Source organism: Pan troglodytes, chromosome 6 (genome assembly GCF_028858775.2).
Source record: "Pan troglodytes isolate AG18354 chromosome 6, NHGRI_mPanTro3-v2.0_pri, whole genome shotgun sequence".
Lineage (NCBI taxonomy): Eukaryota > Metazoa > Chordata > Mammalia > Primates > Hominidae > Pan > Pan troglodytes.
Window position 1 is genome coordinate 3,593,968 of NC_072404.2, and position 144,179 is coordinate 3,738,146.

A 144,179-nucleotide genomic window follows, 5' to 3' on the forward strand; every position below is an offset into this window, starting at 1 on the left:
CACCGCCATCTCTATACACATGGAAATATCTACACCACTATCTCTATAAACATAGACATATCTACATTGCAATCTCTATAAACATGGAAATATCTACACCGCCATCTCTATAAACATGGAAATATCTACATCGCTATCTGTATAAATATGGAAATATCTCCACCGCTATCAGTATAAACATGGAAATATCTACACTGATATCTGTATAAACATGGAAATATCTACACCGCTATCTGTATAAACATGGAAATATCTACAACGCTATCTGTGTAAACATGGAAGTATCTACACAGATATCTGTGTAAACTTGCAAATATCTACACAGCTATCTGTGTAAAGATGGAAATGTCTACAGCGCAATCTGTGCAAAGATGGAAATATCTACACCGCTATCTCTGTAAACATGGAAATATCTACACCGCTATCTGTATCAACATGGAAATATCTACTTCGCTATCTGTATAAACATGGAAATATCTACACTGTTATCTCTATAAACATGGAAATATCTACACCACCATCTGTATAAACATGCAAATATCTACAGAGTCATCTGTATAAACATGGAAATATCTACACCACCATATCTATAAACATGGAAATATCTACAGTGCCATCTGTATACCCGTGGAAATACCTACACAGCCATCTGTGTAACCACAGAAATATCTACTCCGCTATCTCTATAAACATGGAAATACGTACGACGCTATCTCTATAAATATGGAAATATCTACACTGCAATCTCTATAAACATGGAAATATCTACACCGCAATCACCACAAACATGGAAATATCTACATCGCTATCTGTATTAACATGGAAATAGCTCCACCGCTATCAGTATAAACACTGAAATATCTACACCGCTATCTGTATAAACATGGAAATATGTACAACGCTATCTGTATAAACATGGAAATATCTACACCGCTATCTGTATAAACATGGAAATATCTACACAGCTATCTCTATAAACATGGAAATAGCTACACTGCTATCTGTATAAACATAGAAATAGCGACACCGTTATCTGTATAAACATGGAAATATCTACACCGCCCTCTGTAAAAACATCAAGATATCTACACAGTCATCTGTATAAACTTGGAAATATCTACACCTCCATCTGTATAAACATGGAAATATCTACACTGCCATCTGTATACACATGGAAATATCTACACAGCCATCTGAAGAAACATGGAAATATGTACACCGCTATCTGTATAAACATGGAAATAACTACACCGCTATCTTTATAAACTTGGAAATATCTACACCGCCTTCTGTATAAACATGGAAATATCTACACCGCTATCTGTATAAACATGGAAATACAAACACCGTTGTCTGTATAAACATTGAAATATCTACACCGCTATCAGTATAAAGATGGAAATATCTACAACGCTATCTGTGTAAACATGGAAATATCTACACACCTATCTGTGTAAACATGGAAATATCTACACCGCTATCTGTATAAACATGGAAATATCTACACCGCTATCTGTATAAACATGGAAATACCAAAACGGCTATCTGTATAAACATGGAAATATCTACAACGCTATCTGTATAAATACGGAAATATCCTCACCACTATCACTATAAACCTGGAAAAGCCTACAACGCTATCTGTATAAATATGGAAATATCCTCACCACTATCGCTATAAACATGGAAATACCTACACCGCCATATCTATACACATGGAAATACCTACACCGCCATCTCTATACACATGGAAATATCTACACCACTATCTCTATAAACATAGACATATCTACATTGCAATCTCTATAAACATGGAAATATCTACACCGCCATCTCTATAAACATGGAAATATCTACATCGCTATCTGTATAAATATGGAAATATCTCCACCGCTATCAGTATAAACATGGAAATATCTACACCGATATCTGTATAAACATGGAAATATCTACACCGCTATCTGTATAAACATGGAAATATCTACAACGCTATCTGTGTAAACATGGAAGTATCTACACAGATATCTGTGTAAACTTGCAAATATCTACACAGCTATCTGTGTAAAGATCGAAATGTCTACAGCGCAATCTGTGCAAAGATGGAAATATCTACAGCGCTATCTCTGTAAACATGGAAATATCTACACCGCTATCTGTATCAACATGGAAATATCTACTTCGCTATCTTTATAAACATGGAAATATCTACACTGCAATCTCTATAAACATGGAAATATCTACACCGCCATCACCATAAACATGGAAATATCTACATCGCTATCTGTATTAACATGGAAATAGCTCCACCGCTATCAGTATAAACATTGAAATATCTACACCGCTATCTGTATAAACATGGAAATATTTACAACGCTATCTGTATAAACATGGAAATATCTACACCGCTATCTGTATAAACATGGAAATATCTACACAGCTATCTCTATAAACATGGAAATAGCTACCCTGCTATCTGTATAAACATAGAAATAGCGACACCGTTATCTGTATAAACAGGAAATATCTACACCGCCCTCTGTAAAAACATGAAGATATCTACACAGTCATCTGTATAAACTTGGAAATATCTACACCTCCATCTGTAAAAACATGGAAATATCTACACTGCCATCTGTATACACATGGAAATATCTACACAGCCATCTGAAGAAACATGGAAATATGTACACCGCTATCTGTATAAACATGGAAATAACTACACCGCTATCTTTATAAACTTGGAAATATCTACACCGCCTTCTGTATAAACATGGAAATATCTACACCGCTATCTGTATAAACATGGAAATACCAACACCGTTATCTGTATAAACATTGAAATATCTACACCGCTATCTGTATAAAGATGGAAATATCTACAACGCTATCTGTCTAAACATGGAAATATCTACACACCTATCTGTGTAAACATGGAAATATCTACACCGCTATCTGTATAAACATGGAAATATCTACACAGCTATCTGTATAAACATGGAAATACCAAAACGGCTATCTGTGTAAACATGGAAATATCTACAACGCTATCTGTATAAATACGGAAATATCCTCACCACTATCACTATAAACCTGGAAATACCTACAACGCGATCTGTATAACTACGGAAATATCCTCACCACTATCTCTATAAACATGGAAATACCTACACCGCCATATCTATACACATGGAAATACCTACACCGCCATCTCTATACACATGGAAATATCTACACCACTATCTCTATAAACATAGAAATATCTACATTGCAATCTCTATAAACATGGAAATATCTACACCGCCGTCTCTATAAACATGGAAATATCTACATCGCTATCTGTATAAATATGGAAATATCTCCACCGCTATCAGTATAAACATGGAAATACCTACACCGATATCTGTATAAACATGGAAATATCTAAACCGCTATCTGTATAAACATGGAGATATCTACAACGCTATCTGTGTAAACATGGAAGTATCTACACAGATATCTGTGTAAACTTGCAAATATCTACACAGCTATCTGTGTAAAGATCGAAATGTCTACAGCGCAATCTGTGCAAAGATGGAAATATCTACACCGCTATCTCTGTAAACATGGAAATATCTACACCGCTATCTGTATCAACATGGAAATATCTACTTCGCTATCTTTATAAACATGGAAATATCTACACTGTTAGCTCTATAAACATGGAAATATCTACACCACCATCTGCATAAACACGCAAATATCTACAGAGTCATCTGTATAAACATGGAAACATCTCCACCACCATATCTATAAACATGGAAATATCTACAGTGCCATCTGTATACCCGTGGAAATACCTACCCAGCCATCTGTGTAACCACGGAAATATCTACTCCGCTATCTCTATAAACATGGAAATACGTACAACGCTATCTCTATAAATATGGAAATACCTACGCTGCAATCTCTATAAACATGGAAATATCTACACCGCCATCACTATAAACATGGAAATATCTACATCGCTATCTGTATTAACATGGAAATGGATCCACCGCTATCAGTAAAAACACTGAAATATCTACACCGCTATCTGTATAAACATGGAAATATGTACAACGCTATCTGTATAAACATGGAAATATCTACACCGCTATCTGTATAAACATGGAAATATCTACACAGCTATCTCTATAAACATGGAAATAGCTACACTGCTATCTGTATAAACATAGAAATAGCGACACCGTTATCTGTATAAACATGGAAATATCTACACCGCCCTCTGTAAAAACATGAAGATATCTACACAGTCTTCTGTATAAACTTGGAAATATCTACACCTCCATCTGTATTAACATGGAAATATCTACACTGCCATATGTATACACATGGAAATATCTACACAGCCATCTGAAGAAACATGGAAATATGTACACCGCTATCTGTATAAACATGGAAATAACTACACCGCTATCTTTATAAACTTGGAAATATCTACACCGCCTTCTGTATAAACATGGAAATATCTACACCGCTATCTGTATATACATGGAAATACCAACACCGTTATCTGTATAAACATTGAAATATCTACACCGCTATCTGTATAAAGATGGAAATATCTACAACGCTATCTGTGTAAACATGGAAATATCTACACACCTATCTGTGTAAACATGGAAATATCTACACCGCTATCTGTATAAACATGGAAATATCTACACCGCTATCTGTATAAACATGGAAATACCAAAACGGCTATCTGTATAAACATGGAAATATCTACAACGCTATCTGTATAAATACGGAAATATCCTCACCACTATCACTATAAACCTGGAAATGCCTAGAACGCTATCTGTATAATTACGGAAATATCCTCACCACTATCTCTATAAACATGGAAATATCTACACCGCCATATCTATACACATGGAAATACCTGCACCGCCATCTCTATACACATGGAAATATCTACACCACTATCTCTATAAACATAGACATATCTACATTGCAATCTCTATAAACATGGAAATATCTACACCGCCATCTCTATAAACATGGAAATATCTACATCGCTATCTGTATAAATATGGAAATATCTCCACCGCTATCAGTATAAACATGGAAATATCTACACTGATATCTGTATAAACATGGAAATATCTACACCGCTATCTGTATAAACATGGAAATATCTACAACGCTATCTGTGTAAACATGGAAGTATCTACACAGATATCTGTGTAAACTTGCAAATATCTACACAGCTATCTGTGTAAAGATCGAAATGTCTACAGCGCAATCTGTGCAAAGATGGAAATATCTACACCGCTATCTCTGTAAACATGGAAATATCTACACCGCTATCTGTATCAACATGGAAATATCTACTTCGCTATCTTTATAAACATGGAAATATCTACACTGTTATCTCTATAAACATGGAAATATCTACACCACCATCTGTATAAACATGCAAATATCTACAGAGTCATCTGTATAAACATGGAAATATCTACACCACCATATCTATAAACATGGAAATATCTACAGTGCCATCTGTATACCCGTGGAAATTCCTACCCAGCCATCTGTGTAACCACGGAAATATCTACTCCGCTATCTCTATAAACATGGAAATACGTACAACGCTATCTCTATAAATATGGAAATATCTACACTGCAATCTCTATAAACATGGAAATATCTACACCGCCATCACTATAAACATGGAAATATCTACATCGCTATCTGTATTAACATGGAAATAGCTCCACCGCTATCAGTATAAACACTGAAATATCTACACCGCTATCTGTATAAACATGGAAATATGTACAACGCTATCTGTATAAACATGGAAATATCTACACCGCTATCTGTATAAACCTGGAAATATCGACACAGCTATCTCTACAAACATGGAAATAGCTACACTGCTATCTGTATAAACATAGAAATAGCGACACCGTTATCTGTATAAACATGGAAATATCCGCACCGCCCTCTGTAAAAACATGAAGATATCTACACAGTCATCTGTATAAACTTGGAAATATCTACACCTCCATCTGTATAAACATGGAAATATCTACACTGCCATGTGTATACACATGGAAATATCTACACAGCCATCTGAAGAAACATGGAAGTATGTACCCCGCTATCTGTATAAACATGGAAATAACTACACCGCTATCTTTATAAACTTGGAAATATCTACACCGCCTTCTGTATAAACATGGAAATATCTACACCGCTATCTGTATAAACATGGAAATACCAACACCGTTATCTGTATAAACATTGAAATATCTACACCGCTATCTGTATAAAGATGGAAATATCTACAACGCTATCTGTGTAAACATGGAAATATCTACACACCTATCTGTGTAAACATGGAAATATCTACACCGCTATCTGTATAAACATGGAAATATCTACACCGCTATCTTTATAAACATGGAAATACCAAAACGGCTATCTGTATAAACATGAAAATATCTACAACGCTATCTGTATAAATACGGAAATATCCTCACCACTATCACTATAAACCTGGAAATACCTACAACGCTATCTGTATAAATACGGAAATACCCTCACCACTATCGCTATAAACATGGAAATACCTACACCGCCATATCTATACACATGGAAATACCTACACCGCCATCTCTGTACACATGGAAATATCTACACCACTATCTCTATAAACATAGAAATATCTACATTGCAATCTCTATAAACATGGAAATATCTACACCGCCATCTCTATAAACATGGAAATATCTACATCGCTATCTGTATAAATATGGAAATATCTCCACCGCTATCAGTATAAACATGGAAATATCTACACCGATATCTGTATAAACATGGAAATATCTACACCGCTATCTGTATAAACATGGAAATATCTACAACGCTATCTGTGTAAACATGGAAGTATCTACACAGATATCTGTGTAAACTTGCAAATATCTACACAGCTATCTGTGTAAAGATCGAAATGTCTACAGCGCAATCTGTGCAAAGATGGAAATATCTACACCGCTATCTCTGTAAACATGGAAATATCTACACCGCTATCTGTATCAACATGGAAATATCTACTTCGCTATCTTTATAAACATGGAAATATCTACACTGTTATCTCTATAAACATGGAAATATCTACACCACCATCTGTATAAACATGCAAATATCTACAGAGTCATCGGTATAAACATGGAAATATCTACACCACCATATCTATAAACATGGAAATATCTACAGTGCCATCTGTATACCCGTGGAAATACCTACCCAGCCATCTGTGTAACCACGGAAATATCTACTCCGCTATCTCTATAAACATGGAAATACGTACAACGCTATCTCTATAAATATGGAAATATCTACACTGCAATCTCTATAAACATGGAAATATCTACACCGCCATCACTATAAACATGGAAATATCTACATCGCTATCTGTATTAACATGGAAATGGATCCACCGCTATCAGTATAAACACTGAAATATCTACACCGCTATCTGTATAAACATGGAAATATGTACAACGCTATCTGTATAAACATGGAAATATCTACACCGCTATCTGTATAAACATGGAAATATCTACACAGCTATCTCTATAAACATGGAAATAGCTTCACTGCTATCTGTATAAACATAGAAATAGCGACACCGTTATCTGTATAAACATGGAAATATCTACACCGCCCTCTGTAAAAACATGAAGATATCTACACAGTCATCTGTATAAACTTGGAAATATCTACACCTCCATCTGTATAAACATGGAAATATCTACACTGCCATCTGTATACACATGGAAATATCTACGCAGCCATCTGAAGAAACATGGAAATATGTACACCGCTATCTGTATAAACATGGAAATAACTACACCGCTATCTTTATAAACTTGGAAATATCTACACCGCCTTCTGTATAAACATGGAAATATCTACACCGCTATCTGTATAAACATGGAAATACCAACACCGTTATCTGTATAAACATTGAAATATCTACACCGCTATCTGTATAAAGATGGAAATATCTACAACGCTATCTGTGTAAACATGGAAATATCTACACACCTATCTGTGTAAACATGGAAATATCTACACCGCTATCTGTATAAACATGGAAATATCTACACCGCTATCTTTATAAACATGGAAATACCAAAACGGCTATCTGTATAAACATGAAAATATCTTCAACGCTATCTGTATAAATACGGAAATATCCTCACCACTATCACTATAAACCTGGAAATACCTACAACGCTATCTGTATAAATACGGAAATATCCTCACCACTATCGCTATAAACATGGAAATACCTACACCGCCATATCTATACACATGGAAATACCTACACCGCCATCTCTGTACACATGGAAATATCTACACCACTATCTCTATAAACATAGACATATCTACATTGCAATCTCTATAAACATGGAAATATCTACACCGCCATCTCTATAAACATGGAAATATCTACATCGCTATCTGTATATATATGGAAATATCTCTACCGCTATCAGTATAAACATGGAAATGTCTACACCGATATCTGTATAAACATGGAAATATCTACACCGCTATCTGTATAAACATGGAAATATCTACAACGCTATCTGTGTAAACATGGAAGTATCTACACAGATATCTGTGTAAACTTGCAAATATCTACACAGCTATCTGTGTAAAGATCGAAATGTCTACAGCGCAATCTGTGCAAAGATGGAAATATCTACACCGCTATCTCTGTAAACATGGAAATATCTACACCGCTATCTGTATCAACATGGAAATATCTACTTCGCTATCTTTATAAACATGGAAATATCTACACTGTTATCTCTATAAACATGGAAATATCTACACCACCATCTGTATAAACATGCAAATATCTACAGAGTCATCGGTATAAACATGGAAATATCTACACCACCATATCTATAAACATGGAAATATCTACAGTGCCATCTGTATACCCGTGGAAATACCTACCCAGCCATCTGTGTAACCACGGAAATATCTACTCCGCTATCTCTATAAACATGGAAATACGTACAACGCTATCTCTATAAATATGGAAATATCTACACTGCAATCTCTATAAACATGGAAATATCTACACCGCCATCACTATAAACATGGAAATATCTACATCGCTATCTGTATTAACATGGAAATAGCTCCACCGCTATCAGTATAAACACTGAAATATCTACACCGCTATCTGTATAAACATGGAAATATGTACAACGCTATCTGTATAAACATGGAAATATCTAGAACGCTATCTGTATAAACATGGAAATATCTACACAGCTATCTCTATAAACATGGAAATAGCTACACTGCTATCTGTATAAACATAGAAATAGCGACACCGTTATCTGTATAAACATGGAAATATCTACACCGCCCTCTGTAAAAACATGAAGATATCTACACAGTCATCTGTATAAACTTGGAAATATCTACACCTCCATCTGTATAAACATGGAAATATCTACACTGCCATCTGTATACACATGGAAATATCTACACAGCCATCTGAAGAAACATGGAAATATGTACACCGCTATCTGTATAAACATGGAAATAACTACACCGCTATCTTTATAAACTTGGAAATATCTACACCGCCTTCTGTATAAACATGGAAATATCTACACCGCTATCTTTATAAACATGGAAATACCAACACCGTTATCTGTATAAACATTGAAATATCTACACCGCTATCTGTATAAAGATGGAAATATCTACAACGCTATCTGTGTAAACATGGAAATATCTACACACCTATCTGTGTAAACATGGAAATATCTACACCGCTATCTGTATAAACATGGAAATATCTACACCGCTATCTTTATAAACATGGAAATACCAAAACGGCTATCTGTATAAACATGAAAATATCTACAACGCTATCTGTATAAATACGGAAATATCCTCACCACTATCACTATAAACCTGGAAATACCTACAACGCTATCTGTATAAATACGGAAATATCCTCACCACTATCGCTATAAACATGGAAATACCTACACCGCCATATCTATACACATGGAAATACCTACACCGCCATCTCTGTACACATGGAAATATCTACACCACTATCTCTATAAACATAGAAATATCTACATTGCAATCTCTATAAACATGGAAATATCTACACCGCCATCTCTATAAACATGGAAATATCTACATCGCTATCTGTATAAATATGGAAATATCTCCAACGCTATCAGTATAAACATGGAAATATCTACACCGATATCTGTATAAACATGGAAATATCTACACCGCTATCTGTATAAACATGGAAATATCTACAACGCTATCTGTGTAAACATGGAAGTATCTACACAGATATCTGTGTAAACTTGCAAATATCTACACAGCTATCTGTGTAAAGATCGAAATGTCTACAGCGCAATCTGTGCAAAGATGGAAATATCTACACCGCTATCTCTGTAAACATGGAAATATCTACACCGCTATCTGTATCAACATGGAAATATCTACTTCGCTATCTTTATAAACATGGAAATATCTACACTGTTATCTCTATAAACATGGAAATATCTACACCACCATCTGTATAAACATGCAAATATCTACAGAGTCATCTGTATAAACATGGAAATATCTACACCACCATATCTATAAACATGGAAATATCTACAGTGCCATCTGTATACCCGTGGAAATACCTACCCAGCCATCTGTGTAACCACGGAAATATCTACTCCGCTATCTCTATAAACATGGAAATACGTACAACGCTATCTCTATAAATATGGAAATATCTACACTGCAATCTCTATAAACATGGAAATATCTACACCGCCATCACTATAAACATGGAAATATCTACATCGCTATCTGTATTAACATGGAAATGGATCCACCGCTATCAGTATAAACACTGAAATATCTACACCGCTATCTGTATAAACATGGAAATATGTACAACGCTATCTGTATAAACATGGAAATATCTACACCGCTATCTGTATAAACATGGAAATATCTACACAGCTATCTCTATAAACATGGAAATAGCTACACTGCTATCTGTATAAACATAGAAATAGCGACACCGTTATCTGTGTAAACATGGAAATATCTACACCGCCCTCTGTAAAAACATGAAGATATCTACACAGTCATCTGTATAAACTTGGAAATATCTACACCTCCATCTGTATAAACATGGAAATATCTACACTGCCATCTGTATACACATGGAAATATCTACACAGCCATCTGAAGAAACATGGAAGTATGTACACCGCTATCTGTATAAACATGGAAATAACTACACCGCTATCTTTATAAACTTGGAAATATCTACACCGCCTTCTGTATAAACATGGAAATATCTACACCGCTATCTGTATAAACATGGAAATACCAACACCGTTATCTGTATAAACATTGAAATATCTACACCGCTATCTGTATAAAGATGGAAATATCTACAACGCTATCTGTGTAAACATGGAAATATCTACACACCTATCTGTGTAAACATGGAAATATCTACACCGCTATCTGTATAAACATGGAAATATCTACACCGCTATCTTTATAAACATGGAAATACCAAAACGGCTATCTGTATAAACATGAAAATATCTACAACGCTATCTGTATAAATACGGAAATATCCTCACCACTATCACTATAAACCTGGAAATACCTACAACGCTATCTGTATAAATACGGAAATATCCTCACCACTATCGCTATAAACATGGAAATACCTACACCGCCATATCTATACACATGGAAATACCTACACCGCCATCTCTGTACACATGGAAATATCTACACCACTATCTCTATAAACATAGAAATATCTACATTGCAATCTCTATAAACATGGAAATATCTACACCGCCATCTCTATAAACATGGAAATATCTACATCGCTATCTGTATATATATGGAAATATCTCTACCGCTATCAGTATAAACATGGAAATGTCTACACCGATATCTGTATAAACATGGAAATATCTACACCGCTATCTGTATAAACATGGAAATATCTACAACGCTATCTGTGTAAACATGGAAGTATCTACACAGATATCTGTGTAAACTTGCAAATATCTACACAGCTATCTGTGTAAAGATCGAAATGTCTACAGCGCAATCTGTGCAAAGATGGAAATATCTACACCGCTATCTCTGTAAACATGGAAATATCTACACCGCTATCTGTATCAACATGGAAATATCTACTTCGCTATCTTTATAAACATGGAAATATCTACACTGTTATCTCTATAAACATGGAAATATCTACACCACCATCTGTATAAACATGCAAATATCTACAGAGTCATCTGCATAAACATGGAAATATCTACACCACCATATCTATAAACATGGAAATTTCTACAGTGCCATCTGTATACCCGTGGAAATACCTACCCAGCCATCTGTGTAACCACGGAAATATCTACTCCGCTATCTCTATAAACATGGAAATACGTACAACGCTATCTCTATAAATATGGAAATATCTACACTGCAATCTCTATAAACATGGAAATATCTACACCGCCATCACTATAAACATGGAAATATCTACATCGCTATCTGTATTAACATGGAAATGGATCCACCGCTATCAGTATAAACACTGAAATATCTACACCGCTATCTGTATAAACATGGAAATATGTACAACGCTATCTGTATAAACATGGAAATATCTAGAACGCTATCTGTATAAACATGGAAATATCTACACAGCTATCTCTATAAACATGGAAATAGCTACACTGCTATCTGAATAAACATAGAAATAGCGACACCGTTATCTGTATAAACATGGAAATATCTACACCGCCCTCTGTAAAAACATGAAGATATCTACACAGTCATCTGTATAAACTTGGAAATATCTACACCTCCATCTGTATAAACATGGAAATATCTACACTGCCATCTGTATACACATGGAAATATCTACACAGCCATCTGAAGAAACATGGAAATATGTACACCGCTATCTGTATAAACATGGAAATAACTACACCGCTATCTTTATAAACTTGGAAATATCTACACCGCCTTCTGTATAAACATGGAAATATCTACACCGCTATCTTTATAAACATGGAAATACCAACACCGTTATCTGTATAAACATTGAAATATCTGCACCGCTATCTGTATAAAGATGGAAATATCTACAACGCTATCTGTGTAAACATGGAAATATCTACACACCTATCTGTGTAAACATGGAAATATCTACACCGCTATCTGTATAAACATGGAAATATCTACACCGCTATCTTTATAAACATGGAAATACCAAAACGGCTATCTGTATAAACATGAAAATATCTACAACGCTATCTGTATAAATACGGAAATATCCTCACCACTATCACTATAAACCTGGAAATACCTACAACGCTATCTGTATAAATACGGAAATATCCTCACCACTATCGCTATAAACATGGAAATACCTACACCGCCATATCTATACACATGGAAATACCTACACCGCCATCTCTGTACACATGGAAATATCTACACCACTATCTCTATAAACATAGAAATATCTACATTGCAATCTCTATAAACATGGAAATATCTACACCGCCATCTCTATAAACATGGAAATATCTACATCGCTATCTGTATAAATATGGAAATATCTCCAACGCTATCAGTATAAACATGGAAATATCTACACCGATATCTGTATAAACATGGAAATATCTACACCGCTATCTGTATAAACATGGAAATATCTACAACGCTATCTGTGTAAACATGGAAGTATCTACACAGATATCTGTGTAAACTTGCAAATATCTACACAGCTATCTGTGTAAAGATCGAAATGTCTACAGCGCAATCTGTGCAAAGATGGAAATATCTACACCGCTATCTCTGTAAACATGGAAATATCTACACCGCTATCTGTATCAACATGGAAATATCTACTTCGCTATCTTTATAAACATGGAAATATCTACACTGTTATCTCTATAAACATGGAAATATCTACACCACCATCTGTATAAACATGCAAATATCTACAGAGTCATCTGTATAAACATGGAAATATCTACACCACCATATCTATAAACATGGAAATATCTACAGTGCCATCTGTATACCCGTGGAAATACCTACCCAGCCATCTGTGTAACCACGGAAATATCTACTCCGCTATCTCTATAAACATGGAAATACGTACAACGCTATCTCTATAAATATGGAAATATCTACACTGCAATCTCTATAAACATGGAAATATCTACACCGCCATCACTATAAACATGGAAATATCTACATCGCTATCTGTATTAACATGGAAATGGATCCACCGCTATCAGTATAAACACTGAAATATCTACACCGCTATCTGTATAAACATGGAAATATGTACAACGCTATCTGTATAAACATGGAAATATCTACACCGCTATCTGTATAAACATGGAAATATCTACACAGCTATCTCTATAAACATGGAAATAGCTACACTGCTATCTGTATAAACATAGAAATAGCGACACCGTTATCTGTGTAAACATGGAAATATCTACACCGCCCTCTGTAAAAACATGAAGATATCTACACAGTCATCTGTATAAACTTGGAAATATCTACACCTCCATCTGTATAAACATGGAAGTATCTACACTGCCATCTGTATACACATGGAAATATCTACACAGCCATCTGAAGAAACATGGAAGTATGTACACCGCTATCTGTATAAACATGGAAATAACTACACCGCTATCTTTATAAACTTGGAAATATCTACACCGCCTTCTGTATAAACATGGAAATATCTACACCGCTATCTTTATAAACATGGAAATACCAACACCGTTATCTGTATAAACATTGAAATATCTACACCGCTATCTCTATAAAGATGGAAATATCTACAACGCTATCTGTGTAAACATGGAAATATCTACACACCTATCTGTGTAAACATGGAAATATCTACACCGCTATCTGTATAAACATGGAAATATCTACACCGCTATCTTTATAAACATGGAAATACCAAAACGGCTATCTGTATAAACATGAAAATATCTACAACGCTATCTGTATAAATACGGAAATATCCTCACCACTATCACTATAAACCTGGAAATACCTACAACGCTATCTGTATAAATACGGAAATATCCTCACCACTATCGCTATAAACATGGAAATACCTACACCGCCATATCTATACACATGGAAATACCTACACCGCCATCTCTGTACACATGGAAATATCTACACCACTATCTCTATAAACATAGAAATATCTACATTGCAATCTCTATAAACATGGAAATATCTACACCGCCATCTCTATAAACATGGAAATATCTACATCGCTATCTGTATAAATATGGAAATATCTCCACCGCTATCAGTATAAACATGGAAATATCTACACCGATATCTGTATAAACATGGAAATATCTACACCGCTATCTGTATAAACATGGAAATATCTACAACACTATCTGTGTAAACATGGAAGTATCTACACAGATATCTGTGTAAACTTGCAAATATCTACACAGCTATCTGTGTAAAGATCGAAATGTCTAAAGCGCAATCTGTGCAAAGATGGAAATATCTACACCGCTATCTCTGTAAACATGGAAATATCTACACCGCTATCTGTATCAACATGGAAATATCTACTTCGCTGTCTTTATAAACATGGAAATATCTACACTGTTATCTCTATAAACATGGAAATATCTACACCACCATCTGTATAAACATGCAAATATCTACAGAGTCATCTGTATAAACATGGAAATATCTACACCACCATATCTATAAACATGGAAATATCTACAGTGCCATCTGTATACCCGTGGAAATACCTACCCAGCCATCTGTGTAACCACGGAAATATCTACTCCGCTATCTCTATAAACATGGAAATACGTACAACGCTATCTCTATAAATATGGAAATATCTACACTGCAATCTCTATAAACATGGAAATATCTACACCGCCATCACTATAAACATGGAAATATCTACATCGCTATCTGTATTAACATGGAAATGGATCCACCGCTATCAGTATAAACACTGAAATATCTACACCGCTATCTGTATAAACATGGAAATATGTACAACGCTATCTGTATAAACATGGAAATATCTAGAACGCTATCTGTATAAACATGGAAATATCTACACAGCTATCTCTATAAACATGGAAATAGCTACACTGCTATCTGTATAAACATAGAAATAGCGACACCGTTATCTGTGTAAACATGGAAATATCTACACCGCCCTCTGTAAAAACATGAAGATATCTACACAGTCATCTGTATAAACTTGGAAATATCTACACCTCCATCTGTATAAACATGGAAATATCTACACTGCCATCTGTATACACATGGAAATATCTACACAGCCATCTGAAGAAACATGGAAGTATGTACACCGCTATCTGTATATACATGGAAATAACTACACCGCTATCTTTATAAACTTGGAAATATCTACACCGCCTTCTGTATAAACAAGGAAATATCTACACCGCTATCTGTATGAACATGGAAATACCAACACCGTTATCTGTATAAACATTGAAATATCTACACCGCTATCTGTATAAAGATGGAAATATCTACAACGCTATCTGTGTAAACATGGAAATATCTACACACCTATCTGTGTAAACATGGAAATATCTACACCGCTATCTGTATAAACATGGAAATATCTACACCGCTATCTGTATAAACATGGAAACACCAAAACGGCTATCTGTATAAACATGGAAATATCTACAACGCTATCTGTATAAATACGGAAATATCCTCACCACTATCACTATAAACCTGGAAATACCTACAAGGCTATCTGTATAAATACGGAAATATCCTCACCACTATCTCTATAAACATGGAAATACCTACACCGCCATATCTATACACATGGAAATACCTACACCGCCATCTCTGTACACATGGAAATATCTACACCACTATCTCTATAAACATAGAAATATCTACATTGCAATCTCTATAAACATGGAAATATCTACACCGCCGTCTCTATAAACATGGAAATATCTACATCGCTATCTGTATAAATATGGAAATATCTCCACCGCTATCAGTATAAACATGGAAATATCTGCACCGATATCTGTATAAACATGGAAATATCTACACCGCTATCTGTATAAACATTGAAATCTCTACAACGCTATCTGTGTAAACATGGAAGTATCTACACAGATATCTGTGTATACTTGCAAATATCTACACAGCTATCTGTGTAAAGATCGAAATGTATACAGCACAATCTGTGCAAAGATGGAAATATCTACACCGCTATCTCTGTAAACATGGAAATATCTACACCGCTATCTGTATCAACATGGAAATATCTACTTCGCTGTCTTTATAAACATGGAAATATCTACACTGTTATCTCTATAAACATGGAAATATCTACACCACCATCTGTATAAACATGCAAATATCTACAGAGTCATCTGTATAAACATGGAAATATCTACACCTCCATATCTATAAACATGGAAATATCTACAGTGCCATCTGTATACCCGTGGAAATACCTACCCAGCCATCTGTGTAACCACGGAAATATCTACTCCGCTATCTCTATAAACATGGAAATACGTACAACGCTATCTCTATAAATATGGAAATATCTACACTGCAATCTATATAAACATGGAAATATCTACACCGCAATCACTACAAACATGGAAATATCTACATCGCTATCTGTATTAACATGGAAATAGCTCCACCGCTATCAGTATAAACACTGAAATATCTACACCGCTATCTGCATAAACATGGAAATATGTACAACGCTATCTGTATAAACATGGAAATATCTACACCGCTATCTGTATAAACATGGAAATATCTACACAGCTATCTCTATAAACATGGAAATAGCTACACTGCTATCTGTATAAACATAGAAATAGCGACACCGTTATCTGTATAAACATGGAAATATCTACACCGCCCTCTGTAAAAACATGAAGATATCTACACAGTCATCTGTATAAACTTGGAAATATCTACACCTCCATCTGTATAAACATGGAAATATCTACACTGCCATCTGTATACACATGGAAATATCTACACAGCCATCTGAAGAAACATGGAAATATGTACACCGCTATCTGTATAAACATGGAAATAACTACACCGCTATCTTTATAAACTTGGAAATATCTACACCGCCTTCTGTATAAACATGGAAATATCTACACCGCTATCTGTATAAACATGGAAATACCAACACTGTTATCTGTATAAACATTGAAATATCTACACCGCTATCTGTATAAAGATGGAAATATCTACAACGCTATCTGTGTAAACATGGAAATATCTACACACCTATCTGTGTAAACATGGAAATATCTACACCGCTATCTGTATAAACATGGAAATATCTACACCGCTATCTGTATAAACATGGAAATACCAAAACGGCTATCTGTATAAACATGGAAATATCTACAACGCTATATGTATAAATACGGAAATATCCTCACCACTATCACTATAAACCTGGAAATACCTACAACGCTATCTGTATAAATACGGAAATATCCTCACCACTGTCTCTATAAACATGGAAATACCTACACCGCCATATCTATACACATGGAAATACCTACAACGCCATCTCTGTACACATGGAAATATCTACACCACTATCTCTATAAACATAGAAATATCTACATTGCAATCTCTATAAACATGGAAATATCTACACCGCCATCTCTATAAACATGGAAATATCTACATCGCTATCTGTATAAATATGGAAATATCTCCACCGCTATCAGTATAAACATGGAAATATCTACACCGATATCTGTATAAACATGGAAATATCTACACCGCTATCTGTATAAACATGGAAATATCTACAATGCTATCTGTGTAAACATGGAAGTATCTACACAGATATCTGTGTAAACTTGCAAATATCTACACAGCTATCTGTGTAAAGATCGAAATGTCTACAGCGCAATCTGTGCAAAGATGGAAATATCTACACCGCTATCTCTGTAAACATGGAAATATCTACACCGCTATCTGTATCAACATGGAAATATCTACTTCGCTATCTGTATAAACATGGAAATATCTACACTGTTATCTCTATAAACATGGAAATATCTACACCACCATCTGTATAAACATGCAAATATCTACAGAGTCATCTGTATAAACATGGAAATATCTACACCTCCATATCTATAAACATGGAAATATCTACAGTGCCATCTGTATACCCGTGGAAATACCTACCCAGCCATCTGTGTAACCACGGAAATATCTACTCCGCTATCTCTATAAACATGGAAATACGTACAACGCTATCTCTATAAATATGGAAATATCTACACTGCAATCTCTATAAACATGGAAATATCTACACCGCAATCACTACAAACATGGAAATATCTACATCGCTATCTGTATTAACATGGAAATAGCTCCACCGCTATCAGTATAAACACTGAAATATCTACACCGCTATCTGTATAAACATGGAAATATGTACAACGCTATCTGTATAAACATGGAAATATCTACACCGCTATCTGTATAAACCTGGAAATATCGACACAGCTATCTCTACAAACATGGAAATAGCTACACTGCTATCTGTATAAACATAGAAATAGCGACACCGTTATCTGTATAAACATGGAAATATCTACACCGCCCTCTGTAAAAACATGAAGATATCTACACAGTCATCTGTATAAACTTGGAAATATCTACACCTCCATCTGTATAAACATGGAAATATCTACACTGCCATGTGTATACACATGGAAATATCTACACAGCCATCTGAAGAAACATGGAAGTATGTACACCGCTATCTGTATAAACATGGAAATAACTACACCGCTATCTTTATAAACTTGGAAATATCTACACCGCCTTCTGTATAAACATGGAAATATCTACACCGCTATCTGTATAAACATGGAAATACCAACACCGTTATCTGTATAAACATTGAAATATCTACACCGCTATCTGTATAAAGATGGAAATATCTACAACGCTATCTGTGTAAACATGGAAATATCTACACACCTATCTGTGTAAACATGGAAATATCTACACCGCTATCTGTATAAACATGGAAATATCTACACCGCTATCTTTATAAACATGGAAATACCAAAACGGCTATCTGTATAAACATGAAAATATCTACAACGCTATCTGTATAAATACGGAAATATCCTCACCACTATCACTATAAACCTGGAAATACCTACAACGCTATCTGTATAAATACGGAAATATCCTCACCACTATCGCTATAAACATGGAAATACCTACACCGCCATATCTATACACATGGAAATACCTACACCGCCATGTCTGTACACATGGAAATATCTACACCACTATCTCTATAAACATAGAAATATCTACATTGCAATCTCTATAAACATGGAAATATCTACACCGCCATCTCTATAAACATGGAAATATCTACATCGCTATCTGTATAAATATGGAAATATCTCCACCGCTATCAGTATAAACATGGAAATATCTACACCGATATCTGTATAAACATGGAAATATCTACACCGCTATCTGTATAAACATGGAAATCTCTACAACGCTATCTGTGTAAACATGGAAGTATCTACACAGATATCTGTGTAAACTTGCAAATATCTACACAGCTATCTGTGTAAAGATCGAAATGTCTACAGCGCAATCTGTGCAAAGATGGAAATATCTACACCGCTATCTCTGTAAACATGGAAATATCTACACCGCTATCTGTATCAACATGGAAATATCTACTTCGCTATCTTTATAAACATGGAAATATCTACACTGTTATCTCTATAAACATGGAAATATCTACACCACCATCTGTATAAACATGCAAATATCTACAGAGTCATCTGTATAAACATGGAAATATCTACACCACCATATCTATAAACATGGAAATATCTACAGTGCCATCTGTATACCCGTGGAAATACCTACCCAGCCATCTGTGTAACCACGGAAATATCTACTCCGCTATCTCTATAAACATGGAAATACGTACAACGCTATCTCTATAAATATGGAAATATCTACACTGCAATCTCTATAAACATGGAAATATCTACACCGCCATCACTATAAACATGGAAATATCTACATCGCTATCTGTATTAACATGGAAATAGCTCCACCGCTATCAGTATAAACACTGAAATATCTACACCGCTATCTGTATAAACATGGAAATATGTACAACGCTATCTGTATAAACATGGAAATATCTACACCGCTATCTGTATAAACCTGGAAATATCGACACAGCTATCTCTACAAACATGGAAATAGCTACACTGCTATCTGTATAAACATAGAAATAGCGACACCGTTATCTGTATAAACATGGAAATATCTACACCGCCCTTTGTAAAAACATGAAGATATCTACACAGTCATCTGTATAAACTTGGAAATATCTACACCTCCATCTGTATAAACATGGAAATATCTACACTGCCATGTGTATACACATGGAAATATCTACACAGCCATCTGAAGAAACATGGAAGTATGTACACCGCTATCTGTATAAACATGGAAATAACTACACCGCTATCTTTATAAACTTGGAAATATCTACACCGCCTTCTGTATAAACATGGAAATATCTACACCGCTATCTGTATAAACATGGAAATACCAACACCGTTATCTGTATAAACATTGAAATATCTACACCGCTATCTGTATAAAGATGGAAATATCTACAACGCTATCTGTGTAAACATGGAAATATCTACACACCTATCTGTGTAAACATGGAAATATCTACACCGCTATCTGTATAAACATGGAAATATCTACACCGCTATCTTTATAAACATGGAAATACCAAAACGGCTATCTGTATAAACATGAAAATATCTACAACGCTATCTGTATAAATACGGAAATATCCTCACCACTATCACTATAAACCTGGAAATACCCACAACGCTATCTGTATAAATACGGAAATATCCTCACCACTATCGCTATAAACATGGAAATACCTACACCGCCATATCTATACACATGGAAATACCTACACCGCCATCTCTGTACACATGGAAATATCTACACCACTATCTCAATAAACATAGAAATATCTACATTGCAATCTCTATAAACATGGAAATATCTACACCGCCATCTCTATAAACATGGAAATATCTACATCGCTATCTGTATAAATATGGAAATATCTCCACCGCTATCAGTATAAACATGGAAATATCTACACCGATATCTGTATAAACATGGAAATATCTACACCGCTATCTGTATAAACAGGGAAATATCTACAACGCTATCTGTGTAAACATGGAAGTATCTACACAGATATCTGTGTAAACTTGCAAATATCTACACAGCTATCTGTGTAAAGATCGAAATGTCTACAGCGCAATCTGTGCAAAGATGGAAATATCTACACCGCTATCTCTGTAAACATGGAAATATCTACACCGCTATCTGTATCAACATGGAAATATCTACTTCGCTATCTTTATAAACATGGAAATATCTACACTGTTATCTCTATAAACATGGAAATATCTACACCACCATCTGTATAAACATGCAAATATCTACAGAGTCATCTGTATAAACATGGAAATATCTACACCACCATATCTATAAACATGGAAATATCTACAGTGCCATCTGTATACCCGTGGAAATACCTACCCAGCCATCTGTGTAACCACGGAAATATCTACTCCGCTATCTCTATAAACATGGAAATACGTACAACGCTATCTCTATAAATATGGAAATATCTACACTGCAATCTCTATAAACATGGAAATATCTACACCGCCATCACTATAAACATGGAAATATCTACATCGCTATCTGTATTAACATGGAAATGGATCCACCGCTATCAGTATAAACACTGAAATATCTACACCGCTATCTGTATAAACATGGAAATATGTACAACGCTATCTGTATAAACATGGAAATATCTACACCGCTATCTGTATAAACATGGAAATATCTACACAGCTATCTCTATAAACATGGAAATAGCTACACTGCTATCTGTATAAACATAGAAATAGCGACACCGTTATCTGTGTAAACATGGAAATATCTACACCGCCCTCTGTAAAAACATGAAGATATCTACACAGTCATCTGTATAAACTTGGAAATATCTACACCTCCATCTGTATAAACATGGAAATATCTACACTGCCATCTGTATACACATGGAAATATCTACACAGCCATCTGAAGAAACATGGAAGTATGTACACCGCTATCTGTATAAACATGGAAATAACTACACCGCTATCTTTATAAACTTGGAAATATCTACACCGCCTTCTGTATAAACAAGGAAATATCTACACCGCTATCTGTATAAACATGGAAATACCAACACCGTTATCTGTATAAACATTGAAATATCTACACCGCTATCTGTATAAAGATGGAAATATCTACAACGCTATCTGTGTAAACATGGAAATATCTACACACCTATCTGTGTAAACATGGAAATATCTACACCGCTATCTGTATAAACATGGAAATATCTACACCGCTATCTGTATAAACATGGAAACACCAAAACGGCTATCTGTATAAACATGGAAATATCTACAACGCTATCTGTATAAATACGGAAATATCCTCACCACTATCACTATAAACCTGGAAATACCTACAAGGCTATCTGTATAAATACGGAAATATCCTCACCACTATCTCTATAAACATGGAAATACCTACACCGCCATATCTATATACATGGAAATACCTACACCGCCATCTCTGTACACATGGAAATATCTACACCACTATCTCTATAAACATAGAAATATCTACATTGCAATCTCTATAAACATGGAAATATCTACACCGCCGTCTTTATAAACATGGAAATATCTACATCGCTATCTGTATAAATATGGAAATATCTCCACCGCAATCAGTATAAACATGGAAATATCTGCACCGATATCTGTATAAACATGGAAATATCTACACCGCTATCGGTATAAACATGGAAATCTCTACAACGCTATCTGTGTAAACATGGAAGTATCTACACAGATATCTGTGTAAACTTGCAAATATCTACACAGCTATCTGTGTAAAGATCGAAATGTCTACAGCACAATCTGTGCAAAGATGGAAATATCTACACCGCTATCTCTGTAAACATGGAAATATCTACACCGCTATCTGTATCAACATGGAAATATCTACTTCGCTATCTTTATAAACATGGAAATATCTACACTGTTATCTCTATAAACATGGAAATATCTACACCACCATCTGTATAAACATGCTAATATCTACAGAGTCATCTGTATAAACATGGAAATATCTACAACGCTATCTGTGTAAACATGGAATTATCTACACAGATATCTGTGTAAACTTGCAAATATCTACACAGCTATCTGTGTAAAGATCGAAATGTCTACAGCGCAATCTGTGCAAATATGGAAATATCTACACCGCTATCTCTGTAAACATGGAAATATCTACACCGCTATCTGTATCAACATGGAAATATCTACTTAGCTATCTGTATAACATGGAAATATCTACACTGTTATCTCTATAAACATGGAAATATCTACACCACCATCTGTATAAACATGCAAATATCTACAGAGTCATCTGTATAAATATGGAAATATCTACACCACCATATCTATAAACATGGAAATATCTACAGTGCCATCTGTATACCCGTGGAAATACCTACCCAGCCATCTGTGTAACCACAGAAATATCTACTCCGCTATCTCTATAAACATGGAAATACGTACAACGCTATCTCTATAAATATGGAAATATCTACACTGCAATCTATATAAACATGGAAATACGTACAACGCTATCTCTATAAATATGGAAATATCTACACTGCAATCTCTATAAACATGGAAATATCTACACCGCAATCACTACAAACATGGAAATATCTACATCGCTATCTGTATTAACATGGAAATAGCTCCACCGCTATCAGTATAAACACTGAAATATCTACACCACTATCTGTATAAACATGGAAATATGTACAACGCTATCTGTATAAACATGGAAATATCTACACCGCTATCTGTATAAACATGGAAATATCTACACAGCTATCTCTATAAACGTGGAAATAGCTACACTGCTACCTGTATAAACATAGAAATAGCAACACCGTTATCTGTATAAACATGGAAATATCTACACCGCCCTCTGTAAAAACATCAAGATATCTACACAGTCATCTGTATAAACTTGGAAATATCTACACCTCCATCTGTATAAACATGGAAATATCTACACTGCCATCTGTATACACATGGAAATATCTACACAGCCATCTGAAGAAACATGGAAATATGTACACCGCTATCTGTATAAACATGGAAATAACTACACCGCTATCTTAATAAACTTGGAAATATCTACACCGCCTTCTGTATAAACATGGAAATATCTACACCGCTATGTGTATAAACATGGAAATACTAACACCGTTATCTGTATAAACATTGAAATATCTACACCGCTATCTGTATAAAGATGGAAATATCTACAACGCTATCTGTGTAAACATGGAAATATCTACACACCTATCTGTGTAAACATGGAAATATCTACACCGCTATCTGTATAAACATGGAAATATCTACACCGCTATCTGTATAAACATGGAAATACCAAAACGGCTATCTGTATAAACATGGAAATATCTACAACGCTATCTGTATAAATACGGAAATATCCTCACCACTATCACTAGAAACCTGGAAATACCTACAACGCTATCTGTATAAATACGGAAATATCCTCACCACTATCGCTATAAACATGGAAATACCTACACCGCCATATCTATACACATGGAAATACCTACACCGCCATCTCTGTACACATGGAAATATCTACACCACTATCTCTATAAACATAGAAATATCTACATTGCAATCTCTATAAACATGGAAATATCTACACCGCCATCTCTATAAACATGGAAATATCTACATCGCTATCTGTATAAATATGGAAATATCTCCACCGCTATCAGTATAAACATGGAAATATCTACACCGATATCTGTATAAACATGGAAATATCTACACCGCTATCTGTATAAACATGGAAATATCTACAACGCTATCTGTGTAAACATGGAAGTATCTACACAGATATCTGTGTAAACTTGCAAATATCTACACAGCTATCTGTGTAAAGATCGAAATGTCTACAGCGCAATCTGTGCAAAGATGGAAATATCTACACCGCTATCTCTGTAAACATGGAAATATCTACACCGCTATCTGTATCAACATGGAAATATCTACTTCGCTATCTTTATAAACATGGAAATATCTACACTGTTATCTCTATAAACATGGAAATATCTACACCACCATCTGTATAAACATGCAAATATCTACAGAGTCATCTGTATAAACATGGAAATATCTACACCACCATATCTATAAACATGGAAATATCTACAGTGCCATCTGTATACCCGTGGAAATACCTACCCAGCCATCTGTGTAACCACGGAAATATCTACTCCGCTATCTCTATAAACATGGAAATACGTACAACGCTATCTCTATAAATATGGAAATATCTACACTGCAATCTCTATAAACATGGAAATATCTACACCGCCATCACTATAAACATGGAAATATCTACATCGCTATCTGTATTAACATGGAAATAGCTCCACCGCTATCAGTATAAACACTGAAATATCTACACCGCTATCTGTATAAACATGGAAATATGTACAACGCTATCTGTATAAACATGGAAATATCTACACCGCTATCTGTATAAACCTGGAAATATCGACACAGCTATCTCTACAAACATGGAAATAGCTACACTGCTATCTGTATAAACATAGAAATAGCGACACCGTTATCTGTATAAACATGGAAATATCCACACCGCCCTCTGTAAAAACATGAAGATATCTACACAGTCATCTGTATAAACTTGGAAATATCTACACCTCCATCTGTATAAACATGGGAATATCTACACTGCCATGTGTATACACATGGAAATATCTACACAACCATCTGAAGAAACATGGAAGTATGTACACCGCTATCTGTATAAACATGGAAATAACTACACCGCTATCTTTATAAACTTGGAAATATCTACACCGCCTTCTGTATAAACATGGAAATATCTACACCGCTATCTGTATAAACATGGAAATACCAACACCGTTATCTGTATAAACATTGAAATATCTACACCGCTATCTGTATAAAGATGGAAATATCTACAACGCTATCTGTGTAAACATGGAAATATCTACACACCTATCTGTGTAAACATGGAAATATCTACACCGCTATCTGTATAAACATGGAAATATCTACACCGCTATCTTTATAAACATGGAAATACCAAAACGGCTATCTGTATAAACATGAAAATATCTTCAACGCTATCTGTATAAATACGGAAATATCCTCACCACTATCACTATAAACCTGGAAATACCTACAACGCTATCTGTATAAATACAGAAATATCCTCACCACTATCGCTATAAACATGGAAATACCTACACCGCCATATCTATACACATGGAAATACCTACACCGCCATCTCTGTACACATGGAAATATCTACACCACTATCTCTATAAACATAGAAATATCTACATTGCAATCTCTATAAACATGGAAATATCTACACCGCCATCTCTATAAACATGGAAATATCTACATCGCTATCTGTATATATATGGAAATATCTCTACCGCTATCAGTATAAACATGGAAATGTCTACACCGATATCTGTATAAACATGGAAATATCTACACCGCTATCTGTATAAACATGGAAATATCTACAACGCTATCTGTGTAAACATGGAAGTATCTACACAGATATCTGTGTAAACTTGCAAATATCTACACAGCTATCTGTGTAAAGATCGAAATGTCTACAGCGCAATCTGTGCAAAGATGGAAATATCTACACCGCTATCTCTGTAAACATGGAAATATCTACACCGCTATCTGTATCAACATGGAAATATCTACTTCGCTATCTTTATAAACATGGAAATATCTACACTGTTATCTCTATAAACATGGAAATATCTACACCACCATCTGTATAAACATGCAAATATCTACAGAGTCATCTGTATAAACATGGAAATATCTACACCACCATATCTATAAACATGGAAATTTCTACAGTGCCATCTGTATACCCGTGGAAATACCTACCCAGCCATCTGTGTAACCACGGAAATATCTACTCCGCTATCTCTATAAACATGGAAATACGTACAACGCTATCTCTATAAATATGGAAATATCTACACTGCAATCTCTATAAACATGGAAATATCTACACCGCCATCACTATAAACATGGAAATATCTACATCGCTATCTGTATTAACATGGAAATGGATCCACCGCTATCAGTATAAACACTGAAATATCTACACCGCTATCTGTATAAACATGGAAATATGTACAACGCTATCTGTATAAACATGGAAATATCTAGAACGCTATCTGTATAAACATGGAAATATCTACACAGCTATCTCTATAAACATGGAAATAGCTACACTGCTATCTGTATAAACATAGAAATAGCGACACCGTTATCTGTATAAACATGGAAATATCTACACCGCCCTCTGTAAAAACATGAAGATATCTACACAGTCATCTGTATAAACTTGGAAATATCTACACCTCCATCTGTATAAACATGGAAATATCTACACTGCCATCTGTATACACATGGAAATATCTACACAGCCATCTGAAGAAACATGGAAATATGTACACCGCTATCTGTATAAACATGGAAATAACTACACCGCTATCTTTATAAACTTGGAAATATCTACACCGCCTTCTGTATAAACATGGAAATATCTACACCGCTATCTTTATAAACATGGAAATACCAACACCGTTATCTGTATAAACATTGAAATATCTACACCGCTATCTGTATAAAGATGGAAATATCTACAACGCTATCTGTGTAAACATGGAAATATCTACACACCTATCTGTGTAAACATGGAAATATCTACACCGCTATCTGTATAAACATGGAAATATCTACACCGCTATCTTTATAAACATGGAAATACCAAAACGGCTATCTGTATAAACATGAAAATATCTACAACGCTATCTGTATAAATACGGAAATATCCTCACCACTATCACTATAAACCTGGAAATACCTACAACGCTATCTGTATAAATACGGAAATATCCTCACCACTATCGCTATAAACATGGAAATACCTACACCGCCATATCTATACACATGGAAATACCTACACCGCCATCTCTGTACACATGGAAATATCTACACCACTATCTCTATAAACATAGAAATATCTACATTGCAATCTCTATAAACATGGAAATATCTACACCGCCATCTCTATAAACATGGAAATATCTACATCGCTATCTGTATAAATATGGAAATATCTCCAACGCTATCAGTATAAACATGGAAATATCTACACCGATATCTGTATAAACATGGAAATATCTACACCGCTATCTGTATAAACATGGAAATATCTACAACGCTATCTGTGTAAACATGGAAGTATCTACACAGATATCTGTGTAAACTTGCAAATATCTACACAGCTATCTGTGTAAAGATCGAAATGTCTACAGCGCAATCTGTGCAAAGATGGAAATATCTACACCGCTATCTCTGTAAACATGGAAATATCTACACCGCTATCTGTATCAACATGGAAATATCTACTTCGCTATCTTTATAAACATGGAAATATCTACACTGTTATCTCTATAAACATGGAAATATCTACACCACCATCTGTATAAACATGCAAATATCTACAGAGTCATCTGTATAAACATGGAAATATCTACACCACCATATCTATAAACATGGAAATATCTACAGTGCCATCTGTATACCCGTGGAAATACCTACCCAGCCATCTGTGTAACCACGGAAATATCTACTCCGCTATCTCTATAAACATGGAAATACGTACAACGCTATCTCTATAAATATGGAAATATCTACACTGCAATCTCTATAAACATGGAAATATCTACACCGCCATCACTATAAACATGGAAATATCTACATCGCTATCTGTATTAACATGGAAATGGATCCACCGCTATCAGTATAAACACTGAAATATCTACACCGCTATCTGTATAAACATGGAAATATGTACAACGCTATCTGTATAAACATGGAAATATCTACACCGCTATCTGTAAAAACATGGAAATATCTACACAGCTATCTCTATAAACATGGAAATAGCTACACTGCTATCTGTATAAACATAGAAATAGCGACACCGTTATCTGTGTAAACATGGAAATATCTACACCGCCCTCTGTAAAAACATGAAGATATCTACACAGTCATCTGTATAAACTTGGAAATATCTACACCTCCATCTGTATAAACATGGAAATATCTACACTGCCATCTGTATACACATGGAAATATCTACACAGCCATCTGAAGAAACATGGAAGTATGTACACCGCTATCTGTATAAACATGGAAATAACTACACCGCTATCTTTATAAACTTGGAAATATCTACACCGCCTTCTGTATAAACATGGAAATATCTACACCGCTATCTTTATAAACATGGAAATACCAACACCGTTATCTGTATAAACATTGAAATATCTACACCGCTATCTGTATAAAGATGGAAATATCTACAACGCTATCTGTGTAAACATGGAAATATCTACACACCTATCTGTGTAAACATGGAAATATCTACACCGCTATCTGTATAAACATGGAAATATCTACACCGCTATCTTTATAAACATGGAAATACCAAAACGGCTATCTGTATAAACATGAAAATATCTACAACGCTATCTGTATAAATACGGAAATATCCTCACCACTATCACTAGAAACCTGGAAATACCTACAACGCTATCTGTATAAATACGGAAATATCCTCACCACTATCGCTATAAACATGGAAATACCTACACCGCCATATCTATACACATGGAAATACCTACACCGCCATCTCTGTACACATGGAAATATCTACACCACTATCTCTATAAACATAGAAATATCTACATTGCAATCTCTATAAACATGGAAATATCTACACCGCCATCTCTATAAACATGGAAATATCTACATCGCTATCTGTATAAATATGGAAATATCTCCACCGCTATCAGTATAAACATGGAAATATCTACACCGATATCTGTATAAACATGGAAATATCTACACCGCTATCTGTATAAACATGGAAATATCTACAACACTATCTGTGTAAACATGGAAGTATCTACACAGATATCTGTGTAAACTTGCAAATATCTACACAGCTATCTGTGTAAAGATCGAAATGTCTAAAGCGCAATCTGTGCAAAGATGGAAATATCTACACCGCTATCTCTGTAAACATGGAAATATCTACACCGCTATCTGTATCAACATGGAAATATCTACTTCGCTGTCTTTATAAACATGGAAATATCTACACTGTTATCTCTATAAACATGGAAATATCTACACCACCATCTGTATAAACATGCAAATATCTACAGAGTCATCTGTATAAACATGGAAATATCTACACCACCATATCTATAAACATGGAAATATCTACAGTGCCATCTGTATACCCGTGGAAATACCTACCCAGCCATCTGTGTAACCACGGAAATATCTACTCCGCTATCTCTATAAACATGGAAATACGTACAACGCTATCTCTATAAATATGGAAATATCTACACTGCAATCTCTATAAACATGGAAATATCTACACCGCCATCACTATAAACATGGAAATATCTACATCGCTATCTGTATTAACATGGAAATGGATCCACCGCTATCAGTATAAACACTGAAATATCTACACCGCTATCTGTATAAACATGGAAATATGTACAACGCTATCTGTATAAACATGGAAATATCTAGAACGCTATCTGTATAAACATGGAAATATCTACACAGCTATCTCTATAAACATGGAAATAGCTACACTGCTATCTGTATAAACATAGAAATAGCGACACCGTTATCTGTGTAAACATGGAAATATCTACACCGCCCTCTGTAAAAACATGAAGATATCTACACAGTCATCTGTATAAACTTGGAAATATCTACACCTCCATCTGTATAAACATGGAAATATCTACACTGCCATCTGTATACACATGGAAATATCTACACAGCCATCTGAAGAAACATGGAAGTATGTACACCGCTATCTGTATATACATGGAAATAACTACACCGCTATCTTTATAAACTTGGAAATATCTACACCGCCTTCTGTATAAACAAGGAAATATCTACACCGCTATCTGTATAAACATGGAAATACCAACACCGTTATCTGTATAAACATTGAAATATCTACACCGCTATCTGTATAAAGATGGAAATATCTACAACGCTATCTGTGTAAACATGGAAATATCTACACACCTATCTGTGTAAACATGGAAATATCTACACCGCTATCTGTATAAACATGGAAATATCTACACCGCTATCTGTATAAACATGGAAACACCAAAACGGCTATCTGTATAAACATGGAAATATCTACAACGCTATCTGTATAAATACGGAAATATCCTCACCACTATCACTATAAACCTGGAAATACCTACAAGGCTATCTGTATAAATACGGAAATATCCTCACCACTATCTCTATAAACATGGAAATACCTACACCGCCATATCTATACACATGGAAATACCTACACCGCCATCTCTGTACACATGGAAATATCTACACCACTATCTCTATAAACATAGAAATATCTACATTGCAATCTCTATAAACATGGAAATATCTACACCGCCGTCTCTATAAACATGGAAATATCTACATCGCTATCTGTATAAATATGGAAATATCTCCACCGCTATCAGTATAAACATGGAAATATCTGCACCGATATCTGTATAAACATGGAAATATCTACACCGCTATCTGTATAAACATTGAAATCTCTACAACGCTATCTGTGTAAACATGGAAGTATCTACACAGATATCTGTGTATACTTGCAAATATCTACACAGCTATCTGTGTAAAGATCGAAATGTATACAGCACAATCTGTGCAAAGATGGAAATATCTACACCGCTATCTCTGTAAACATGGAAATATCTACACCGCTATCTGTATCAACATGGAAATATCTACTTCGCTATCTTTATAAACATGGAAATATCTACACTGTTATCTCTATAAACATGGAAATATCTACACCACCATCTGTATAAACATGCAAATATCTACAGAGTCATCTGTATAAACATGGAAATATCTACACCCCCATATCTATAAACATGGAAATATCTACAGTGCCATCTGTATACCCGTGGAAATACCTACCCAGCCATCTGTGTAACCACGGAAATATCTACTCCGCTATCTCTATAAACATGGAAATACGTACAACGCTATCTCTATAAATATGGAAATATCTACACTGCAATCTATATAAACATGGAAATATCTACACCGCAATCACTACAAACATGGAAATATCTACATCGCTATCTGTATTAACATGGAAATAGCTCCACCGCTATCAGTATAAACACTGAAATATCTACACCGCTATCTGTATAAACATGGAAATATGTACAACGCTATCTGTATAAACATGGAAATATCTACACCGCTATCTGTATAAACATGGAAATATCTACACAGCTATCTCTATAAACATGGAAATAGCTACACTGCTATCTGTATAAACATAGAAATAGCGACACCGTTATCTGTATAAACATGGAAATATCTACACCGCCCTCTGTAAAAACATGAAGATATCTACACAGTCATCTGTATAAACTTGGAAATATCTACACCTCCATCTGTATAAACATGGAAATATCTACACTGCCATCTGTATACACATGGAAATATCTACACAGCCATCTGAAGAAACATGGAAATATGTACACCGCTATCTGTATAAACATGGAAATAACTACATCGCTATCTTTATAAACTTGGAAATATCTACACCGCCTTCTGTATAAACATGGAAATATCTACACCGCTATCTGTATAAACATGGAAATACCAACACTGTTATCTGTATAAACATTGAAATATCTACACCGCTATCTGTATAAAGATGGAAATATCTACAACGCTATCTGTGTAAACATGGAAATATCTACACACCTATCTGTGTAAACATGGAAATATCTACACCGCTATCTGTATAAACATGGAAATATCTACACCGCTATCTGTATAAACATGGAAATACCAAAACGGCTATCTGTATAAACATGGAAATATCTACAACGCTATATGTATAAATACGGAAATATCCTCACCACTATCACTATAAACCTGGAAATACCTACAACGCTATCTGTATAAATACGGAAATATCCTCACCACTGTCTCTATAAACATGGAAATACCTACACCGCCATATCTATACACATGGAAATACCTACAACGCCATCTCTGTACACATGGAAATATCTACACCACTATCTCTATAAACATAGAAATATCTACATTGCAATCTCTATAAACATGGAAATATCTACACCGCCATCTCTATAAACATGGAAATATCTACATCGCTATCTGTATAAATATGGAAATATCTCCACCGCTATCAGTATAAACATGGAAATATCTACACCGATATCTGTATAAACATGGAAATATCTACACCGCTATCTGTATAAACATGGAAATATCTACAATGCTATCTGTGTAAACATGGAAGTATCTACACAGATATCTGTGTAAACTTGCAAATATCTACACAGCTATCTGTGTAAAGATCGAAATGTCTACAGCGCAATCTGTGCAAAGATGGAAATATCTACACCGCTATCTCTGTAAACATGGAAATATCTACACCGCTATCTGTATCAACATGGAAATATCTACTTCGCTATCTGTATAAACATGGAAATATCTACACTGTTATCTCTATAAACATGGAAATATCTACACCACCATCTGTATAAACATGCAAATATCTACAGAGTCATCTGTATAAACATGGAAATATCTACACCTCCATATCTATAAACATGGAAATATCTACAGTGCCATCTGTATACCCGTGGAAATACCTACCCAGCCATCTGTGTAACCACGGAAATATCTACTCCGCTATCTCTATAAACATGGAAATACGTACAACGCTATCTCTATAAATATGGAAATATCTACACTGCAATCTCTATAAACATGGAAATATCTACACCGCAATCACTACAAACATGGAAATATCTACATCGCTATCTGTATTAACATGGAAATAGCTCCACCGCTATCAGTATAAACACTGAAATATCTACACCGCTATCTGTATAAACATGGAAATATGTACAACGCTATCTGTATAAACATGGAAATATCTACACCGCTATCTGTATAAACCTGGAAATATCGACACAGCTATCTCTACAAACATGGAAATAGCTACACTGCTATCTGTATAAACATAGAAATAGCGACACCGTTATCTGTATAAACATGGAAATATCTACACTGCCCTCTGTAAAAACATGAAGATATCTACACAGTCATCTGTATAAACTTGGAAATATCTACACCTCCATCTGTATAAACATGGAAATATCTACACTGCCATGTGTATACACATGGAAATATCTACACAGCCATCTGAAGAAACATGGAAGTATGTACACCGCTATCTGTATAAACATGGAAATAACTACACCGCTATCTTTATAAACTTGGAAATATCTACACCGCCTTCTGTATAAACATGGAAATATCTACACCGCTATCTGTATAAACATGGAAATACCAACACCGTTATCTGTATAAACATTGAAATATCTACACCGCTATCTGTATAAAGATGGAAATATCTACAACGCTATCTGTGTAAACATGGAAATATCTACACACCTATCTGTGTAAACATGGAAATATCTACACCGCTATCTGTATAAACATGGAAATATCTACACCGCTATCTTTATAAACATGGAAATACCAAAACGGCTATCTGTATAAACATGAAAATATCTACAACGCTATCTGTATAAATACGGAAATATCCTCACCACTATCACTATAAACCTGGAAATACCTACAACGCTATCTGTATAAATACGGAAATATCCTCACCACTATCGCTATAAACATGGAAATACCTACACCGCCATATCTATACACATGGAAATACCTACACCGCCATCTCTGTACACATGGAAATATCTACACCACTATCTCTATAAACATAGAAATATCTACATTGCAATCTCTATAAACATGGAAATATCTACACCGCCATCTCTATAAACATGGAAATATCTACATCGCTATCTGTATAAATATGGAAATATCTCCACCGCTATCAGTATAAACATGGAAATATCTACACCGATATCTGTATAAACATGGAAATATCTACACCGCTATCTGTATAAACATGGAAATATCTACAACGCTATCTGTGTAAACATGGAAGTATCTACACAGATATCTGTGTAAACTTGCAAATATCTACACAGCTATCTGTGTAAAGATCGAAATGTCTACAGCGCAATCTGTGCAAAGATGGAAATATCTACACCGCTATCTCTGTAAACATGGAAATATCTACACCGCTATCTGTATCAACATGGAAATATCTACTTCGCTATCTTTATAAACATGGAAATATCTACACTGTTATCTCTATAAACATGGAAATATCTACACCACCATCTGTATAAACATGCAAATATCTACAGAGTCATCTGTATAAACATGGAAATATCTACACCACCATATCTATAAACATGGAAATATCTACAGTGCCATCTGTATACCCGTGGAAATACCTACCCAGCCATCTGTGCAACCACGGAAATATCTACTCCGCTATCTCTATAAACATGGAAATACGTACAACGCTATCTCTATAAATATGGAAATATCTACACTGCAATCTCTATAAACATGGAAATATCTACACCGCCATCACTATAAACATGGAAATATCTACATCGCTATCTGTATTAACATGGAAATAGCTCCACCGCTATCAGTATAAACACTGAAATATCTACACCGCTATCTGTATAAACATGGAAATATGTACAACGCTATCTGTATAAACATGGAAATATCTACACCGCTATCTGTATAAACCTGGAAATATCGACACAGCTATCTCTACAAACATGGAAATAGCTACACTGCTATCTGTATAAACATAGAAATAGCGACACCGTTATCTGTATAAACATGGAAATATCTACACCGCCCTTTGTAAAAACATGAAGATATCTACACAGTCATCTGTATAAACTTGGAAATATCTACACCTCCATCTGTATAAACATGGAAATATCTACACTGCCATGTGTATACACATGGAAATATCTACACAGCCATCTGAAGAAACATGGAAGTATGTACACCGCTATCTGTATAAACATGGAAATAACTACACCGCTATCTTTATAAACTTGGAAATATCTACACCGCCTTCTGTATAAACATGGAAATATCTACACCGCTATCTGTATAAACATGGAAATACCAACACCGTTATCTGTATAAACATTGAAATATCTACACCGCTATCTGTATAAAGATGGAAATATCTACAACGCTATCTGTGTAAACATGGAAATATCTACACACCTATCTGTGTAAACATGGAAATATCTACACCGCTATCTGTATAAACATGGAAATATCTACACCGCTATCTTTATAAACATGGAAATACCAAAACGGCTATCTGTATAAACATGAAAATATCTACAACGCTATCTGTATAAATACGGAAATATCCTCACCACTATCACTATAAACCTGGAAATACCTACAACGCTATCTGTATAAATACGGAAATATCCTCACCACTATCGCTATAAACATGGAAATACCTACACCGCCATATCTATACACATGGAAATACCTACACCGCCATCTCTGTACACATGGAAATATCTACACCACTATCTCTATAAACATAGAAATATCTATATTGCAATCTCTATAAACATGGAAATATCTACACCGCCATCTCTATAAACATGGAAATATCTACATCGCTATCTGTATAAATATGGAAATATCTCCACCGCTATCAGTATAAACATGGAAATATCTACACCGATATCTGTATAAACATGGAAATATCTACACCGCTATCTGTATAAACAGGGAAATATCTACAACGCTATCTGTGTAAACATGGAAGTATCTACACAGATATCTGTGTAAACTTGCAAATATCTACACAGCTATCTGTGTAAAGATCGAAATGTCTAAAGCGCAATCTGTGCAAAGATGGAAATATCTACACCGCTATCTCTGTAAACATGGAAATATCTACACCGCTATCTGTATCAACATGGAAATATCTACTTCGCTATCTTTATAAACATGGAAATATCTACACTGTTATCTCTATAAACATGGAAATATCTACACCACCATCTGTATAAACATGCAAATATCTACAGAGTCATCTGTATAAACATGGAAATATCTACACCACCATATCTATAAACATGGAAATATCTACAGTGCCATCTGTATACCCGTGGAAATACCTACCCAGCCATCTGTGTAACCACGGAAATATCTACTCCGCTATCTCTATAAACATGGAAATACGTACAACGCTATCTCTATAAATATGGAAATATCTACACTGCAATCTCTATAAACATGGAAATATCTACACCGCCATCACTATAAACATGGAAATATCTACATCGCTATCTGTATTAACATGGAAATGGATCCACCGCTATCAGTATAAACACTGAAATATCTACACCGCTATCTGTATAAACATGGAAATATGTACAACGCTATCTGTATAAACATGGAAATATCTACACCGCTATCTGTATAAACATGGAAATATCTACACAGCTATCTCTATAAACATGGAAATAGCTACACTGCTATCTGTATAAACATAGAAATAGCGACACCGTTATCTGTGTAAACATGGAAATATCTACACCGCCCTCTGTAAAAACATGAAGATATCTACACAGTCATCTGTATAAACTTGGAAATATCTACACCTCCATCTGTATAAACATGGAAATATCTACACTGCCATCTGTATACACATGGAAATATCTACACAGCCATCTGAAGAAACATGGAAGTATGTACACCGCTATCTGTATAAACATGGAAATAACTACACCGCTATCTTTATAAACTTGGAAATATCTACACCGCCTTCTGTATAAACAAGGAAATATCTACACCGCTATCTGTATAAACATGGAAATACCAACACCGTTATCTGTATAAACATTGAAATATCTACACCGCTATCTGTATAAAGATGGAAATATCTACAACGCTATCTGTGTAAACATGGAAATATCTACACACCTATCTGTGTAAACATGGAAATATCTACACCGCTATCTGTATAAACATGGAAATATCTACACCGCTATCTGTATAAACATGGAAACACCAAAACGGCTATCTGTATAAACATGGAAATATCTACAACGCTATCTGTATAAATACGGAAATATCCTCACCACTATCACTATAAACCTGGAAATACCTACAAGGCTATCTGTATAAATACGGAAATATCCTCACCACTATCTCTATAAACATGGAAATACCTACACCGCCATATCTATACACATGGAAATACCTACACCGCCATCTCTGTACACATGGAAATATCTACACCACTATCTCTATAAACATAGAAATATCTACATTGCAATCTCTATAAACATGGAAATATCTACACCCCCGTCTCTATAAACATGGAAATATCTACATCGCTATCTGTATAAATATGGAAATATCTCCACCGCTATCAGTATAAACATGGAAATATCTGCACCGATATCTGTATAAACATGGAAATATCTACACCGCTATCGGTATAAACATGGAAATCTCTACAACGCTATCTGTGTAAACATGGAAGTATCTACACAGATATCTGTGTAAACTTGCAAATATCTACACAGCTATCTGTGTAAAGATCGAAATGTCTACAGCACAATCTGTGCAAAGATGGAAATATCTACACCGCTATCTCTGTAAACATGGAAATATCTACACCGCTATCTGTATCAACATGGAAATATCTACTTCGCTATCTTTATAAACATGGAAATATCTACACTGTTATCTCTATAAACATGGAAATATCTACACCACCATCTGTATAAACATGCAAATATCTACAGAGTCATCTGTATAAACATGGAAATATCTACACCTCCATATCTATAAACATGGAAATATCTACAGTGCCATCTGTATACCCGTGGAAATACCTACCCAGCCATCTGTGTAACCACGGAAATATCTACTCCGCTATCTCTATAAACATGGAAATACGTACAACGCTATCTCTATAAATATGGAAATATCTACACTGCAATCTATATAAACATGGAAATATCTACACCGCAATCACTACAAACATGGAAATATCTACATCGCTATCTGTATTAACATGGAAATAGCTCCACCGCTATCAGTATAAACACTGAAATATCTACACCGCTATCTGTATAAACATGGAAATATGTACAACGCTATCTGTATAAACATGGAAATATCTACACCGCTATCTGTATAAACATGGAAATATCTACACAGCTATCTCTATAAACATGGAAATAGCTACACTGCTATCTGTATAAACATAGAAATAGCGACACCGTTATCTGTATAAACATGGAAATATCTACACCGCCCTCTGTAAAAACATGAAGATATCTACACAGTCATCTGTATAAACTTGGAAATATCTACACCTCCATCTGTATAAACATGGAAATATCTACACTGCCATCTGTATACACATGGAAATATCTACACAGCCATCTGAAGAAACATGGAAATATGTACACCGCTATCTGTATAAACATGGAAATAACTACACCGCTATCTTTATAAACTTGGAAATATCTACACCGCCTTCTGTATAAACATGGAAATATCTACACCGCTATCTGTATAAACATGGAAATACCAACACTGTTATCTGTATAAACATTGAAATATCTACACCGCTATCTGTATAAAGATGGAAATATCTACAACGCTATCTGTGTAAACATGGAAATATCTACACACCTATCTGTGTAAACATGGAAATATCTACACCGCTATCTGTATAAACATGGAAATATCTACACCGCTATCTGTATAAATACGGAAATATCCTCACCACTATCACTATAAACCTGGAAATACCTACAACGCTATCTGTATAAATACGGAAATATCCTCACCACTGTCTCTATAAACATGGAAATACCTACACCGCCATATCTATACACATGGAAATACCTACAACGCCATCTCTGTACACATGGAAATATCTACACCACTATCTCTATAAACATAGAAATATCTACATTGCAATCTCTATAAACATGGAAATATCTACACCGCCATCTCTATAAACATGGAAATATCTACATCGCTATCTGTATAAATATGGAAATATCTCCACCGCTATCAGTATAAACATGGAAATATCTACACCGATATCTGTATAAACATGGAAATATCTACACCGCTATCTGTATAAACATGGAAATATCTACAATGCTATCTGTGTAAACATGGAAGTATCTACACAGATATCTGTGTAAACTTGCAAATATCTACACAGCTATGTGTGTAAAGATCGAAATGTCTACAGCGCAATCTTTGCAAAGATGGAAATATCTACACCGCTATCTCTGTAAACATGGAAATATCTACACCGCTATCTGTATCAACATGGAAATATCTACTTCGCTATCTGTATAAACATGGAAATATCTACACTGTTATCTCTATAAACATGGAAATATCTACACCACCATCTGTATAAACATGCAAATATCTACAGAGTCATCTGTATAAACATGGAAATATCTACACCTCCATATCTATAAACATGGAAATATCTACAGTGCCATCTGTATACCCGTGGAAATACCTACCCAGCCATCTGTGTAACCACGGAAATATCTACTCCGCTATCTCTATAAACATGGAAATACGTACAACGCTATCTCTATAAATATGGAAATATCTACACTGCAATCTCTATAAACATGGAAATATCTACACCGCAATCACTACAAACATGGAAATATCTACATCGCTATCTGTATTAACATGGAAATAGCTCCACCGCTATCAGTATAAACACTGAAATATCTACACCGCTATCTGTATAAACATGGAAATATGTACAACGCTATCTGTATAAACATGGAAATATCTACACCGCTATCTGTATAAACCTGGAAATATCGACACAGCTATCTCTACAAACATGGAAATAGCTACACTGCTATCTGTATAAACATAGAAATAGCGACACCGTTATCTGTATAAACATGGAAATATCTACACCGCCCTCTGTAAAAACATGAAGATATCTACACAGTCATCTGTATAAACTTGGAAATATCTACACCTCCATCTGTATAAACATGGAAATATCTACACTGCCATGTGTATACACATGGAAATATCTACACAGCCATCTGAAGAAACATGGAAGTATGTACACCGCTATCTGTATAAACATGGAAATAACTACACCGCTATCTTTATAAACTTGGAAATATCTACACCGCCTTCTGTATAAACATGGAAATATCTACACCGCTATCTGTATAAACATGGAAATACCAACACCGTTATCTGTATAAACATTGAAATATCTACACCGCTATCTGTATAAAGATGGAAATATCTACAACGCTATCTGTGTAAACATGGAAATATCTACACACCTATCTGTGTAAACATGGAAATATCTACACCGCTATCTGTATAAACATGGAAATATCTACACCGCTATCTTTATAAACATGGAAATACCAAAACGGCTATCTGTATAAACATGGAAATATCTACAACGCTATCTGTATAAATACGGAAATATCCTCACCACTATCACTATAAACCTGGAAATACCTACAACGCTATCTGTGTAAATACGGAAATATCCTCACCACTATCGCTATAAACATGGAAATACCTACACCGCCATATCTATACACATGGAAATACCTACACCGCCATCTCTGTACACATGGAAATATCTACACCACTATCTCTATAAACATAGAAATATCTACATTGCAATCTCTATAAACATGGAAATATCTACACCGCCATCTCTATAAACATGGAAATATCTACATCGCTATCTGTATAAATATGGAAATATCTCCACCGCTATCAGTATAAACATGGAAATATCTACACCGATATCTGTATAAACATGGAAATATCTACACCGCTATCTGTATAAACATGGAAATAACTACAACGCTATCTGTGTAAACATGGAAGTATCTACACAGATATCTGTGTAAACTTGCAAATATCTACACAGCTATCTGTGTAAAGATCGAAATGTCTACAGCGCAATCTGTGCAAAGATTGAAATATCTACACCGCTATCTCTGTAAACATGGAAATATCTACACCGCTATCTGTATCAACATGGAAATATCTACTTCGCTATCTTTATAAACATGGAAATATCTACACTGTTATCTCTATAAACATGGAAATATCTACACTACCATCTGTATAAACATGCAAATATCTACAGAGTCATCTGTATAAACATGGAAATATCTACACCACCATATCTATAAACATGGAAATATCTACAGTGCCATCTGTATACCCGTGGAAATACCTACCCAGCCATCTGTGTAACCACGGAAATATCCACTCCGCTATCTCTATAAACATGGAAATACGTACGACGCTATCTCTATAAATATGGAAATAGCTACACTGCAATCTCTATAAACATGGAAATAACTACACCGCCGTCACTATAAACATGGAAATATCTACATCGCTATCTGTATTAACATGGAAATAACTCCACCGCTATCAGTATAAACAGTGAAATATCTACACCGCTATCTGTATAAACATGGAAATATGTACAACGCTATCTGTATAAACATGGAAATATCTACACCGCAATCAGTATAAACATGGAAATATCTACACAGCTATCTCTATAAACATGGAAATAGCTACCCTGCTATCTGTATAAACATAGAAATAGCGACACCGTTATCTGCGTAAACATGGAAATATCTACACCGCCCTTTGTAAAAACATGAAGGTATCTACACAGTCATCTGTATAAACTTGGAAATATCTACACCTCCATGTGTATAAACATGGAAATATCTACACTGCCATGTGTATACACATGGAAATATCTACACAGCCATCTGAAGAAACATGGAAGTATGTACACCGCTATCTGTATAAACATGGAAATAACTACACCGCTATCTTTATAAACTTGGAAATATCTACACCGCCTTCTGTATAAACATGGAAATATCTACACCGCTATCTGTATAAACATGGAAATACCAACACCGTTATCTGTATAAACATTGAAATATCTACACCGCTATCTGTATAAAGATGGAAATATCTACAACGCTATCTGTGTAAACATGGAAATATCTACACACCTATCTGTGTAAACATGGAAATATCTACACCGCTATCTGTATAAACATGGAAATATCTACACCGCTATCTTTATAAACATGGAAATACCAAAACGGCTATCTGTATAAACATGAAAATATCTACAACGCTATCTGTATAAATACGGAAATATCCTCACCACTATCACTATAAACCTGGAAATACCTACAACGCTATCTGTATAAATACGGAAATATCCTCACCACTATCGCTATAAACGTGGAAATACCTACACCGCCATATCTATACACATGGAAATACCTACACCGCCATCTCTGTACACATGGAAATATCTACACCACTATCTCTATAAACATAGAAATATCTACATTGCAATCTCTATAAACATGGAAATATCTACACCGCCATCTCTATAAACATGGAAATATCTACATCGCTATCTGTATAAATATGGAAATATCTCCACCGCTATCAGTATAAACATGGAAATATCTACACCGATATCTGTATAAACATGGAAATATCTACACCGCTATCTGTATAAACATGGAAATATCTACAACGCTATCTGTGTAAACATGGAAGTATCTACACAGATATCTGTGTAAACTTGCAAATATCTACACAGCTATCTGTGTAAAGATCGAAATGTCTACAGCGCAATCTGTGCAAAGATGGAAATATCTACACCGCTATCTCTGTAAACATGGAAATATCTACACCGCTATCTGTATCAACATGGAAATATCTACTTCGCTATCTTTATAAACATGGAAATATCTACACTGTTATCTCTATAAACATGGAAATATCTACACCACCATCTGTATAAACATGCAAATATCTACAGAGTCATCTGTATAAACATGGAAATATCTACACCACCATATCTATAAACATGGAAATATCTACAGTGCCATCTGTATACCCGTGGAAATACCTACCCAGCCATCTGTGTAACCACGGAAATATCTACTCCGCTATCTCTATAAACATGGAAATACGTACAACGCTATCTCTATAAATATGGAAATATCTACACTGCAATCTCTATAAACATGGAAATATCTACACCGCCATCACTATAAACATGGAAATATCTACATCTCTATCTGTATTATCATGGAAATGGATCCACCGCTATCAGTATAAACACTGAAATATCTACACCGCTATCTGTATAAACATGGAAATATGTACAACGCTATCTGTATAAACATGGAAATATCTACACCGCTATCTGTATAAACATGGAAATATCTACACAGCTATCTCTATAAACATGGAAATAGCTTCACTGCTATCTGTATAAACATAGAAATAGCGACACCGTTATCTGTATAAACATGGAAATATCTACACCGCCCTCTGTAAAAACATGAAGATATCTACACAGTCATCTGTATAAACTTGGAAATATCTACACCTCCATCTGTATAAACATGGAAATATCTACACTGCCATCTGTATACACATGGAAATATCTACGCAGCCATCTGAAGAAACATGGAAATATGTACACCGCTATCTGTATAAACATGGAAATAACTACACCGCTATCTTTATAAACTTGGAAATATCTACACCGCCTTCTGTATAAACATGGAAATATCTACACCGCTATCTGTATAAACATGGAAATACCAACACCGTTATCTGTATAAACATTGAAATATCTACACCGCTATCTGTATAAAGATGGAAATATCTACAACGCTATCTGTGTAAACATGGAAATATCTACACACCTATCTGTGTAAACATGGAAATATCTACACCGCTATCTGTATAAACATGGAAATATCTACACCGCTATCTTTATAAACATGGAAATACCAAAACGGCTATCTGTATAAACATGAAAATATCTACAACGCTATCTGTATAAATACGGAAATATCCTCACCACTATCACTATAAACCTGGAAATACCTACAACGCTATCTGTATAAATACGGAAATATCCTCACCACTATCGCTATAAACATGGAAATACCTACACCGCCATATCTATACACATGGAAATACCTACACCGCCATCTCTGTACACATGGAAATATCTACACCACTATCTCTATAAACATAGAAATATCTACATTGCAATCTCTATAAACATGGAAATATCTACACCGCCATCTCTATAAACATGGAAATATCTACATCGCTATCTGTATAAATATGGAAATATCTCTACCGCTATCAGTACAAACATGGAAATATCTACACCGATATCTGTATAAACATGGAAATATCTACACCGCTATCTGTATAAACATGGAAATATCTACAACGCTATCTGTGTAAACATGGAAGTATCTACACAGATATCTGTGTAAACTTGCAAATATCTACACAGCTATCTGTGTAAAGATCGAAATGTCTACAGCGCAATCTGTGCAAAGATGGAAATATCTACACCGCTATCTCTGTAAACATGGAAATATCTACACCGCTATCTGTATCAACATGGAAATATCTACTTCGCTATCTTTATAAACATGGAAATATCTACACTGTTATCTCTATAAACATGGAAATATCTACACCACCATCTGTATAAACATGCAAATATCTACAGAGTCATCTGTATAAACATGGAAATATCTACACCACCATATCTATAAACATGGAAATATCTACAGTGCCATCTGTATACCCGTGGAAATACCTACCCAGCCATCTGTGTAACCACGGAAATATCTACTCCGCTATCTCTATAAACATGGAAATACGTACAACGCTATCTCTATAAATATGGAAATATCTACACTGCAATCTCTATAAACATGGAAATATCTACACCGCCATCACTATAAACATGGAAATATCTACATCGCTATCTGTATTATCATGGAAATGGATCCACCGCTATCAGTATAAACAGTGAAATATCTACACCGCTATCTGTATAAACATGGAAATATGTACAACGCTATCTGTATAAACATGGAAATATCTACACCGCTATCTGTATAAACATGGAAATATCTACACAGCTATCTCTATAAACATGGAAATAGCTTCACTGCTATCTGTATAAACATAGAAATAGCGACACCGTTATCTGTATAAACATGGAAATATCTACACCGCCCTCTGTAAAAACATGAAGATATCTACACAGTCATCTGTATAAACTTGGAAATATCTACACCTCCATCTGTATAAACATGGAAATATCTACACTGCCATCTGTATACACATGGAAATATCTACGCAGCCATCTGAAGAAACATGGAAATATGTACACCGCTATCTGTATAAACATGGAAATAACTACACCGCTATCTTTATAAACTTGGAAATATCTACACCGCCTTCTGTATAAACATGGAAATATCTACACCGCTATCTGTATAAACATGGAAATACCAACACCGTTATCTGTATAAACATTGAAATATCTACACCGCTATCTGTATAAAGATGGAAATATCTACAACGCTATCTGTGTAAACATGGAAATATCTACACACCTATCTGTGTAAACATGGAAATATCTACACCGCTATCTGTATAAACATGGAAATATCTACACCGCTATCTTTATAAACATGGAAATACCAAAACGGCTATCTGTATAAACATGAAAATATCTACAACGCTATCTGTATAAATACGGAAATATCCTCACCACTATCACTATAAACCTGGAAATACCTACAACGCTATCTGTATAAATACGGAAATATCCTCACCACTATCGCTATAAACATGGAAATACCTACACCGCCATATCTATACACATGGAAATACCTACACCGCCATCTCTGTACACATGGAAATATCTACACCACTATCTCTATAAACATAGAAATATCTACATTGCAATCTCTATAAACATGGAAATATCTACACCGCCATCTCTATAAACATGGAAATATCTACATCGCTATCTGTATAAATATGGAAATATCTCTACCGCTATCAGTACAAACATGGAAATATCTACACCGATATCTGTATAAACATGGAAATATCTACACCGCTATCTGTATAAACATGGAAATATCTACAACGCTATCTGTGTAAACATGGAAGTATCTACACAGATATCTGTGTAAACTTGCAAATATCTACACAGCTATCTGTGTAAAGATCGAAATGTCTACAGCGCAATCTGTGCAAAGATGGAAATATCTACACCGCTATCTCTGTAAACATGGAAATATCTACACCGCTATCTGTATCAACATGGAAATATCTACTTCGCTATCTTTATAAACATGGAAATATCTACACTGTTATCTCTATAAACATGGAAATATCTACACCACCATCTGTATAAACATGCAAATATCTACAGAGTCATCTGTATAAACATGGAAATATCTACACCACCATATCTATAAACATGGAAATATCTACAGTGCCATCTGTATACCCGTGGAAATACCTACCCAGCCATCTGTGTAACCACGGAAATATCTACTCCGCTATCTCTATAAACATGGAAATACGTACAACGCTATCTCTATAAATATGGAAATATCTACACTGCAATCTCTATAAACATGGAAATATCTACACCGCCATCACTATAAACATGGAAATATCTACATCGCTATCTGTATTAACATGGAAATGGTTCCACCGCTATCAGTATAAACACTGAAATATCTACACCGCTATCTGTATAAACATGGAAATATGTACAACGCTATCTGTATAAACATGGAAATATCTACACCGCTATCTGTATAAACATGGAAATATCTACACAGCTATCTCTATAAACATGGAAATAGCTACACTGCTATCTGTATAAACATAGAAATAGCGACACCGTTATCTGTGTAAACATGGAAATATCTACACCGCCCTCTGTAAAAACATGAAGATATCTACACAGTCATCTGTATAAACTTGGAAATATCTACACCTCCATCTGTATAAACATGGAAATATCTACACTGCCATCTGTATACACATGGAAATATCTACACAGCCATCTGAAGAAACATGGAAGTATGTACACCGCTATCTGTATATACATGGAAATAACTACACCGCTATCTTTATAAACTTGGAAATATCTACACCGCCTTCTGTATAAACATGGAAATATCTACACCGCTATCTTTATAAACATGGAAATACCAACACCGTTATCTGTATAAACATTGAAATATCTACACCGCTATCTGTATAAAGATGGAAATATCTACAACGCTATCTGTGTAAACATGGAAATATCTACACACCTATCTGTGTAAACATGGAAATATCTACACCGCTATCTGTATAAACATGGAAATATCTACACCGCTATCTTTATAAACATGGAAATACCAAAACGGCTATCTGTATAAACATGAAAATATCTACAACGCTATCTGTATAAATACGGAAATATCCTCACCACTATCACTATAAACCTGGAAATACCTACAACGCTATCTGTATAAATACGGAAATATCCTCACCACTATCGCTATAAACATGGAAATACCTACACCGCCATATCTATACACATGGAAATACCTACACCGCCATCTCTGTACACATGGAAATATCTACACCACTATCTCTATAAACATAGAAATATCTACATTGCAATCTCTATAAACATGGAAATATCTACAGCGCCATCTCTATAAACATGGAAATATCTACATCGCTATCTGTATAAATATGGAAATATCTCCACCGCTATCAGTATAAACATGGAAATATCTACACCGATATCTGTATAAACATGGAAATATCTACACCGCTATCTGTATAAACATGGAAATATCTACAACACTATCTGTGTAAACATGGAAGTATCTACACAGATATCTGTGTAAACTTGCAAATATCTACACAGCTATCTGTGTAAAGATCGAAATGTCTAAAGCGCAATCTGTGCAAAGATGGAAATATCTACACCACTATCTCTGTAAACATGGAAATATCTACACCGCTATCTGTATCAACATGGAAATATCTACTTCGCTATCTTTATAAACATGGAAATATCTACACTGTTATCTCTATAAACATGGAAATATCTACACCACCATCTGTATAAACATGCAAATATCTACAGAGTCATCTGTATAAACATGGAAATATCTACACCACCATATCTATAAACATGGAAATATCTACAGTGCCATCTGTATACCCGTGGAAATACCTACCCAGCCATCTGTGTAACCACGGAAATATCTACTCCGGTATCTCTATAAACATGGAAATACGTACAATGCTATCTCTATAAATATGGAAATATCTACACTGCAATCTCTATAAACATGGAAATATCTACACCGCCATCACTATAAACATGGAAATATCTACATCGCTATCTGTATTAACATGGAAATGGATCCACCGCTATCAGTATAAACACTGAAATATCTACACCGCTATCTGTATAAACATGGAAATATGTACAACGCTATCTGTATAAACATGGAAATATCTACACCGCTATCTGTATAAACATGGAAATATCTACACAGCTATCTCTATAAACATGGAAATAGCTACACTGCTATCTGTATAAACATAGAAATAGCGACACCGTTATCTGTGTAAACATGGAAATATCTACACCGCCCTCTGTAAAAACATGAAGATATCTACACAGTCATCTGTATAAACTTGGAAATATCTACACCTCCATCTGTATAAACATGGAAATATCTACACTGCCATCTGTATACACATGGAAATATCTACACAGCCATCTGAAGAAACATGGAAGTATGTACACCGCTATCTGTATAAACATGGAAATAACTACACCGCTATCTTTATAAACTTGGAAATATCTACACCGCCTTCTGTATAAACAAGGAAATATCTACACCGCCATCTGTATAAACATGGAAATACCAACACCGTTATCTGTATAAACATTGAAATATCTACACCGCTATCTGTATAAAGATGGAAATATCTACAACGCTATCTGTGTAAACATGGAAATATCTACACACCTATCTGTGTAAACATGGAAATATCTACACCGCTATCTGTATAAACATGGAAATATCTACACCGCTATCTGTATAAACATGGAAACACCAAAACGGCTATCTGTATAAACATGGAAATATCTACAACGCTATCTGTATAAATACGGAAATATCCTCACCACTATCACTATAAACCTGGAAATACCTACAAGGCTATCTGTATAAATACGGAAATATCCTCACCACTATCTCTATAAACATGGAAATACCTACACCGCCATATCTATACACATGGAAATACCTACACCGCCATCTCTGTACACATGGAAATATCTACACCACTATCTCTATAAACATAGAAATATCTACATTGCAATCTCTATAAACATGGAAATATCTACACCGCCGTCTCTATAAACATGGAAATATCTACATCACTATCTGTATAAATATGGAAATATCTCCACCGCTATCAGTATAAACATGGAAATATCTGCACCGATATCTGTATAAACATGGAAATATCTACACCGCTATCTGTATAAACATGGAAATCTCTACAACGCTATCTGTGTAAACATGGAAGTATCTACACAGATATCTGTGTAAACTTGCAAATATCTACACAGCTATCTGTGTAAAGATCGAAATGTCTACAGCGCAATCTGTGCAAAGATGGAAATATCTACACCGCTATCTCTGTAAACATGGAAATATCTACACCGCTATCTGTATCAACATGGAAATATCTACTTCGCTATCTTTATAAACATGGAAATATCTACACTGTTATCTCTATAAACATGGAAATATCTACACCACCATCTGTATAAACATGCAAATATCTACAGAGTCATCTGTATAAACATGGAAATATCTACACCTCCATATCTATAAACATGGAAATATCTACAGTGCCATCTGTATACCCGTGGAAATACCTACCCAGCCATCTGTGTAACCACGGAAATATCCACTCCGCTATCTCTATAAACATGGAAATACGTACAACGCTATCTCTATAAATATGGAAATATCTACACTGCAATCTATATAAACATGGAAATATCTACACCGCAATCACTACAAACATGGAAATATCTACATCGCTATCTGTATTAACATGGAAATAGCTCCACCGCTATCAGTATAAACACTGAAATATCTACACCGCTATCTGTATAAACATGGAAATATGTACAACGCTATCTGTATAAACATGGAAATATCTACACCGCTATCTGTATAAACATGGAAATATCTACACAGCTATCTCTATAAACATGGAAATAGCTACACTGCTATCTGTATAAACATAGAAATAGCGACACCGTTATCTGTATAAACATGGAAATATCTACACCGCCCTCTGTAAAAATATGAAGATATCTACACAGTCATCTGTATAAACTTGGAAATATGTACACCTCCATCTGTATAAACATGGAAATATCTACACTGCCATCTGTATACACATGGAAATATCTACACAGCCATCTGAAGAAACATGGAAATATGTACACCGCTATCTGTATAAACATGGAAATAACTACACCGCTATCTTTATAAACTTGGAAATATCTACACCGCCTTCTGTATAAACATGGAAATATCTACACCGCTATCTGTATAAACATGGAAATACCAACACTGTTATCTGCATAAACATTGAAATATCTACACCGCTATCTGTATAAAGATGGAAATATCTACAACGCTATCTGTGTAAACATGGAAATATCTACACACCTATCTGTGTAAACATGGAAATATCTACACCGCTATCTGTATAAACATGGAAATATCTACACCGCTATCTGTATAAACGTGGAAATACCACAACGGCTATCTGTATAAACATGAAAATATCTACAACGCTATCTGTATAAATACGGAAATATCCTCACCACTATCACTATAAACCTGGAAATACCTAGAACGCTATCTGTATAAATACGGAAATATCCTCACCACTATCTCTATAAACATGGAAATACCTACACCGCCATATCTATACACATGGAAATACCTACACCGCCATCTCTGTACACATGGAAATATCTACACCACTATCTCTATAAACATAGAAATATCTACATTGCAATCTCTATAAACATGGAAATATCTACACCGCCGTCTCTATAAACATGGAAATATCTACATCACTATCTGTATAAATATGGAAATATCTCCACCGCTATCAGTATAAACATGGAAATATCTGCACCGATATCTGTATAAACATGGAAATATCTACACCGCTATCTGTATAAACATGGAAATCTCTACAACGCTATCTGTGTAAACATGGAAGTATCTACACAGATATCTGTGTAAACTTGCAAATATCTACACAGCTATCTGTGTAAAGATCGAAATGTCTACAGCGCAATCTGTGCAAAGATGGAAATATCTACACCGCTATCTCTGTAAACATGGAAATATCTACACCGCTATCTGTATCAACATGGAAATATCTACTTCGCTATCTTTATAAACATGGAAATATCTACACTGTTATCTCTATAAACATGGAAATATCTACACCACCATCTGTATAAATATGCAAATATCTACAGAGTCATCTGTATAAACATGGAAATATCTACACCTCCATATCTATAAACATGGAAATATCTACAGTGCCATCTGTATACCCGTGGAAATACCTACCCAGCCATCTGTGTAACCACGGAAATATCCACTCCGCTATCTCTATAAACATGGAAATACGTACAACGCTATCTCTATAAATATGGAAATATCTACACTGCAATCTATATAAACATGGAAATATCTACACCGCAATCACTACAAACATGGAAATATCTACATCGCTATCTGTATTAACATGGAAATAGCTCCACCGCTATCAGTATAAACACTGAAATATCTACACCGCTATCTGTATAAACATGGAAATATGTACAACGCTATCTGTATAAACATGGAAATATCTACACCGCTATCTGTATAAACATGGAAATATCTACACAGCTATCTCTATAAACATGGAAATAGCTACACTGCTATCTGTATAAACATAGAAATAGCGACACCGTTATCTGTATAAACATGGAAATATCTACACCGCCCTCTGTAAAAATATGAAGATATCTACACAGTCATCTGTATAAACTTGGAAATATGTACACCTCCATCTGTATAAACATGGAAATATCTACACTGCCATCTGTATACACATGGAAATATCTACACAGCCATCTGAAGAAACATGGAAATATGTACACCGCTATCTGTATAAACATGGAAATAACTACACCGCTATCTTTATAAACTTGGAAATATCTACACCGCCTTCTGTATAAACATGGAAATATCTACACCGCTATCTGTATAAACATGGAAATACCAACACTGTTATCTGCATAAACATTGAAATATCTACACCGCTATCTGTATAAAGATGGAAATATCTACAACGCTATCTGTGTAAACATGGAAATATCTACACACCTATCTGTGTAAACATGGAAATATCTACACCGCTATCTGTATAAACATGGAAATATCTACACCGCTATCTGTATAAACGTGGAAATACCACAACGGCTATCTGTATAAACATGAAAATATCTACAACGCTATCTGTATAAATACGGAAATATCCTCACCACTATCACTATAAACCTGGAAATACCTAGAACGCTATCTGTATAAATACGGAAATATCCTCACCACTATCTCTATAAACATGGAAATACCTACACCGCCATATCTATACACATGGAAATACCTACAACGCCATCTCTATACACATGGAAATATCTACACCACTATCTCTATAAACATAGAAATATCTACATTGCAATCTCTATAAACATGGAAATATCTACACCGCCATCTCTATAAACATGGAAATATCTACATCGCTATCTGTATAAATATGGAAATATCTCCACCGCTATCAGTATAAACATGGAAATATCTACACCGATATCTGTATAAACATGGAAATATCTACAACGCTATCTGTATAAACATGGAAATATCTACAACGCTATCTGTGTAAACATGGAAGTATCTACACAGATATCTGTGTAAACTTGCAAACATCTACACAGCTATCTGTGCAAAGATCGAAATGTCTACAGCGCAATCTGTGCAAAGATGGAAATATCTACACCGCTACCTCTGTAAACATGGAAATATCTACACCGCTATCTGTATCAACATGGAAATATCTACTTCGCTATCTGTATAAACATGGAAATATCTACACTGTTATCTCTATAAACATGGAAATATCTACACCACCATCTGTATAAACATGCAAATATCTACAGAGTCATCTGTATAAACATGGAAATATCTACACCTCCATATCTATAAACATGGAAATATCTACAGTGCCATCTGTATACCCGTGGAAATACCTACCCAGCCATCTGTGTAACCACGGAAATATCTACTCCGCTATCTCTATAAACATGGAAATACGTACAACGCTATCTCTATAAATATGGAAATATCTACACTGCAATCTCTATAAACATGGAAATATCTACACCGCAATCACTACAAACATGGAAATATCTACATCGCTATCTGTATTAGCATGGAAATAGCTCCACCGATATCAGTATAAACACTGAAATATCTACACCGCTATCTGTATAAACATGGAAATATGTACAACGCTATCTGTATAAACATGGAAATATCTACACTGCTATCTGTATAAACATGGAAATATCTACACAGCTATCTCTATAAACATGGAAATAGCTACACTGCTATCTGTATAAACATAGAAATAGCGACACCGTTATCTGTATAAACATGGAAATATCTACACCGCCCTCTGTAAAAACATGAAGATATCTACACAGTCATCTGTATAAACTTGGAAATATCTACACCTCCATCTGTATAAACATGGAAATATCTACACTGCCATCTGTATACACATGGAAATATCTACACAGCCATCTGAAGAAACATGGAAGTATGTACACCGCTATCTGTATAAACATGGAAATAACTACGCCGCTATCTTTATAAACTTGGAAATAACTACACCGCCTTCTGTATAAACATGGAAATATCTACACCGCTATCTGTATAAACATGGAAATACCCACACCGTTATCTGTATAAACATTGAAATATCTACACCGCTATCTGTATAAAGATGGAAATATCTACAACGCTATCTGTGTAAACATGGAAATATCTACACACCTATCTGTGTAAACATGGAAATATCTACACCGCTATCTGTATAAACATGGAAATATCTACACCGCTATCTGTACAAACATGGAAATACCAAAACGGCTATCTGTATAAACATGGAAATATCTACAACGCTATCTGTATAAATACGGAAATATCCTCACCACTATCACTATATACCTGGAAATACCTACAACGCTATCTGTATAAATACGGAAATATCCTCACCACTATCTCTATAAACATGGAAATACCTACACCGCCATATCTATACACATGGAAATACCTACAACGCCATCTCTATACACATGGAAATATCTACACCACTATCTCTTTAAACATAGAAATATCTACATTGCAATCTCTACAAACATGGAAATATCTACACCGCCATCTCTATAAACATGGAAATATCTACATCGCTATCTGTATAAATATGGAAATATCTCCACCGCTATCAGTATAAACATGGAAATATCTACACCGATATCTGTATAAACATGGAAATATCTACACCGCTATCTGTATAAACCTGGAAATATCTACAATGCTATCTGTGTAAACATGGAAGTATCTACACAGATATCTGTGTAAACTTGCAAATATCTACACAGCTATCTGTGTAAAGATCGAAATGTCTACAGCGCAATCTGTGCAAAGATGGAAATATCTACACCGCTATCTCTGTAAACATGGAAATATCTACACCGCTATCTGTATAAAGATGGAAATATCTACAACGCTATCTGTGTAAACATGGAAATATCTACACACCTATCTGTGTAAACATGGAAATATCTACACCGCTATCTGTATAAACATGGAAATATCTACACCGCTATCTGTATAAACATGGAAACACCAAAAGGGCTATCTGTATAAACATGGAAATATCTACAACGCTATCTGTATAAATACGGAAATATCCTCACCACTATCACTATAAACCTGGAAATACCTACAAGGCTATCTGTATAAATACGGAAATATCCTCACCACTATCTCTATAAACATGGAAATACCTACACCGCCATATCTATACACATGGAAATACCTACACCGCCATCTCTGTACACATGGAAATATCTACACCACTATCTCTATAAACATAGAAATATCTACATTGCAATCTCTATAAACATGGAAATATCTACACCGCCGTCTCTATAAACATGGAAATATCTACATCGCTATCTGTATAAATATGGAAATATCTCCACCGCTATCAGTATAAACATGGAAATATCTACGCCGATATCTGTATAAACATGGAAATATCTACACCGCTATCTGTATAAACATGGAAATATCTACAACGCTATCTGTGTAAACATGGAAGTATCTACACAGATATCTGTGTAAACTTGCAAATATCTACACAGCTATCTGTGTAAAGATCGAAATGTCTACAGCACAATCTGTGCAAAGATGGAAATATCTACACCGCTATCTCTGTAAACATGGAAATATCTACACCGCTATCTGTATCAACATGGAAATATCTACTTCGCTATCTTTATAAACATGGAAATATCTACACTGTTATCTCTATAAACATGGAAATATCTACACCACCATCTGTATAAACATGCAAATATCTACAGAGTCATCTGTATAAACATGGAAATATCTACACCTCCATATCTATAAACATGGAAATATCTACAGTGCCATCTGTATACCCGTGGAAATACCTACCCAGCCATCTGTGTAACCACGGAAATATCTACTCCGCTATCTCTATAAACATGGAAATACGTACAACGCTATCTCTATAAATATGGAAATATCTACACTGCAATCTCTATAAACATGGAAATATCTACACCGCAATCACTACAAACATGGAAATATCTACATCGCTATCTGTATTAACATGGAAATAGCTCCACCGATATCAGTATAAACACTGAAATATCTACACCGCTATCTGTATAAACATGGAAATATGTACAACGCTATCTGTATAAACATGGAAATATCTACACCGCTATCTGTATAAACATGGAAATATCTACACAGCTATCTCTATAAACGTGGAAATAGCTACACTGCTATCTGTATAAACATAGAAATAGCGACACCGTTATCTGTATAAACATGGAAATATCTACACCGCCCTCTGTAAAAACATGAAGATATCTACACAGTCATCTGTATAAACTTGGAAATATCTACACCTCCATCTGTATAAACATGGAAATATCTACACTGCCATCTGAAGAAACATGGAAGTATGTACACCGCTATCTGTATAAACATGGAAATAACTACACCGCTATCTTTATAAACTTGGAAATACCTACACCGCCTTCTGTATAAACATGGAAATATCTACACCGCTATCTGTATAAACATGGAAATACCAACACCGTTATCTGTATAAACATTGAAATATCTACACCGCTATCTGTATAAAGATGGAAATATCTACAACGCTATCTGTGTAAACATGGAAATATCTACACACCTATCTGTGTAAACATGGAAATATCTACACCGCTATCTGTATAAACATGGAAATATCTACACCGCTATCTTTATAAACATGGAAATACCAAAACGGCTATCTGTATAAACATGAAAATATCTACAACGCTATCTGTATAAATACGGAAATATCCTCACCACTATCACTATAAACCTGGAAATACCTACAACGCTATCTGTATAAATACGGAAATATCCTCACCACTATCGCTATAAACATGGAAATACCTACACCGCCATATCTATACACATGGAAATACCTACACCGCCATCTCCGTACACATGGAAATATCTACACCACTATCTCTATAAACATAGAAATATCTACATTGCAATCTCTATAAACATGGAAATATCTACACCGCCATCTCTATAAACATGGAAATATCTACATCGCTATCTGTATAAATATGGAAATATCTCCACCGCTATCAGTATAAACATGGAAATATCTACACCGATATCTGTATAAACATGGAAATATCTACACCGCTATCTGTATAAACATGGAAATATCTACAACGCTATCTGTGTAAACATGGAAGTATCTACACAGATATCTGTGTAAACTTGCAAATATCTACACAGCTATCTGTGTAAAGATCGAAATGTCTACAGCGCAATCTGTGCAAAGATGGAAATATCTACACCGCTATCTCTGTAAACATGGAAATATCTACACCGCTATCTGTATCAACATGGAAATATCTACTTTGCTATCTTTATAAACATGGAAATATCTACACTGTTATCTCTATAAACATGGAAATATCTACACCACCATCTGTATAAACATGCAAATATCTACAGAGTCATCTGTATAAACATGGAAATATCTACACCAACATATCTATAAACATGGAAATATCTACAGTGCCATCTGTATACCCGTGGAAATACCTACCCAGCCATCTGTGTAACCACGGAAATATCTACTCCGCTATCTCTATAAACATGGAAATACGTACAACGCTATCTCTATAAATATGGAAATATCTACACTGCAATCTCTATAAACATGGAAATATCTACACCGCCATCACTATAAACATGGAAATATCTACATCGCTATCTGTATTAACATGGAAATGGATCCACCGCTATCAATATAAACACTGAAATATCTACACCGCTATCTGTATAAACATGGAAATATGTACAACGCTATCTGTATAAACATGGAAATATCTACACCGCTATCTGTATAAACATGGAAATATCTACACAGCTATCTCTACAAACATGGAAATAGCTACACTGCTATCTGTATAAACATAGAAATAGCGACACCGTTATCTGTATAAACATGGAAATATCTACACCGCCCTCTGTAAAAACATGAAGATATCTACACAGTCATCTGTATAAACTTGGAAATATCTACACCTCCATCTGTATAAACATGGAAATATCTACACTGCCGTCTGTATACACATGGAAATATCTACACAGCCATCTGAAGAAACATGGAAATATGTACACCGCTATCTGTATAAACATGGAAATAACTACACCGCTATCTTTATAAACTTGGAAATATCTACACCGCCTTCTGTATAAACATGGAAATATCTACACCGCTATCTGTATAAACATGGAAATACCAACACTGTTATCTGTATAAACATTGAAATATCTACACCGCTATCTGTATAAAGATGGAAATATCTACAACGCTATCTGTGTAAACATGGAAATATCTACACACCTATCTGTGTAAACATGGAAATATCTACACCGCTATCTGTATAAACATGGAAATATCTACACCGCTATCTGTATAAACATGGAAATACCAAAACGGCTATCTGTATAAACATGAAAATATCTACAACGCTATCTGTATAAATACGGAAATATCCTCACCACTATCACTATAAACCTGGAAATACCTAGAACGCTATCTGTATAAATACGGAAATATCCTCACCACTATCTCTATAAACATGGAAATACCTACACCGCCATATCTATACACATGGAAATACCTACACCGCCATCTCTGTACACATGGAAATATCTACACCACTATCTCTATAAACATAGAAATATCTACATTGCAATCTCTATAAACATGGAAATATCTACACCGCCATCTCTATAAACATGGAAATATCTACATCGCTATCTGTATAAATATGGAAATATCTCCACCGCTATCAGTATAAACATGGAAATATCTACACCGATATCTGTATAAACATGGAAATATCTACACCGCTATCTGTATAAACATGGAAATACCAAAACGGCTATCTGTATAAACATGGAAATATCTACAACGCTATCTGTATAAATACGGAAATATCCTCACCACTATCACTATAAACCTGGAAATACCTACAACGCTAACTGTATAAATACGGAAATATCCTCACCACTATCTCTATAAACATGGAAATACCTACACCGCCATATCTATACACATGGAAATACCTACAACGCCATCTCTATACACATGGAAATATCTACACCACTATCTCTATAAACATAGAAATATCTACATTGCAATCTCTATAAACATGGAAATATCTACACCGCCATCTCTATAAACATGGAAATATCTACATTGCTATCTGTATAAATATGGAAATATCTCCACCGCTATCAGTATAAACATGGAAATATCTACACCGATATCTGTATAAACATGGAAATATCTACACCGCTATCTGTATAAACATGGAAATATCTACAATGCTATCTGTGTAAACATGGAAATATCTACACAGATATCTGTGTAAACTTGCAAACATCTACACAGCTATCTGTGCAAAGATCGAAATGTCTACAGCGCAATCTGTGCAAAGATGGAAATATCTACACCGCTATCTCTGTAAACATGGAAATATCTACACCGCTATCTGTATCAACATGGAAATATCTACTTCGCTATCTTTATAAACATGGAAATAGCTACACTGTTATCTCTATAAACATGGGAATATCTACACCACCATCTGTATAAACATGCAAATATCTACAGAGTCATCTGTATAAACATGGAAATATCTACACCTCCATATCTATAAACATGGAAATATCTACAGTGCCATCTGTATACCCGTGGAAATACCTACCCAGCCATCTGTGTAACCACGGAAATATCTACTCCGCTATCTCTATAAACATGGAAATACGTACAACGCTATCTCTATAAATATGGAAATATCTAGACTGCAATCTCTATAAACATGGAAATATCTACACCGCAATCACTACAAACATGGAAATATCTACATCGCTATCTGTATTAACATGGAAATAGCTCCACCGCTATCAGTATAAACACTGAAATATCTACACCGCTATCTGTATAAACATGGAAATATGTACAACGCTATCTGTATAAACATGGAAATATCTACACCGCTATCTGTATAAACATGGAAATATCTACACAGCTATCTCTATAAACATGGAAATAGCTACACTGCTATCTGTATAAACATAGAAATAGCGACACCGTTATCTGTATAAACATGGAAATATCTACACCGCCCTCTGTAAAAATATGAAGATATCTACACAGTCATCTGTATAAACTTGGAAATATCTACACCTCCATCTGTATAAACATGGAAATATCTACACTGCCATCTGTATACACATGGAAATATCTACACAGCCATCTGAAGAAACATGGAAATATGTACACCGCTATCTGTATAAACATGGAAATAACTACACCGCTATCTTTATAAACTTGGAAATATCTACACCGCCTTCTGTATAAACATGGAAATATCTACACCGCTATCTGTATAAACATGGAAATACCAACACTGTTATCTGTATAAACATTGAAATATCTACACCGCTATCTGTATAAAGATGGAAATATCTACAACGCTATCTGTGTAAACATGGAAATATCTACACACCTATCTGTGTAAACATGGAAATATCTACACCGCTATCTGTATAAACATGGAAATATCTACACCGCTATCTGTATAAACATGGAAATACCAAAACGGCTATCTGTATAAACATGAAAATATCTACAACGCTATCTGTATAAATACGGAAATATCCTCACCACTATCACTATAAACCTGGAAATACCTAGAACGCTATCTGTATAAATACGGAAATATCCTCACCACTATCTCTATAAACATGGAAATACCTACACCGCCATATCTATACACATGGAAATACCTACAACGCCATCTCTATACACATGGAAATATCTACACCACTATCTCTATAAACATAGAAATATCTACATTGCAATCTCTATAAACATGGAAATATCTACACCGCCATCTCTATAAACATGGAAATATCTACATCGCTATCTGTATAAATATGGAAATATCTCCACCGCTATCAGTATAAACATGGAAATATCTACACCGATATCTGTATAAACATGGAAATATCTACAACGCTATCTGTATAAACATGGAAATATCTACAATGCTATCTGTGTAAACATGGAAGTATCTACACAGATATCTGTGTAAACTTGCAAACATCTGCACAGCTATCTGTGCAAAGATCGAAATGTCTACAGCGCAATCTGTGCAAAGATGGAAATATCTACACCGCTACCTCTGTAAACATGGAAATATCTACACCGCTATCTGTATCAACATGGAAATATCTACTTCGCTATCTGTATAAACATGGAAATATCTACACTGTTATCTCTATAAACATGGAAATATCTACACCACCATCTGTATAAACATGCAAACATCTACAGAGTCATCTGTATAAACATGGAAATATCTACACCTCCATATCTATAAACATGGAAATATCAACAGTGCCATCTGTATACCCGTGGAAATACCTACCCAGCCATCTGTGTAACCACGGAAATATCTACTCCGCTATCTCTATAAACATGGAAATACGTACAACGCTATCTCTATAAATATGGAAATATCTACACTGCAATCTCTATAAACATGGAAATATCTACACCGCAATCACTACAAACATGGAAATATCTACATCGCTATCTGTATTAACATGGAAATAGCTCCACCGATATCAGTATAAACACTGAAATATCTACACCGCTATCTGTATAAACATGGAAATATGTACAACGCTATCTGTATAAACATGGAAATATCTACACTGCTATCTGTATAAACATGGAAATATCTACACAGCTATCTCTATAAACATGGAAATAGCTACACTGCTATCTGTATAAACATAGAAATAGCGACACCGTTATCTGTATAAACATGGAAATATCTACACCGCCCTCTGTAAAAACATGAAGATATCTACACAGTCATCTGTATAAACTTGGAAATATCTACACCTCCATCTGTATAAACATGGAAATATTTACACTGCCATCTGTATACACATGGAAATATCTACACAGCCATCTGAAGAAACATGGAAGTATGTACACCGCTATCTGTATAAACATGGAAATAACTACGCCGCTATCTTTATAAACTTGGAAATAACTACACCGCCTTCTGTATAAACATGGAAATATCTACACCGCTATGTGTATAAACATGGAAATACCAACACCGTTATCTGTATAAACATTGAAATATCTACACCGCTATCTGTATAAAGATGGAAATATCTACAACGCTATCTGTGTAAACATGGAAATATCTACACACCTATCTGTGTAAACATGGAAATATCTACACCGCTATCTGTATAAACATGGAAATATCTACACCGATATCTGTATAAACATGGAAATACCAAAACGGCTATCTGTATAAACATGGAAATATCTACAACGCTATCTGTATAAATACGGAAATATCCTCACCACTATCACTATATACCTGGAAATACCTACAACGCTATCTGTATAAATACGGAAATATCCTCACCACTATCTCTACAAACATGGAAATACCTACACCGCCATACCTATACACATGGAAATACCTACAACGCCATCTCTATACACATGGAAATATCTACACCACTATCTCTATAAACATAGAAATATCTACATTGCAATCTCTACAAACATGGAAATATCTACACCGCCATCTCTATAAACATGGAAATATCTACATCGCTATCTGTATAAATATGGAAATATCTCCACCGCTATCAGTATAAACATGGAAATATCTACACCGATATCTGTATAAACATGGAAATATCTACACCGCTATCTGTATAAACCTGGAAATATCTACAATGCTATCTGTGTAAACATGGAAGTATCTACACAGATATCTGTGTAAACTTGCAAATATCTACACAGCTATCTGTGTAAAGATCGAAATGTCTACAGCGCAATCTGTGCAAAGATGGAAATATCTACACCGCTATCTCTGTAAACATGGAAATATCTACACCGCTATCTGTATAAAGATGGAAATATCTACAACGCTATCTGTGTAAACATGGAAATATCTACACACCTATCTGTGTAAACATGGAAATATCTACACCGCTATCTGTATAAAGATGGAAATATCTACAACGCTATCTGTGTAAACATGGAAATATCTACACACCTATCTGTGTAAACATGGAAATATCTACACCGCTATCTGTATAAACATGGAAATATCTACACCGCTATCTTTATAAACATGGAAATACCAAAACGGCTATCTGTATAAACATGAAAATATCTACAACGCTATCTGTATAAATACGGAAATATCCTCACCACTATCACTATAAACCTGGAAATACCTACAACGCTATCTGTATAAATACGGAAATATCCTCACCACTATCGCTATAAACATGGAAATACCTACAACGCCATATCTATACACATGGAAATACCTACACCGCCATCTCCGTACACATGGAAATATCTACACCACTATCTCTATAAACATAGAAATATCTACATTGCAATCTCTATAAACATGGAAATATCTACACCGCCATCTCTATAAACATGGAAATATCTACATCGCTATCTGTATAAATATGGAAATATCTCCACCGCTATCAGTATAAACATGGAAATATCTACACCGATATCTGTATAAACATGGAAATATCTACACCGCTATCTGTATAAACATGGAAATATCTACAACGCTATCTGTGTAAACATGGAAGTATCTACACAGATATCTGTGTAAACTTGCAAATATCTACACAGCTATCTGTGTAAAGATCGAAATGTCTACAGCGCAATCTGTGCAAAGATGGAAATATCTACACCGCTATCTCTGTAAACATGGAAATATCTACACCGCTATCTGTATCAACATGGAAATATCTACTTTGCTATCTTTATAAACATGGAAATATCTACACTGTTATCTCTATAAACATGGAAATATCTACACCACCATCTGTATAAACATGCAAATATCTACAGAGTCATCTGTATAAACATGGAAATATCTACACCAACATATCTATAAACATGGAAATATCTACAGTGCCATCTGTATACCCGTGGAAATACCTACCCAGCCATCTGTGTAACCACGGAAATATCTACTCCGCTATCTCTATAAACATGGAAATACGTACAACGCTATCTCTATAAATATGGAAATATCTACACTGCAATCTCTATAAACATGGAAATATCTACACCGCCATCACTATAAACATGGAAATATCTACATCGCTATCTGTATTAACATGGAAATGGATCCACCGCTATCAATATAAACACTGAAATATCTACACCGCTATCTGTATAAACATGGAAATATGTACAACGCTATCTGTATAAACATGGAAATATCTACACCGCTATCTGTATAAACATGGAAATATCTACACAGCTATCTCTACAAACATGGAAATAGCTACACTGCTATCTGTATAAACATAGAAATAGCGACACCGTTATCTGTATAAACATGGAAATATCTACACCGCCCTCTGTAAAAACATGAAGATATCTACACAGTCATCTGTATAAACTTGGAAATATCTACACCTCCATCTGTATAAACATGGAAATATCTACACTGCCATCTGTATACACATGGAAATATCTACACAGCCATCTGAAGAAACATGGAAATATGTACACCGCTATCTGTATAAACATGGAAATAACTACACCGCTATCTTTATAAACTTGGAAATATCTACACCGCCTTCTGTATAAACATGGAAATATCTACACCGCTATCTGTATAAACATGGAAATACCAACACTGTTATCTGTATAAACATTGAAATATCTACACCGCTATCTGTATAAAGATGGAAATATCTACAACGCTATCTGTGTAAACATGGAAATATCTACACACCTATCTGTGTAAACATGGAAATATCTACACCGCTATCTGTATAAACATGGAAATATCTACACCGCTATCTGTATAAACATGGAAATACCAAAACGGCTATCTGTATAAACATGAAAATATCTACAACGCTATCTGTATAAATACGGAAATATCCTCACCACTATCACTATAAACCTGGAAATACCTAGAACGCTATCTGTATAAATACGGAAATATCCTCACCACTATCTCTATAAACATGGAAATACCTACACCGCCATATCTATACACATGGAAATACCTACACCGCCATCTCTGTACACATGGAAATATCTACACCACTATCTCTATAAACATAGAAATATCTACATTGCAATCTCTATAAACATGGAAATATCTACACCGCCATCTCTATAAACATGGAAATATCTACATCGCTATCTGTATAAATATGGAAATATCTCCACCGCTATCAGTATAAACATGGAAATATCTACACCGATATCTGTATAAACATGGAAATATCTACACCGCTATCTGTATAAACATGGAAATACCAAAACGGCTATCTGTATAAACATGGAAATATCTACAACGCTATCTGTATAAATACGGAAATATCCTCACCACTATCACTATAAACCTGGAAATACCTACAACGCTAACTGTATAAATACGGAAATATCCTCACCACTATCTCTATAAACATGGAAATACCTACACCGCCATATCTATACACATGGAAATACCTACAACGCCATCTCTATACACATGGAAATATCTACACCACTATCTCTATAAACATAGAAATATCTACATTGCAATCTCTATAAACATGGAAATATCTACACCGCCATCTCTATAAACATGGAAATATCTACATTGCTATCTGTATAAATATGGAAATATCTCCACCGCTATCAGTATAAACATGGAAATATCTACACCGATATCTGTATAAACATGGAAATATCTACACCGCTATCTGTATAAACATGGAAATATCTACAATGCTATCTGTGTAAACATGGAAATATCTACACAGATATCTGTGTAAACTTGCAAACATCTACACAGCTATCTGTGCAAAGATCGAAATGTCTACAGCGCAATCTGTGCAAAGATGGAAATATCTACACCGCTATCTCTGTAAACATGGAAATATCTACACCGCTATCTGTATCAACATGGAAATATCTACTTCGCTATCTTTATAAACATGGAAATAGCTACACTGTTATCTCTATAAACATGGGAATATCTACACCACCATCTGTATAAACATGCAAATATCTACAGAGTCATCTGTATAAACATGGAAATATCTACACCTCCATATCTATAAACATGGAAATATCTACAGTGCCATCTGTATACCCGTGGAAATACCTACCCAGCCATCTGTGTAACCACGGAAATATCTACTCCGCTATCTCTATAAACATGGAAATACGTACAACGCTATCTCTATAAATATGGAAATATCTAGACTGCAATCTCTATAAACATGGAAATATCTACACCGCAATCACTACAAACATGGAAATATCTACATCGCTATCTGTATTAACATGGAAATAGCTCCACCGCTATCAGTATAAACACTGAAATATCTACACCGCTATCTGTATAAACATGGAAATATGTACAACGCTATCTGTATAAACATGGAAATATCTACACCGCTATCTGTATAAACATGGAAATATCTACACAGCTATCTCTATAAACATGGAAATAGCTACACTGCTATCTGTATAAACATAGAAATAGCGACACCGTTATCTGTATAAACATGGAAATATCTACACCGCCCTCTGTAAAAATATGAAGATATCTACACAGTCATCTGTATAAACTTGGAAATATCTACACCTCCATCTGTATAAACATGGAAATATCTACACTGCCATCTGTATACACATGGAAATATCAACACAGCCATCTGAAGAAACATGGAAATATGTACACCGCTATCTGTATAAACATGGAAATAACTACACCGCTATCTTTATAAACTTGGAAATATCTACACCGCCTTCTGTATAAACATGGAAATATCTACACCGCTATCTGTATAAACATGGAAATACCAACACTGTTATCTGTATAAACATTGAAATATCTACACCGCTATCTGTATAAAGATGGAAATATCTACAACGCTATCTGTGTAAACATGGAAATATCTACACACCTATCTGTGTAAACATGGAAATATCTACACCGCTATCTGTATAAACATGGAAATATCTACACCGCTATCTGTATAAACATGGAAATACCAAAACGGCTATCTGTATAAACATGAAAATATCTACAACGCTATCTGTATAAATACGGAAATATCCTCACCACTATCACTATAAACCTGGAAATACCTAGAACGCTATCTGTATAAATACGGAAATATCCTCACCACTATCTCTATAAACATGGAAATACCTACACCGCCATATCTATACACATGGAAATACCTACAACGCCATCTCTATACACATGGAAATATCTACACCACTATCTCTATAAACATAGAAATATCTACATTGCAATCTCTATAAACATGGAAATATCTACACCGCCATCTCTATAAACATGGAAATATCTACATCGCTATCTGTATAAATATGGAAATATCTCCACCGCTATCAGTATAAACATGGAAATATCTACACCGATATCTGTATAAACATGGAAATATCTACAACGCTATCTGTATAAACATGGAAATATCTACAATGCTATCTGTGTAAACATGGAAGTATCTACACAGATATCTGTGTAAACTTGCAAACATCTGCACAGCTATCTGTGCAAAGATCGAAATGTCTACAGCGCAATCTGTGCAAAGATGGAAATATCTACACCGCTACCTCTGTAAACATGGAAATATCTACACCGCTATCTGTATCAACATGGAAATATCTACTTCGCTATCTGTATAAACATGGAAATATCTACACTGTTATCTCTATAAACATGGAAATATCTACACCACCATCTGTATAAACATGCAAATATCTACAGAGTCATCTGTATAAACATGGAAATATCTACACCTCCATATCTATAAACATGGAAATATCAACAGTGCCATCTGTATACCCGTGGAAATACCTACCCAGCCATCTGTGTAACCACGGAAATATCTACTGCGCTATCTCTATAAACATGGAAATACGTACAACGCTATCTCTATAAATATGGAAATATCTACACTGCAATCTCTATAAACATGGAAATATCTACACCGCAATCACTACAAACATGGAAATATCTACATCGCTATCTGTATTAACATGGAAATAGCTCCACCGATATCAGTATAAACACTGAAATATCTACACCGCTATCTGTATAAACATGGAAATATGTACAACGCTATCTGTATAAACATGGAAATATCTACACTGCTATCTGTATAAACATGGAAATATCTACACAGCTATCTCTATAAACATGGAAATAGCTACACTGCTATCTGTATAAACATAGAAATAGCGACACCGTTATCTGTATAAACATGGAAATATCTACACCGCCCTCTGTAAAAACATGAAGATATCTACACAGTCATCTGTATAAACTTGGAAATATCTACACCTCCATCTGTATAAACATGGAAATATTTACACTGCCATCTGTATACACATGGAAATATCTACACAGCCATCTGAAGAAACATGGAAGTATGTACACCGCTATCTGTATAAACATGGAAATAACGACGCCGCTATCTTTATAAACTTGGAAATAACTACACCGCCTTCTGTATAAACATGGAAATATCTACACCGCTATCTGTATAAACATGGAAATACCAACACCGTTATCTGTATAAACATTGAAATATCTACACCGCTATCTGTATAAAGATGGAAATATCTACAACGCTATCTGTGTAAACATGGAAATATCTACACACCTATCTGTGTAAACATGGAAATATCTACACCGCTATCTGTATAAACATGGAAATATCTACACCGATATCTGTATAAACATGGAAATACCAAAACGGCTATCTGTATAAACATGGAAATATCTACAACGCTATCTGTATAAATACGGAAATATCCTCACCACTATCACTATATACCTGGAAATACCTACAACGCTATCTGTATAAATACGGAAATATCCTCACCACTATCTCTACAAACATGGAAATACCTACACCGCCATACCTATACACATGGAAATACCTACAACGCCATCTCTATACACATGGAAATATCTACACCACTATCTCTATAAACATAGAAATATCTACATTGCAATCTCTACAAACATGGAAATATCTACACCGCCATCTCTATAAACATGGAAATATCTACATCGCTATCTGTATAAATATGGAAATATCTCCACCGCTATCAGTATAAACATGGAAATATCTACACCGATATCTGTATAAACATGGAAATATCTACACCGCTATCTGTATAAACCTGGAAATATCTACAATGCTATCTGTGTAAACATGGAAGTATCTACACAGATATCTGTGTAAACTTGCAAATATCTACACAGCTATCTGTGTAAAGATCGAAATGTCTACAGCGCAATCTGTGCAAAGATGGAAATATCTACACCGCTATCTCTGTAAACATGGAAATATCTACACCGCTATCTGTATAAAGATGGAAATATCTACAACGCTATCTGTGTAAACATGGAAATATCTACACACCTATCTGTGTAAACATGGAAATATCTACACCGCTATCTGTATAAAGATGGAAATATCTACAACGCTATCTGTGTAAACATGGAAATATCTACACACCTATCTGTGTAAACATGGAAATATCTACACCGCTATCTGTATAAACATGGAAATATCTACACCGCTATCTTTATAAACATGGAAATACCAAAACGGCTATCTGTATAAACATGAAAATATCTACAACGCTATCTGTATAAATACGGAAATATCCTCACCACTATCACTATAAACCTGGAAATACCTACAACGCTATCTGTATAAATACGGAAATATCCTCACCACTATCGCTATAAACATGGAAATACCTACAACGCCATATCTATACACATGGAAATACCTACACCGCCATCTCCGTACACATGGAAATATCTACACCACTATCTCTATAAACATAGAAATATCTACATTGCAATCTCTATAAACATGGAAATATCTACACCGCCATCTCTATAAACATGGAAATATCTACATCGCTATCTGTATAAATATGGAAATATCTCCACCGCTATCAGTATAAACATGGAAATATCTACACCGATATCTGTATAAACATGGAAATATCTACACCGCTATCTGTATAAACATGGAAATATCTACAACGCTATCTGTGTAAACATGGAAGTATCTACACAGATATCTGTGTAAACTTGCAAATATCTACACAGCTATCTGTGTAAAGATCGAAATGTCTACAGCGCAATCTGTGCAAAGATGGAAATATCTACACCGCTATCTCTGTAAACATGGAAATATCTACACCGCTATCTGTATCAACATGGAAATATCTACTTCGCTATCTTTATAAACATGGAAATATCTACACTGTTATCTCTATAAACATGGAAATATCTACACCACCATCTGTATAAACATGCAAATATCTACAGAGTCATCTGTATAAACATGGAAATATCTACACCACCATATCTATAAACATGGAAATATCTACAGTGCCATCTGTATACCCGTGGAAATACCTACCCAGCCATCTGTGTAACCACGGAAATATCTACTCCGCTATCTCTATAAACATGGAAATACGTACAACGCTATCACTATAAATATGGAAATATCTACACTGCAATCTCTATAAACATGGAAATATCTACACCGCCATCACTATAAACATGGAAATATCTACATCGCTATCTGTATTAACATGGAAATGGATCCACCGCTATCAATATAAACACTGAAATATCTACACCGCTATCTGCATAAACATGGAAATATGTACAACGCTATCTGTATAAACATGGAAATATCTACACCGCTATCTGTATAAACATGGAAATATCTACACAGCTATCTCTATAAACATGGAAATAGCTACAATGCTATCTGTATAAACATAGAAATAGCGACACCGTTATCTGTATAAACATGGAAATATCTACACCGCCCTCTGTAAAAACATGAAGATATCTACACAGTCATCTGTATAAACTTGGAAATATCTACACCTCCATCTGTATAAACATGGAAATATCTACACTGCCATCTGTATACACATGGAAATATCTACACAGCCATCTGAAGAAACATGGAAATATGTACACCGCTATCTGTATAAACATGGAAATAACTACACCGCTATCTTTATAAACTTGGAAATATCTACACCGCCTTCTGTATAAACATGGAAATATCTACACCGCTATCTGTATAAACATGGAAATACCAACACTGTTATCTGTATAAACATTGAAATATCTACACCGCTATCTGTATAAAGATGGAAATATCTACAACGCTATCTGTGTAAACATGGAAATATCTACACACCTATCTGTGTAAACATGGAAATATCTACACCGCTATCTGTATAAACATGGAAATATCTACACCGCTATCTGTATAAACATGGAAATACCAAAACGGCTATCTGTATAAACATGAAAATATCTACAACGCTATCTGTATAAATACGGAAATATCCTCACCACTATCACTATAAACCTGGAAATACCTAGAACGCTATCTGTATAAATACGGAAATATCCTCACCACTATCTCTATAAACATGGAAATACCTACACCGCCATATCTATACACATGGAAATACCTACACCGCCATCTCTGTACACATGGAAATATCTACACCACTATCTCTATAAACATAGAAATATCTACATTGCAATCTCTATAAACATGGAAATATCTACACCGCCATCTCTATAAACATGGAAATATCTACATCGCTATCTGTATAAATATGGAAATATCTCCACCGCTATCAGTATAAACATGGAAATATCTACACCGATATCTGTATAAACATGGAAATATCTACACCGCTATCTGTATAAACATGGAAATACCAAAACGGCTATCTGTATAAACATGGAAATATCTACAACGCTATCTGTATAAATACGGAAATATCCTCACCACTATCACTATAAACCTGGAAATACCTACAACGCTAACTGTATAAATACGGAAATATCCTCACCACTATCTCTATAAACATGGAAATACCTACACCGCCATATCTATACACATGGAAATACCTACAACGCCATCTCTATACACATGGAAATATCTACACCACTATCTCTATAAACATAGAAATATCTACATTGCAATCTCTATAAACATGGAAATATCTACACCGCCATCTCTATAAACATGGAAATATCTACATTGCTATCTGTATAAATATGGAAATATCTCCACCGCTATCAGTATAAACATGGAAATATCTACACCGATATCTGTATAAACATGGAAATATCTACACCGCTATCTGTATAAACATGGAAATATCTACAATGCTATCTGTGTAAACATGGAAATATCTACACAGATATCTGTGTAAACTTGCAAACATCTACACAGCTATCTGTGCAAAGATCGAAATGTCTACAGCGCAATCTGTGCAAAGATGGAAATATCTACACCGCTATCTCTGTAAACATGGAAATATCTACACCGCTATCTGTATCAACATGGAAATATCTACTTCGCTATCTGTATAAACATGGAAATAGCTACACTGTTATCTCTATAAACATGGGAATATCTACACCACCATCTGTATAAACATGCAAATATCTACAGAGTCATTTGTATAAACATGGAAATATCTACACCTCCATATCTATAAACATGGAAATATCTACAGTGCCATCTGTATACCCGTGGAAATACCTACCCAGCCATCTGTGTAACCACGGAAATATCTACTCCGCTATCTCTATAAACATGGAAATACGTACAACGCTATCTCTATAAATATGGAAATATCTACACTGCAATCTATATAAACATGGAAATATCTACACCGCAATCACTACAAACATGGAAATATCTACATCGCTATCTGTATTAACATGGAAATAGCTCCACCGCTATCAGTATAAACACTGAAATATCTACACCGCTATCTGTATAAACATGGAAATATGTACAACGCTATCTGTATAAACATGGAAATATCTACACCGCTATCTGTATAAACATGGAAATATCTACACAGCTATCTCTATAAACATGGAAATAGCTACACTGCTATCTGTATAAACATAGAAATAGCGACACCGTTATCTGTATAAACATGGAAATATCTACACCGCCCTCTGTAAAAACATGAAGATATCTACACAGTCATCTGTATAAACTTGGAAATATCTACACCTCCATCTGTATAAACATGGAAATATCTACACTGCCATCTGTATACACATGGAAATATCTACACAGCCATCTGAAGAAACATGGAAGTATGTACACCGCTACCTGTATAAACATGGAAATAACTACGCCGCTATCTTTATAAACTTGGAAATAACTACACCGCCTTCTGTATAAACATGGAAATATCTACACCGCTATCTGTATAAACAAGGAAATACCAACACCGTTATCTGTATAAACATTGAAATATCTACACCGCTATCTGTATAAAGATGGAAATATCTACAACGCTATCTGTGTAAACATGGAAATATCTACACACCTATCTGTGTAAACATGGAAATATCTACACCGCTATCTGTATAAACATGGAAATATCTACACCGCTATCTGTATAAACATGGAAATACCAAAACGGCTATCTGTATAAACATGGAAATATCTACAACGCTATCTGTATAAATACGGAAATATCCTCACCACTATCACTATATACCTGGAAATACCTACAACGCTATCTGTATAAATACGGAAATATCCTCACCACTATCTCTATAAACATGGAAATACCTACACCGCCATATCTATACACATGGAAATACCTACAACGCCATCTCTATACACATGGAAATATCTACACCACTATCTCTATAAACATAGAAATATCTACATTGCAATCTCTACAAACATGGAAATATCTACACCGCCATCTCTATAAACATGGAAATATCTACATCGCTATCTGTATAAATATGGAAATATCTCCACCGCTATCAGTATAAACATGGAAATATCTACACCGATATCTGTATAAACATGGAAATATCTACACCGCTATCTGTATAAACATGGAAATATCTACAATGCTATCTGTGTAAACATGGAAGTATCTACACAGATATCTGTGTAAACTTGCAAATATCTACACAGCTATCTGTGTAAAGATCGAAATGTCTACAGCGCAATCTGTGCAAAGATGGAAATATCTACACCGCTATCTCTGTAAACATGGAAATATCTACACCGCTATCTGTATAAAGATGGAAATATCTACAACGCTATCTGTGTAAACATGGAAATATCTACACACCTATCTGTGTAAACATGGAAATATCTACACCGCTATCTGTATAAAGATGGAAATATCTACACCGCTATCTGTATAAACATGGAAACACCAAAACGGCTATCTGTATAAACATGGAAATATCTACAACGCTATCTGTATAAATACGGAAATATCCTCACCACTATCACTATAAACCTGGAAATACCTACAAGGCTATCTGTATAAATACGGAAATATCCTCACCACTATCTCTATAAACATGGAAATACCTACACCGCCATATCTATACACATGGAAATACCTACACCGCCATCTCTGTACACATGGAAATATCTACACCACTATCTCTATAAACATAGAAATATCTACATTGCAATCTCTATAAACAAGGAAATATCTACACCGCCGTCTCTATAAACATGGAAATATCTACATCGCTATCTGTATAAATATGGAAATATCTCCACCGCTATCAGTATAAACATGGAAATATCTACACCGATATCTGTATAAACATGGAAATATCTACACCGCTATCTGTATAAACATGGAAATATCTACAACGCTATCTGTGTAAACATGGAAGTATCTACACAGATATCTGTGTAAACTTGCAAATATCTACACAGCTATCTGTGAAAAGATCGAAATGTCTACAGCACAATCTGTGCAAAGATGGAAATATCTACACCTCTATCTCTGTAAACATGGAAATATCTACACCGCTATCTGTATCAACATGGAAATATCTACTTCGCTATCTTTATAAACATGGAAATATCTACACTGTTATCTCTATAAACATGGAAATATCTACACCACCATCTGTATAAACATGCAAATATCTACAGAGTCATCTGTATAAACATGGAAATATCTACACCTCCATATCTATAAACATGGAAATATCTACAGTGCCATCTGTATACCCGTGGAAATACCTACCCAGCCATCTGTGTAACCACGGAAATATCTACTCCGCTATCTCTATAAACATGGAAATACGTACAACGCTATCTCTATAAATATGGAAATATCTACACTGCAATCTATATAAACATGGAAATATCTACACCGCAATCACTACAAACATGGAAATATCTACATCGCTATCTGTATTAACATGGAAATAGCTCCACCGCTATCAGTATAAACACTGAAATATCTACACCGCTATCTGTATAAACATGGAAATATGTACAACGCTATCTGTATAAACATGGAAATATCTACACCGCTATCTGTATAAACATGGAAATATCTACACAGCTATCTCTATAAACATGGAAATAGCTACACTGCTATCTGTATAAACATAGAAATAGCGACACCGTTATCTGTATAAACATGGAAATATCTACACCGCCCTCTGTAAAAACATGAAGATATCTACACAGTCATCTGTATAAACTTGGAAATATCTACACCTCCATCTGTATAAACATGGAAATATCTACACTGCCATCTGTATACACATGGAAATATCTACACAGCCATCTGAAGAAACATGGAAGTATGTACACCGCTATCTGTATAAACATGGAAATAACTACACCGCTATCTTTATAAACTTGGAAATACCTACACCGCCTTCTGTATAAACATGGAAATATCTACACCGCTATCTGTATAAACATGGAAATACCAACACCGTTATCTGTATAAACATTGAAATATCTACACCGCTATCTGTATAAAGATGGAAATATCTACAACGCTATCTGTGTAAACATGGAAATATCTACACACCTATCTGTGTAAACATGGAAATATCTACACCGCTATCTGTATAAACATGGAAATATCTACACCGATATCTGTATAAACATGGAAATACCAAAACGGCTATCTGTATAAACATGGAAATATCTACAACACTATCTGTATAAATACGGAAATATCCTCACCACTATCACTATATACCTGGAAATACCTACAACGCTATCTGTATAAATACGGAAATATCCTCACCACTATCTCTACAAACATGGAAATACCTACACCGCCATACCTATACACATGGAAATACCTACAACGCCATCTCTATACACATGGAAATATCTACACCACTATCTCTATAAACATAGAAATATCTACATTGCAATCTCTACAAACATGGAAATATCTACACCGCCATCTCTATAAACATGGAAATATCTACATCGCTATCTGTATAAATATGGAAATATCTCCACCGCTATCAGTATAAACATGGAAATATCTACACCGATATCTGTATAAACATGGAAATATCTACACCGCTATCTGAATAAACCTGGAAATATCTACAATGCTATCTGTGTAAACATGGAAGTATCTACACAGATATCTGTGTAAACTTGCAAATATCTACACAGCTATCTGTGTAAAGATCGAAATGTCTACAGCGCAATCTGTGCAAAGATGGAAATATCTACACCGCTATCTCTGTAAACATGGAAATATCTACACCGCTATCTGTATAAAGATGGAAATATCTACAACGCTATCTGTGTAAACATGGAAATATCTACACACCTATCTGTGTAAACATGGAAATATCTACACCGCTATCTGTATAAAGATAGAAATATCTACAACGCTATCTGTGTAAACATGGAAATATCTACACACCTATCTGTGTAAACATGGAAATATCTACACCGCTATCTGTATAAACATGGAAATATCTACACCGCTATCTTTATAAACATGGAAATACCAAAACGGCTATCTGTATAAACATGAAAATATCTACAACGCTATCTGTATAAATACGGAAATATCCTCACCACTATCACTATAAACCTGGAAATACCTACAACGCTATCTGTATAAATACGGAAATATCCTCACCACTATCGCTATAAACATGGAAATACCTACAACGCCATATCTATACACATGGAAATACCTACACCGCCATCTCCGTACACATGGAAATATCTACACCACTATCTCTATAAACATAGAAATATCTACATTGCAATCTCTATAAACATGGAAATATCTACACCGCCATCTCTATAAACATGGAAATATCTACATCGCTATCTGTATAAATATGGAAATATCTCCACCGCTATCAGTATAAACACGGAAATATCTACACCGATATCTGTATAAACATGGAAATATCTACACCGCTATCTGTATAAACATGGAAATATCTACAACGCTATCTGTGTAAACATGGAAGTATCTACACAGATATCTGTGTAAACTTGCAAATATCTACACAGCTATCTGTGTAAAGATCGAAATGTCTACAGCGCAATCTGTGCAAAGATGGAAATATCTACACCGCTATCTCTGTAAACATGGAAATATCTACACCGCTATCTGTATCAACATGGAAATATCTACTTCGCTATCTTTATAAACATGGAAATATCTACACTGTTATCTCTATAAACATGGAAATATCTACACCACCATCTGTATAAACATGCAAATATCTACAGAGTCATCTGTATAAACATGGAAATATCTACACCACCATATCTATAAACATGGAAATATCTACAGTGCCATCTGTATACCCGTGGAAATACCTACCCAGCCATCTGTGTAACCACGGAAATATCTACTCCGCTATCTCTATAAACATGGAAATACGTACAACGCTATCACTATAAATATGGAAATATCTACACTGCAATCTCTATAAACATGGAAATATCTACACCGCCATCACTATAAACATGGAAATATCTACATCGCTATCTGTATTAACATGGAAATGGATCCACCGCTATCAATATAAACACTGAAATATCTACACCGCTATCTGTATAAACATGGAAATATGTACAACGCTATCTGTATAAACATGGAAATATCTACACCGCTATCTGTATAAACATGGAAATATCTACACAGCTATCTCTATAAACATGGAAATAGCTACAATGCTATCTGTATAAACATAGAAATAGCGACACCGTTATCTGTATAAACATGGAAATATCTACACCGCCCTCTGTAAAAACATGAAGATATCTACACAGTCATCTGTATAAACTTGGAAATATCTACACCTCCATCTGTATAATCATGGAAATATCTGCACTGCCATCTGTATACACATGGAAATATCTACACAGCCATCTGAAGAAACATGGAAATATGTACACCGCTATCTGTATAAACATGGAAATAACTACACCGCTATCTTTATAAACTTGGAAATATCTACACCGCCTTCTGTATAAACATGGAAATATCTACACCGCTATCTGTATAAACATGGAAATACCAACACTGTTATCTGTATAAACATTGAAATATCTACACCGCTATCTGTATAAAGATGGAAATATCTACAACGCTATCTGTGTAAACATGGAAATATCTACACACCTATCTGTGTAAACATGGAAATATCTACACCGCTATCTGTATAAACATGGAAATATCTACACCGCTATCTGTATAAACATGGAAATACCAAAACGGCTATCTGTATAAACATGAAAATATCTACAACGCTATCTGTATAAATACGGAAATATCCTCACCACTATCACTATAAACCTGGAAATACCTAGAACGCTATCTGTATAAATACGGAAATATCCTCACCACTATCTCTATAAACATGGAAATACCTACACCGCCATATCTATACACATGGAAATACCTACACCGCCATCTCTGTACACATGGAAATATCTACACCACTATCTCTATAAACATAGAAATATCTACATTGCAATCTCTATAAACATGGAAATATCTACACCGCCATCTCTATAAACATGGAAATATCTACATCGCTATCTGTATAAATATGGAAATATCTCCACCGCTATCAGTATAAACATGGAAATATCTACACCGATATCTGTATAAACATGGAAATATCTACACCGCTATCTGTATAAACATGGAAATACCAAAACGGCTATCTGTATAAACATGGAAATATCTACAACGCTATCTGTATAAATACGGAAATATCCTCACCACTATCACTATAAACCTGGAAATACCTACAACGCTAACTGTATAAATACGGAAATATCCTCACCACTATCTCTATAAACATGGAAATACCTACACCGCCATATCTATACACATGGAAATACCTACAACGCCATCTCTATACACATGGAAATATCTACACCACTATCTCTATAAACATAGAAATATCTACATTGCAATCTCTATAAACATGGAAATATCTACACCGCCATCTCTATAAACATGGAAATATCTACATTGCTATCTGTATAAATATGGAAATATCTCCACCGCTATCAGTATAAACATGGAAATATCTACACCGATATCTGTATAAACATGGAAATATCTACACCGCTATCTGTATAAACATGGAAATATCTACAATGCTATCTGTGTAAACATGGAAATATCTACACAGATATCTGTGTAAACTTGCAAACATCTACACAGCTATCTGTGCAAAGATCGAAATGTCTACAGCGCAATCTGTGCAAAGATGGAAATATCTACACCGCTATCTCTGTAAACATGGAAATATCTACACCGCTATCTGTATCAACATGGAAATATCTACTTCGCTATCTGTATAAACATGGAAATAGCTACACTGTTATCTCTATAAACATGGGAATATCTACACCACCATCTGTATAAACATGCAAATATCTACAGAGTCATTTGTATAAACATGGAAATATCTACACCTCCATATCTATAAACATGGAAATATCTACAGTGCCATCTGTATACCCGTGGAAATACCTACCCAGCCATCTGTGTAACCACGGAAATATCTACTCCGCTATCTCTATAAACATGGAAATACGTACAACGCTATCTCTATAAATATGGAAATATCTACACTGCAATCTATATAAACATGGAAATATCTACACCGCAATCACTACAAACATGGAAATATCTACATCGCTATCTGTATTAACATGGAAATAGCTCCACCGCTATCAGTATAAACACTGAAATATCTACACCGCTATCTGTATAAACATGGAAATATGTACAACGCTATCTGTATAAACATGGAAATATCTACACCGCTATCTGTATAAACATGGAAATATCTACACAGCTATCTCTATAAACATGGAAATAGCTACACTGCTATCTGTATAAACATAGAAATAGCGACACCGTTATCTGTATAAACATGGAAATATCTACACCGCCCTCTGTAAAAACATGAAGATATCTACACAGTCATCTGTATAAACTTGGAAATATCTACACCTCCATCTGTATAAACATGGAAATATCTACACTGCCATCTGTATACACATGGAAATATCTACACAGCCATCTGAAGAAACATGGAAGTATGTACACCGCTATCTGTATAAACATGGAAATAACTACACCGCTATCTTTATAAACTTGGAAATACCTACACCGCCTTCTGTATAAACATGGAAATATCTACACCGCTATCTGTATAAACATGGAAATACCAACACCGTTATCTGTATAAACATTGAAATATCTACACCGCTATCTGTATAAAGATGGAAATATCTACAACGCTATCTGTGTAAACATGGAAATATCTACACACCTATCTGTGTAAACATGGAAATATCTACACCGCTATCTGTATAAACATGGAAATATCTACACCGATATCTGTATAAACATGGAAATACCAAAACGGCTATCTGTATAAACATGGAAATATCTACAACGCTATCTGTATAAATACGGAAATATCCTCACCACTATCACTATATACCTGGAAATACCTACAACGCTATCTGTATAAATACGGAAATATCCTCACCACTATCTCTACAAACATGGAAATACCTACACCGCCATACCTATACACATGGAAATACCTACAACGCCATCTCTATACACATGGAAATATCTACACCACTATCTCTATAAACATAGAAATATCTACATTGCAATCTCTACAAACATGGAAATATCTACACCGCCATCTCTATAAACATGGAAATATCTACATCGCTATCTGTATAAATATGGAAATATCTCCACCGCTATCAGTATAAACATGGAAATATCTACACCGATATCTGTATAAACATGGAAATATCTACACCGCTATCTGTATAAACCTGGAAATATCTACAATGCTATCTGTGTAAACATGGAAGTATCTACACAGATATCTGTGTAAACTTGCAAATATCTACACAGCTATCTGTGTAAAGATCGAAATGTCTACAGCGCAATCTGTGCAAAGATGGAAATATCTACACCGCTATCTCTGTAAACATGGAAATATCTACACCGCTATCTGTATAAAGATGGAAATATCTACAACGCTATCTGTGTAAACATGGAAATATCTACACACCTATCTGTGTAAACATGGAAATATCTACACCGCTATCTGTATAAAGATGGAAATATCTACAACGCTATCTGTGTAAACATGGAAATATCTACACACCTATCTGTGTAAACATGGAAATATCTACACCGCTATCTGTATAAACATGGAAATATCTACACCGCTATCTTTATAAACATGGAAATACCAAAACGGCGATCTGTATAAACATGAAAATATCTACAACGCTATCTGTATAAATACGGAAATATCCTCACCACTATCACTATAAACCTGGAAATACCTACAACGCTATCTGTATAAATACGGAAATATCCTCACCACTATCGCTATAAACATGGAAATACCTACAACGCCATATCTATACACATGGAAATACCTACACCGCCATCTCCGTACACATGGAAATATCTACACCACTATCTCTATAAACATAGAAATATCTACATTGCAATCTCTATAAACATGGAAATATCTACACCGCCATCTCTATAAACATGGAAATATCTACATCGCTATCTGTATAAATATGGAAATATCTCCACCGCTATCAGTATAAACATGGAAATATCTACACCGATATCTGTATAAACATGGAAATATCTACACCGCTATCTGTATAAACATGGAAATATCTACAACGCTATCTGTGTAAACATGGAAGTATCTACACAGATATCTGTGTAAACTTGCAAATATCTACACAGCTATCTGTGTAAAGATCGAAATGTCTACAGCGCAATCTGTGCAAAGATGGAAATATCTACACCGCTATCTCTGTAAACATGGAAATATCTACACCGCTATCTGTATCAACATGGAAATATCTACTTCGCTATCTTTATAAACATGGAAATATCTACACTGTTATCTCTATAAACATGGAAATATCTACACCACCATCTGTATAAACATGGAAATATCTACAGAGTCATCTGTATAAACATGGAAATATCTACACCACCATATCTATAAACATGGAAATATCTACAGTGCCATCTGTATACCCGTGGAAATACCTACCCAGCCATCTGTGTAACCACGGAAATATCTACTCCGCTATCTCTATAAACATGGAAATACGTACAACGCTATCTCTATAAATATGGAAATATCTACACTGCAATCTCTATAAACATGGAAATATCTACACCGCCATCACTATAAACATGGAAATATCTACATCGCTATCTGTATTAACATGGAAATGGATCCACCGCTATCAATATAAACACTGAAATATCTACACCGCTATCTGTATAAACATGGAAATATGTACAACGCTATCTGTATAAACATGGAAATATCTACACCGCTATCTGTATAAACATGGAAATATCTACACAGCTATCTCTATAAACATGGAAATAGCTACAATGCTATCTGTATAAACATAGAAATAGCGACACCGTTATCTGTATAAACATGGAAATATCTACACCGCCCTCTGTAAAAACATGAAGATATCTACACAGTCATCTGTATAAACTTGGAAATATCTACACCTCCATCTGTATAAACATGGAAATATCTGCACTGCCATCTGTATACACATGGAAATATCTACACAGCCATCTGAAGAAACATGGAAATATGTACACCGCTATCTGTATAAACATGGAAATAACTACACCGCTATCTTTATAAACTTGGAAATATCTACACCGCCTTCTGTATAAACATGGAAATATCTACACCGCTATCTGTATAAACATGGAAATACCAACACTGTTATCTGTATAAACATTGAAATATCTACACCGCTATCTGTATAAAGATGGAAATATCTACAACGCTATCTGTGTAAACATGGAAATATCTACACACCTATCTGTGTAAACATGGAAATATCTACACCGCTATCTGTATAAACATGGAAATATCTACACCGCTATCTGTATAAACATGGAAATACCAAAACGGCTATCTGTATAAACATGAAAATATCTACAACGCTATCTGTATAAATACGGAAATATCCTCACCACTATCACTATAAACCTGGAAATACCTAGAACGCTATCTGTATAAATACGGAAATATCCTCACCACTATCTCTATAAACATGGAAATACCTACACCGCCATATCTATACACATGGAAATACCTACACCGCCATCTCTGTACACATGGAAATATCTACACCACTATCTCTATAAACATAGAAATATCTACATTGCAATCTCTATAAACATGGAAATATCTACACCGCCATCTCTATAAACATGGAAATATCTACATCGCTATCTGTATAAATATGGAAATATCTCCACCGCTATCAGTATAAACATGGAAATATCTACACCGATATCTGTATAAACATGGAAATATCTACACCGCTATCTGTATAAACATGGAAATACCAAAACGGCTATCTGTATAAACATGGAAATATCTACAACGCTATCTGTATAAATACGGAAATATCCTCACCACTATCACTATAAACCTGGAAATACCTACAACGCTAACTGTATAAATTCGGAAATATCCTCACCACTATCTCTATAAACATGGAAATACCTACACCGCCATATCTATACACATGGAAATACCTACAACGCCATCTCTATACACATGGAAATATCTACACCACTATCTCTATAAACATAGAAATATCTACATTGCAATCTCTATAAACATGGAAATATCTACACCGCCATCTCTATAAACATGGAAATATTTACATTGCTATCTGTATAAATATGGAAATATCTCCACCGCTATCAGTATAAACATGGAAATATCTACACCGATATCTGTATAAACATGGAAATATCTACACCGCTATCTGTATAAACATGGAAATATCTACAATGCTATCTGTGTAAACATGGAAATATCTACACAGATATCTGTGTAAACTTGCAAACATCTACACAGCTATCTGTGCAAAGATCGAAATGTCTACAGCGCAATCTGTGCAAAGATGGAAATATCTACACCGCTATCTCTGTAAACATGGAAATATCTACACCGCTATCTGTATCAACATGGAAATATCTACTTCGCTATCTGTATAAACATGGAAATAGCTACACTGTTATCTCTATAAACATGGGAATATCTACACCACCATCTGTATAAACATGCAAATATCTACAGAGTCATTTGTATAAACATGGAAATATCTACACCTCCATATCTATAAACATGGAAATATCTACAGTGCCATCTGTATACCCGTGGAAATACCTACCCAGCCATCTGTGTAACCACGGAAATATCTACTCCGCTATCTCTATAAACATGGAAATACGTACAACGCTATCTCTATAAATATGGAAATATCTACACTGCAATCTATATAAACATGGAAATATCTACACCGCAATCACTACAAACATGGAAATATCTACATCGCTATCTGTATTAACATGGAAATAGCTCCACCGCTATCAGTATAAACACTGAAATATCTACACCGCTATCTGTATAAACATGGAAATATGTACAACGCTATCTGTATAAACATGGAAATATCTACACCGCTATCTGTATAAACATGGAAATATCTACACAGCTATCTCTATAAACATGGAAATAGCTACACTGCTATCTGTATAAACATAGAAATAGCGACACCGTTATCTGTATAAACATGGAAATATCTACACCGCCCTCTGTAAAAACATGAAGATATCTACACAGTCATCTGTATAAACTTGGAAATATCTACACCTCCATCTGTATAAACATGGAAATATCTACACTGCCATCTGTATACACATGGAAATATCTACACAGCCATCTGAAGAAACATGGAAGTATGTACACCGCTATCTGTATAAACATGGAAATAACTACACCGCTATCTTTATAAACTTGGAAATACCTACACCGCCTTCTGTATAAACATGGAAATATCTACACCGCTATCTGTATAAACATGGAAATACCAACACCGTTATCTGTATAAACATTGAAATATCTACACCGCTATCTGTATAAAGATGGAAATATCTACAACGCTATCTGTGTAAACATGGAAATATCTACACACCTATCTGTGTAAACATGGAAATATCTACACCGCTATCTGTATAAACATGGAAATATCTACACCGATATCTGTATAAACATGGAAATACCAAAACGGCTATCTGTATAAACATGGAAATATCTACAACGCTATCTGTATAAATACGGAAATATCCTCACCACTATCACTATATACCTGGAAATACCTACAACGCTATCTGTATAAATACGGAAATATCCTCACCACTATCTCTACAAACATGGAAATACCTACACCGCCATACCTATACACATGGAAATACCTACAACGCCATCTCTATACACATGGAAATATCTACACCACTATCTCTATAAACATAGAAATATCTACATTGCAATCTCTACAAACATGGAAATATCTACACCGCCATCTCTATAAACATGGAAATATCTACATCGCTATCTGTATAAATATGGAAATATCTCCACCGCTATCAGTATAAACATGGAAATATCTACACCGATATCTGTATAAACATGGAAATATCTACACCGCTATCTGTATAAACCTGGAAATATCTACAATGCTATCTGTGTAAACATGGAAGTATCTACACAGATATCTGTGTAAACTTGCAAATATCTACACAGCTATCTGTGTAAAGATCGAAATGTCTACAGCGCAATCTGTGCAAAGATGGAAATATCTACACCGCTATCTCTGTAAACATGGAAATATCTACACCGCTATCTGTATAAAGATGGAAATATCTACAACGCTATCTGTGTAAACATGGAAATATCTACACACCTATCTGTGTAAACATGGAAATATCTACACCGCTATCTGTATAAAGATGGAAATATCTACAACGCTATCTGTGTAAACATGGAAATATCTACACACCTATCTGTGTAAACATGGAAATATCTACACCGCTATCTGTATAAACATGGAAATATCTACACCGCTATCTTTATAAACATGGAAATACCAAAACGGCTATCTGTATAAACATGAAAATATCTACAACGCTATCTGTATAAATACGGAAATATCCTCACCACTATCACTATAAACCTGGAAATACCTACAACGCTATCTGTATAAATACGGAAATATCCTCACCACTATCGCTATAAACATGGAAATACCTACAACGCCATATCTATACACATGGAAATACCTACACCGCCATCTCCGTACACATGGAAATATCTACACCACTATCTCTATAAACATAGAAATATCTACATTGCAATCTCTATAAACATGGAAATATCTACACCGCCATCTCTATAAACATGGAAATATCTACATCGCTATCTGTATAAATATGGAAATATCTCCACCGCTATCAGTATAAACATGGAAATATCTACACCGATATCTGTATAAACATGGAAATATCTACACCGCTATCTGTATAAACATGGAAATATCTACAATGCTATCTGTGTAAACATGGAAGTATCTACACAGATATCTGTGTAAACTTGCAAACATCTACACAGCTATCTGTGCAAAGATCGAAATGTCTACAGCGCAATCTGTGCAAAGATGGAAATATCTACACCGCTATCTCTGTAAACATGGAAATATCTACACCGCTATCTGTATCAACATGGAAATATCTACTTCGCTATCTGTATAAACATGGAAATAGCTACACTGTTATCTCTATAAACATGGGAATATCTACACCACCATCTGTATAAACATGCAAATATCTACAGAGTCATCTGTATAAACATGGAAATATCTACACCTCCATATCTATAAACATGGAAATATCTACAGTGCCATCTGTATACCCGTGGAAATACCTACCCAGCCATCTGTGTAACCACGGAAATATCTACTCCGCTATCTCTATAAACATGGAAATACGTACAACGCTATCTCTATAAATATGGAAATATCTACACTGCAATCTATATAAACATGGAAATATCTACACCGCAATCACTACAAACATGGAAATATCTACATCGCTATCTGTATTAACATGGAAATAGCTCCACCGCTATCAGTATAAACACTGAAATATCTACACTGCTATCTGTATAAACATGGAAATATGTACAACGCTATCTGTATAAACATGGAAATATCTACACCGCTATCTGTATAAACATGGAAATATCTACACAGCTATCTCTATAAACATGGAAATAGCTACACTGCTATCTGTATAAACATAGAAATAGCGACACCGTTATCTGTATAAACATGGAAATATCTACACCGCCCTCTGTAAAAACATGAAGATATCTACACAGTCATCTGTATAAACTTGGAAATATCTACACCTCCATCTGTATAAACATGGAAATATCTACACTGCCATCTGTATACACATGGAAATATCTACACAGCCATCTGAAGAAACATGGAAGTATGGACACCGCTATCTGTATAAACATGGAAATAACTACGCCGCTATCTTTATAAACTTGGAAATAACTACACCGCCTTCTGTATAAACATGGAAATATCTACACCGCTATCTGTATAAACAAGGAAATACCAACACCGTTATCTGTATAAACATTGAAATATCTACACCGCTATCTGTATAAAGATGGAAATATCTACAACGCTATCTGTGTAAACATGGAAATATCTACACACCTATCTGTGTAAACATGGAAATATCTACACCGCTATCTGTATAAACATGGAAATACCAAAACGGCTATCTGTATAAACATGAAAATATCTACAACGCTATCTGTATAAATACGGAAATATCCTCACCAATATCACTATAAACCTGGAAATACCTAGAACGCTATCTGTAAAAATACGGAAATATCCTCACCACTATCTCTATAAACATGGACATACCTACACCGCCATATCTATACACATGGAAATACCTACACCGCCATCTCTGTACACATGGAAATATCTACACCACTATCTCTATAAACATAGAAATATCTACATTGCAATCTCTATAAACATGGAAATATCTACACCGCCATCTCTATAAACATGGAAATATCTACATCGCTATCTGTATAAATATGGAAATATCTCCACCGCTATCAGTATAAACATGGAAATATCTACACCGATATCTGTATAAACATGGAAATATCTACACCGCTATCTGTATAAACATGGAAATATCTACAACGCTATCTGTGTAAACATGGAAGTATCTACACAGATATCTGTGTAAACTTGCAAATATCTACACAGCTATCTGTGTAAAGATCGAAATGTCTACAGCGCAATCTGTGCAAAGATGGAAATATCTACACCGCTATCTCTGTAAACATGGAAATATCTACACCGCTATCTGTATCAACATGGAAATATCTACTTCGCTATCTTTATAAACATGGAAATATCTACACTGTTATCTCTATAAACATGGAAATATCTACACCACCATCTGTATAAACATGCAGATATCTACAGAGTCATCTGTATAAACATGGAAATATCTACACCACCATATCTATAAACATGGAAATATCTACAGTGCCATCTGTATACCCGTAGAAATACCTACCCAGCCATCTGTGTAACCATGGAAATATCTACTCCGCTATCTCTATAAACATGGAAATACGTACAACGCTATCTCTATAAATATGGAAATATCTATACTGCAATCTCTATAAACATGGAAATATCTACACCGCCATCACTATAAACATGGAAATATCTACATCGCTATCTGTATTAACATGGAAATGGATCCACCGCTATCAGTATAAACAATGAAATATCTACACCGCTATCTGTATAAACATGGAAATATGTACAACGCTATCTGTATAAACATGGAAATATCTACACCGCTATCTGTATAAACATGGAAATATCTACACAGCTATCTCTATAAACATGGAAATAGCTACACTGCTATCTGTATAAACATAGAAATAGCGACACCGTTATCTGTATAAACATGGAAATATCTACACCGCCCTCTGTAAAAACATGAAGATATCTACACAGTCATCTGTATAAACTTGGAAATATCTACACCTCCATCTGTATAAACATGGAAATATCTACACTGCCATCTGTATACACATGGAAATATCTACACAGCCATCTGAAGAAACATGGAAATATGTACACCGCTATCTGTATAAACATGGAAATAACTACTCCGCTATCTTTATAAACTTGGAAATATCTACACCGCCTTCTGTATAAACATGGAAATATCTACACCGCTATCTGTATAAACATGGAAATACTAACACCGTTATCTGTATAAACATTGAAATATCTACACCGCTATCTGTATAAAGATGGAAATATCTACAACGCTATCTGTGTAAACATGGAAATATCTACACACCTATCTGTGTAAACATGGAAATATCTACACCGCTATCTGTATAAACATGGAAATATCTACACCGCTATCTGTATAAACATGGAAATACCAAAACGGCTATCTGTATAAACATGGAAATATCTACAACGCTATCTGTATAAATACGGAAATATCCTCACCACTATCACTATAAACCTGGAAATACCTACAACGATATCTGTATAAATACGGAAATATCCTCACCACTATCTCTATAAACATGGAAATACCTACACCGCCATCTCTATACACATGGAAATACCTACACCGCCATCTCTGTACACATGGAAATATCTACACCACTATCTCTATAAACATAGAAATAGCTACATTGCAATCTCTATAAACATGGAAATATCTACACCGCCATCTCTATAAACATGGAAATATCTACATCGCTATCTGTATAAATATGGAAATATCTCCACCGCTATCAGTATAAACATGGAAATATCTACACCGATATCTGTATAAACATGGAAATATCTACACCGCTATCTGTATAAACATGGAAATATCTACAATGCTATCTGTGTAAACATGGAAGTATCTACACAGATATCTGTGTAAACTTGCAAACATCTACACAGCTATCTGTGCAAAGATCGAAATGTCTACAGCGCAATCTGTGCAAAGATGGAAATATCTACACCGCTATCTCTGTAAACATGGAAATATCTACACCGCTATCTGTATCAACATGGAAATATCTACTTCGCTATCTGTATAAACATGGAAATAGCTACACTGTTATCTCTATAAACATGGGAATATCTACACCACCATCTGTATAAACATGCAAATATCTACAGAGTCATCTGTATAAACATGGAAATATCTACACCTCCATATCTATAAACATGGAAATATCTACAGTGCCATCTGTATACCCGTGGAAATACCTACCCAGCCATCTGTGTAACCACGGAAATATCTACTCCGCTATCTCTATAAACATGGAAATACGTACAACGCTATCTCTATAAATATGGAAATATCTACACTGCAATCTCTATAAACATGGAAATATCTACACCGCAATCACTACAAACATGGAAATATCTACATCGCTATCTGTATTAACATGGAAATAGCTCCACCGCTATCAGTATAAACACTGAATTATCTACACCGCTATCTGTATAAACATGGAAATATGTACAACGCTATCTGTATAAACATGGAAATATCTACACCGCTATCTGTATAAACATGGAAATATCTACACAGCTATCTCTATAAACATGGAAATAGCTACACTGCTATCTGTATAAACATAGAAATAGCGACACCGTTATCTGTATAAACATGGAAATATCTACACCGCCCTCTGTAAAAACATGAAGATATCTACACAGTCATCTGTATAAACTTGGAAATATCTACACCTCCATCTGTATAAACATGGAAATATCTACACTGCCATCTGTATACACATGGAAATATCTACACAGCCATCTGAAGAAACATGGAAGTATGTACACCGCTATCTGTATAAACATGGAAATAACTACGCCGCTATCTTTATAAACTTGGAAATAACTACACCGCCTTCTGTATAAACATGGAAATATCTACACCGCTATCTGTATAAACATGGAAATACCAACACCGTTATCTGTATAAACATTGAAATATCTACACCGCTATCTGTATAAAGATGGAAATATCTACAACGCTATCTGTGTAAACATGGAAATATCTACACACCTATCTGTGTAAACATGGAAATATCTACACCGCTATCTGTATAAACATGGAAATATCTACACCGCTATCTGTATAAACATGGAAATACCAAAACGGCTATCTGTATAAACATGGAAATATCTACAACGCTATCTGTATAAATACGGAAATATCCTCACCACTATCACTATATACCTGGAAATACCTACAACGCTATCTGTATAAATACGGAAATATCCTCACCACTATCTCTATAAACATGGAAATACCTACACCGCCATATCTATACACATGGAAATACCTACGACGCCATCTCTATACACATGGAAATATCTACACCACTATCTCTATAAACATAGAAATATCTACATTGCAATCTCTACAAACATGGAAATATCTACACCGCCATCTCTATAAACATGGAAATATCTACATCGCTATCTGTATAAATATGGAAATATCTCCACCGCTATCAGTATAAACATGGAAATATCTACACCGATATCTGTATAAACATGGAAATATCTACACCGCTATCTGTATAAACATGGAAATATCTACAATGCTATCTCTGTAAACATGGAAGTATCTACACAGATATCTGTGTAAACTTGCAAATATCTACACAGCTATCTGTGTAAAGATCGAAATGTCTACAGCGCAATCTGTGCAAAGATGGAAATATCTACACCGCTATCTCTGTAAACATGGAAATATCTACACCGCTATCTGTATAAAGATGGAAATATCTACAACGCTATCTGTGTAAACATGGAAATATCTACACACCTATCTGTGTAAACATGGAAATATCTACACCGCTATCTGTATAAACATGGAAATATCTACACCGCTATCTGTATAAACATGGAAACACCAAAACGGCTATCTGTATAAACATGGAAATATCTACACCGCTATCTGTATAAACATGGAAATACCAACACCGTTATCTGTATAAACATTGAAATATCTACACCGCTATCTGTATAAAGATGGAAATATCTACAACGCTATCTGTGTAAACATGGAAATATCTACACACCTATCTGTGTAAACATGGAAATATCTACACCGCTATCTGTATAAACATGGAAATATCTACACCGCTATCTTTATAAACATGGAAATACCAAAACGGCTATCTGTATAAACATGAAAATATCTACAACGCTATCTGTATAAATACGGAAATATCCTCACCACTATCACTATAAACCTGGAAATACCTACAACGCTATCTGTATAAATACGGAAATATCCTCACCACTATCGCTATAAACATGGAAATACCTACACCGCCATATCTATACACATGGAAATACCTACACCGCCATCTCCGTACACATGGAAATATCTACCCCACTATCTCTATAAACATAGAAATATCTACATTGCAATCTCTATAAACATGGAAATATCTACACCGCCATCTCTATAAACATGGAAATATCTACATCGCTATCTGTATAAATATGGAAATATCTCCACTGCTATCAGTATAAACATGGAAATATCTACACCGATATCTGTATAAACATGGAAATATCTACACCGCTATCTGTATAAACATGGAAATATCTACAACGCTATTTGTGTAAACATGGAAGTATCTACACAGATATCTGTTTAAACTTGCAAATATCTACACAGCTATCTGTGTAAAGATCGAAATGTCTACAGCGCAATCTGTGCAAAGATGGAAATATCTACACCGCTATCTCTGTAAACATGGAAATATCTACACCGCTATCTGTATCAACATGGAAATATCTACTTCGCTATCTTTATAAACATGGAAATATCTACACTGTTATCTCTATAAACATGGAAATATCTACACCACCATCTGTATAAACATGCAAATATCTACAGAGTCATCTGTATAAACATGGAAATATCTACACCACCATATCTATAAACATGGAAATATCTACAGTGCCATCTGTATACCCGTGGAAATACCTACCCAGCCATCTGTGTAACCACGGAAATATCTACTCCGCTATCTCTATAAACATGGAAATACGTACAACGCTATCTCTATAAATATGGAAATATCTACACTGCAATCTCTATAAACATGGAAATATCTACACCGCCATCACTATAAACATGGAAATATCTACATCGCTATCTGTATTAACATGGAAATGGATCCACCGCTATCAGTATAAACACTGAAATATCTACACCGCTATCTGTATAAACATGGAAATATGTACAACGCTATCTGTATAAACATGGAAATATCTACACCGCTATCTGTATAAACATGGAAATATCTACACAGCTATCTCTATAAACATGGAAATAGCTACACTGCTATCTGTATAAACATAGAAATAGCGACACCGTTATCTGTATAAACATGGAAATATCTACACCGCCCTCTGTAAAAACATGAAGATATCTACACAGTCATCTGTATAAACTTGGAAATATCTACACCTCCATCTGTATAAACATGGAAATATCTACACTGCCATCTGTATACACATGGAAATATCTACACAGCCATCTGAAGAAACATGGAAATATGTACACCGCTATCTGTATAAACATGGAAATAACTACACCGCTATCTTTATAAACTTGGAAATATCTACACCGCCTTCTGTATAAACATGGAAATATCTACACCGCTATCTGTATAAACATGGAAATACCAACACCGTTATCTGTATAAACATTGAAATATCTACACCGCTATCTGTATAAAGATGGAAATATCTACAACGCTATCTGTGTAAACATGGAAATATCTACACACCTATCTGTGTAAACATGGAAATATCTACACCGCTATCTGTATAAACATGGAAATATCTACACCGCTATCTGTATAAACATGGAAATACCAAAACGGCTATCTGTATAAACATGAAAATATCTACAACGCTATCTGTATAAATACGGAAATATCCTCACCACTATCACTATAAACCTGGAAATACCTAGAACGCTATCTGTATAAATACAGAAATATCCTCACCACTATCTCTATAAACATGGAAATACCTACACCGCCATATCTATACACATGGAAATACCTACACCGCCATCTCTGTACACATGGAAATATCTACACCACTATCTCTATAAACATAGAAATATCTACATTGCAATCTCTATAAACATGGAAATATCTACACCGCCATCTCTATAAACATGGAAATATCTACATCGCTATCTGTATAAATATGGAAATATCTCCACCGCTATCAGTATAAACATGGAAATATCTACACCGATATCTGTATAAACATGGAAATATCTACACCGCTATCTGTATAAACATGGAAATATCTACAACGCTATCTGTGTAAACATGGAAGTATCTACACAGATATCTGTGTAAACTTGCAAATATCTACACAGCTATCTGTGTAAAGATCGAAATGTCTACAGCGCAATCTGTGCAAAGATGGAAATATCTACACCGCTATCTCTGTAAACATGGAAATATCTACACCGCTATCTGTATCAACATGGAAATATCTACTTCGCTATCTTTATAAACATGGAAATATCTACACTGTTATCTCTATAAACATGGAAATATCTACACCACCATCTGTATAAACATGCAGATATCTACAGAGTCATCTGTATAAACATGGAAATATCTACACCACCATATCTATAAACATGGAAATATCTACAGTGCCATCTGTATACCCGTGGAAATACCTACCCAGCCATCTGTGTAACCACGGAAATATCTACTCCGCTATCTCTATAAACATGGAAATACGTACAACGCTATCTCTATAAATATGGAAATATCTACACTGCAATCTCTATAAACATGGAAATATCTACACCGCAATCACTACAAACATGGAAATATCTACATCGCTATCTGTATTAACATGGAAATAGCTCCACCGCTATCAGTATAAACACTGAATTATCTACACCGCTATCTGTATAAACATGGAAATATGTACAACGCTATCTGTATAAACATGGAAATATCTACACCGCTATCTGTATAAACATGGAAATATCTACACAGCTATCTCTATAAACATGGAAATAGCTACACTGCTATCTGTATAAACATAGAAATAGCGACACCGTTATCTGTATAAACATGGAAATATCTACACCGCCCTCTGTAAAAACATGAAGATATCTACACAGTCATCTGTATAAACTTGGAAATATCTACACCTCCATCTGTATAAACATGGAAATATCTACACTGCCATCTGTATACACATGGAAATATCTACACAGCCATCTGAAGAAACATGGAAGTATGTACACCGCTATCTGTATAAACATGGAAATAACTACGCCGCTATCTTTATAAACTTGGAAATAACTACACCGCCTTCTGTATAAACATGGAAATATCTACACCGCTATCTGTATAAACATGGAAATACCAACACCGTTATCTGTATAAACATTGAAATATCTACACCGCTATCTGTATAAAGATGGAAATATCTACAACGCTATCTGTGTAAACATGGAAATATCTACACACCTATCTGTGTAAACATGGAAATATCTACACCGCTATCTGTATAAACATGGAAATATCTACACCGCTATCTGTATAAACATGGAAATACCAAAACGGCTATCTGTATAAACATGGAAATATCTACAACGCTATCTGTATAAATACGGAAATATCCTCACCACTATCACTATATACCTGGAAATACCTACAACGCTATCTGTATAAATACGGAAATATCCTCACCACTATCTCTATAAACATGGAAATACCTACACCGCCATATCTATACACATGGAAATACCTACAACGCCATCTCTATACACATGGAAATATCTACACCACTATCTCTATAAACATAGAAATATCTACATTGCAATCTCTACAAACATGGAAATATCTACACCGCCATCTCTATAAACATGGAAATATCTACATCGCTATCTGTATAAATATGGAAATATCTCCACCGCTATCAGTATAAACATGGAAATATCTACACCGATATCTGTATAAACATGGAAATATCTACACCGCTATCTGTATAAACATGGAAATATCTACAATGCTATCTGTGTAAACATGGAAGTATATACACAGATATCTGTGTAAACTTGCAAATATCTACACAGCTATCTGTGTAAAGATCGAAATGTCTACAGCGCAATCTGTGCAAAGATGGAAATATCTACACCGCTATCTCTGTAAACATGGAAATATCTACACCGCTATCTGTATAAAGATGGAAATATCTACAACGCTATCTCTGTAAACATGGAAATATCTACACACCTATCTGTGTAAACATGGAAATATCTACACCGCTATCTGTATAAACATGGAAATATCTACACCGCTATCTGTATAAACATGGAAACACCAAAACGGCTATCTGTATAAACATGGAAATATCTACACCGCTATCTGTATAAACATGGAAATACCAACACCGTTATCTGTATAAACATTGAAATATCTACACCGCTATCTGTATAAAGATGGAAATATCTACAACGCTATCTGTGTAAACATGGAAATATCTACACACCTATCTGTGTAAACATGGAAATATCTACACCGCTATCTGTATAAACATGGAAATATCTACACCGCTATCTTTATAAACATGGAAATACCAAAACGGCTATCTGTATAAACATGAAAATATCTACAACGCTATCTGTATAAATACGGAAATATCCTCACCACTATCACTATAAACCTGGAAATACCTACAACGCTATCTGTATAAATATGGAAATATCCTCACCACTATCGCTATAAACATGGAAATACCTACACCGCCATATCTATACACATGGAAATACCTACACCGCCATCTCCGTACACATGGAAATATCTACACCACTATCTCTATAAACATAGAAATATCTACATTGCAATCTCTATAAACATGGAAATATCTACACCGCCATCTCTATAAACATGGAAATATCTACATCGCTATCTGTATAAATATGGAAATATCTCCACCGCTATCAGTATAAACATGGAAATATCTACACCGATATCTGTATAAACATGGAAATATCTACACCGCTATCTGTATAAACATGGAAATATCTACAACGCTATTTGTGTAAACATGGAAGTATCTACACAGATATCTGTGTAAACTTGCAAATATCTACACAGCTATCTGTGTAAAGATCGAAATGTCTACAGCGCAATCTGTGCAAAGATGGAAATATCTACACCGCTATCTCTGTAAACATGGAAATATCTATACCGCTATCTGTATCAACATGGAAATATCTACTTCGCTATCTTTATAAACATGGAAATATCTACACTGTTATCTCTATAAACATGGAAATATCTACACCACCATCTGTATAAACATGCAAATATCTACAGAGTCATCTGTATAAACATGGAAATATCTACACCACCATATCTATAAACATGGAAATATCTACAGTGCCATCTGTATACCCGTGGAAATACCTACCCAGCCATCTGTGTAACCACGGAAATATCTACTCCGCTATCTCTATAAACATGGAAATACGTACAACGCTATCTCTATAAATATGGAAATATCTACACTGCAATCTCTATAAACATGGAAATATCTACACCGCCATCACTATAAACATGGAAATATCTACATCGCTATCTGTATTAACATGGAAATGGATCCACCGCTATCAGTATAAACACTGAAATATCTACACCGCTATCTGTATAAACATGGAAATATGTACAACGCTATCTGTATAAACATGGAAATATCTACACCGCTATGTGTATAAACATGGAAATATCTACACAGCTATCTCTATAAACATGGAAATAGCTACACTGCTATCTGTATAAACATAGAAATAGCGACACCGTTATCTGTATAAACATGGAAATATCTACACCGCCCTCTGTAAAAACATGAAGATATCTACACAGTCATCTGTATAAACTTGGAAATATCTACACCTCCATCTGTATAAACATGGAAATATCTACACTGCCATCTGTATACACATGGAAATATCTACACAGCCATCTGAAGAAACATGGAAATATGTACACCGCTATCTGTATAAACATGGAAATAACTACACCGCTATCTTTATAAACTTGGAAATATCTACACCGCCTTCTGTATAAACATGGAAATATCTACACCGCTATCTGTATAAACATGGAAATACCAACACCGTTATCTGTATAAACATTGAAATATCTACACCGCTATCTGTATAAAGATGGAAATATCTACAACGCTATCTGTGTAAACATGGAAATATCTACACACCTATCTGTGTAAACATGGAAATATCTACACCGCTATCTGTATAAACATGGAAATATCTACACCGCTATCTGTATAAACATGGAAATATCTACAATGCTATCTGTGTAAACATGGAAGTATCTACACAGATATCTGTGTAAACTTGCAAATATCTACACAGCTATCTGTGTAAAGATCGAAATGTCTACAGCGCAATCTGTGCAAAGATGGAAATATCTACACCGCTATCTCTGTAAACATGGAAATATCTACAACGCTACCTGTATCAACATGGAAATATCTACTTCGCTATCTGTATAAACATGGAAATATCTACACTGTTATCTCTATAAACATGGAAATATCTACACCACCATCTATATAAACATGCAAATATCTAGAGTCATCTGTATAAACATGGAAATATCTACACCAGCATATCTATAAACATGGAAATATGTACAGTGCCATCTGTATACCCGTAGAAATACCTACCCAGCCATCTGTGTAACCACGGAAATATCTTCTCCGCTATCTCTATAAACATGGAAATACGTACAACGCTATCTCTATAAATATGGAAATAGCTACACTGCAATCTCTATAAACATGGAAATATCTACACCGCAATCACTACAAACATGGAAATATCTACATCGCTATCTGTATTAACATGGAAATAGCTCCACCGCTATCAGTATAAACACTGAAATATCTACACCGCTATCTGTATAAACATGGAAATATGTACAACGCTATCTGTATAAACATGGAAATATCTACACCGCTATCTGTATAAACATGGAAATATCTACACCGCTATCTGTATAAACATGGAAATACCAAAACGGCTATCTGTATAAACATGGAAATATCTACAACGCTATCTGTATAAATACGGAAATATCCTCACCACTATCACTATATACCTGGAAATACCTACAACGCTATCTGTATAAATATGGAAATATCCTCACCACTATCTCTATAAACAAGGAAATACCTACACCGCCATATCTATACACATGGAAATACCTACAACGCCATCTCTATACACATGGAAATATCTACACCACTATCTCTATAAACATAGAAATATCTACATTGCAATCTCTACAAACATGGAAATATCTACACCGCCATCTCTATAAACATGGAAATATCTACATCGCTATCTGTATAAATATGGAAATATCTCCACCGCTATCAGTATAAACATGGAAATATCTACACCGATATCTGTATAAACATGGAAATATCTACACCGCTATCTGTATAAACATGGAAATATCTACAATGCTATCTGTGTAAACATGGAAGTATCTACACAGATATCTGTGTAAACTTGCAAATATCTACACAGCTATCTGTGTAAAGATCGAAATGTCTACAGCGCAATCTGTGCAAAGATGGAAATATCTACACCGCTATCTCTGTAAACATGGAAATATCTACAACGCTACCTGTATCAACATGGAAATATCTACTTCGCTATCTTTATAAACATGGAAATATCTACACTGTTATCTCTATAAACATGGAAATATCTACACCACCATCTATATAAACATGCAAATATCTAGAGTCATCTGTATAAACATGGAAATATCTACACCACCATATCTATAAACATGGAAATATCTACAGTGCCATCTGTATACCCGTAGAAATACCTACCCAGCCATCTGTGTAACCACGGAAATATCTACTCCGCTATCTCTATAAACATGGAAATACGTACAACGCTATCTCTATAAATATGGAAATAGCTACACTGCAATCTCTATAAACATGGAAATATCTACACCGCAATCACTACAAACATGGAAATATCTACATCGCTATCTGTATTAACATGGAAATGGATCCACCGCTATCAGTATAAACACTGAAATATCTACACCGCTATCTGTATAAACATGGAAATATGTACAACGCTATCTGTATAAACATGGAAATATCTACACCGCTATCTGTATAAACATGGAAATATCTACACAGCTATCTCTATAAACATGGAAATAGCTACACTGCTATCTGTATAAACATAGAAATAGCGACACCGTTATCTGTATAAACATGGAAATATCTACACCGCCCTCTGTAAAAACATGAAGATATCTACACAGTCATCTGTATAAACTTGGAAATATCTACACCTCCATCTGTATAAACATGGAAATATCTACACTGCCATCTGTATACACGTGGAAATATCTACACAGCCATCTGAAGAAACATGGAAATATGTACACCGCTATCTGTATAAACATGGAAATAACTACTCCGCTATCTTTATAAACTTGGAAATAACTACACCGCCTTCTGTATAAACATGGAAATATCTACACCGCTATCTGTATAAACATGGAAATACCAACACCGTTATCTGTATAAACATTGAAATATCTACACCGCTATCTGTATAAAGATGGAAATATCTACAACGCTATCTGTGTAAACATGGAAATATCTACACACCTATCTGTGTAAACATGGAAATATCTACACCGCTATCTGTATAAACATGGAAATATCTACACCGCTATCTGTATAAACATGGAAATACCAAAACGGCTATCTGTATAAACATGGAAATATCTACAACGCTATCTGTATAAATACGGAAATATCCTCACCACTATCACTATATACCTGGAAATACCTACAACGCTATCTGTATAAATACGGAAATATCCTCACCACTATCTCTATAAACAAGGAAATACCTACACCGCCATATCTATACACATGGAAATACCTACAACGCCATCTCTATACACATGGAAATATCTACACCACTATCTCTATAAACATAGAAATATCTACATTGCAATCTCTACAAACATGGAAATATCTACACCGCCATCTCTATAAACATGGAAATATCTACATCGCTATCTGTATAAATATGGAAATATCTCCACCGCTATCAGTATAAACATGGAAATATCTACACCGATATCTGTATAAACATGGAAATATCTACACCGCTATCTGTATAAACATGGAAATATCTACAATGCTATCTGTGTAAACATGGAAGTATCTACACAGATATCTGTGTAAACTTGCAAATATCTACACAGCTATCTGTGTAAAGATCGAAATGTCTACAGCGCAATCTGTGCAAAGATGGAAATATCTACACCGCTATCTCTGTAAACATGGAAATATCTACACCGCTATCTGTATCAACATGGAAATATCTACTTCGCTATCTGTATAAACATGGAAATATCTACACTGTTATCTCTATAAACATGGAAATATCTACACCACCATCTATATAAACATGCAAATATCTAGAGTCATCTGTATAAACATGGAAATATCTACACCACCATATCTATAAACATGGAAATATCTACAGTGCTATCTGTATACCCGTAGAAATACCTACCCAGCCATCTGTGTAACCACGGAAATATCTACTCCGCTATCTCTATAAACATGGAAATACGTACAACGCTATCTCTATAAATATGGAAATAGCTACACTGCAATCTCTATAAACATGGAAATATCTACACCGCAATCACTACAAACATGGAAATATCTACATCGCTATCTGTATTAACATGCAAATAGCTCCACCGCTATCAGTATAAACACTGAAATATCTACACCGCTATCTGTATAAACATGGAAATATGTACAACGCTATCTGTATAAACATGGAAATATCTACACCGCTATCTGTATAAACATGGAAATAACTACACCGCTATCTTTATAAACTTGGAAATATCTACACCGCCTTCTGTATAAACATGGAAATATCTACACCGCTATCTGTATAAACATGGAAATACCAACACCGTTATCTGTATAAACATTGAAATATCTACACCGCTATCTGTATAAAGATGGAAATATCTACAACGCTATCTGTGTAAACATGGAAATATCTACACACCTATCTGTGTAAACATGGAAATATCTACACCGCTATCTGTATAAACATGGAAATATCTACACCGCTATCTTTATAAACATGGAAATACCAAAACGGCTATCTGTATAAACATGAAAATATCTACAACGCTATCTGTATAAATACGGAAATATCCTCACCACTATCACTATAAACCTGGAAATACCTACAACGCTATCTGTATAAATACGGAAATATCCTCACCACTATCGCTATAAACATGGAAATACCTACACCGCCATATCTATACACATGGAAATACCTACACCGCCATCTCTGTACACATGGAAATATCTACACCACTATCTCTATAAACATAGAAATATCTACATTGCAATCTCTATAAACATGGAAATATCTACACCGCCATCTCTATAAACATGGAAATATCTACATCGCTATCTGTATAAATATGGAAATATCTCCACCGCTATCAGTATAAACATGGAAATATCTACACCGATATCTGTATAAACATGGAAATATCTACACCGCTATCTGTATAAACATGGAAATATCTACAACGCTATTTGTGTAAACATGGAAGTATCTACACAGATATCTGTGTAAACTTGCAAATATCTACACAGCTATCTGTGTAAAGATCGAAATGTCTACAGCGCAATCTGTGCAAAGATGGAAATATCTACACCGCTATCTCTGTAAACATGGAAATATCTACACCGCTATCTGTATCAACATGGAAATATCTACTTCGCTATCTTTATAAACATGGAAATATCTACACTGTTATCTCTATAAACATGGAAATATCTACACCACCATCTGTATAAACATGCAAATATCTACAGAGTCATCTGTATAAACATGGAAATATCTACACCACCATATCTATAAACATGGAAATATCTACAGTGCCATCTGTATACCCGTGGAAATAACTACCCAGCCATCTGTGTAACCACGGAAATATCTACTCCGCTATCTCTATAAACATGGAAATACGTACAACGCTATCTCTATAAATATGGAAATATCTACACTGCAATCTCTATAAACATGGAAATATCTACACCGCCATCACTATAAACATGGAAATATCTACATCGCTATCTGTATTAACATGGAAATGGATCCACCGCTATCAGTATAAACACTGAAATATCTACACCGCTATCTGTATAAACATGGAAATATGTACAACGCTATCTGTATAAACATGGAAATATCTACACCGCTATCTGTATAAACATGGAAATATCTACACAGCTATCTCTATAAACATGGAAATAGCTACACTGCTATCTGTATAAACATAGAAATAGCGACACCGTTATCTGTATAAACATGGAAATATCTACACCGCCCTCTGTAAAAACATGAAGATATCTACACAGTCATCTGTATAAACTTGGAAATATCTACACCTCCATCTGTATAAACATGGAAATATCTACACTGCCATCTGTATACACATGGAAATATCTACACAGCCATCTGAAGAAACATGGAAATATGTACACCGCTATCTGTATAAACATGGAAATAACTACACCGCTATCTTTATAAACTTGGAAATATCTACACCGCCTTCTGTATAAACATGGAAATATCTACACGGCTATCTTTATAAACATGGAAATACCAACACCGTTATCTGTATAAACATTGAAATATCTACACCGCTATCTGTATAAAGATGGAAATATCTACAACGCTATCTGTGTAAACATGGAAATATCTACACACCTATCTGTGTAAACATGGAAATATCTACACCGCTATCTGTATAAACATGGAAATATCTACACCGCTATCTTTATAAACATGGAAATACCAAAACGGCTATCTGTATAAACATGAAAATATCTACAACGCTATCTGTATAAATACGGAAATATCCTCACCACTATCACTATAAACCTGGAAATACCTACAACGCTATCTGTATAAATACGGAAATAACCTCACCACTATCGCTATAAACATGGAAATACCTACACCGCCATATCTATACACATGGAAATACCTACACCGCCATCTCTGTACACATGGAAATATCTACACCACTATCTCTATAAACATAGAAATATCTACATTGCAATCTCTATAAACATGGAAATATCTACACCGCCATCTCTATAAACATGGAAATATCTACATCGCTATCTGTATAAATATGGAAATATCTCCACCGCTATCAGTATAGACATGGAAATATCTACACCGATATCTGTATAAACATGGAAATATCTACACCGCTATCTGTATAAACATGGAAATCTCTACAACGCTATCTGTGTAAACATGGAAGTATCTACACAGATATCTGTGTAAACTTGCAAATATCTACACAGCTATCTGTGTAAAGATCGAAATGTCTAAAGCGCAATCTGTGCAAAGATGGAAATATCTACACCGCTATCTCTGTAAACATGGAAATATCTACACCGCTATCTGTATCAACATGGAAATATCTACTTCGCTATCTTTATAAACATGGAAATATCTACACTGTTATCTCTATAAACATGGAAATATCTACACCACCATCTGTATAAACATGCAAATATCTACAGAGTCATCTGTATAAACATGGAAATATCTACACCTCCATATCTATAAACATGGAAATATCTACAGTGCCATCTGTATACCCGTGGAAATACCTACCCAGCCATCTGTGTAACCACGGAAATATCTACTCCGCTATCTCTATAAACGTGGAAATACGTACAACGCTATCTCTATAAATATGGAAATATCTACACTGCAATCTCTATAAACATGGAAATATCTACACCGCCATCACTATAAACATGGAAATATCTACATCGCTATCTGTATTAACATGGAAATGGATCCACCGCTATCAGTATAAACACTGAAATATCTACACCGCTATCTGTATAAACATGGAAATATGTACAACGCTATCTGTATAAACATGGAAATATCTACACCGCTATCTGTATAAACATGGAAATATCTACACAGCTATCTCTATAAACATGGAAATAGCTACCCTGCTATCTGTATAAACATAGAAATGGCGACACCGTTATCTGTATAAACATGGAAATATCTACACCGCCCTCTGTAAAAACATGAAGATATCTACACAGTCATCTGTATAAACTTGGAAATATCTACACCTCCATCTGTATAAACATGGAAATATCTACACTGCCATCTGTATACACATGGAAATATCTACACAGCCATCTGAAGAAACATGGAAGTATGTACACCGCTATCTGTATAAACATGGAAATAACTACACCGCTATCTTTATAAACTTGGAAATATCTACACCACCTTCTGTATAAACAAGGAAATATCTACACCGCTATCTGTATAAACATGGAAATACCAACACCGTTATCTGTATAAACATTGAAATATCTACACCGCTATCTGTATAAAGATGGAAATATCTACAACGCTATCTGTGTAAACATGGAAATATCTACACACCTATCTGTGTAAACATGGAAATATCTACACCGCTATCTGTATAAACATGGAAATATCTACACCGCTATCTGTATAAACATGGAAATACCAAAACGGCTATCTGTATAAACATGGAAATATCTACAACGCTATCTGTATAAATACGGAAATATCCTCACCACTATCACTATATACCTGGAAATACCTACAACGCTATCTGTATAAACATGGAAATATCTACACCACTATCTCTATAAACATAGAAATATCTACATTGCAATCTCTACAAACATGGAAATATCTACACCGCCATCTCTATAAACATGGAAATATCTACATCGCTATCTGTATAAATATGGAAATATCTCCACCGCTATCAGTATAAACATGGAAATATCTACACCGATATCTGTATAAACATGGAAATATCTACACCGCTATCTGTATAAACCTGGAAATATCTACAATGCTATCTGTGTAAACATGGAAGTATCTACACAGATATCTGTGTAAACTTGCAAATATCTACACAGCTATCTGTGTAAAGATCGAAATGTCTACAGCGCAATCTGTGCAAAGATGGAAATATCTACACCGCTATCTCTGTAAACATGGAAATATCTACACCGCTATCTGTATAAAGATGGAAATATCTACAACGCTATCTGTGTAAACATGGAAATATCTACACACCTATCTGTGTAAACATGGAAATATCTACACCGCTATCTGTATAAACATGGAAATATCTACACCGCTATCTGTATAAACATGGAAACACCAAAAGGGCTATCTGTATAAACATGGAAATATCTACAACGCTATCTGTATAAATACGGAAATATCCTCACCACTATCACTATAAACCTGGAAATACCTACAAGGCTATCTGTATAAATACGGAAATATCCTCACCACTATCGCTATAAACATGGAAATACCTACACCGCCATATCTATACACATGGAAATACCTACACCGCCATCTCTGTACACATGGAAATATCTACACCACTATCTCTATAAACATAGAAATATCTACATTGCAATCTCTATAAACATGGAAATATCTACACCGCCGTCTCTATAAACATGGAAATATCTACATCGCTATCTGTATAAATATGGAAATATCTCCACCGCTATCAGTATAAACATGGAAATATTTACACCGATATCTGTATAAACATGGAAATATCTACACCGCTATCTGTATAAACATGGAAATATCTACAACGCTATCTGTGTAAACATGGAAGTATCTACACAGATATCTGTGTAAACTTGCAAATATCTACACAGCTATCTGTGTAAAGATCGAAATGTCTACAGCACAATCTGTTCAAAGATGGAAATATCTACACCGCTATCTCTGTAAACATGGAAATATCTACACCGCTATCTGTATCAACATGGAAATATCTACTTCGCTATCTTTATAAACATGGAAATATCTACACTGTTATCTCTATAAACATGGAAATATCTACACCACCATCTGTATAAACATGCAAATATCTACAGAGTCATCTGTATAAACATGGAAATATCTACACCTCCATATCTATAAACATGGAAATATCTACAGTGCCATCTGTATACCCGTGGAAATACCTACCCAGCCATCTGTGTAACCACGGAAATATCTACTCCGCTATCTCTATAAACATGGAAATACGTACAACGCTATCTCTATAAATATGGAAATATCTACACTGCAATCTATATAAACATGGAAATATCTACACCGCAATCACTACAAACATGGAAATATCTACATCGCTATCTGTATTAACATGGAAATAGCTCCACCGCTATCAGTATAAACACTGAAATATCTACACCGCTATCTGTATAAACATGGAAATATGTACAACGCTATCTGTATAAACATGGAAATATCTACACCGCTATCTGTATAAACATGGAAATATCTACACAGCTATCTCTATAAACATGGAAATAGCTACACTGCTATCTGTATAAACATAGAAATAGCGACACCGTTATCTGTATAAACATGGAAATATCTACACCGCCCTCTGTAAAAACATGAAGATATCTACACAGTCATCTGTATAAACTTGGAAATATCTACACCTCCATCTGTATAAACATGGAAATATCTACACTGCCATCTGAAGAAACATGGAAGTATGTACACCGCTATCTGTATAAACATGGAAATAACTACACCGCTATCTTTATAAACTTGGAAATACCTACACCGCCTTCTGTATAAACATGGAAATATCTACACCGCTATCTGTATAAACATGGAAATACCAACACCGTTATCTGTATAAACATTGAAATATCTACACCGCTATCTGTATAAAGATGGAAATATCTACAACGCTATCTGTGTAAACATGGAAATATCTACACACCTATCTGTGTAAACATGGAAATATCTACACCGCTATCTGTATAAACATGGAAATATCTACACCGCTATCTTTATAAACATGGAAATACCAAAACGGCTATCTGTATAAACATGAAAATATCTACAACGCTATCTGTATAAATACGGAAATATCCTCACCACTATCACTATAAACCTGGAAATACCTACAACGCTATCTGTATAAATACGGAAATATCCTCACAACTATCGCTATAAACATGGAAATACCTACACCGCCATATCTATACACATGGAAATACCTACACCGCCATCTCCGTACACATGGAAATATCTACACCACTATCTCTATAAACATAGAAATATCTACATTGCAATCTCTATAAACATGGAAATATCTACACCGCCCTCTCTATAAACATGGAAATATCTACATCGCTATCTGTATAAATATGGAAATATCTCCACCGCTATCAGTATAAACATGGAAATATCTACACCGATATCTGTATAAACATGGAAATATCTACACCGCTATCTGTATAAACCTGGAAATATCTACAATGCTATCTGTGTAAACATGGAAGTATCTACACAGATATCTGTGTAAACTTGCAAATATCTACACAGCTATCTGTGTAAAGATCGAAATGTCTACAGCGCAATCTGTGCAAAGATGGAAATATCTACACCGCTATCTCTGTAAACATGGAAATATCTACACCGCTATCTGTAACAACATGGAAATATCTACTTCGCTATCTTTATAAACATGGAAATATCTACACTGTTATCTCTATAAACATGGAAATATCTACACCACCATCTGTATAAACATGCAAATATATACAGAGTCATCTGTATAAACATGGAAATATCTACACCACCATATCTATAAACATGGAAATATCTACAGTGCCATCTGTATACCCGTGGAAATACCTACCCAGCCATCTGTGTAACCACGGAAATATCTACTCCACTATCTCTATAAACATGGAAATACGTACAACGCTATCACTATAAATATGGAAATATCTACACTGCAATCTCTATAAACATGGAAATATCTACACCGCCATCACTATAAACATGGAAATATCTACATCGCTATCTGTATTAACATGGAAATGGATCCACCGCTATCAATATAAACACTGAAATATCTACACCGCTATCTGTATAAACATGGAAATATGTACAACGCTATCTGTATAAACATGGAAATATCTACACCGCTATCTGTATAAACATGGAAATATCTACACAGCTATCTCTATAAACATGGAAATAGCTACACTGCTATCTGTATAAACATAGAAATAGCGACACCGTTATCTGTATAAACATGGAAATATCTACACCGCCCTCTGTAAAAACATGAAGATATCTACACAGTCATCTGTATAAACTTGGAAATATCTACACCTCCATCTGTATAAACATGGAAATATCTACACTGCCATCTGTAAACACATGGAAATATCTACACAGCCATCTGAAGAAACATGGAAATATGTACACGGCTATCTGTATAAACATGGAAATAACTACACCGCTATCTTTATAAACTTGGAAATATCTACACCGCCTTCTGTATAAACATGGAAATATCTACACCGCTATCTGTATAAACATGGAAATACCAACACTGTTATCTGTATAAACATTGAAATATCTACACCGCTATCTGTATAAAGATGGAAATATCTACAACGCTATCTGTGTAAACGTGGAAATATCTACACACCTATCTGTGTAAACATGGAAATATCTACACCGCTATCTGTATAAACATGGAAATATCTACACCGCTATCTGTATAAACATGGAAATACCAAAACGGCTATCTGTATAAACATGAAAATATCTACAACGCTATCTGTATAAATACGGAAATATCCTCACCACTATCACTATAAACCTGGAAATACCTAGAACGCTATCTGTATAAATACGGAAATATCCTCACCACTATCTCTATAAACATGGAAATACCTACACCGCCATATCTATACACATGGAAATACCTACACCGCCATCTCTGTACACATGGAAATATCTACACCACTATCTCTATAAACATAGAAATATCTACATTGCAATCTCTATAAACATGGAAATATCTACACCGCCATCTCTATAAACATGGAAATATCTACATCGCTATCTGTATAAATATGGAAATATCTCCACCGCTATCAGTATAAACATGGAAATATCTACACCGATATCTGTATAAACATGGAAATATCTACACTGCTATCTGTATAAACATGGAAATATCTACAACGCTATCTGTGTAAACATGGAAGTATCTACACAGATATCTATGTAAACTTGCAAATATCTACACAGCTATCTGTGTAAAGATCGAAATGTCTACAGCACAATCTGTGCAAAGATGGAAATATCTACACCGCTATCTCTGTAAACATGGAAATATCTACACCGCTATCTGTATCAACATGGAAATATCTACTTCGCTATCTTTATAAACATGGAAATATCTACACTGTTATCTCTATAAACATGGAAATATCTACACCACCATCTGTATAAACATGCAGATATCTACAGAGTCATCTGTATAAACATGGAAATATCTACACCACCATATCTATAAACATGGAAATATCTACAGTGCCATCTGTATACCCGTGGAAATACCTACCCAGCCATCTGTGTAACCACGGAAATATCTACTCCGCTATCTCTATAAACATGGAAATACGTACAACGCTATCTCTATAAATATGGAAATATCTACACTGCAATCTCTATAAACATGGAAATATCTACACCGCCATCACTATAAACATGGAAATATCTACATCGCTATCTGTATTAACATGGAAATGGATCCACCGCTATCAGTATAAACACTGAAATATCTACACCGCTATCTGTATAAACATGGAAATATGTACAACGCTATCTGTATAAACATTGAAATATCTACACCGCTATCTGTATAAACATGGAAATATCTACACAGCTATCTCTATAAACATGGAAATAGCTACACTGCTATCTGTATAAACATAGAAATAGCGACACCGTTATCTGTATAAACATGGAAATATCTACACCGCCCTCTGTAAAAACATGAAGATATCTACACAGTCATCTGTATAAACTTGGAAATATCTACACCTCCATCTGTATAAACATGGAAATATCTACAGTGCCATCTGTATACACGTGGAAATATCTACACAGCCATCTGAAGAAACATGGAAATATGTACACCGCTATCTGTATAAACATGGAAATAACTACTCCGCTATCTTTATAAACTTGGAAATAACTACACCGCCTTCTGTATAAACATGGAAATATCTACACCGCTATCTGTATAAACATAGAAATACTAACACCGTTATCTGTATAAACATTGAAATATCTACACCGCTATCTGTATAAAGATGGAAATATCTACAACGCTATCTGTGTAAACATGGAAATATCTACACACCTATCTGTGTAAACATGGAAATATCTACACCGCTATCTGTATAAACATGGAAATATCTACACCGCTATCTTTATAAACATGGAAATATCTACACTGTTATCTCTATAAACATGGAAATATCTACACCACCATCTGTATAAACATGCAAATATCTACAGAGTCATCTGTATAAACATGGAAACATCTACACCTCCATATCTATAAACATGGAAATATCTACAGTGCCATCTGTATACCCGTGGAAATACCTACCCAGCCATCTGTGTAACCACGGAAATATCTACTCCGCTATCTCTATAAACATGGAAATACGTACAACGCTATCTCTATAAATATGGAAATATCTACACTGCAATCTATATAAACATGGAAATATCTACACCGCAATCACTACAAACATGGAAATATCTACATCGCTATCTGTATTAACATGGAAATAGCTCCACCGCTATCAGTATAAACACTGAAATATCTACACCGCTATCTGTATAAACATGGAAATATGTACAACGCTATCTGTATAAACATGGAAATATCTACACCGCTATCTGTATAAACATGGAAATATCTACACAGCTATCTCTATAAACATGGAAATAGCTACACTGCTATCTGTATAAACATAGAAATAGCGACACCGTTATCTGTATAAACATGGAAATATCTACACCGCCCTCTGTAAAAACATGAAGATATCTACACAGTCATCTGTATAAACTTGGAAATATCTACACCTCCATCTGTATAAACATGGAAATATCTACACTGCCATCTGAAGAAACATGGAAGTATGTACACCGCTATCTGTATAAACATGGAAATAACTACACCGCTATCTTTATAAACTTGGAAATACCTACACCGCCTTCTGTATAAACATGGAAATATCTACACCGCTATCTGTATAAACATGGAAATACCAACACCGTTATCTGTATAAACATTGAAATATCTACACCGCTATCTGTATAAAGATGGAAATATCTACAACGCTATCTGTGTAAACATGGAAATATCTACACACCTATCTGTGTAAACATGGAAATATCTACACCGCTATCTGTATAAACATGGAAATATCTACACCGCTATCTTTATAAACATGGAAATACCAAAACGGCTATCTGTATAAACATGAAAATATCTACAACGCTATCTGTATAAATACGGAAATATCCTCACCACTATCACTATAAACCTGGAAATACCTACAACGCTATCTGTATAAATACGGAAATATCCTCACAACTATCGCTATAAACATGGAAATACCTACACCGCCATATCTATACACATGGAAATACCTACACCGCCATCTCCGTACACATGGAAATATCTACACCACTATCTCTATAAACATAGAAATATCTACATTGCAATCTCTATAAACATGGAAATATCTACACCGCCCTCTCTATAAACATGGAAATATCTACATCGCTATCTGTATAAATATGGAAATATCTCCACCGCTATCAGTATAAACATGGAAATATCTACACCGATATCTGTATAAACATGGAAATATCTACACCGCTATCTGTATAAACCTGGAAATATCTACAATGCTATCTGTGTAAACATGGAAGTATCTACACAGATATCTGTGTAAACTTGCAAATATCTACACAGCTATCTGTGTAAAGATCGAAATGTCTACAGCGCAATCTGTGCAAAGATGGAAATATCTACACCGCTATCTCTGTAAACATGGAAATATCTACACCGCTATCTGTAACAACATGGAAATATCTACTTCGCTATCTTTATAAACATGGAAATATCTACACTGTTATCTCTATAAACATGGAAATATCTACACCACCATCTGTATAAACATGCAAATATATACAGAGTCATCTGTATAAACATGGAAATATCTACACCACCATATCTATAAACATGGAAATATCTACAGTGCCATCTGTATACCCGTGGAAATACCTACCCAGCCATCTGTGTAACCACGGAAATATCTACTCCACTATCTCTATAAACATGGAAATACGTACAACGCTATCACTATAAATATGGAAATATCTACACTGCAATCTCTATAAACATGGAAATATCTACACCGCCATCACTATAAACATGGAAATATCTACATCGCTATCTGTATTAACATGGAAATGGATCCACCGCTATCAATATAAACACTGAAATATCTACACCGCTATCTGTATAAACATGGAAATATGTACAACGCTATCTGTATAAACATGGAAATATCTACACCGCTATCTGTATAAACATGGAAATATCTACACAGCTATCTCTATAAACATGGAAATAGCTACACTGCTATCTGTATAAACATAGAAATAGCGACACCGTTATCTGTATAAACATGGAAATATCTACACCGCCCTCTGTAAAAACATGAAGATATCTACACAGTCATCTGTATAAACTTGGAAATATCTACACCTCCATCTGTATAAACATGGAAATATCTACACTGCCATCTGTAAACACATGGAAATATCTACACAGCCATCTGAAGAAACATGGAAATATGTACACGGCTATCTGTATAAACATGGAAATAACTACACCGCTATCTTTATAAACTTGGAAATATCTACACCGCCTTCTGTATAAACATGGAAATATCTACACCGCTATCTGTATAAACATGGAAATACCAACACTGTTATCTGTATAAACATTGAAATATCTACACCGCTATCTGTATAAAGATGGAAATATCTACAACGCTATCTGTGTAAACGTGGAAATATCTACACACCTATCTGTGTAAACATGGAAATATCTACACCGCTATCTGTATAAACATGGAAATATCTACACCGCTATCTGTATAAACATGGAAATACCAAAACGGCTATCTGTATAAACATGAAAATATCTACAACGCTATCTGTATAAATACGGAAATATCCTCACCACTATCACTATAAACCTGGAAATACCTAGAACGCTATCTGTATAAATACGGAAATATCCTCACCACTATCTCTATAAACATGGAAATACCTACACCGCCATATCTATACACATGGAAATACCTACACCGCCATCTCTGTACACATGGAAATATCTACACCACTATCTCTATAAACATAGAAATATCTACATTGCAATCTCTATAAACATGGAAATATCTACACCGCCATCTCTATAAACATGGAAATATCTACATCGCTATCTGTATAAATATGGAAATATCTCCACCGCTATCAGTATAAACATGGAAATATCTACACCGATATCTGTATAAACATGGAAATATCTACACTGCTATCTGTATAAACATGGAAATATCTACAACGCTATCTGTGTAAACATGGAAGTATCTACACAGATATCTATGTAAACTTGCAAATATCTACACAGCTATCTGTGTAAAGATCGAAATGTCTACAGCACAATCTGTGCAAAGATGGAAATATCTACACCGCTATCTCTGTAAACATGGAAATATCTACACCGCTATCTGTATCAACATGGAAATATCTACTTCGCTATCTTTATAAACATGGAAATATCTACACTGTTATCTCTATAAACATGGAAATATCTACACCACCATCTGTATAAACATGCAGATATCTACAGAGTCATCTGTATAAACATGGAAATATCTACACCACCATATCTATAAACATGGAAATATCTACAGTGCCATCTGTATACCCGTGGAAATACCTACCCAGCCATCTGTGTAACCACGGAAATATCTACTCCGCTATCTCTATAAACATGGAAATACGTACAACGCTATCTCTATAAATATGGAAATATCTACACTGCAATCTCTATAAACATGGAAATATCTACACCGCCATCACTATAAACATGGAAATATCTACATCGCTATCTGTATTAACATGGAAATGGATCCACCGCTATCAGTATAAACACTGAAATATCTACACCGCTATCTGTATAAACATGGAAATATGTACAACGCTATCTGTATAAACATTGAAATATCTACACCGCTATCTGTATAAACATGGAAATATCTACACAGCTATCTCTATAAACATGGAAATAGCTACACTGCTATCTGTATAAACATAGAAATAGCGACACCGTTATCTGTATAAACATGGAAATATCTACACCGCCCTCTGTAAAAACATGAAGATATCTACACAGTCATCTGTATAAACTTGGAAATATCTACACCTCCATCTGTATAAACATGGAAATATCTACAGTGCCATCTGTATACACGTGGAAATATCTACACAGCCATCTGAAGAAACATGGAAATATGTACACCGCTATCTGTATAAACATGGAAATAACTACTCCGCTATCTTTATAAACTTGGAAATAACTACACCGCCTTCTGTATAAACATGGAAATATCTACACCGCTATCTGTATAAACATAGAAATACTAACACCGTTATCTGTATAAACATTGAAATATCTACACCGCTATCTGTATAAAGATGGAAATATCTACAACGCTATCTGTGTAAACATGGAAATATCTACACACCTATCTGTGTAAACATGGAAATATCTACACCGCTATCTGTATAAACATGGAAATATCTACACCGCTATCTTTATAAACATGGAAATATCTACACTGTTATCTCTATAAACATGGAAATATCTACACCACCATCTGTATAAACATGCAAATATCTACAGAGTCATCTGTATAAACATGGAAATATCTACACCTCCATATCTATAAACATGGAAATATCTACAGTGCCATCTGTATACCCGTGGAAATACCTACCCAGCCATCTGTGTAACCACGGAAATATCTACTCCGCTATCTCTATAAACATGGAAATACGTACAACGCTATCTCTATAAATATGGAAATATCTACACTGCAATCTATACAAACATGGAAATATCTACACCGCAATCACTACAAACATGGAAATATCTACATCGCTATCTGTATTAACATGGAAATAGCTCCACCGCTATCAGTATAAACACTGAAATATCTACACCGCTATCTGTATAAACATGGAAATATGTACAACGCTATCTGTATAAACATGGAAATATCTACACCGCTATCTGTATAAACATGGAAATATCTACACAGCTATCTCTATAAACATGGAAATAGCTACACTGCTATCTGTATAAACATAGAAATAGCGACACCGTTATCTGTATAAACATGGAAATATCTACACCGCCCTCTGTAAAAACATGAAGATATCTACACAGTCATCTGTATAAACTTGGAAATATCTACACCTCCATCTGTATAAACATGGAAATATCTACACTGCCATCTGTATACACATGGAAATATCTACACAGCCATCTGAAGAAACATGGAAATATGTACACCGCTATCTGTATAAACATGGAAATATCTACACCGCCTTCTGTATAAACATGGAAATATCTACACCGCTATCTGTATAAACATGGAAATACCAACACTGTTATCTGTATAAACATTGAAATATCTACACCGCTATCTGTATAAAGATGGAAATATCTACAATGCTGTCTGTGTAAACATGGAAATATCTACACACCTATCTGTGTAAACATGGAAATATCTACACCGCTATCTGTATAAACATGGAAATATCTACACCTCTATCTGTATAAACATGGAAATACCAAAACGGCTATCTGTATAAACATGAAAATATCTACAACGCTATCTGTATAAATACGGAAATATCCTCACCACTATCACTATAAACCTGGAAATACCTAGAACGCTATCTGTATAAATACGGAAATATCCTCACCACTATCTCTATAAACATGGAAATACCTACACCGCCATATCTATACACATGGAAATACCTACAACGCCATCTCTATACACATGGAAATATCTACACCACTATCTCTATAAACATAGAAATATCTACATTGCAATCTCTATAAACATGGAAATATCTACACCGCCATCTCTATAAACATGGAAATATCTACATCGCTATCTGTATAAATATGGAAATATCTCCACCGCTATCAGTATAAACATGGAAATATCTACACCGATATCTGTATAAACATGGAAATATCTACACCGCTATCTGTATAAACATGGAAATATCTACAACGCTATCTGTAAACATGGAAGTATCTACACAGATATCTGTGTAAACTTGCAAACATCTACACAGCTATCTGTGCAAAGATCGAAATGTCTACAGCGCAATCTGTGCAAAGATGGAAATATCTACACCGCTATCTCTGTAAACATGGAAATATCTACACCGCTATCTGTATCAACATGGAAATATCTACTTCGCTATCTGTATAAACATGGAAATATCTACACTGTTATCTCTATAAACATGGAAATATCTACACCACCATCTGTATAAACATGCAAATATCTACAGAGTCATCTGTATAAACATGGAAATATCTACACCTCCATATATATAAACATGGAAATATCTACAGTGCCATCTGTATACCCGTGGAAATACCTACCCAGCCATCTGTGTAACCACGGAAATATCTACTCCGCTATCTCTATAAACATGGAAATACGTACAACGCTATCTCTATAAATATGGAAATATCTACACTGCAATCTCTATAAACATGGAAATATCTACACCGCAATCACTACAAACATGGAAATATCTACATCGCTATCTGTATTAACATGGAAATAGCTCCACCGATATCAGTATAAACACTGAAATATCTACACCGCTATCTGTATAAACATGGAAATATGTACAACGCTATCTGTATAAACATGGAAATATCTACACTGCTATCTGTATAAACATGGAAATATCTACACAGCTATCTCTATAAACATGGAAATAGCTACACTGCTATCTGTATAAACATAGAAATAGCGACACCGTTATCTGTATAAACATGGAAATATCTACACCGCCCTCTGTAAAAACATGAAGATATCTACACAGTCATCTGTATAAACTTGGAAATATCTACACCTCCATCTGTATAAACATGGAAATATCTACACTGCCATCTGTATACACATGGAAATATCTACACAGCCATCTGAAGAAACATGGAAGTATGTACACCGCTATCTGTATAAACATGGAAATAACTACGCCGCTATCTTTATAAACTTGGAAATAACTACACCGCCTTCTGTATAAACATGGAAATATCTACACCGCTATCTGTATAAACATGGAAATACCAACACCGTTATCTGTATAAACATTGAAATATCTACACCGCTATCTGTATAAAGATGGAAATATCTACAACGCTATCTGTGTAAACATGGAAATATCTACACACCTATCTGTGTAAACATGGAAATATCTACACCGCTATCTGTATAAACATGGAAATATCTACACCGCTATCTGTATAAACATGGAAACACCAAAACGGCTATGTGTATAAATATGGAAATATCTACAACGCTATCTGTATAAATACGGAAATATCCTCACCACTATCACTATAAACCTGGAAATACCTACAAGGCTATCTGTATAAATACGGAAATATCCTCACCACTATCTCTATAAACATGGAAATACCTACACCGCCATATCTATACACATGGAAATACCTACACCGCCATCTCTGTACACATGGAAATATCTACACCACTATCTCTATAAACATAGAAATATCTACATTGCAATCTCTATAAACATGGAAATATCTACACCGCCGTCTCTATAAACATGGAAATATCTACATCGCTATCTGTATAAATATGGAAATATCTCCACCGCTATCAGTATAAACATGGAAATATCTACACCGATATCTGTATAAACATGGAAATATCTACACCTCCATCTGTATAAACATGGAAATATCTACACTGCCATCTGTATACACGTGGAAATATCTACACAGCCATCTGAAGAAACATGGAAATATGTACACCGCTATCTGTATAAACATGGAAATAACTACTCCGCTATCTTTATAAACTTGGAAATAACTACACCGCCTTCTGTATAAACATGGAAATATCTACACCGCTATCTGTATAAACATAGAAATACTAACACCGTTATCTGTATGAACATTGAAATATCTACACCGCTATCTGTATAAAGATGGAAATATCTACAACGCTATCTGTGTAAACATGGAAATATCTACACACCTATCTGTGTAAACATGGAAATATCTACACCGCTATCTGTATAAACATGGAAATATCTACACCGCTATCTTTATAAACATGGAAATATCTACACTGTTATCTCTATAAACATGGAAATATCTACACCACCATCTGTATAAACATGCAAATATCTACAGAGTCATCTGTATAAACATGGAAATATCTACACCTCCATATCTATAAACATGGAAATATCTACAGTGCCATCTGTATACCCGTGGAAATACCTACCCAGCCATCTGTGTAACCACGGAAATATCTACTCCGCTATCTCTATAAACATGGAAATACGTACAACGCTATCTCTATAAATATGGAAATATCTACACTGCAATCTATACAAACATGGAAATATCTACACCGCAATCACTACAAACATGGAAATATCTACATCGCTATCTGTATTAACATGGAAATAGCTCCACCGCTATCAGTATAAACACTGAAATATCTACACCGCTATCTGTATAAACATGGAAATATGTACAACGCTATCTGTATAAACATGGAAATATCTACACCGCTATCTGTATAAACATGGAAATATCTACACAGCTATCTCTATAAACATGGAAATAGCTACACTGCTATCTGTATAAACATAGAAATAGCGACACCGTTATCTGTATAAACATGGAAATATCTACACCGCCCTCTGTAAAAACATGAAGATATCTACACAGTCATCTGTATAAACTTGGAAATATCTACACCTCCATCTGTATAAACATGGAAATATCTACACTGCCATCTGTATACACATGGAAATATCTACACAGCCATCTGAAGAAACATGGAAATATGTACACCGCTATCTGTATAAACATGGAAATATCTACACCGCCTTCTGTATAAACATGGAAATATCTACACCGCTATCTGTATAAACATGGAAATACCAACACTGTTATCTGTATAAACATTGAAATATCTACACCGCTATCTGTATAAAGATGGAAATATCTACAATGCTGTCTGTGTAAACATGGAAATATCTACACACCTATCTGTGTAAACATGGAAATATCTACACCGCTATCTGTATAAACATGGAAATATCTACACCTCTATCTGTATAAACATGGAAATACCAAAACGGCTATCTGTATAAACATGAAAATATCTACAACGCTATCTGTATAAATACGGAAATATCCTCACCACTATCACTATAAACCTGGAAATACCTAGAACGCTATCTGTATAAATACGGAAATATCCTCACCACTATCTCTATAAACATGGAAATACCTACACCGCCATATCTATACACATGGAAATACCTACAACGCCATCTCTATACACATGGAAATATCTACACCACTATCTCTATAAACATAGAAATATCTACATTGCAATCTCTATAAACATGGAAATATCTACACCGCCATCTCTATAAACATGGAAATATCTACATCGCTATCTGTATAAATATGGAAATATCTCCACCGCTATCAGTATAAACATGGAAATATCTACACCGATATCTGTATAAACATGGAAATATCTACACCGCTATCTGTATAAACATGGAAATATCTACAACGCTATCTGTAAACATGGAAGTATCTACACAGATATCTGTGTAAACTTGCAAACATCTACACAGCTATCTGTGCAAAGATCGAAATGTCTACAGCGCAATCTGTGCAAAGATGGAAATATCTACACCGCTATCTCTGTAAACATGGAAATATCTACACCGCTATCTGTATCAACATGGAAATATCTACTTCGCTATCTGTATAAACATGGAAATATCTACACTGTTATCTCTATAAACATGGAAATATCTACACCACCATCTGTATAAACATGCAAATATCTACAGAGTCATCTGTATAAACATGGAAATATCTACACCTCCATATATATAAACATGGAAATATCTACAGTGCCATCTGTATACCCGTGGAAATACCTACCCAGCCATCTGTGTAACCACGGAAATATCTACTCCGCTATCTCTATAAACATGGAAATACGTACAACGCTATCTCTATAAATATGGAAATATCTACACTGCAATCTCTATAAACATGGAAATATCTACACCGCAATCACTACAAACATGGAAATATCTACATCGCTATCTGTATTAACATGGAAATAGCTCCACCGATATCAGTATAAACACTGAAATATCTACACCGCTATCTGTATAAACATGGAAATATGTACAACGCTATCTGTATAAACATGGAAATATCTACACTGCTATCTGTATAAACATGGAAATATCTACACAGCTATCTCTATAAACATGGAAATAGCTACACTGCTATCTGTATAAACATAGAAATAGCGACACCGTTATCTGTATAAACATGGAAATATCTACACCGCCCTCTGTAAAAACATGAAGATATCTACACAGTCATCTGTATAAACTTGGAAATATCTACACCTCCATCTGTATAAACATGGAAATATCTACACTGCCATCTGTATACACATGGAAATATCTACACAGCCATCTGAAGAAACATGGAAGTATGTACACCGCTATCTGTATAAACATGGAAATAACTACGCCGCTATCTTTATAAACTTGGAAATAACTACACCGCCTTCTGTATAAACATGGAAATATCTACACCGCTATCTGTATAAACATGGAAATACCAACACCGTTATCTGTATAAACATTGAAATATCTACACCGCTATCTGTATAAAGATGGAAATATCTACAACGCTATCTGTGTAAACATGGAAATATCTACACACCTATCTGTGTAAACATGGAAATATCTACACTGCTATCTGTATAAACATGGAAATATCTACACCGCTATCTGTATAAACATGGAAACACCAAAACGGCTATGTGTATAAATATGGAAATATCTACAACGCTATCTGTATAAATACGGAAATATCCTCACCACTATCACTATAAACCTGGAAATACCTACAAGGCTATCTGTATAAATACGGAAATATCCTCACCACTATCTCTATAAACATGGAAATACCTACACCGCCATATCTATACACATGGAAATACCTACACCGCCATCTCTGTACACATGGAAATATCTACACCACTATCTCTATAAACATAGAAATATCTACATTGCAATCTCTATAAACATGGAAATATCTACACCGCCGTCTCTATAAACATGGAAATATCTACATCGCTATCTGTATAAATATGGAAATATCTCCACCGCTATCAGTATAAACATGGAAATATCTACACCGATATCTGTATAAACATGGAAATATCTACACCGCTATCTGTATAAACATGGAAATATCTACAACGCTATCTGTGTAAACATGGAAGTATCTACACAGATATCTGTGTAAACTTGCAAATATCTACACAGCTATCTGTGTAAAGATCGAAATGTCTACAGCACAATCTGTTCAAAGATGGAAATATCTACACCGCTATCTCTGTAAACATGGAAATATCTACACCGCTATCTGTATCAACATGGAAATATCTACTTCGCTATCTTTATAAACATGGAAATATCTACACTGTTATCTCTATAAACATGGAAATATCTACACCACCATCTGTATAAACATGCAAATATCTACAGAGTCATCTGTATAAACATGGAAATATCTACACCTCCATATCTATAAACATGGAAATATCTACAGTGCCATCTGTATACCCGTGGAAATACCTACCCAGCCATCTGTGTAACCACGGAAATATCTACTCCGCTATCTCTATAAACATGGAAATACGTACAACGCTATCTCTATAAATATGGAAATATCTACACTGCAATCTATATAAACATGGAAATATCTACACCGCAATCACTACAAACATGGAAATATCTACATCGCTATCTGTATTAACATGGAAATAGCTCCACCGCTATCAGTATAAACACTGAAATATCTACACCGCTATCTGTATAAACATGGAAATATGTACAACGCTATCTGTATAAACATGGAAATATCTACACCGCTATCTGTATAAACATGGAAATATCTACACAGCTATCTCTATAAACATGGAAATAGCTACACTGCTATCTGTATAAACATAGAAATAGCAACACCGTTATCTGTATAAACATGGAAATATCTACACCGCCCTCTGTAAAAACATGAAGATATCTACACAGTCATCTGTATAAACTTGGAAATATCTACACCTCCATCTGTATAAACATGGAAATATCTACACTGCCATCTGAAGAAACATGGAAGTATGTACACCGCTATCTGTATAAACATGGAAATAACTACACCGCTATCTTTATAAACTTGGAAATACCTACACCGCCTTCTGTATAAACATGGAAATACCTACATCGCTATCTGTGTAAACATGGAAATACCAACACCGTTATCTGTATAAACATTGAAATATCTACACCGCTATCTGTATAAAGATGGAAATATCTACAACGCTATCTGTGTAAACATGGAAATATCTACACACCTATCTGTGTAAACATGGAAATATCTACACCGCTATCTGTATAAACATGGAAATATCTACACCGCTATCTTTATAAACATGGAAATACCAAAACGGCTATCTGTATAAACATGAAAATATCTACAACGCTATCTGTATAAATACGGAAATATCCTCACCACTATCACTATAAACCTGGAAATACCTACAACGCTATCTGTATAAATACGGAAATATCCTCACCACTATCGCTATAAACATGGAAATACCTACACCGCCATATCTATACACATGGAAATACCTACACCGCCATCTCCGTACACATGGAAATATCTACACCACTATCTCTATAAACATAGAAATATCTACATTGCAATCTCTATAAACATGGAAATATCTACACCGCCATCTCTATAAACATGGAAATATCTACATCGCTATCTGTATAAATATGGAAATATCTCCACCGCTATCAGTATAAACATGGAAATATCTACACCGAAATCTGTATAAACATGGAAATATCTACACCGCTATCTGTATAAACATGGAAATATCTACAACGCTATCTGTGTAAACATGGAAGTATCTACACAGATATCTGTGTAAACTTGCAAATATCTACACAGCTATCTGTGTAAAGATCGAAATGTCTACAGCGCAATCTGTGCAAAGATGGAAATATCTACACCGCTATCTCTGTAAACATGGAAATATCTACACCGCTATCTGTATCAACATGGAAATATCTACTTCGCTATCTTTATAAACATGGAAATATCTACACTGTTATCTCTATAAACATGGAAATATCTACACCACCATCTGTATAAACATGCAAATATCTACAGAGTCATCTGTATAAACATGGAAATATCTACACCACCATATCTATAAACATGGAAATATCTACAGTGCCATCTGTATACCCGTGGAAATACCTACCCAGCCATCTGTGTAACCACGGAAATATCTACTCTGCTATCTCTATAAACATGGAAATACGTACAACGCTATCACTATAAATATGGAAATATCTACACTGCAATCTCTATAAACATGGAAATATCTACACCGACATCACTATAAACATGGAAATATCTACATCGCTATCTGTATTAACATGGAAATGGATCCACCGCTATCAATATAAACACTGAAATATCTACACCGCTATCTCTATAAACATGGAAATATGTACAACGCTATCTGTATAAACATGGAAATATCTACACCGCTATCTGTATAAACATGGAAATATCTACACAGCTATCTCTATAAACATGGAAATAGCTACACTGCTATCTGTATAAACATAGAAATAGCGACACCGTTATCTGTATAAACATGGAAATATCTACACCGCCCTCTGTAAAAACATGAAGATATCTACACAGTCATCTGTATAAACTTGGAAATATCTACACCTCCATCTGTATAAACATGGAAATATCTACACTGCCATCTGTATACACATGGAAATATCTACACAGCCATCTGAAGAAACATGGAAGTATGTACACCGCTATCTGTATAAACATGGAAATAACTACGCCGCTATCTTTATAAACTTGGAAATAACTACACGGCCTTCTGTATAAACATGGAAATATCTACACCGCTATCTGTATAATCAAGGAAATACCAACACCGTTATCTGTATAAACATTGAAATATCTACACCGCTATCTGTATAAAGATGGAAATATCTACAACGCTATCTGTGTAAACATGGAAATATCTACACACCTATCTGTGTAAACATGGAAATATCTACACCGCTATCTGTATAAACATGGAAATATCTACACCGCTATCTGTATAAACATGGAAATACCAAAACGGCTATCTGTATAAACATGGAAATATCTACAACGCTATCTGTATAAATACGGAAATATCCTCACCACTATCACTATATACCTGGAAATACCTACAACGCTATCTGTATAAATACGGAAATATCCTCACCACTATCTCTATAAACTTGGAAATACCTACACCGCCATATCTATACACATGGAAATACCTACAACGCCATCTCTATACACATGGAAATATCTACACCATTATCTCTATAAACATAGAAATATCTACATTGCAATCTCTACAAACATGGAAATATCTACACCGCCATCTCTATAAACATGGAAATATCTACATCGCTATCTGTATAAATATGGAAATATCTCCACCGCTATCAGTATAAACATGGAAATATCTACACCGATATCTGTATAAACATGGAAATATCTACACCGCTATCTGTATAAACATGGAAATATCTACAATGCTATCTGTGTAAACATGGAAGTATCTACACAGATATCTGTGTAAACTTGCAAATATCTACACAGCTATCTGTGTAAAGATCGAAATGTCTACAGCGCAATCTGTGCAAAGATGGAAATATCTACACCGCTATCTCTGTAAACATGGAAATATCTACACCGCTATCTGTATAAAGATGGAAATATCTACAACGCTATCTGTGTAAACATGGAAATATCTACACACCTATCTGTGTAAACATGGAAATATCTACACCGCTATCTGTATAAACATGGAAATATCTACACCGCTATCTGTATAAACATGGAAACACCAAAACGGCTATCTGTATAAACATGGAAATATCTACAACGCTATCTGTATAAATACGGAAATATCCTCACCACTATCACTATAAACCTGGAAATACCTACAAGGCTATCTGTATAAATAAGGAAATATCCTCACCACTATCTCTATAAACATGGAAATACCTACACCGCCATATCTATACACATGGAAATACCTACACCGCCATCTCTGTACACATGGAAATATCTACAACACTATCTCTATAAACATAGAAATATCTACATTGCAATCTCTATAAACATGGAAATATCTACACCGCCGTCTCTATAAACATGGAAATATCTACATCGCTATCTGTATAAATATGGAAATATCTCCACCGCTATCAGTATAAACATGGAAATATCTACACCGATATCTGTATAAACATGGAAATATCTACACCGCTATCTGTATAAACATGGAAATATCTACAACGCTATCTGTGTAAACATGGAAGTATCTACACAGATATCTGTGTAAACTTGCAAATATCTACACAGCTATCTGTGAAAAGATCGAAATGTCTACAGCACAATCTGTGCAAAGATGGAAATATCTACACCTCTATCTCTGTAAACATGGAAATATCTACACCGCTATCTGTATCAACATGGAAATATCTACTTCGCTATCTTTATAAACATGGAAATATCTACACTGTTATCTCTATAAACATGGAAATATCTACACCACCATCTGTATAAACATGCAAATATCTACAGAGTCATCTGTATAAACATGGAAATATCTACACCTCCATATCTATAAACATGGAAATATCTACAGTGCCATCTTTATACCCGTGGAAATACCTACCCAGCCATCTGTGTAACCACGGAAATATCTACTCCGCTATCTCTATAAACATGGAAATACGTACAACGCTATCTCTATAAATATGGAAATATCTACACTGCAATCTCTATAAACATGGAAATATCTACACCGCAATCACTACAAACATGGAAATATCTACATCGCTATCTGTATTAACATGGAAATAGCTCCACCGCTATCAGTATAAACACTGAAATATCTACACCGCTATCTGTATAAACATGGAAATATGTACAACGCTATCTGTATAAACATGGAAATATCTACACCGCTATCTGTATAAACATGGAAATATCTACACAGCTATCTCTATAAACATGGAAATAGCTACACTGCTATCTGTATAAACATAGAAATAGCGACACCGTTATCTGTATAAACATGGAAATATCTACACCGCCCTCTGTAAAAACATGAAGATATCTACACAGTCATCTGTATAAACTTGGAAATATCTACATCTCCATCTGTATAAACATGGAAATATCTACACTGCCATCTGTATACACATGGAAATATCTACACAGCCATCTGAAGAAACATGGAAGTATGTACACCGCTATCTGTATAAACATGGAAATATCTACACCGCTATCTTTATAAACTTGGAAATACCTACACCGCCTTCTGTATAAACATGGAAATATCTACACCGCTATCTGTATAAACATGGAGATACCAACACCGTTATCTGTATAAACATTGAAATATCTACACCGCTATCTGTATAAAGATGGAAATATCTACAACCCTATCTGTGTAAACATGGAAATATCTACACACCTATCTGTGTAAACATGGAAATATCTACACCGCTATCTGTATAAACATGGAAATATCTACACCGCTATCTTTATAAACATGGAAATACCAAAACGGCTATCTGTATAAACATGAAAATATCTACAACGCTATCTGTATAAATACGGAAATATCCTCACCACTATCACTATAAACCTGGAAATACCTACAACGCTATCTGTATAAATACGGAAATATCCTCACCACTATCGCTATAAACATGGAAATACCTACACCGCCATATCTATACACATGGAAATACCTACACCGCCATCTCCGTACACATGGAAATATCTACACCACTATCTCTATAAACATAGAAATATCTACATTGCAATCTCTATAAACATGGAAATATCTACACCGCCATCTCTATAAACATGGAAATATCTACATCGCTATCTGTATAAATATGGAAATATCTCCACCGCTATCAGTATAAATATGGAAATATCTACACCGATATCTGTATAAACATGGAAATATCTACACCGCTATCTGTAAAAACATGGAAATATCTACAACGCTATCTGTGTAAACATGGAAGTATCTACACAGATATCTGTGTAAACTTGCAAATATCTACACAGCTATCTGTGTAAAGATCGAAATGTCTACAGCGCAATCTGTGCAAAGATGGAAATATCTACACCGCTATCTCTGTAAACATGGAAATATCTACACCGCTATCTGTATCAACATGGAAATATCTACTTCGCTATCTTTATAAACATGGAAATATCTACACTGTTATCTCTATAAACATGGAAATATCTACACCACCATCTGTATAAACATGCAAATATCTACAGAGTCATCTGTATAAACATGGAAATATCTACACCACCATATCTATAAACATGGAAATATCTACAGTGCCATCTGTATACCCGTGGAAATACCTACCCAGCCATCTGTGTAACCACGGAAATATCTACTCCGCTATCTCTATAAACATGGAAATACGTACAACGCTATCTCTATAAATATGGAAATATCTACACTGCAATCTCTATAAACATGGAAATATCTACACCGCCATCACTATAAACATGGAAATATCTACATCGCTATCTGTATTAACATGGAAATGGATCCACCGCTATCAATATAAACACTGAAATATCTACACCGCTATCTGTATAAACATGGAAATATGTACAACGCTATCTGTATAAACATGGAAATATCTACACCGCTATCTGTATAAACATGGAAATATCTACACAGCTATCTCCATAAACATGGAAATAGCTACACTGCTATCTGTATAAACATAGAAATAGCGACACCGTTATCTGTATAAACATGGAAATATCTACACCGCCCTCTGTAAAAACATGAAGATATCTACACAGTCATCTGTATAAACTTGGAAATATCTACACCTCCATCTGTATAAACATGGAAATATCTACACTGCCATCTGTATACACATGGATATATCTACACAGCCATCTGAAGAAACATGGAAATATGTACACCGCTATCTGTATAAACATGGAAACAACTACACCTCTATCTTTATAAACTTGGAAATATCTACACCGCCTTCTGTATAAACATGGAAATATCTACACCGCTATCTGTATAAACATGGAAATACCAACACCGTTATCTGTATAAACATTGAAATATCTACACCGCTATCTGTATAAAGATGGAAATATCTACAACGCTATCTGTGTAAACATGGAAATATCTACACACCTATCTGTGTAAACATGGAAATATCTACACCGCTATCTGTATAAACATGGAAATATCTACACCGCTATCTGTATAAACATGGAAATACCAAAACGGCTATCTGTATAAACATGAAAATATCTACAACGCTATCTGTATAAATACGGAAATATCCTCACCACTATCACTATAAACCTGGAAATACCTAGAACGCTATCTGTAAAAATACGGAAATATCCTCACCACTATCTCTATAAACATGGACATACCTACACCGCCATATCTATACACATGGAAATACCTACACCGCCATCTCTGTACACATGGAAATATCTACACCACTATCTCTATAAACATAGAAATATCTACATTGCAATCTCTATAAACATGGAAATATCTACACCGCCATCTCTATAAACATGGAAATATCTACATCGCTATCTGTATAAATATGGAAATATCTCCACCGCTATCAGTATAAACATGGAAATATCTACACCGATATCTGTAGAAACATGGAAATATCTACACCGCTATCTGTATAAACATGGAAATATCTACAACGCTATCTGTGTAAACATGGATGTATCTACACAGATATCTGTGTAAACTTGCAAATATCTACACAGCTATCTGTGTAAAGATCGAAATGTCTACAGCGCAATCTGTGCAAAGCTGGAAATATCTACACCGCTATCTCTGTAAACATGGAAATATCTACACCGCTATCTGTATCAACATGGAAATATCTACTTCGCTATCTTTATAAACATGGAAATATCTACACTGTTATCTCTATAAACATGGAAATATCTACACCACCATCTGTATAAACATGCAGATATCTACAGAGTCATCTGTATAAACATGGAAATATCTACACCACCATATCTATAAACATGGAAATATCTTCAGTGCCATCTGTATACCCGTGGAAATACCTACCCAGCCATCTGTGTAACCATGGAAATATCTACTCCGCTATCTCTATAAACATGGAAATACGTACAACGCTATCTCTATAAATATGGAAATATCTACACTGCAATCTCTATAAACATGGAAATATCTACACCGCCATCACTATAAACATGGAAATATCTACATCGCTATCTGTATTAACATGGAAATGGATCCACCGCTATCAGTATAAACACTGAAATATCTACACCACTATCTGTATAAACATGGAAATATGTACAAGGCTATCTGTATAAACATGGAAATATCTACACCGCTATCTGTATGAACATGGAAATATCTACACAGCTATCCCTATAAACATGGAAATAGCTACACTGCTATCTGTATAAACATAGAAATAGCGACACCGTTATCTGTATAAACATGGAAATATCTACACCGCCCTCTGTAAAAACATGAAGATGTCTACACAGTCATCTGTATAAACTTGGAAATATCTACACCTCCATCTGTATAAACATGGAAATATCTACACTGCCATCTGTATACACATGGAAATATCTACACAGCCATCTGAAGAAACATGGAAATATGTACACCGCTATCTGTATAAACATGGAAATAACTACTCCGCTATCTTTATAAACTTGGAAATATCTACACCGCCTTCTGTATAAACATGGAAATATCTACACCGCTATCTGTATAAACATGGAAATACCAACACCGTTATCTGTATAAACATTGAAATATCTACACCGCTATCTGTATAAAGATGGAAATATCTACAACGCTATCTGTGTAAACATGGAAATATCTACACACCTATCTGTGTAAACATGGAAATATCTACACCGCTATCTGTATAAACATGGAAATATCTACACCGCTATCTGTATAAACATGGAAATACCAAAACGGCTATCTGTATAAACATGAAAATATCTACAACGCTATCTGTATAAATACGGAAATATCCTCACCACTATCACTATAAACCTGGAAATACCTAGAACGCTATCTGTAAAAATACGGAAATATCCTCACCACTATCTCTATAAACATGGACATACCTACACCGCCATATCTATACACATGGAAATACCTACACCGCCATCTCTGTACACATGGAAATATCTACACCACTATCTCTATAAACATAGAAATATCTACATTGCAATCTCTATAAACATGGAAATATCTACACCGCCATCTCTATAAACATGGAAATATCTACATCGCTATCTGTATAAATATGGAAATATCTCCACCGCTATCAGTATAAACATGGAAATATCTACACCGATATCTGTATAAACATGGAAATATCTACACCGCTATCTGTATAAACATGGAAATATCTACAACGCTATCTGTGTAAACATGGATGTATCTACACAGATATCTGTGTAAACTTGCAAATATCTACACAGCTATCTGTGTAAAGATCGAAATGTCTACAGCGCAATCTGTGCAAAGCTGGAAATATCTACACCGCTATCTCTGTAAACATGGAAATATCTACACCGCTATCTGTATCAACATGGAAATATCTACTTCGCTATCTTTATAAACATGGAAATATCTACACTGTTATCTCTATAAACATGGAAATATCTACACCACCATCTGTATAAACATGCAGATATCTACAGAGTCATCTGTATAAACATGGAAATATCTACACCACCATATCTATAAACATGGAAATATCTTCAGTGCCATCTGTATACCCGTGGAAATACCTACCCAGCCATCTGTGTAACCATGGAAATATCTACTCCGCTATCTCTATAAACATGGAAATACGTACAACGCTATCTCTATAAATATGGAAATATCTACACTGCAATCTCTATAAACATGGAAATATCTACACCGCCATCACTATAAACATGGAAATATCTACATCGCTATCTGTATTAACATGGAAATGGATCCACCGCTATCAGTATAAACACTGAAATATCTACACCGCTATCTGTATAAACATGGAAATATGTACAAGGCTATCTGTATAAACATGGAAATATCTACACCGCTATCTGTATAAACATGGAAATATCTACACAGCTATCTCTATAAACATGGAAATAGCTACACTGCTATCTGTATAAACATAGAAATAGCGACACCGTTATCTGTATAAACATGGAAATATCTACACCGCCCTCTGTAAAAACATGAAGATATCTACACAGTCATCTGTATAAACATGGAAATATCTACACCTCCATCTGTATAAACATGGAAATATCTACACTGCCATCTGTATACACATGGAAATATCTACACAGCCATCTGAAGAAACATGGAAGTATGTACACCGCTATCTGTATAAACATGGAAATAACTACTCCGCTATCTTTATAAACTTGGAAATATCTACACCGCCTTCTGTATAAACATGGAAATATCTACACCGCTATCTGTATAAACATGGAAATACTAACACCGTTATCTGTATAAACATTGAAATATCTACACCGCTATCTGTATAAAGATGGAAATATCTACAACGCTATCTGTGTAAACATGGAAATATCTACACACCTATCTGTGTAAACATGGAAATATCTACACCGCTATCTGTATAAACATGGAAATATCTACACCGCTATCTGTATAAACATGGAAATACCAAAACGGCTATCTGTATAAACATGGAAATATCTACAACGCTATCTGTATAAATACGGAAATATCCTCACCACTATCACTATAAACCTGGAAATACCTACAACGCTAACTGTATAAATACGGAAATATCCTCACCACTATCTCTATAAACATGGAAATACCTACAACGCCATATCTATACACATGGAAATACCTACAACGCCATCTCTATACACATGGAAATATCTACACCACTATGTCTATAAACATAGAAATATCTACATTGCAATCTCTATAAACATGGAAATATCTACACCGCCATCTCTATAAACATGGAAATATCTACATCGCTATCTGTATAAATATGGAAATATCTCCACCGCTATCAGTAGAAACATGGAAATATCTACACCGATATCTGTATAAACATGGAAATATCTACACCGCTATCTGTATAAACATGGAAATATCTACAATGCTATCTGTGTAAACATGGAAGTATCTACACAGATATCTGTGTAAACTTGCAAACATCTACACAGCTATCTGTGCAAAGATCGAAATGTCTACAGCGCAATCTGTGCAAAGATGGAAATATCTACACCGCTATCTCTGTAAACATGGAAATATCTACACCGCTATCTGTATCAACATGGAAATATCTACTTCGCTATCTGTATAAACATGGAAATAGCTACACTGTTATCTCTATAAACATGGGAATATCTACACCACCATCTGTATAAACATGCAAATATCTACAGAGTCATCTGTATAAACATGGAAATATCTACACCTCCATATCTATAAACATGGAAATATCTACAGTGCCATCTGTATACCCGTGGACATACCTACCCAGCCATCTGTGTAACCACGGAAATATCTACTCCGCTATCTCTATAAACATGGAAATACGTACAACGCTATCTCTATAAATATGGAAATATCTACACTGCAATCTCTATAAACATGGAAATATCTACACCGCAATCACTACAAACATGGAAATATCTACATCGCTATCTGTATTAACATGGAAATAGCTCCACCGCTATCAGTATAAACACTGAAATATCTACACCGCTATCTGTATAAACATGGAAATATGTACAACGCTATCTGTATAAACATGGAAATATCTACACCGCTATCTGTATAAACATGGAAATATCTACACAGCTATCTCTATAAACATGGAAATAGCTACACTGCTATCTGTATAAACATAGAAATAGCGACACCGTTATCTGTATAAACATGGAAATATCTACACCGCCCTCTGTAAAAACATGAAGATATCTACACAGTCATCTGTATAAACTTGGAAATATCTACACCTCCATCTGTATAAACATGGAAATATCTACACTGCCATCTGTATACACATGGATATATCTACACAGCCATCTGAAGAAACATGGAAATATGTACACCGCTATCTGTATAAACATGGAAATAACTTACACCTCTATCTTTATAAACTTGGAAATATCTACACCGCCTTCTGTATAAACATGGAAATATCTACACCGCTATCTGTATAAACATGGAAATACCAACACCGTTATCTGTATAAACATTGAAATATCTCCACCGCTATCTGTATAAAGATGGAAATATCTACAACGCTATCTGTGTAAACATGGAAATATCTACACACCTATCTGTGTAAACATGGAAATATCTACACCGCTATCTGTATAAACATGGAAATATCTACACCGCTATCTGTATAAACATGGAAATACCAAAACGGCTATCTGTATAAACATGAAAATATCTACAACGCTATCTGTATAAATACGGAAATATCCTCACCACTATCACTATAAACCTGGAAATACCTAGAACGCTATCTGTAAAAATACGGAAATATCCTCACCACTATCTCTATAAACATGGACATACCTACACCGCCATATCTATACACATGGAAATACCTACACCGCCATCTCTGTACACATGGAAATATCTACACCACTATCTCTATAAACATCGAAATATCTACATTGCAATCTCTATAAACATGGAAATATCTACACCGCCATCTCTATAAACATGGAAATATCTACATCGCTATCTGTATAAATATGGAAATATCTCCACCGCTATCAGTATAAACATGGAAATATCTACACCGATATCTGTATAAAAATGGAAATATCTACACCGCTATCTGTATAAACATGGAAATATCTACAACGCTATCTGTGTAAACATGGATGTATCTACACAGATATCTGTGGAAACTTGCAAATATCAACGCAGCTATCTGTGTAAAGATCGAAATGTCTACAGCGCAATCTGTGCAAATACGGAAATATCTACACCGCTATCTCTGTAAACATGGAAATATCTACACCGCTATCTGTATCAACATGGAAATATCTACTTCGCTATCTTTATAAACATGGAAATATCTACACTGTTATCTCTATAAACATGGAAATATCTACACCACCATCTGTATAAACATGCAGATATCTACAGAGTCATCTGTATAAACATGGAAATATCTACACCACCATATCTATAAACATGGAAATATCTTCAGTGCCATCTGTATACCCGTGGAAATACCTACCCAGCCATCTGTGTAACCATGGAAATATCTACTCCGCTATCTCTATAAACATGGAAATACGTACAACGCTATCTCTATAAATATGGAAATATCTACACTGCAATCTCTATAAACATGGAAATATCTACACCACCATCACTATAAACATGGAAATATCTACATCGCTATCAGTATTAACATGGAAATGGATCCACCGCTATCAGTATAAACACTGAAATATCTACACCGCTATCTGTATAAACATGGAAATATGTACAAGGCTATCTGTATAAACATGGAAATATCTACACCGCTATCTGTATAAACATGGAAATATCTACACAGCTATCTCTATAAACATGGAAATAGCTACACTGCTATCTGTATAAACATAGAAATAGCGACACCGTTATCTGTATAAACATGGAAATATCTACACCGCCCTCTGTAAAAACATGAAGATATCTACACAGTCATCTGTATAAACTTGGAAATATCTACACCTCCATCTGTATAAACATGGAAATATCTACACAGCTATCTCTGTAAACATGGAAATAGCTACACTGCTATCTGTATAAACATAGAAATATCGACACCGTTATCTGTATAAACATGGAAATATCTACACCGCCCTCTGTAAAAACGTGAAGATATCTACACAGTCATTTGTATAAACTTGGAAATATCTACACCTCCATCTGTATAAACATGGAAATATCTACACTGCCATCTGTATACACATGGAAATATCTACACAGCCATCTGAAGAAACATGGAAATATGTACACCGCTATCTGTATAAACATGGAAATAACTCCGCCGCTATCTTTATAAACTTGGAAATATCTACACCGCCTGCTGTATAAACATGGAAATATCTACCACCGCTATCTGTATAAACATGGAAATACCAACACCGTTATCTGTATAAACATTGAAATATCTACACCGCTATCTGTATAAACATGGAAATATCTACAACGCTATCTGTCTAAACATGGAAATATCTACACACCTATCTGTGTAAACATGGAAATATCTACACCGCTATCTGTATAAACATGGAAATATCTACACCGCTATCTGTATAAACATGGAAATACCAAAACGGCTATCTGTATAAACATGGAAATATCTACAACGCTATCTGTATAAATACGGAAATATCCTCACCACTATCACTATAAACCTGGAAATACCTACAACGCTATCTGTATAACTACGGAAATATCCTCACCACTATCTCTATAAACATGGAAATACCTACACCGCCATATATATACACATGGAAATACCTACACCGCCATCTCTATACACATGGAAATATCTACACCACTATCTCTATAAACATAGAAATATCTACATTGCAATCTCTATAAACATGGAAATATCTACACCGCCATCTCTATAAACATGGAAATATCTACATCGCTATCTGTATAAATATGGAAATATCTCCACCGCTATCAGTATAAACATGGAAATATCTACACCGATATCTGTATAAACATGGAAATATCTACACCGCTATCTGTATAAACATGGAAATATCTACAACGCTATCTGTGTAAACATGGAAGTATCTACACAGATATCTGTGTAAACTTGCAAATATCTACACAGCTATCTGTGTAAAGATCGAAATGTCTACAGCGCAATCTGTGCAAAGATGGAAATATCTACACCGCTATCCCTGTAAACATGGAAATATCTACACCGCTATCTGTATCAACATGGAAATATCTACTTCGCTATCGTTATAAACATGGAAATATCTACACTGTTATCTCTGTGAACATGGAAATATCTACACCACCATCTGTACAAACATGCAAATAACTACAGAGTCATCTGTATAAACATGGAAATATCTACACCACCATATCTGTAAACATGGAAATATCTACAGTGCCGTCTGTATACCCGTGGAAATACCTACCAAGCCATCTGTGTAACCACGGAAATATCTACTCCGCTATCTCTATAAACATGGAAATACGTACAACGCTATCTCTATAAATATGGAAATATCTACACTGAAATCTCTATAAACATGGAAATATCTACACTGCAATCACTATAAACATGGAAATATCTACATCGCTATCTGTATTAACATGGAAATATCTCCACCGCGATCAGTATAAACATTGAAATATCTACACCGCTATCTGTATAAACATGGAAATATGTACAACGCTATCTGTATAAACATGGAAATATCTACACCGCAATCTGTATAAACATGGAAATATCTACACAGCTATCTCTATAAACATGGAAATAGCTACCCTGCTATCTGTATAAACATAGAAATAGCGACACCGTTATCTGTATAAACATGGAAATATCTACAGCGCCCTCTGTAAAAACATGAAGATATCTACACAGTCATCTGTATAAACTTGGAAATATCTACACCTCCATCTGTATAAACATGGAAATATCTACACTGCCATCTGTATACACATGGAAATATCTACACAGCCATCTGAAGAAACATGGAAATATGTACACCGCTATCTGTATAAACATGGAAATATCTACACCGCAATCTTTATAAACTTGGAAATATCTACACCGCCTTCTGTATAAACATGGAAATATCTACACCGCTATCTGTATAAACATGGAAATATCTACACAGCTATCTCTATAATCATAGAAATAGCTACACTGCTATCTGTGTAAACATAGAAATAGCGACACCGTTATCTGTATAAACATGGAAATATCTACACCGCCCTCTGTAAAAACATGAAGATATCTACACAGTCATCTGTATAAACTTGGAAATATCTACACCTCTTCTGTATAAACATGGAAATATCTACACTGCCATCTGTATACACATGGAAATATCTACACAGCCATCTGAAGAAACATGGAAATATGTACACCGGTATCTGTATAAACATGGAAATAACTACACCGCTATCTTTATAAACTTGGAAATATCTACACCGCCTTCTGTATAAACATGGAAATATCTACACCGCTATCTGTATAAACATGGAAATACCAACACCGTTATCTGTATAAACATTGAAATATCTACACCGCTATCTGTATAAAGATGGAAATATCTACAACGCTATCTGTGTAAGCATGGAAATATCTACACACCTATCTGTGTAAAGATGGAAATATCTACACCGCTATCTGTATAAACATGGAAATATCTACACCGCTATCTGTATAAACATGGAAATACCAAAACGGCTATCTGTATAAACATGGAAATATCTACAACGCTATCTGTATAAATACGGAAATATCCTCACCACTATCACTATAAACCTGGAAATACCTACAACGCTATCTGTATAAATACGGAAATATCCTCACCACTATCTCTATAAACATGGAAATACCTACACCGCCATATCTATACACATGGAAATACCTACACCGCCATCTCTATACACATGGAAATATCTACACAACTATCTCTATAAACATAGAAATATCTACATTGCAATCTCTATAAACATGGAAATATCTACACCGCCATCTCTATAAACATGGAAATATCTACATCGCTATCTGTATAAATATGGAAATATCTCCACCGCTATCAGTATAAACATGGAAATATCTACACCGATATCTGTATAAACATGGAAACATCTACAACGCTATCTGTATAAACATGGAAATATCTACAACGCTATCTGTGTAAACATGGAAGTATCTACACAGCTATCTGTGTAAAGATCGAAATGTCTACAGCGCAATCTGTGCAAAGATGGAAATATCTACACCGCTATCTCTGTAAACCTGGAAATATCTACACCGCTATCTGTATCAACATGGAAATATCTACTTCGCTATCTTTATAAACCTTGAAATATCTACACTTTTATCTCTATAAACATGGAAATATCTACACCACCATCTGTAAACATGCAAATATCTACAGAGTCATCTGTATAAACATGGAAATATCTACACCACATCTATAAACATGGAAATATCTACAGTGCCATCTGTATACCCGTGGAAATACCTACCCAGCCATCTGTGTAACCACGGAAATATCTACTCCGCTATCTCTATAAACATGGAAATACGTACAGCGCTCTCTCTATAAATATGGAAATATCTACACTGCAATCTCTATAAACATGGAAATATCTACACCGCCATCACTATAAACATGGAAATATGTACATCGCTACCTGTATTAACATGGAAATAGCTCCTCCGCTATCAGTATAAACACTGAAATATCTACACCGCTATCTGTATAAACATGGAAATATGTACAACGCTATCTGTATAAACATGGAAATATCTACACCGCAATCTGTATAAACATGGAAATATCTACACAGCTATCTCTATAAACATGGAAATAGCTACCCTGCTATCTGTATAAACATAGAAATAGCGACACCGTTATCTGTATAAACATGGAAATATCTACACCGACCTCTGTAAAAACATGAAGATATCTACACAGTCATCTGTATAAACTTGGAAATATCTACACCTCCATCTGTATAAACATGGAAATATCTACACTGCCATCTGTATACACATGGAAATATCTACACAGCCATCTGAAGAAACATGGAAATATGTACACCGCTATCTGTATAAACATGGAAATAACTACACCGCTATCTTTATAAACTTGGAAATATCTACACCGCCTTCTGTATAAACATGGAAATATCTACACCTCTATCTGTATAAACATGGAAATACCAACACCGTTATCTGTATAAACATTGAAATATCTACACCGCTATCTGTATAAAGATGGAAATATCTACAACGCTATCTGTGTAAACATGGAAATATCTACACACCTATCTGTGTAAACATGGAAATATCTACACCGCTATCTGTATAAACATGGAAATATCTACACCGCTATCAGTATAAACATGGAAATACCAAAACGGCTATCTGTATAAACATGGAAATATCTACAACGCTATCTGTATAAATACGGAAATATCCTCACCACTATCTCTATAAACATGGAAATACCTACAC